This window comes from Podarcis vaucheri, assembly GCF_965113315.1.
Source record: "Podarcis vaucheri genome assembly, chromosome: 13".
In the NCBI taxonomy this organism is placed as follows: domain Eukaryota; kingdom Metazoa; phylum Chordata; class Lepidosauria; order Squamata; family Lacertidae; genus Podarcis; species Podarcis vaucheri.
The window spans coordinates 34,974,580-35,090,864 of NC_138751.1; the positions used below are offsets into that span (position 1 = coordinate 34,974,580).

General features: G+C 44.3%; 4 protein-coding genes and 1 pseudogene across 16 annotated transcripts; 3 read left to right on the forward strand and 2 right to left on the reverse strand.

Annotated features, from left to right (window-relative positions):
- Positions 1-17,412: 17,412 nt before the first annotated feature.
- On the reverse strand, positions 17,413-57,203 carry TTLL6 (tubulin tyrosine ligase like 6). Of its 8 annotated transcripts, none has more exons than XM_082194331.1 (17): positions 56,693-57,203; positions 52,573-52,671; positions 48,778-49,014; positions 46,566-46,603; positions 45,410-45,528; positions 45,160-45,290; positions 42,980-43,136; positions 41,820-41,963; positions 39,349-39,434; positions 37,274-37,499; positions 35,251-35,432; positions 33,163-33,351; positions 29,717-29,873; positions 27,871-28,170; positions 23,640-24,006; positions 21,325-21,526; positions 17,413-19,686 (listed from the first exon to the last, which is right to left on the reverse strand). In XM_082194331.1, exons 1-17 carry the CDS (start codon positions 56,737-56,739, stop codon positions 19,680-19,682), a joined length of 2,688 nt encoding a protein of 895 aa, XP_082050457.1. In that variant the 5' UTR covers positions 56,740-57,203; the 3' UTR covers positions 17,413-19,679. The 8 variants fall into 8 exon arrangements, with proteins under 8 accessions (XP_082050457.1, XP_082050455.1, XP_082050456.1 ...); XM_082194329.1 differs by lacking the exon at positions 56,693-57,203 and adding an exon at positions 56,316-56,612; XM_082194330.1 differs by lacking the exon at positions 56,693-57,203 and adding an exon at positions 56,343-56,611.
- Positions 57,204-64,067: 6,864 nt separating this feature from the next.
- Positions 64,068-65,761, forward strand: LOC309516044 (uncharacterized protein). Its single transcript, XM_082194542.1, has one exon. It carries the CDS (start codon positions 64,486-64,488, stop codon positions 65,149-65,151), a length of 666 nt encoding a protein of 221 aa, XP_082050668.1. The 5' UTR covers positions 64,068-64,485; the 3' UTR covers positions 65,152-65,761.
- Positions 65,762-67,615: 1,854 nt separating this feature from the next.
- Positions 67,616-68,532, forward strand: LOC309516053 (ADP-ribosylation factor 6 pseudogene; annotated as a pseudogene). The gene has a single exon. The product of its transcript is annotated as an ADP-ribosylation factor 6 pseudogene (transcript).
- Positions 68,533-71,296: 2,764 nt separating this feature from the next.
- On the reverse strand, positions 71,297-111,714 carry CALCOCO2 (calcium binding and coiled-coil domain 2). 4 transcript variants are annotated; one of them, XM_082194397.1, is made up of 14 exons: positions 111,649-111,714; positions 104,018-104,147; positions 87,781-87,980; positions 86,756-86,858; positions 86,439-86,572; positions 83,807-83,932; positions 81,473-81,631; positions 81,110-81,237; positions 79,803-79,893; positions 78,756-78,878; positions 77,624-77,710; positions 75,488-75,608; positions 73,179-73,207; positions 71,297-71,762 (listed from the first exon to the last, which is right to left on the reverse strand). In XM_082194397.1, exons 1-14 carry the CDS (start codon positions 111,697-111,699, stop codon positions 71,586-71,588), a joined length of 1,659 nt encoding a protein of 552 aa, XP_082050523.1. In that variant the 5' UTR covers positions 111,700-111,714; the 3' UTR covers positions 71,297-71,585. The 4 variants fall into 4 exon arrangements, with proteins under 4 accessions (XP_082050523.1, XP_082050524.1, XP_082050526.1 ...); XM_082194398.1 differs by lacking the exons at positions 104,018-104,147; positions 111,649-111,714 and adding an exon at positions 98,771-98,926; XM_082194400.1 differs by lacking the exons at positions 104,018-104,147; positions 111,649-111,714 and adding an exon at positions 98,151-98,174.
- On the forward strand, positions 104,348-109,999 carry ATP5MC1 (ATP synthase membrane subunit c locus 1). Of its 2 annotated transcripts, none has more exons than XM_082194571.1 (5): positions 104,348-104,449; positions 105,882-105,930; positions 106,980-107,057; positions 108,698-108,873; positions 109,763-109,999. In XM_082194571.1, the coding sequence occupies exons 2-5, from the start codon at positions 105,892-105,894 to the stop codon at positions 109,875-109,877; spliced, it is 408 nt and encodes a 135-aa protein (XP_082050697.1). In that variant the 5' UTR covers positions 104,348-104,449; positions 105,882-105,891; the 3' UTR covers positions 109,878-109,999. The 2 variants fall into 2 exon arrangements, with proteins under 2 accessions (XP_082050697.1, XP_082050696.1); XM_082194570.1 differs by having other exon boundaries at positions 104,402-104,536.
- Positions 111,715-116,285: the final 4,571 nt, after the last annotated feature.

Consider the following 116,285-nt stretch of genomic DNA (forward strand, 5'->3'; position numbering starts at 1 on the left):
GCGAGGTTCTCTTTTAAACGCCTGCCCGTCTCTCTGCGTTTTTACAATGCACAGATTTCAGCCAGAGGGAGAGAGAAATGAAGACAAGTCGAGCGGAATCTTTCCCTGCGACAGCGTTGCTGACCTGTAAAAAAAGTTTGCATAAGATTTTCCTGATTTACTTTTGTTTAATATAGCACAGGTTTGTCCTGGAGATCCACATAAGGTGTTTTATTTATTAAAAAAAACAACCCCCAAAAAAACACTCCTGGTTACAACCATTTCATCGCAACTGAAATGATTGCTATTGAGTTGCAATCATTTAATTCTAACTGTCCTTAATTATGGGCTGCATATCTCCCATAATAATATCCTCTAACATGGTATTCCCCCACAACACACCTTAATTCTTAAGCTTTGAAGTTACTGTGTTGTCGGTTTAAATGTCCCTTGCTACGCACTAGCGACTATTACTTATTAAAACTTTTAGCACTCTCTGTTTTCAGTTCTTGGGGCAAGTTATTTTTCTACGTCCCAAAAGATTATGATGATGATGTTGATAATGATAATGATAATAACGAAGATCTATTAGGTAAGCCACCTTGAAATGAACCAGAGATGCGGAAGAACAGAAACCTCTTGCGAAAGCTTTATATTAAACACGTGATTGCCTCACTTTTATGTTTAATCCACTTTTTAAAATTCCGCTTCCACCTCTCTCTCCCACCAAAACCAAGCATTTTCTTTTACACTTGCCTGTTTTCTGTATTCTCTGCAATTTTTTCAGGCCAGTACATAAACAACCCGACCTGGACCTTACTTCAGTAAACTTACTTAACTGCAAGCGATTCTTAGAAATGAATAAGGGAGCTATTTTCTTTCTAATGCCGCGTTATGCAACCGCATCTACCTATAACTAATTTGTATCTATATCCACAGCTACCGTATCTTTTTTATTTACCGGCGTTTATTCCTTGTATACTGTGTCATCCGGACCTGCTGTGGGGCCAAGCCCCATTTCCACTGTATCTCCGTGGGGTGTTCAGGATCAGGGCTTAACACTTATAATTATTGACCCAGCCCAGCTCGGCTTCAGTAGAGGTGCATAATTTTTTGAATGGAAAGTCGTGTGTTAATTAAATTGTTGATTTTGAAACGCAGGCATGCAAAACTCGGAATGGGAAGCGATGAGTCTTGTATTTCATTCAGAAACAACTACGGACGGATTCTGTCCATTGTTTGCACTAGGCTTTATTTATTCATTCCTTTTTGAAACTGCCGTAAGCCGCCTCGACCGCTGCTTCTAGGGCGGAATATAATAATCCTCTGAAATAAAGACATAAATAAAATCGACGTTGTAAATGGCAGTAGTTCCGCAGCTCTTTCAAAACCTTCGATCATCAAAGGCGACGTGCGAGTTGTGTACCTTGCAGTCTGGGTTCTTCTCGCTTAAAACATCCCCCAGATATTTTATAACAGGGCAGGCACATCAGAAGGACGCCAACTCTTGCACGCGTTTATTTAACAAAAAATATAGAAGTAAAATACAAATACCTGGGAATTCAGGCTGCTGTTCTGTGCGCACTTACTTGGGACTGAGGAAGCTCAATTGAGTTCAAGGGAGCGTCTCCACCCCCATCGTTTTGCCTGGACACTGAGGTCCAGCTCCGAGGGCCTTCCGGCGTTCAGTCGCTGCGAGAAGCCAAGTTACAGGGAAGCAGGCAGAGGGCCTTCTTGGTAGTGGCGCCCGCCCTGCGGAACGCCCTCCCACCAGATGTCAAAGAGAAAAATAACTACCAAACTTTTAGAAGTCATCTAAAGGCAGCTCTGTTTAGGGAAGCTTTTAATGTTTAATAGGTTATTGTATTTTAGTGTTTTGTTGGAAGCCGCCCAGAGTGGTTGGGGGGACCCAGCCAGATGGGCGGGGTATAAGTAATAATTAATAATTATTATTATTATTCAATGGGCTTCCTTCCAAGGAAATATGGGATCAAAGTGGCCTGCTGTTGCAAGATCTCATCCTCGTTCCTTTATTTGATCTGAGACATTTTCCGACCTTGGACTGTGTAAAAACCAAGAACGATCAGCAGGAGTCCTATCTAAAAAGAGAGATATGTACTGGGGCTCAGAGTTGCCATTCCACGCCTGGAAACTGTCCACACACACACCCCATCCCAGATGTGTGAAAAGGAACTAAGTGTATGTAGCTAACTCCGCGGGGAGAGGAAAGCACTCTGCACATGCTTAGAGTCATTTCTTCCTTTTGATAAGAGTTTCTTACATTCTGAGTGGTGCCCTCAGGGCAGGACTTAGGGGACAGAAATCCAGGGTCCCCAACTCAGTAGAATGAACAGGAGGAGCCCCCCCCAAAAAAAACCCACACCCTGCAAGGCTAGCTTAATTCATTTTGAAGGAAGTGAGCACATTCCCATCTGGGAGAGATCCCTTACCTAACTACGCCGCTGTATATTGGGGGGGGGGACTTCAGCTCTGAAAGCCGTTTCCGGGGTTTAACAGCTGATCTTCTACAGCTCTCTCTAAGGTCCGGAAATAAATATTAAAAGGAGATCCTAGTTTTAATATTTTAAATATTAAAAGGAGATATTCCTTTTTTACCTCCTGTGCCGCCTCCACATCTAACAACAGAATCCACCCGTTTCCATGTAAACTGGTGCCACCAATACAGTAATTCGAAATAATTTCAAGACTTGGAAAATAAAGCATCCGGTGGGAGTTTTTTTTGGGGGGGGGATTTGACCGATATTTTGTTTTGTCTTGGCTGCTTGCTGTAAGCACACCTGCCTTTCGACGTGTAAACACTTGCACACGTTTTTCAAGCGTGTACAAAGCGTGTTGCTCTCTCCCGATGCTGAATTTGCTGTTGCTGTTGTGGAGAGATCCAGACACGCCTGGGCCCATAGTGACCTATCTTTCTTCATATTCCTGTTGTACATTTCATTTTCTCTCTCCCGCAATTGCCCTCTTCCGCTTTCGACCAGGGATTAAAGGGGTGATTGACACGCGTCGCTCAAAGGGCTACGTGTGAACGTTCCGGAGATGGAAGAGAAGCCAGTGTACATTGGAGACAAGGTAGGTTTTTAGACTCACGTGGTAGGTTTTAGGCTAAACAGACCCAACTCCCAAGTGATGCATTGCAGAGGGTCTCAGGGTGCGGGGAATAAAACAAGAACCTGCTAAGGCGAGCAATCATTTGCACCTCTCTATTCCTCTTTCTTTGCTCTACGGAATCTCATAATGAGGATCGCTGTTACAAATTCCTACCAATGGCCTGCTTTCTATAGGAACTAACAGTGCACCACTGTGCATGTTTACTCAGAAGGAAATCCCGTTGCTTTTAAGGTGCTTGCTCCCATGTATGCATATAATAATAATAATAATAATAATAATAATAATAATAATAATAATAATTTATTTATCTCCCGCCCATCTGGCTGGGTTTCCCCAGCCATGTATGCATGCATTTATCTGGATAATTTAAAAACCCGCCCTTTCTCAATAGGGACAAGTGGGTATAGGAATGAAGCCTGTGAAAGACCACGTTATTCATAGGTCACCGAGGGTGGGCTGTGTTCTGCATCGTTGAGCCAGAAACTCGGCTAAGTCGACTATCGATATTTATGCCAGACTGTGTCCTCGCCTGCTGGGCAACCTCTCCCATTTTCTTGCAGTGGAGCTTTCCTCCGGGTAAAAAGGCATCCGAGTCGAGACTCAAGCAGCCCGCATTGGAAAGCATATTCTCCCCTCCCTTTCCTCTCCAAATAATTCTGGGCACGGTGGTTTATGAAGGGTTGCTGTGAACCGTAACGAGGAGTAAACTACAATGCCCAGAATTCTTTGAGCGTGAGAATGCGCTTCGAATGTGCTCTATAATTCTATTAGTTGGGATTCCAGCATCGCAGGGGGTTGGACTAGATAGATTGGGGGGGGTGTCCCCTGGTTTTTTTTGTTTTTTGGTAAAGGTATAGTGTGTAAGCAAACTACGTTGGCTTCTTGCAACTGAAAGCAAGTTTCACTAAATTGAATGGGACTGATTTCGAAGTAATTACTTCTGATAATGCAGCCAGAGGAAATATATAAGCTGGATGGTCTCTCTCCCCCCCCCCATATATTTTTCCTTTGAACTCACCCACAAAGGCTGTGAGAGGAAGTGAGCAATCCTATTTGTGTCTACTCAGAACTAAGGCCCATGTAGTTGAATGGGACTTACTCCCAGGTAAGTGTGCATTAGGCTGTATGACCATTTTTAAAAATTATTTTTATTGAAAGATTTTAATGTATAACCATCTCCGTTTTCAGTTCTCAGAGTCCTTTCTACAGGTCAGTTAGCATGAAGGAGGACTTCGCTGCATCCTATCAGTGATGGCATGGGAACTACCCAATCAGCCCCTCACATTCCACACCCCACTCCAAACTGCAAGAGACTGTTCTATCTGCCACCTTTTCCAGTGACACTCTTATTGTGAAAACAGAGAAAAATGTTACAGGCTGCGAGAGAGGTGCTTTCTTAAAGATGCTTGGAAGCTCTGTAGTGAATAAGGCAATTCTATGTATATATGGTAACAGTAGTGCTTCAAGCAAAAAGCAAATACAGTGGTACCTTGGTTCATAAACTTAATCTGTTCTGGAAGTCTGTTCCGAAACCAAAGCGTTCCATAACCGAGGCGTACTTTCCCATAGAAAATAATGCAAAACAGATTAATCCATTCCAGACTCTTAAAAACAACTCCTAAAACAGCAGTTTAACATGAATTTTACTAACAAGACCATTGATCCATAAAATGAAAGCAATAAACAATGTACTGTACTATAAAATAAATAAGACAGTATTGTAGATGATAAAAATGTAATTTAATTTTTTTTCTTACCTGCACTGATGTTAGTACAGTGGTACCTCGGATTGAGAACTTAATTTGTTCTGGAGGTCCATTTTTAACCTGAAACTGTTCTTAACCTGAGGTACCACTTTAGCTAATGGGGCCTCGCGCTGCTGCCACGCGATTTCTGTTCTCATCCTGAGGTAAAGTTCTTAACGCAAGGTACTATTTCTGGGTTAGCAGAGTCTGTAACCTGAAGCGTCTGTAACCCGAAGTACCACTGTAATTGTTTGGATGGGGCGCTTTTATCAATTTCTGCGGTCACACAATCAATCAATCAATCAATCAATCAACGAAAAACAAGCCAGACAGTCACAAAAATTAAAAAGCCACACAAACAAAAACGCAAAAAAATAGCAAAAACAAAAGCTCCAAATATCACTTCAGAACGCTGCAATCAGAAACGAAAGGCCTTAATTATGATGGGGGGGGGGGCTTAAATGAGCTGTGCAAGGGTAAAAATGGAAGGAAGGAAGGAAGTCTTAATTACTATGTGGGGGACTCAAATTAACCGTGCAACAGTGAAAACGGAAGCTCAGGAACACGTTCGGCTTCCGAGGCAAAGTTCGAAAATTGGAACACCTACTTCTGGGTTTGCAGCGTTCGAGTTCTGAATTGTTCAGGAACTACCATAAGCTGTTCAAAAACCGAGGTACCACTGTAATGTAAATCCTGCAAGCCTACCCACAGCTGCATGACATCATTAGGTGAGAAGTTGTCTTGCCTATGGCCCATGGAAGTGAATGGAAACTTGTAAGAGGACAATTGCAACCGAAAGACAATATTCCAGTGGTGGGGTTGGTCAGTTTCCACTTTGGCCTACCTACTCAATGTCAAGGAACCACCACCATGCTGTCATACCAACCAAGAGTTGCTTCTTATAAGTGGCTCCATTCGATGCCACCTTCTTTGATGGCTCCATCAGATAATACACTTCCAAGGGTAACATCTAATGCATTGAAAGTTCAGATGCTGTGCAGTGTGCCCAACAATGAGACCAATAGCAGCACATTTCTGACCAAACCATAATTTTTATCACTTTGGAAATAGACACGAGAAGATTGTGCAGAAGAGGAAGCTGAAAATTGCTGGGGAAACTCCTGTGTCTTTTCAGGGCCGGGTTGCAGCCATTCAAGCTTCTCCTGGAACTGTGGTTTAGGGTGGTTTACTGTGGGACACAGCTCCAGGGACCAGGACACCTGCTGATTAATTGTCCCAGATCTCAACTCCGAGGCAGATTGGGCCAACTTGAGGGCCTTCTTGGTACTGGCGCCCGCCCTCCCATCAGGTGTCAAAGAAATAAACAACTACTGTATCTGATGTTTAGATGACATCTGAAGGCAGCCCTGTTTAGGGAAGTTTTTAATGTGTGATGTTTTAATGTATTTTTAATCTCTTGTTGGAAGCCGCCCAGAGTGGCTAGGGAAACCCAGCTAGATGGGCGGGGTATAAGTAATAAATTGTTCTTGTTACTGCAGATTGGCACAGGACTGCACTAAAGGAGTGTTAAATGCAAACCCCAAAGTCTGATAGACCCTCAAAACCCCACCCAAAGGTATTTTTTCCTCCAATAAATTGTTAATCATTTTATTTAACAAAAAAACAACAACAATAAGTTGCAATCAAAGAAAGGATAATGCAAACTTATTGATCATATATCACGAAAGAGGGGGGGGAACCTAACTCACAAACTTAAAGAGTAGTCTATCTTCTTTGTTAAATTACTTGTATCAGGAGGAGATAAAAACCACCCATTTTTCTATACATTTGTTTTTGAAAAGCACATTTCCTCTTAGCTGGACATAATATGTAAGTGTCTCTATTGTGGATACATCCTATATTCCATAAAGCAACTCAGACAGAGAAGGAATCTTCTCCGATAGGCCAAAGTTTGGGGCTAGTTTTGAATTGCTTTGTGCAACAAATTTTGAGTCTTGTGCTGCCATTGAAAAAAGTATGCCCCCCATGACCAGTCCCAAGCCCCCACCTTGCTGAAACAAGTCTGGGTCAGGTCAGTGCCTGGATGGGCAACTACCTGGGAACCACATGGATCCTGCCTTGGAGTCTATGATGGAAGAAAGGTGGAATACAAATGTAGGGAAATAAAAATAAAGAACAAAACCTCGGTCAAAGTTTTGTGCTGCTTTGTGCCTCAAACCCTGAGGTCTGTGTTGCCATCCACACATGAGTTTCTGAGGTATCCAGTCAACGGTCTCATGCAACACCTCAAAGCAACTTGGGCTATGTACACATTAAAAGTTCCAAGATGGCGGCGCGCATAGACGCTGCGGCTTAGTGCTCTCCCTTAGCGTTTTGTTTTGTTTGTTTTGTTTTTATTATTTTTGCTTGGTCTGAGTATGTCTGGCCGGGCAAGGAAGATTTACAGCAGGCAGGAACTTCTGAAGGTCAGGTTACAGTGTGAATAAGCTGTAAGAGCTGATTATTTTCGCCCAGATAACGTTCCTGTGGGAGTAGCCAGGCCACCGGGCTCTCCATGGATTACTATGCCTCCAGGGAGGAGGCGAAGGCGGCGTAGAGACAGGAGGCAAAAGCGGGGTTGTCGGGCTGGCGTCCTGGTAAGATTGCAGAGGAGTCCATCTAAACCACCGCTCCCTAGCATATTTCTTGCTAATGTGAGATCTCTTACCAACAAGATGGACGAATTGAGGCTGCAGGCAGCAAAAAACAGCCTTGTAAAAGATTGCTGCGTTTTATTTGTCATTGAGACATGGCTTCAACCGTCCATTCCAGACACAGCTATTCAGTTGGAAGGCTGTGCGGTACATCGTCATGACCGAGGCATGGACTTCGGAAAAACCAAAGGAGGGGGGCTGTGTGTATATGTGAACAAATGCTGGTCCAATAATTCGAAGACTGTGGGCAGTCACTGTTCACCGGATTTGGAATATGTGGCTGTTAAATGTAGACCAGTCTATCTCCCTAGGGAGTTCACAGCTGTTATGTTAACTGGTGTGTACGTGCCACCAGATGCCAATGCCAACTTGGCTTTGGGATGCCTGCAGGACCTTATCAGCAGCCAGCAAGACAAGTATCCTGAAGCTGTGCACATCATTGCGGGAGACTTCAACCATGTTGAACTTAAAACAGTGCTCCCAACGCTCTATCAGCATGTGAAATGTCCCACAAGAGGGGACAAGACACTGGATAAAGTTTATTCGAATGTAAATCACGGCTATAGGGCTTTACAGCTGCCACACTTGGGCCAGTCCGACCATATGTCTCTGTTCCTGGTACCAGCATATATCCCACTCAGGAAACGGGCTCCCACAATATTAAAATCTGTTAAAATCTGGCCTGAAGGTGCTATTCACCAGCTGCAGGACTGTTTTGAGAGAACCAATTGGGATATTTTCGATAGTTCAGACCTGGAGGAGCACACGGCGGCAGTTCTGTGCTATATCAATCACTGCACAGACACTGTCACAGTAAATAAATCCATCCGGTTTTACCCCAATCAGAAACCCTGGATGAATAGAGAGGTCCAGTGCCTGTTGCGGGAAAGGAACAGGGCTTTCAGGTCGTGCGAGGTGCAGCTTTACAGTGTAGCAAGAGCAAACTTGAGGAGGGGTATTCGACGGGCAAAATTGGACTATAGGCTGAGGATTGAGGATAATTTAAGGAGCAACAACACAAGACAGATGTGGCAGGGGATTCAGCATATTACCAACTACAAACCTAACCTTGGTGCTGTCGACGGTGACCCCTTGCTGGCAGAGGAGCTTAACCTCTTCTTTGCTCGCTTCGAGAAGGAGCCACCTGAGACACCGGTATTACAGCCACCAGCCCATAGGGGCCCCTCATTCACGGTAGAGGAACATGAGGTGAGACAGGTTTTGAGGATGGCGAATCCGAGGAAGGCGGCTGGACCTGATGGCATCACTGGAAAGGTGTTGAAGGGCTGTGCGGATCAGCTGGCGAGGGTCTTTACTAAGATCTTCAATAAGTCCTTACACCAGTCTATTGTCCCACCCTGCCTGAAGTCGTCAACTATTGTCCCTCTGCCTAAAAAATCCACAATCAGTAGTTTGAATGACTATAGACCAGTTGCACTGACTCCAATCATCATGAAGTGTTTTGAGAAACTGGTGCGCCGTCACATTATCTCCTGTCTTCCATCAACTTTTGACAACTACCAGTTTGCATACAGAGCAAATAGATCCACAGAAGACGCCATCAATACCACTCTCCATGCTGCTCTGTCCCATCTGGAGCAGCCGGGGAGTTATGTGAGGCTGCTGTTTGTGGATTTTAGCTCTGCTTTTAACACTATCCTCCCCCATAGACTGGTGTCCAAGCTAGAGGCGATTGGACTCTCCAACTCCACCTGTCTCTGGGTTTTGGATTTTTTGTCAGAACGTTCCCAGAGGGTTAGAGTAGGGTCACACATGTCCACAGCCCTTAGCCTTAACACCGGCTCACCACAGGGTTGTGTGTTGAGTCCCCTGCTCTACACTATCTATACGTATGACTGTACAGCCATCTATTCCAGCAACAAAATCATCAAGTTTGCTGATGACACTACGGTGGTAGGGCTCATTTCAGGAGGGGATGAGTCCGCCTATCGGGACGAGGTGGAGCGGCTCTGTGTTTGGTGTGGAGAGAACAATCTGGCTCTTAATACGGCTAAGACCAAGGAATTGGTGGTGGATTACAGGGGGGAAAAGGCGGACATTCAGCCCTTGTATATCAACGGGGAACGGGTGGAGAGGGTGGTGGAATTCAGGTTTTTGGGAGTAGCTATCGATCAGGGCATGACTTGGAGCGCACATACCACTGCTCTGGTGAAGAAGGCCCAGCAGAGAATTTATTTCCTCAGACTTTTAAAGAAGAACAATCTGAGTGAGAGACTGCTGGTGTCCTTCTACCGAGGCTCCATAGAGAGCATTCTTACATACTGTATTTGTGCTTGGTTCTCCAGTTGTACAGCTAGGGAGAGGAAGGTGCTCCAGAAGGTCATAACCACAGCCCAAAGGATTATTGGTCATCCTCTCCCATCTTTGGAAGAACTGTACGGTTCCCGTTGTCTTAGGAAAGCAAATAACATCCTGCAGGATTCATCTCACCCGGGACACTGTCTGTTTGCACTACTGCCTTCTGGCAGAAGATATAGAAACATCAAGTCAAAGACAAATAGACTGAAAAACAGTTTCTATCCAAGAGCTGTGGCCCTTTTGAATGCTGTAACTCGTTAGTGTGACCTGGGAGTTTGATGGGTGTGGTGTGGGTGTGGCTGGAATGTGGTTTGTTTGGTTGTTGTTGTTGTCTTGCTTTTGTTGTTTTAAGGGATGGCATCCAATTTCGTTGCACTTTGTGCAATGTTGCACTTGTGTAATGACAATAAAGAATCTATCTATCTATCTATTAGCCAGTGCCGGATTTACGTATAAGCTAAACAAGCTATAGCTTAGGGCCCCACTCTCTTGGGGGCCCCCAAAAAATTAAAGGAAAGAAACACCTGGATGTACATTTCCAAAATATAAGATAAAAAACAAATAAAATAAAACCTACACACAGCAACAGTGTTTTGTGTTGTGTAGGCTCCTGTGATGTAAGTAATGGCCTGCTAGCCTGCTCCCTAAAATATCACTGGTTTGCTCATTTCTATATATAGGGTGCCTACATTCTGCATGGACTGGTTGCCTCACAACATGTGCGAATGGCTTTAGATACCTATTAGGTCCGTAAATTACCATATAGGATATATTCAACACAAAAAAACAGTGACAATATGTTGTTGACAAAGGACAGCTGAACATATAAAGGGCCCCATTACCTTCAGTAGCTTAGGGCCTCATCAAACCTAAATCCAGCCCTGACATTAGCAGCTTAAAATAGAGCAAGACTGTTCCTCACCTGCTGTTTCCAGTGACATCCTTATGTTGCTGTACACCCCAGAGAAGGGTGGGTGGGTATATCTTCACCTGATGCCCATTAACTGATTTGTTTTCCCACACCAAACTCCAAATTCACTAAAGCTGTTTGTCTGCACATGTGCAATGGCTGGCTGAACTGTACACACCCTCAGCTTAGCTGCAGCTCCCATTTTCTAATCAGTTGGTAACTGGTTTGCAGGAAAGTGCATCAAGTAGGAGTCTACCTCAAGAAACTACAGGAGAGGTGTGGATTGTGGTTCATGCCATGTAGACACATCTTCAGACTCCAGCTGTGCAAATGATAATGCCTACACAGCCTGACTGTGTGGAGACATTGATGGAATAGCTTCTCTGAATCAGGATACTGAAGTTCAGGCATGCCTTCAGCACGTAGCAAATGGGAGAAATTGGTGGTGTTCTTCTCGCATTGGGATCCACTGGAAGCAGAATGAATAGGCTGCAAATTGAAGGAAGGGTGTGGCGATAGAGACCACCCACCCAAAAATCACTACACACGATAAACCACCCATTTTTTAAAAAATGCACTAATGAGCTTCTACTCCAACAGTGAATGTATGTGGATGCGTAATGGGTTGTTTTTACTTACTGAAATTTTCTGGGAAAGGGGAAATCCAGATCAAACATAAAATTAAAAAGAAAAAGAAGAGCTGGCTGGCATTTTGATGAAAACGTCATGCGGATGCTGCGAAAATTTGTGTGCATGAGCTCTGATTCCACAATAGACTCCTGCCTGGAAACATCCCAGGGTAGTAAACTATCCCAAAACAAATCCATGTGTATCCTGTCAAAAGAAGGGCATTCAAGTCTCCTCTGCATGATCAATCTTTGTTTGAAAAATCCCGTAAGACTTTTTTATTTTTACCCTATTCCTTCCATTGGCTGAAATACAAAAATGTCATGTTCGATTTGGCCTCAGTGGCACATGCCTCAGTTGCATCCCGTTTGGATTACTGTAACACGCACTACGTGGGGCTGGCTGTGGAAAGTGCTCAGAAACTTCGACTGGCTCTAAAGGTAAAGGGACCCCTGACCATTAGGTCCAGTCGTGACTGACTCTGGGGTTGCGGTGCTCATCTTGCTTTACTGGCCGAGGGAACCGGCATACAGCTTCCGGGTCATGTGGCCAGCATGACTAAGCCACTTCTGGCAAACCAGAGCAGCGCACAGAAATGCCGTTTACCTTCCCGCCTATTTATCTACTTGCACTTTGTGCTTTCAAACTCCTAGGTTGGCAGGAGCAGGGACCAAGCAATAGGAGCTCACCCCGTTGCGGGGATTCGAAGTGCCGACCTTCTGATCGGCAAGTCCTAGGCTCTGTGGTTTAACCCACAGCGCTACAAGAGCTGCAGCCAAATTGCTGACTGGGATTGCTTCTAGGGAGCATACAACTCCCTTGCTAGAACATCTCCACTGGCTGTTTCCGGGCACAGTTCACAGGTACACAGGAGAGAGCGTTCCTGGTGCCTTCTCCCAGACACTGGAACTTCCTCCCTGGAGAAGCTACTGTAGACTGGCTCCCTCTGGCAGGTGATGACCTTCTTGTTCCACAGGGCTTAGGGAACCGACTGCTTTTTATCAAAGGGCTAGTGCTGTACTGTTTATATTGTAATTATTTGTATGTTTTAAACAGTTTTTATATATGTACAGTGGTACCTCGGGTTAAGTACTTAATTCGTTCCGGAGGTCAGTTCTTAACCTGAAACTGTTCTTAACCTGAGGTACCACTTTAGTTAATGGGGCCTCCAGTTGCCGCCATGCCGCCGCCACACGATTTCTCTTCTCATCCTGAAGCAAAGTTCTTAACCTGAAGCACTATTTCTGGGTTAGTGGAGTCTGTAACCTGAAGCGTATGTAACCTGAAGCTTATGTAACCTGAGGTACCACTGTATACTGTTTTAATGCTATCACTGTTTATTTTTAATTAAGGTTTTTCCTACGTTTTTAGCAATTCTTTTTATCCATAAGCCACCTTGGGTCCTGTCAGGGGGAAAAGGCAGGCTATAATGAAAGAAACAACAACAACACCACACCAAAGGCAAAAAAGACCCCAACAATATATTTCTTGGAATATATTATGTTCCAGGCTTTTTTGGATCTGCTTCTGTCTGAAAAATGCCATGTTACATCCCCTTGCCCTCATGGCCACTGGACAATTCTTTTCCATTGGCTAGGGGGGAAAACCTGCTGGAGAGCTCATTGTGGTGGTGTTGTTGTTGGTATATTTTATTTGTACCCCGTCCATTTACTGGGGTGCCTCAGCCACTCTGGGCAGCTGCCAACATATATAAAAGTGCAATAGAACATTACAAATTAAAAGGCATCCCTGTACAGGGCTGCCTTCAGACAGTGGCGGAGCTTCATTGCTCCGGCACTGGGGGTGGGGTGGAGGGCAGGTGGGGCGGGGCTGGTGTGCATCCTGGGAGCAGGGCATGCCGCCTGCAGGGGCATGGCCCCCAGCATGGGCAGGGAGCAGCCGCAATGGCACCCTACTGGGATTGTGCTGCCAGGGGTGGTGCGCTCCTCCCGCACTCCTCTTCCTTCACCAGTGTGTTCAGATATCTTCTAAAGATTATATAGTTACTCATCTCCTTCGCAGCTGGTGGGAGGGCGTTCCACAGGACGGGTGCCACTACCAAGAAGGCCCTCTGCCTAGTTCCCTGTAGCTTCACTTCTCACAGTGAGGGAATCACCAGAAGGCTCTCAGAGCTGGATCTCATCGCATTGATCCTTTTCAGGGAGTGGCTTCATCCTTAGCCAAGATGGGGAACTTCAGGCCCTTAGGAGTTGTTGGACTTCAGCTTCCATCCGCCCCAGCTGGCACGGCCAATGAGCAGAGACGATGGAAGCTGTACTCCCAACATCTGAAATGCCACAAGTTCCCCAGCCCTGCTCCGAGGTAGGCTCATAAAACAGACAACAAAATAAGATACACTTGAAGTCTAACTTTTGTGATTTGACCACCATTATGCAATTTATAATTTGTGTGGAAAGAGGATTCAAGCGCCTCATGGTTTGTGAGGCTCTTCAGGGAAAGTGTGTGTAAGGGTGAACAGGGAAAGACCTGCAGAGGTTTCTATAAAAAGCACACTGATCAATCCATTGGCTCTTCATAGCACCATACCCTCTGGATTGCTGTTCCTTCTCTCAGGACATCCACCACCTTGGTTGCAGCAAGGCAGAGGGACAAAAAGAGACAGTTTGGATTGTGTTGCATCACAGTCTTTGGTTGTGTACACACTGTCAGCTTAGAAAACAGGTGAGGTTGTGTTAGCACTATACCTTTAAAGTACACTCCAAGCACATTTCCCCCTCAAAGCATTCTGGACACTGTAGTTTGTGAAGGGTTGCCAGCAATTGTAACTCTGTGAGGGGTAAACTACGGCACCCAGAATTCTTGCAGGGAAAGAATGTGCCTTAAATGTATGGTGTGTACACAGCCTAGTTCATTATTTTCTTCCATTCAGATTGAAGCTGGTTGTGGGTGTGTGGGAGAACAGCAAAATACAGCATTTCCTAAGAAATGACAGGATACAGTACAGTGGTACCTCGGGTTACATACGCTTCAGGGTAACAGACTCCACTAACCCAGAAATAGTACCTCAGGTTAAGAACTTTGCTTCAGGATGAGAACAGAAATTGTGCTCTGGCGGTGCAGCAGCAGCAGCAAGCCCCATTAGCTAAAGTGGTGCTTCAGGTTAAGAACAGTTTCAGGTTAAGAACGGACCTCCGGAACGAATTAAGTACTTAACCCGAGGTACCACTGTATAGATACGGATTGTGGCTAACACAGAATGTGTATACATGCTTCCTAAATCAGCAGTGGAAGGGCACTGAATGCAAAGAAAACAGGTGTGTAGAGAGATAATATCCAGCCAGTTGTCACTGTAGCAACAAAACCAGGTAGGAGTATTGGTTTGTAAGGTTCTTTGGCTGGAGAAGTAGCATTCAAGGCTTACAGTTCTGTGATGGATTACAGGGAGAAACATTCAGATGGCTCTCTTCCTTCCTTCGGCATACAGCTGATTTGCCCCAGGTAAAAAAGAAAAATCCTGCCAATGTGTTTGAAACAACGCCGCCGAGCCCAAACGACAAAAATAATGGGAATAAAGCCCAATAAAACCTTTATCTATAGGCAGGATGAGGCTGTGGTCATATGAGGTAAGCCTTCAGGGCAGAGAACTTTATAGGAAAGGTTTCTAAAATACACACATCAAAGACGGACGGACAATGGTTGTTCGGTTTATCTCAGCAGGGAGTCTTTTATACAAGGAGGAGGAGGAGAAAAGCCCAAGACAATAATAATGCCTTCACAACTTGGGAAGGTAGGCCCACCCTGGCCATTCAGCGCTGCCTCCATCTTGTGGCTCAGCGGCGCCAGAGGAAGAACACAGAAGTCGCTGGCCTTTAAAAGATGCAACAGCAGCCTTCTTTTTCCTGGAACACACACTTCCTCGGCGCGTCGCTTGTTATTGGTCTCCCAGCCCCCACCATCTTTGCTGACTCAGAGCTTGCTGGAGATTATTCAGACTGGAAGTCGCATCATTTTTCTCCCGGCTCCGTCATTAAACGTTAATCACTGGAAAGGGGAATTAACTCTTTTGTTCGCCCTTCGGGATACATAGGAAGCAAGCGGCCCGACAGTCTGGCTCTCAAACAGGGTTGCTGTTGCGGCAGCCGATAAAACTATCAAGATAGGTCACGGCGTGACAGCATGGGTTGTGCTGCAGTCAGTGGTGTAGCGTGGGGGGTGCAGGGGGGGCCGGCCGCACTGGGCGCAACATCTGGGGGTTAGGGTTAGGGGGCGCAAATCCACAGGTTAGGGGGCGCAAATCCACGGGTTAGGGGGCACAAATTACTTGCCTTGCCCCGGGTGCTGACAACCCACGCTACGCCACTGGCTGCAGTTGTGAGACGGCCCAGAAAAATTAGAATGCTATGGAGCCAGAGGCCCATTTCATACCTTCCAGCATTTCTCCAATGAAAATAGGGACATCCTATTCCACATTAGGAAACTTCTTCCGCATTGTGTCTCCTGCACGCACGGACGTCATATTAACATCTACATGGTGACATTGAGCCAATGGCAGCCTCTCCGCCTCACAGGATTGTTGTAAAGAAAAAAATGTGCAAGGGAAGGGATTGTGTACAACAGCTTCCACAGACAAATGGAATGAAATAAAATTTTAGTTGTAAGCTGCTTTGAGTCCCTGTCAGGGGAAAAGGTCGAAAAATAATAATAATGGAAATTGTGAGAAAGATCAGGAACATACTAGAGAGTAAATCCTATTGAACTCAGAGGGGCTTAATTCTGAATAAAACTGTTTAGGATTACAATGTAAGGCTGCCCAGTCTTTACCCGGTTACCTGGGAGTAAGCTCCATTGAATACAGTGCAACTTACTTTTGAAAAGACAGTGTAAGGCTCCATTTACAATAAAGGAATCGAGGCTCCATGCATTTCCTTAAAAATTGCTGGCTGCTGATGCATTGCAATTAAATAATTTAAAGTGGATTGGTGACATTTTCCTTCAAAATTATAGGAAGGGTTTTGTATGTCAGATTCACCATTTCCTTCATTTAGTGCAGGTATTTTATTTTCAGTAGAAACAGGACTCTGTTTTTGCACCTACACTTACCTACACACACCTAATTGTTCTCTGAGACGTTGAGGGGAGGAAAAAGGAAAACCCGGGACATTCCGGGATCAAATCAGAAACTGTGACAGCTTCTTTAATTCCAGGACTGTCCCTGGACACTTGGAGGGTATGCCATTTATACAACATGTTACCCTAACTGCTCTTGTCGAACTCATTCCAGTCTCTTAACTAGGGGGCATTAAAAGACAGAGCCACAATTTCCTACACCTTTGGATATGGCCACCTCACCCTGTCTTCACTCTGGGATTGGGGATTAAGTAAATTACAGTGGTGGACATCTCTGCTATGCAAAGTAACATTCCCTAGCATGTTGCACGACTTGTGATTCCACAGAGCCAAGTGCAGCCCACGTATTGTGGCTTGCCAGCTGCTTGAAAATCCCCTCCTTCCATTTTGCAATCCCAGACAGGTAGCAGGAACAGCAGTGCTATTTTTCTAGAAAAAGAGGTGCCAGAACTCACCGTGAACTTCCCCTTCCTTGTTCTCTTAGAATGGCAATGGCACCTACCTGAGATCCTGATCTTTTATCAGGATCAACTAAAATGTCACAACCATTGCAGTACAGTCAAACCTTGGAAGTCGAACTGAATCCGTTCCGGAAGTCCGTTCAACTTCCAAAGCATTTGACTTCCAAATCACGGCTTCCAACAGGCTGCAGGAGCTTCCAAAAGAACTTGTTGGACGTTCGGCTTCCAAAAGAACATTCGGAAACTGGAACAGTCACTTCTGGGTTTTGATCATTCAGGAGCCAAAACGTCCGAGTTCCAGAGCGTTCAACAACCAAGGTACAAATGTAGTCCTTTCAACAATCTCTAGAGCAATGGAGGCAAATTCTGCCCTTGACATTGGGTGGGTGACCTTGACTAAGGAAGATTTGCTCTGCCTGTAGGAACACCTTTTTAGTCACACATCACCCCATCAAGGTCACGATGATGGGTATTTTGCTAGTTAATAATAACGGAGGAGAAAGGGGACAAAGTCTTTTTATTTGCAAACATGGGGGTACAAACTTGCTTTTAAGATGAGGTTTTCAGGGTGCTACATCCAACAAGGATGTTCTGCATTTGGGTAGCTACCTCACAGATGCTTGGTGAACTTGCAGCAGCACAGATATGGCCTAATGGGAAATATGGTCTGCCTCATTATGATTGCCAGGCTGGTAATTCCAGTGCCCCCAATTCTGTCTGCTGTTGGTAGAGCACCCGTATGATTTATGATATACTTTATTTTACCATATTCTGCCGAAGCAAATGCCAATTTACAGATGCCCAGAAGGCAAATTCTGCAACCAGAATAAACAATATCTATCAAGCAGAAAGTGCAAATTTTGTTCCCGTTCTGGTACTGGATTAATTATTATTTTTTATTAGGTAGGGCCTGGTCTGATAGAGCGAGTAGTATGGGGCACAGGACAAGTGCTAATAATCATCATCATACAGATGGTGGTTAGAAGTCAAATACTGTGGAACTGAACAGAACGCAGAAATCTCACATTCTGCATACAGAAAGTTAGTTGTCACTTTCTCCTGAGAATACACACATCCAGCAGGTGATATTCGGCTTACATTTTGTAAACTTCACTGTAAGTGAAGCGGTTGCTACACTTGACGTGTAGTAGATACAGGCCGTCATTATTATATTATAAATACATTAGTATATTTGAAGTGCCCCGTCGACTTTGATATGGTTGGCAGCAGTGCCCACAAGATAAAGAGGTGGAATGTCCTGATTACTTCATGGAAAAGCACACATTCATTATTGCCATGTTTTCTTCTGTTCTGGGTGTTCATAGGTTTTATCACACTTTCTGCTACTACCAGGAAGTCTCAGTCCTGCCAGGAAGCCCCAGCCCCTCGCCTCCCAGTAATCATGACTATAAACTTTCATTTAAAGTAAGATAAACATGCAACTGCAGGGACTTTGTCCCAAAGAACGAAGTCTGTGCTGTGCAATCACCGCACTTCTTTTCAGAGAAGGCCCATATTTCATGCCAAGAATATGGCAGCCCAATTTGCGCCTTGCAAGTCATTTGGGGCCTGTGGAGAGTTTAAGTGCAACTTCACTGTCCCTTCCTCCCGCTAAACAGCGCTGAGAGCATGGCTATGCAGCAGGGAAGCGAGGAAAGTAAATTAAATTGGGAGCAAAGATATACAACCCACAGCAAGGAAAACTGTGAGAAAAGCACAGGAGCCCTAGCAAATAATTTACAACTACAGACGTTGCAGACACCACCCAGAGGTGTACAGGACTCAGTTTTATTCCAGTGGGGGAAGCCAAACCCCTTTGAATGCAAATCTTTGCCATTTTTAAACCTTTATTGAGATTGGTGAACAGTCTGTTCTTTGCAACTTGCCTCTAGGTTTACTAATGTAACACTGCTTTGGAAAATGCGAGGAATTTAGAGTTAAACCAGACAGGACATGTACATCTCCCTGAATTAATTTAAAAAAAAAAAAAAACTCCTTGGGAACTGCAATAGGGAACAGAAGAAAGCGGGGGGAAGGACTGCTTAGACCTATTCCCTTCTGCTGTTTTTCTACTCAAAACTGTCCTTTCCAAGCAGCCTTTTCCCCATAAGGAGAAAACATAGGATTTTGCAGATGCAAAATCAGCTGAAAGAAGATTTTTTTATAGTGGGGGAAACGATTGGAGTGAGAAGGAATTAGGTATCTACTTTCCTCCCGTGTTTCTGCTTCCACTTGTAGCCTCTGAAGCAGATGCTCATTACAAAAAAAGCCCCACAAAACATCAAGGGAAACAGACACAGTGCCATGTGCCACCTCAAGTTCAGTCCTTAAGATTCAATCTGCAAAATGCACTGCAGGAGATACCATCCTTCTCTGCAGGACTCCACACACCTTTGTAAGATCAAGATGAAGGTATGATTGGGAGCCATGCTAACCCTGTAGACACTTAACATAGCTCTCATTTTAAAAGAAATTTTTGGAAGAGAATTTTCCAGCTGGCAAACAACCATCCACATACTTCCACAGGGAGCAGAAAGTCAGGAGCTTCCACTATCTCAGAGCCACTTTTTTTTTGTAAAAAAGACCCAATTATCTTTACAAGTCAAACTTCACAGGCTGCATGGAAGCTCTTGGAAAGGCTGGCTGCATAGGAATTCACTTGGAAAGGATATAGCTGAACAGTTTAAACGGTTCCGTATGCCTCTCAATAGAAAATAGCATCTTTCGGGCTCCAGGAACCATCCCAAGTTCTCTGTGAAAGATGCACTCAGACCCTGGAATGAAGAATACAGTGATATGCTGAGGAAACAGAACTGGAAGATAAAGACAACAGCACCAAGTATTTTGCCCCAAAGACCACCAACAGCCTATTATAACAACTACCACAGTTGCAAATGCCCACTTCTCGGCCATTTTAATTACGGTAGTTACTTCCTGAAATGGTCCTGAAAGGGTCTATTTGGAGAGCTTTAGATTGCTGCCATCTTTTTGTTGTTGTTGTTGGAAAAAACAAATGCTCATTGTTATTATTTTCGTTCTAGAAAAAAATAAACCAATAAATGAGCAACAGAACAAAAATGGACTGATAAAGGCTCATTTCAGGATTGAGTTTGAGAGGCCTATTTTTTAAAAGAAAGGGGCAAGGAGGAAAATTAAGGGGAGAATTGTTCTGGGTACTCTCAATAGCCCTTTGCTCAGTCATTGAATGGCACTATAATTGCATTTTAACTCAAAAAGATCACCATTGGTGAGGTCTCAGAAAAAAATGGGAGGACAACATGGAAACTACTGCAATGCAACAGGCTGGCAGAAATGTCTGGATTACCTGTAAAATTGCACGTATGAATTACGTGCATTCTGTATGAAATAGCTACTATACAGTGGTGCCCCACAAGATGAAATTAATTCGTTCCGCAATTTTTGTCATCTAGCGAATTTTTCGTCTTGCGAAGCACGAAATCCCATAGGAATGCATTGAAAATCAATTAATGTGTTCCTATGGTCAAAAAAAGTCCAAACAAAGCCAAATTTGGTACAACAACAGTTTATTAACTGCTCTTTAAAGTCACACATACTGTAAAGAGCAGTTCAAAAATTTAAGGGAAAATAAATTAACTTTATAAACAAAACATGTCTTTGTTTTTAGTCAAAGAAAAAAAGTCGCGAGACGTTTTCGTCTTGCGAAGCAAGCCCATAGGGGAAATTCGTCTTGCGAGGCAAATCGTGAACAGAAAAAACTTTTGTCTAGCGAGTTTTTTGTATTGCGAGGCATTCGTCTTGCGGGGCACCACTGTAGTAGCAATTTTCAACATTTACACCCCTGGCTTTATACAAGGTTCTGATGAACTTTATACTTCCCCTGAAGTGCAAGATTTGGACCTGGGTGCAGAAATTTAAACATTATGAGAACCTCAATGCCATTTTCAGAAACAGTATGTTTTGAGCCCTAAAAATGCAAAAGCTTAGAAGTGCAAAGGCCTGTTGAAACGAAAATTCAGAACTGAGCAGAATTTTCAGGAAGAGGCTTAAAGGCCAAAACCCAATCCCTGCCTCTCTCCAAAGAAAGCAGAAACAAATGAAGAAGTGTACATACATTTGCCTAACGTGTATGGTTTGCAAATAGTTTACATATCAGAAAGCAGTTTTTCTTGTATTAGTGTAGAAGCTTGAATTCTACCCCCACCCCACACTCCAAGTACAGTATATGCACACTCTTGGAAGATGATTGGAGTGCATTGACTGCATGGATGATTCATTCATTCATTGAATTTATATACCGCCCTATACCCGGAGGTCTCAGGGCGGTTCACAAAAAACGAGCTACTTGCCTTAAAAGTTATGGTTCTCCCCAGCACCTTCAGAAATGTTAAACTTCTGCTAACGAAAACCTGGCAGCCACACTCGCCGGTTACCTGTTTACAGAACTCTCTTCCAACATTGGGTCGCTGTTTTTGGGGGACTGGTTGTTCATCCGCGAGATCACCAGCAGGTCTTGCAAGCTGTGCTGCTGAACCATCGGCCTTTGCGTGACGATGTGTGGGTTGTAGTATTTTGTTGGCTTCTTGTACGAAGCGCTCCTGCAACTCAGGATTTCTCTTGGGAGCGAGGCGCTTTCTGTGTAGCACAAAAACCAAGATTTAGGTGCTGCGATTGAATTTGCACAGCAGTATCACCAGACCATATTTTTTTGTTTTCTTTTACTGGATCTGACAGCAGGTAAGAAAATAAGATGGAACGTGTAAGCACAATGGGGCTCCTAACCTGGGTGCTTCCTCAGTCAACATAAGGCACATTCTCCAGCAAGTACAGGCAAAACCACATAACCTACCTGGCACCTGCCTATTACTTTTGTCTCACAATCATCTACCAGGTTTGTTCAGAGCTGGCAGCCGTTTTGTGGGTCCCAGGAAAGAGATCACCTGCACTCACCCCTGCCCATCTCATCATCACTACAAAGAAAAAGAGGGTATCTATCTGCACAGACAACAGACCTAATACAGTATGAGTCTCCATAAGAGCAAAGAGTCAGAGTCAGAATTGATCTTATAGCCTCAATCACCAGTTGGAGGCGGAGAGAAAAGTTACACAGATGTTGCAGTGCCAATGTAATGGAGTCATTGCAGTGTTACTGAACTCCTTCTATTTCTGGGAGAAGAATGATGTAAGAAGGCATCCATTTTCTGTGCCGCCCTGTATCTGTCACAAACAGCGTCCGGGCTGAATTTCTGAAAATTGTTTAAAATGTCTGGGCAACCCACGTCGGAAATATGGCAACCCTAAATTATAGTACTTACACAAGATACAGAATGAATTATGTAACTTGTGTTGTCATTATGTTATTCCACCCCATTCATTTCCATGCAAAGGGATCAATGCAAAATGAGAAGAAAAATATAAGCAATCATGAACCGAAAGCAACAACAGTGAATTGCCCAACAAGTTTGCCCAATGCTATTTTTCTAGAAAAAGAGGTGCCGGAATTCACCACAAATGCCTCCCTTGTTCTCTTAGAATGGTGATGGCGCCCACCTGAGAGGTGCTGGAACTGAGTTCCAGTAAATTCTGGCTGAAAAAAGCCGTGGATTTGCTGGACTCATTTCCGTTCCAGACATGGGACAAATAAGCAACCACTGTCAATTTCTGTTTCCATTTCTGTTTCCATTGGAATTCCCTCACATCCCTAGCTCCTACGGCCAAGACCTGATTGCTCAACGCACTAGCTGCGTATGAACCACAGCTTGGCATTACAAAGAATGAGCTGCGGTGAGACTTGGGTTTGTCCTCCCCATCTGCCACAACCTACGCAGATCTTGTACCAGCTCTTCTCTGACATGTGGCCAGGGGGATAACACTACGGTCACTGAGGTCTAGCTAACCGAGGGCCTTCTGGTGGTTCCTTCACTGCGAGAAGTGAGGTTACAGGGAACCAGGCAGAGGGCCTTCTCAGTAGTGGTGGCTGCCCTGTGGAACGTCCTCCCATCAGATGTCAAAGCAATAAGCAACTATCTTACTTTTAAAAGACATCTGTTTAGGGAAGTTTATAATGTTTGATGCTGTATTATGTTTTTATTATTCAGTTGGGAGCTGCCCAGAGTGGCAAGGAAACCCAGCCAGATGGGTGGGGTATAAATAATAAATTATCATAATATTATTATTACTGAACCACTCTACACACCTGAAAGATGTGAACTGGAAGTAGTGAATAAGCAGCACCTATCCCCTCCCCCCATGCAAAACTTCTTGGATGCACCCCAAACCCAAGAAATCAAAATCCTGAACATTTTAAAACAACCAAGCACTTCTGTACAACATCTCACATTCTGTTGGATCAATATATCTATGCATGTTCTGCAGACAGGGCTGGCCCGAGACATACTGCTGCTGCAGGAAAATCGGCCCAATGCCACCAGCTCCCCAATTGCAATGCTCCCACGACTGTGCCCACTCTGCTGCCAGCCCTGCCCCTGCCTGTGACTGCGCCTGCGCTTGCTGCTATGAACACAGTGGCAGTGGTAAGGGCACAGAAGCAGCAGTAAAAGCAATGGCGCCATGACGATAGCGCGGGGACTGGCAGCAGTGCAACGGTGGTGGAGGAGAGGGGGTGTAGGGCGGGGGGGGCAAATCTACTGCACGAGGGCAAATGGTTTTGCCTGGAGCCCCATGGATGGGCTGCCCCTTACGATACAGATACAATGCGCTGACAGGATGCCAAGAAAACGGCTCTCACGTGCTCGGCTGACCAAGTGATGAGAGTGCTGCTGCAAGGGAAGTCTGATTTTTCTTTCCCTTGGTGCAAAAGTCAGCTTGCTGAAGAATCCAGAGGTCAAGAGGGTTCCTTTTTCATTGTTGTTCCCATAGAACCTTCTCATCCTCGGGGTGACTGAGTTTGGGGAGGCTGTGTTTTCTCTGACGTGAAACCGGAAGGAGTGTTCTTCAAACGGACGGAAGTTCTTAATAGGCGGACTTCTGCAGCAAGGCATTTTGGTCACTGTCGAACTCTTCGCACGAGGAAGGGCCATGGCTGGAAAATATTTGGGAGCACATGGGCTCTCCTTACCGCACGGCGCTTTTGCAAACTCATCTGTTGGCTGGACCTGGCAAGGAAAAGAAGGAAGGGCTATCAGGGAGTCCCTGTTGCAAATGCCTGACAGACCTAAGGTGCTTTGGGATTCATCTGAATGGAAAGTGGCATAGAAACACAACCAAAGCATCAAATCAACCTCACTGATAACGCAGCTGTTAGAGACCCAGGAAATAATACAGTTGCCACACACTGGCTTAGACTTTTTGCACTTAAGAGTGAGTAACCTAATTTTCATGTTGGTGGCTAGGTAAAGGTAAAGGGACCCCTGACCACTAGGTCCAGTCGTGACCGACTCTGGAGTTCCAGTGCTCATCTTGCTTTATTGGCCGAGGGAGCCGGTGTACAGCTTCTGGGTCATGTGGCCAGAATGACGAAGCCGCTTCTGGCGAACCAGAGCAGCGCACGGAAACGCCGCTTACCTTCCCACCGGAGTGGTACCTATTTATCTACTTGCACTTTTACGTGCTTTTGAACTGCTAGGTTGGCAGGAGCAGGGACCGAGCAACGGGAGCACACCCCGCCGTGGGGATTCGAACCGCCGACCTTCTGATTGGCAAGTCCTAGGCTCTGTGGATTAACCCACAGTGACACCCTTGTCCCCCAAGTTGGTGGCTACCAGACTGATAAAAATACCTGGCAGAAGCAAAAATGGAACCAATGCCTGGAACCAGTGTAGTTTCTCAACCCTCCCTCCCTTTGAATACAAGAGCAGCCTGGGACCATCCAAAGAAGCTGAATGTTAGATCAGGAAAGACCAAAAAAAAAAAAAGGAGTATTTGACACAGCCCAAAGTTAAACTATGGAATTCACTCCTAATCGGGGTGGATTGGACTAGATGATCCCCAGGGTCCTTTCCAACTCTACAATTATATGATTCTACGATAAGATAACTTGGAAGGATTTGACATATTCCTGGAGGGCAAGGCTATCAGCAGCTACTAGGCATGATGCCTATGTTCTACAGCAGGCATCCCCAAACTCGGCCCTCCAGATGTTTTGGGACTACATCTCCCATCATCCCTGGCTAACAGGACCAGTGTTCAGGGATGATGGGAGTTGTAGTCCAAAAACGTCTGAAGGGCCGAGTTTAGGGATGACTGTTCTACAGCCAATGTTGGACATAGTGTGCTTCTTTATAGCAGTCACTGGGAATTGCGATAAATTGTCAGGATGATGTCAGTGGCTTGTCAGATGGTTGCCCAGGAAAGTATAAAGACAAGGGAAAGTTTCTTGCCATCCTTTTTTATTTCAGTCTTTACAGAGAGAGGTTATAGAACCCAGCCTCTTGTATAATGGCATTGTCCCTAGTGAATCTCCACTACCCGTCTCTCCCACTTCCTCATTCGTCACCTTTACGAGTGCTGCAACATGCCCTCTGTCTTTGAGCTCTTTGCTCTCCTACTTTTGAGGCTCGCCAGGTTCTGGGAGATGTAGGGTCTGGAATGCTTTCTCATGACAACGTGTCAGCTGGGTGTTGTTCCGGCTCTCTATGATTTCCCTGCTTTCCCCTTCATCTGCCTCTGAGGTGCTACCTCCATCAAACCCCTTTTGTAAATCTATACTGTCTTCATCTTCCTCCTCCCTTCCTCCTCTTCCCATTCTTTGACAGAAATGAGGAGAGTGCTGCTGCCAGGGTGGGTAAAAATCAATGATTAAAAAATAATAATTGGATTTTTAAAATTTAAATTGGATTTTTAAAAATAAAATGCTTTTGGAGGAAAAATCTTTCTAAAGATAGTTTTCTATTTAAGACACATTATAGTCCAAAGGCTATTTACAGGGAATAATGATTTGTTTAAGTTTTTCATGTGTGCTAAAACTCAGTCTAAGGTTTTTTTTATTGTTTAACCACATCAGTTAAAAAACATGGATACATATGCTAAAATGTTATTGTTTGAGTTAAATAAATTGTTTAAATTGTTGTTAAGGAAATTATTGTTTTTCTCCTTCCAATAAAGCACAGCAGAAAAGTTGTCCAAATATAAACAGTTAGCTTATTAAACCTCACAATAATTCCATAATTATCGGTCTATGTATTTCTAATAGTATAACCAAATCAGTAATTTTTTATATAACTGTAAAAACTACTCTGAAAATTTATTATTCCAAAAATGAAACCTTCATCTGGTTGTAAATACTGTTTTAAGTTTATACCAGGAAGAATGAGTCTTTCTGTAAAAATAATAATGATTTAAATCAAGGCTTACTGACTAGTGGTTTAAATTGTGATTTAAATCAAATTGATTTAAATCAAATCCACCCTGGCTGCTGCACTCAGGTCTTTCTTGCAGGCTTCACAAAGGCACCTGGTTGGCCACTGTAAGAATAGGATATTGGACTAGATTAGCTTTTGGGCTGGATCCAGCAGGACTCCTTCTTATGTTCTTAACATGAAGACTATGGACCCCTATCATATTTGATCAAGAGTTTTTTCCAAACAGATTGCCCCTCTTTTAGAGGTTTTTCTTTCTCTTTATATTATTAATATAATAATATTGGCTCAGGATTTCAGTGTTTAATCTAGGGAAGGGTCTGTACCAACATTTGACCAATGAGGAATTTGTCAGCAAACGGCAGAAAACCATGGCTTAAAAAGCCACCTCTATTGGTCTGTCTCTCCCCCCCCCAACTGTATTACCAGGGTTATGAAGGTGCCCAAAAGGTTTTAAAGCAAAGATTATGGGACAATGCACACAGTGACCTGAGATCTCGATCACACGCAGTCTGTAGTCCGCTGGCAGCAGGAGTTCAATATGAGTTCAATATACCTAACTATCGAAGGCTTTTCACCAAAGCCAGACTAAATGTCTTCCCCTCTGCAGTGCTGGATGGTAGGTTGAGAGGAGTTCCCTATCAGGAGAGACTTTGCTCGTGTGCTCAAGCAGGGGCGCCGACTTATAAAAAATATTGGGGGATCCCGCAAAAGCTCATGAATAATAAATAAGCTCATGAATAATAAATAAGCTCATGAATAATAAATAAGCTCATGAATATGCAGATAAAGTGGCGCCGCCTCCTCGTGAGCGAATAGGGGAGAGCGTGCTGCGCCTATTAATCAGCTCCGAAGGAAATTGGGTGGAGCTTTTGCTCGGGAGGGAGGGCAGGAGGCATGCAGCCCGACCCTGTGCATTTTGGGCTGGGGGAGGGGCGGCGACGGCGCTCTGCTGGAGGGGCACCTGAGATTATTGGGGGGGCGGAGCCCCCCAAACGAATTTTTGAGGGGGCTCGGGCCCCCTCAGGCCCCATGGAGTCGGCGCCTATGTGCTCAAGACATCGATTCCATAAATCATATTTTGTTGCATTGTGCAAAGTATGAGCAGGCCAGGGCTGAACTGATACTACCCTTGCTGGTGCCTTTCCCGGGAAAATCAGAGGCTCACTATGTCAGGTTCCTACTGGAAGGCCGGACAAAAGCTAGAACGTTGGCAGTGGCAAAGTTTTTATCGGTGGTTGCAAGAACAAACGAGCCCTATATTCTAAACAAAATGCTTGATTAACCTGGAGGTAGGCTGTATGAACTCTGTATTGATTTGTAATGTTTTGTTTGGTCTTTGGACCGTAATAAAGATTGTTGTTGTTGTTATTATTAATAATATAAAAATACACCAAATAATTCATTAGCTGCTTACAAACCCACTTAACAGTAAAAACCCCAAAATATACAGCATCTAGAAATGCATCATTTCGAAATGCAACAAATAAAAGCCAATTTGTTCAGATATATTATATTAAAGTTGTCCAGTAATAATTCCTGCCGGAAGGGAAAAGCTTTTAAACAAATCAGGGCAAAAGGCCTATTGTGTTTGCTGTATGGTGAGGCACGAGATCCAATTCAGCAGTAATTTTACAACAGAAACACAACTTGATTACTTACTCCAGATATAAAGTTCACATCTGTTGCAGAATGGTGGCTGTTAATGGTATTCCTCAATTCTGGATTGGAATTATACTGCTCTCGGATGCGGGGTGCAGTCTGTCTGGTAAGGTCAGGCACAGAACTGTAAGGTCTCACGGGTCGGTTTTCAGAGGTCTTTGGGCTGCTGTCTGTCCCATGGTTCTGAAGCTGAGAGGTGCTCGAAGAATCACAAGTCACTTCTTTCTTGGGTTCTTTCTCATCTGCAAAACGTTCAAGCAGGAGGGTAGTCCCAGGCCCAGCCTCTGAACAATCCTCAGGCTAAATAAGAGGAAAAATAAAGACCAAGCAAGGTCAAATTCAGGCATGAAATGAAATGTGTGTGTATGCCCTACAAGTCCACAAACTCTAAATTACCGTAGTTCAGAATTTATTAGTTGCTAGTCATCTGTTTAGACACGCAAGTACATATTCCTATTTTCTTTTTTTAAAATCACATGATGGTTTGGGAAGCAATGAATACAGAGAAAGAAATATAGAAGCAGAGCGATTGGAAGGTGAAAGCAAACCATTGGCTCTGGGAAAGTCATAGAATCATAGAATTCTAGAGGATCTCTAGTCTACCCCCCTGTAAGGCAGAGATATGTAGCTGTCCCATAAAGGAATCAAACCTGAAATCCTGGCATTATCAGCATTGTGCTCTAACCAACTGAGCCAGGATCCCATCTTATTCTAAACTAGGGTTAGAGGAGACAGTTTGCATTTGAATGTGAACCTTCTAATTTTCAGTTTCAAAAAAAAAAAATGTGAACTGAAACACAGCCATTCTTCAAAATGCAAACTTATCCGAATTTTGGAATGCAGTTCGCCAACCAAATGATATTTACAAAAAATCATTATATTTGGGGGAAGTGTGCAAAAAAATGAATTTATTCATGGAAATAACAGAAAAAAATGCATCCTATTAGGGGAAATTGCTTACCAAAACGTGCACATTAATTAAAACTGCATATAGACATGTGTTTATTCGGAGTTCACACTAATGAACGAATTTTCATTTGAGGTTTTGTTTTAAGTCAAATTTATGCAGAAATGTAGAAAACTGAATATAACTTAAGAAAATGAGAAATTGAGAAAATGAAAACTGAGAGATCCATTTGTCCCTAGCCTGAACTACCTCACAAAGCTGAGAGAATAAAATGATATATCTCCATGCACACCATCCTGTGAATTTTAGAAACATCATCTGGAACCCCTTGTAGGAAAAGTGGAATGGCGATATAGTAAGTAAATAAAACAAACTGGAAGCACAGCAATAAGATACACTCAGCACACAATATGACAATAGCGGAAGAGGGATAGAAAGTCAAATTTAGCAGGGAATTTCCAGTTGGCCAGACAGAAAAGATGCAATGGAAGGGGAGGCCTGCAAGGAAGAAGCTACAACAGGAGACTAGAGCTCTGGGAAGGGTCTTTAGCAGCAGGTAGAGAGAGGAAAGGGTAGATTCTGCAGATGTCGAAAAAGTGACAATGAGAGAGCTACCCCCAAACCACCAACATGGCAAGCAAGTTGGTTATCATCTGGGCCATTTGAACTATACAAGGGCAAATCTTAAGTTCCATGGAGTTCCATCTGGCTTAAGATGAATTTCCTGCAGGATTCTGATTAATCCAAGTTAGTCTGAATATGGCATTTGGTGGCGGGGAGTCATTAAAATTAGTTTACAGAAGCAGAGAATTGAGAAGGCATTTCAATTTACTTTTCCAGAGATAGTAGTGTGTGTGTGTGTGTGTGTGTGTGTGCGCGCGCGCGCGCGTGTGTGTGTGGAATAATTCATTAGCCAATACGTTTCTGTGTTAGTCCTACCTGGGCAGAGACTGGCACCACACTTGATCTGTTCACCATCTTTTGCCTGGGAAGCTTTATCTTTTCTCCACCCGACTCTCCCTGCAGCTCGGCCTTTTTCTCTCTCAGCAGAGCTGCTTTCTGTTCTTTCTTGAGACGCAGCCCTTGGAGCTGCTGCCTGTTGACGACATTGCAGAGAAGCGTTCATAACAGACTCAAGACAGGGAGAAGGCTGCCTACCAGGTGCTGCTTACCGTCGAGATTGCTACACCGGGTTTGCAAACCCTTAAAGCCTCCAAAAAAAATCCCTCCCGAAAGTGCATGGGATCAACGCCAGGCAGAGTGGCCTTGCCTCTTAAGCCAAGCCCAAATGGTTGCCGATTGTATGAGGGCAGCATAGCAAGACATGGGGCATGTGTGTCCCCAAATTAATCGAGATAAGTGGAGGCAATGAGAGTGTAAGTGGCCAGACAATATGGGCCAATTTAGCAGTCCCAGCCATCAGCAGGGGAAGGTAGGTAAAAAGGGAAATGTCCAAGGCCTAACTATAGGGCCAGAATGTGATGCAATAATAAAGAAGAGCAAAGCACGGCCAGCTGGAGTGATGACCACCAAGTGTTGCTGGACTGCAACTGCCATGATCCGTAACCATTTGCGATGCTGGCTGAGGCGGATGGGAGTTGGACTGATAATGCTACAACACTTCCAGGCAGATTGCAAAAGATAAAAATGGTAGGAGCATGCAGTCATGTCACCCCGTGGCTGTGTACTGATCTTTGGGAAATGTCTACACCGGAACTCTTTGATCTTTGAAAATGTTTGCGCATTCAAACACCTGTTGGAATTTTATTTTTTATAAGAAGCATAAGGGTGAGTGGTAAGATTGCACTGTGTTTTGGTTTCCAAAGGCATGTTTTGCTCGTCCAAGGTTCTGACCATCATGATTTGTACAGTATTTATATAGACAATAGAACATTGAAACACATCTGGCCATTATGCCTTATGGAGCACTCATTTTGTGAGTGAAATAAAGAAGGGCTTTCCTTTTATCTGTATTCATTATACTGTGCATTTTATCATAAGGAATACCAAAAATGTATGTCTATGGCTAGGCCGTATATCAACATATTGACCAAAACTAGTTTGAAGTCTATATCAAGATATCAGTTTCATAATTTCTGACCTGGCAATATATTGCAAATCATGATGAGTGTGTGTGCTATGCAAAAATCACAGCGTGCGAAAAACTGGGAAGTTAGTCAATTCCTCGACATAGCTCCATCCCTATTTCAGGCATTGTGATATATCGCTATATCACGATGTTTGTATGGTGATATATTGTGATGTTGAAAACCAGATATTGACCAGCTCTACTGTTCATCTCTACATATTTCCATCCTTATTTCAGACATCGTGATATAGCGATACATCACAATGTTTAGCTTGTGATATACTGTATTGCAATGTTGAAAACCAGGTATCACTCAGCCCTAATGTCTATACAGTCTATAACTGAATAATTGACCTTAATTCTATCCTTTTTCAATTGCCTTTTTTTAAGGACAGTGAAACTCCTTTCTTTTGGGAGCTGGAGTCAAGCAACACGTTGGGGGTACCACGTTGGCTACCCTGAAGCAAAGTATGCTTCCTTTCACAACCAGGGCCACACAATCTGGTGGTGGGGACTTCTAGGACACGGAATGTCAGCGTCTGAAGGGTATACTGTATTTTTTGCTCTATAAGACTCACTTTTTCCCCACCTAAAAAGTAAGGGGAAATGTGTGTGCGTCTTATGGAGCGAATGCAGGCTGCGCGGCTATCCCAGAAGCCAGAACAGCAAGAGGGATTTCTGCTTTCACTGCGCAGCGATCCCTCTTGCTGTTCTGGCATCTGAGATTCAGAATATTTTTTTTCTTGTTTTCCTCCTCCAAAAACTAAGTGCGTCTTGTGGTCTGGTGCGTCTTATAGAGCGAAAAATACGGTAGTTTCTTTCATCTCTTTTATTATATTTCCATGCTTCTTTTCACCCGCACGAGTCACAAAGCGGCTTACATGCAATAATTAATAACATAGTCGAACATCACAACTGCAACATAAGTAATATAAAATAATTATCAGTAAAACAAGCACCTTCTATAGAACACCATTAACAGAACAATTTTTTAAAATAGGGTAAACCGCACAACCAATTTAGCAAGAGGGTTCTGGAGTTAATTGGTCAGGACCAAGCGGTGTTTGGGCATATGTAGTTTGGCATCCTCTAACACACCCCTTTTCAAATTTATGGCTCTCAGAGAAGCACTGAAAATAGAGGGTTTCAGGGCGACTCAATGAAGTTAAGTGGCACTAAGTAAAGCACTGAAAGCTCACTTTCACACAGCACCCAATTCACTCCTGGAATTCATTACCCCAAGATATGGCTTATTATACTATTGGTTGCTTCCATGGGTTGTGCCCGCTCCCGAGCTCAGCTTGATATGAGTGCTCTTCCTTCCCTCTCCAGAGTTGTGGGGAGGAAAAAGAGGGTTTCTAGGGTTTTAATGAGCAGAAAACTGGGAGCACTTACCCTGCCAAGTGAATTTGGGGAGGCCTGATCCACCACAATATCAGTACTCCTGGGGATCACTTGGTGTGGCAGCAAGAACGGGATATTTAAAGTGCAGTTAAACCAATAATTCATGTTTTGCTAGATAGGCACATGATAGGAATACAAAAAGCTCCTCAGAGGGAGCCTTGAATATGATAGAGCCAAGGCCTGTTGAAGGCTTTGCCTTCCCTTCTCCTATCTGGCTGAGGAAGATTGTCTTGGTGCGTATCTTATGGGTATTATCTATTATCTAATATTTAGTCCATTAGATAAGTGGTGGACATTGTTGGCATTATAGAACCTCCTAGTTTCTGATGAGACAATGACACTTGATCAATGTGCGTATGGATGTCTGTTGCGTACTTTGCAACAAGACCATCTGAATGTGTGTGGGTGGCACTTCACCTGGAAGTTACATAAATATAAAAACACAAGACACAAAAGCCTTTGTCAGGAAAAAACACACAACACATTAGGGATTACCATGAAGAAAATTGGGGGGCGGGGGGGGGGGAGAGAGACTAGAACTACTAAGTTCAGGGCTGGATGACAATTTAGCAGGTTGTGCTGTGAGACAAGAACATCTACTGTACTCTTCAAATAGTTGATCAGCCTATAAATTTAGTAAAAAAAAAAAAAAAGATAGCAGCAAAGTTTACCAGCACCCTGGCTTAAAAAATAAACAGAAAGAAGGCTACCTTGAAATGAAGAAGTGGAAAGATTTAATAGTTACCTAGCTCTATACTAATGGCCCATGGATAAGACAAAAAACTGATCCTAGCAGTCTCTCTCTCCCCCCCCCCCAAAAAAACCCCAGCAACCTCAAGTCCTACACCTCCCTTTTATTTAAGACAAAACAGAGAAAAATGACATTTCTTACCTGGCAAACTCTTCACGTGCTCTGGAAGCTACTGTTTCCTGGTAGATTGAATTATTGTGTTGGAAAAACTTGTCGTATTTGTCTGAATCTGAACTGGGGTAAATTCGGCGATAGCCTCCTATATTTTTTTCCTCATACGTCTCTGCTTGCTGGAGCCAAGCGGCCTGGGAGTTCTTGTATTCCTCAGCCCTGATAAAATCACCCAAGAAAAACGGTTAACAGAGAAAATGTCCACAGTGGGAGACCTCTCCATTTAGTGTTCATGCTGCCATTTCAGCTTTCAAATTATATCTGTTTAACTCAACCCACTAGGACAAAGCTTGTTTATACAGCTTTTAAACAAAGTGCAGAAATATACACCATTCACAAGTGTATCATATCCCTTTTTCTTATTAAAAAAATGCTAATTAACTAGGTGCAAAGAGCTGTGCAGTTTTGGCAGGCCCCCTTCTGTCTCCCTTCCCAGCCCAATACACTAGTATAATAATGGCTTTTGTGTGGTTTTTAGGCAATGTTGCATTCTCCAGACTGGGAAGAAAGAAAGTCCCATCCTTGCAGTCTTTCTATAACATAAGAACTCAGTTTTATCGCTCCTTATTTTCCTCGCAGGAAAAGATAAGGAGGGTAGAAAAGAAATAGGATGCTGCCCAAAACCCTTGCAATCCAGCTCTATTTTTGTTCAGTCCAAGCCCTACCCATATATGAGAAGGGACCTAAGCACACTAATGGCATTTAGAAAACTGTAAGAGTGGGAGCCACCGCTGGGCTCACTTACACTTTCTGTGTATGTAATCCATGCTTACTCTTTCTTGAACTACTTATACACAGACTGCAGAGGAAACTCAGTTTGAAAGATGGCTGAAAGAAGAGGCACACTTAAAAAATAAATAAAGTTCTGTTCTTTTTAAATTTACATTGCGGTATGAGGATTCACAAGTTACACTTTTCTGCACCAACTAGTTCTGTTCTGTGCTGATAACTCAATGCTTACAGAAATAGCGAGTTTCCTCTTGCTTTACGCCCTATCTTTGCTGAAGGCTGTGAAGCTCTTCTAATATTTCTTTGAAAATTTGCATAGCAGAGACAATAAGGATGATCAAGCCCTGAAGTTATGCCCCAAGTGTAAATGAGCCCTACAGCACAAATATTCACACTGTTGACTAACACACTCTGGACTGTTGCTTGATTTTCCAGCACTAAACACTTTCTGCTGTACGGTAATGTGCAATTTCTTTTATCAGAAGCAAAACCTCAATATTTTACAACCTCATCTCAAGCCTACACACACACACACACACACACACACACACACACACACAAACATCTTCCCAGCATATTCCATCCAATTTATCAGGATGGCAGGAATGATGTGGCACAATTGCCCAAATTTAGCTTTATTTTAGGAGTGAAAATAATACTACAAAACTCAGGTCTTGCTTTCCTGTGATGAGATGGCATATATGCACGAAACCTGGCCCTATCACAGCCAAAGTACCCGTGAGCTGTATTCTCTCCCCAATAGATATAGGGACTCATTTTTACGTGTTCCCCTTTGAAAAATGTTCTTCGTTGTTTTGAGTGAGGTGCCGTGTGCTTGCTTATAGGTTAGCTACATTGTCATACAGTCATCAGACTGCTAAGGCAAAAACTAGATGCTAAAATACAGATGCATCTAAAAACAACAGCCAACAAGCAGAGAAATACACAATGTTGTGACTTCACCAGGATATGGGTAAGTTGTATAAGACATTTGGAGCGGCGAGTGAAATTAGGCACACGGCTCCATTTTCAGCTGCAGCAATTTTAGTTGCAGCCAAAGTTGCCGGATAATGTGTTGACTTCATCAATACTTTGTTATTTCACTCTGCAAATTTCTATTTTAATACATCTGAGTAATCCTGATTTAAAGAGGACTACTAAATGGACTGAAAGTTATATTAAATATATGCTTATTTGTTTGTTTTTCATATGGCTAATGTAAGAGCCAAAAGATTAAAATCCATTGCATTTAAACGCGTTTTGCAGATGATTTACAAATTCCTTTCTGCGTAATCCCAAGAAGCAGAAGAAGAACTGAAAAGGTCCCACCTGGATTCCCGGTTGGGGCACTGCTTAAGGCGCCTCTGCTTTCCTCGCCGTTTTTCTTCCTCCAATACTTTCCGTTTATCGCATGCACCCAAATTGATAAGAACGAGAGTATCATACAGGAGCTGATCTTTTACTTCTTTGTCCAGCCACGAATCAGTACTGAAGCTTGGAGAGTGATTCACCTGGATGGGAATTAAACCTATATTTGAATTTGCTACAATTTGAAACATATAACACAAAAATTACTGGGAGAAAAAATAACGTTGGAAGATCAAAGACCTATTTACTGGGGAAGCAAGCTGAAACCAACATTTAAAACTTTCAGCGTTGAAGACTGTGTACTGCAATAGCCTTAGGGGCACATCTGAGTTATCTAATTATTAATCACATGCAATTAGCTACCTTGAGAGAGACCCTTGGTGACTGCTCCTTAATTATGGCACTCCTAGAGATTTATCAGAATTCTTGTTTCAGCATTTCTCTACAACTTTGAATTTGCTTGCTTACCACATTTTCACCCCCATTTCCCCTCCTAGTTGCTTAGGAAAGGCTGCAGAATCTTCTTATTTGGTTTCTGGCTTTTTAAGGTTGGGAATAATTAGATTTTGAAGGGCAAAGCTAGGGAGGAGTGAGACAGTTCAATACAGAAGACTGGGGCCTAGAACTGTATTTGGATAAAATACGGTACTCATCAGGGGCATACCCTCCAACACGCCAAGGTGAAAAACCGGGATGTAGAGGCAGACTATTACAACATTAGGCTTATACAGAAAATAAATTGTATAACAAGTTGTCAGTTCTGAATGCTTGATGGCTTAGCATGCCATGTAAATTTAATCACACTGAAAACCATAAATGCTAGTTATGAATTTCTTCTTAATTTACTGAAGGGAGATGTGGTCGTTTCCAAAGGTAACCGAAAGAAAATTTTAGTCATCTAAAGAAAAAGAAAAAGTACTGTACATTGAACGATACACTGTACTGAACAACTGCTGCTTAATGATAATATATCAGAAGATTCCTCTCAGGAATAAGAAATTTGTAATCACGGTTAGAAGAGCAGGAGGTGTTTTGCAACTCCTTTTTGTTTAAATATTGGAGCGTGTATAATTGTACAGACATAATTGGAACATATAACTGTACACATGATTTTATGGTTACATTTGAATTTGCATTTCTAATGGAAGTATTTTTCATTTTTCTTTTATGTAGTCCAATGTACATTTAAATACATTAAGGTCATTAATAAATTTGGTTTACGATGATATATTTTAATGGATGCCTTGCTTTGTTGGCTTTCTTTCTAAAATTAACAACACCATGAGTCCTTAAAATGGGAAGTTTAGAAATCTAAATAAACAAGAAGACAAAAAAATGTAAATCAGAGGCTTCTGCTACAACAGACAGACAACTGGCTTAAGATAAAGATAGGGTAATACTATGGAGTGCAATGTGTAACTACTAAACTATGAAACTGACCATCACGGGACATCATGAGGACAGCTAGCTTAAGCAGCTTGAGTTTAGTATAAAGCCTAAATCCATTAGTGACTATTAGATATGTGACAGCAAAAAGTGCAACCTGCTTGCCTTGGTGAACTTCTCTGTGGAAGTTGGCTGGCTGCTGCCAGAAGACAGAAAAATTAGTTGGATAACCTTTTGCTATGACCCAATTTGGCAGATCCAATTTGTTTTGGATCCTCTTAGAGGATTTGTTTATGGAACCAACTGACTGTCTTCCCAGTTGGGAACGCCAACATCCAAGGGCAAGTGTGATTTTTTTTAAAACAACTCCAAATACATTTCCTGTAGCCGAACGCCCTCTGCTGGGCATCCCGATGCTTGGAAGAATTGCCACGGGGCACACGAGCAACTGAGGGAAGGTGGGGAAAAGATCAAAGTGGGTTTTACCAGTGCATTTTGGGAATAATAGCAGCTTCTTTATCCCCCCAAAGTAGGAGAGAGACAGAAAGAGAGCTCAGACGTTTCTAAGCTCAGGGCCATTTGCTTTGTTGGGACATACCTCAAGCAACCACGGTTTGAGTTTTCGATCCAGCAAAATGTCAAATCCCAGGATCTCAAAGCAGGCACTCCACATGGTGTGGTTGGGGAAGCAAGTGAGATAGTTATGCTTAATGATAGGATGGGCTGATATCAGTGTTTTAATGACAACATCTTCAATGTCCTTCCATATCTGTTCCGTTTCATAGCCATTCTGCTCCATGTGCTCATTAAAGGTGGACAACTTCCTTGAAAAAATTGGGGAGGGGGGCAGAGAGAGAGAGAGAACATACCTGAAGGACTTGCATTCTGTTTTTCATCCGCTGCAAGTTGGGCTGCTGCAGCCGTAAGCTAAGACCATATGCACAACTTTCCCCTTCACATTAATTAATCCGGATTGCTACCAGTTAATACTTCTAAAACAAAGGGAAAGGCGAGAAAGCCCATCCTTCTGACAGTTTTGACCCATCCAGACTGAAGACTGGGTGATTATACTGGGAGAGGGGCTCTCCCAAAGGGTACCTAGAACTCATATACATTGCTCATAAGTAAAGGTAAAGGGACCCCTGACCATTAGGTCCAGTCGTGGCAGACTCTGGGGTTGCTGTGCTCATCTCGCTTTATTGGCCGAGGGAGCCAGCGTACAGCTTCCGGGTCATGTGGCCAGCATGACTAAGCCACTTCTGGCGAACCAGAGCAGCACACGGAAACGCTGTTTACCTTCCCGCCGGAGCGGTACCTATTTATCTACTTGCACTTTGACATGCTTTCGAACTGTTAGGTTGGCAGGAGCAGGGACCGAGCAACGGGAGCTCACGCCGTCGCGGGGATTCGAACCGCCGACCTTCTGATCGGCAAGTCCTAGGCTCTGTGGTTTAACCCACAGCGCCACCCGCGTCCCTTTGGTCATAGAATAACATAATTGTAGAGCAGGAAGGGACTGCAGAGGTCATTTAGTCCAACCCCCTGCAATGTTGGATTACCTAAGGAAAACCTTTCACGTTGTTAGTCAGACCAACAGAGAGATAAATAAAAGCCAGGCCCAAAGCCTGAAGATAGGCTAGACAGAGCTACAGGGGACACTCTGGAGGATGCTTAATCCACAGGGGAAATTGGGACCAACATAGAGTCATCTCTAGGCCATAGAACCACTTCCCATCTTTCACTAACCATGGCACAGGGGAGTGGCGAGAGCCATTGGGAATGAACTCCTGTTTCTAAGACCACATCTTAAAGCAACATGGAACTCTTATGTCTAGATTACTGTAAATGCTTTCCCCCACTTGGACACGAGTTTCCTAAAAGCTTTGAAAAGTTGAGTTTTAAAGCTATCTTTCTGCCAGGTTAGGAGCCGCTAGCCAAACACTTGAAAACTAGAAGGACAGAGAGTGAGCAGATATGATGGAAAAACAAATCAGGGCACTGACAGTGATCCCTTGGCACTGGAGTTATAGGGACATCTGTTCTAGTAACTCCTCCCACTTGTCTCTTGATCTGCCACATTGCAGACCCCGTTTTTTGGACAGCAGCACAGCGTAACACTGCAGAAGTCAGGCTGCACTGCTGATATTTCAGCCGCTTACCGGGAAAGCACAAGAATACTCAGGAAAAATACCAAAAGCATATCAAGCCTTTGCCGCAGTGGGCAGAGCACTGCAGAAGAGCCTCAGCCAGCAGACTAACACAGCGCTAGTGATCAACAGAAAAGCCAAGAAATTCTAGAGGGGGAAATATCGAGGCAACAATAATTAGATCGAACTGACCGTTCTGCGCAAGATTTAGAGGGGAGGCTAATTACACCCACCGAAAACAATAAAACAGAGGGCGGCAATCCAGCAATTCCATTTGCAACAAATTCATTTGTATTTCCTTTAGGGGGGGATAAATCCAGGCTCCTCTCGCCTGCTCCAGGCACCCTGCTGTTACTCATCTGAGCTTTTGAAATGATTTATTTCACCTAATGATGGAGAATGCGCCACGTTGCAGCTGAATTTGGAGAAATGTTTCCTAAACACGTATGAAATGGCCATAAAGATTCATGAGAGCAGGCCCCCCAGCGTCCCCCCAGCTGTGATTATTTTAGAAAACATTCTGTACCTCTTGCTACCAGAGTCTGCGTCTCGTACAAAATTAGCGCTGTGCTTGTTAATTGAATAATTAGTCAGGTGCATACAGACGTCGTCCTGTAAATAATTAAACAAACAAGCAGGTTATGAGGCTAGAGAGATTTCTGCTTCCCTTATGCTGTTTCTTCAGGATGTGGGGGGGGGCAGAGAGGAAGCACCTTTACCTTTACCGGGCTGTGTACAGTATATTGAATGGCCTTTACATCCCTTTTGGACCTACGAAGCTGACATCACTTTCCTTAATTCCAATTGGAATTTTGAGCACATACCTCTTAGATGGTGGTGGTTTGGGGGGGGTATTTTCAATATTTCTGGACTCCAAACTCCTCAATCAGAATAGATCACATAAGGAAAGTGATGTCACGTTCATAGAATCATAAAAATGAAATACATAACAATATGTACACAGATGTTCTTCATAAAATACAGTTCAGAATGAAACCAAGGCAAATGACAAAATTATTACCCCCTCCTGCGTCTCAGTAAGGTGGCTGTTGTTCTATTCGGACAATAAAGAGAGCAGACTATTTTAATCAAACCACAGACAACCAGGCTCTGCCTGAGAATTGGTTGTGGCCTCAGACTTCCTTATTGCCTTTAGGGCATGACTATATCTTCCATGCAAACCTATGTAACAGAACACAGGCAAACATGCATTTTTGGAACTCCGCAGGCTGGAGGGATGATTTAGAGTGGAGAAGTAGTGGACATTAAAAGGCTTAAGCAACATCTTCCTTCTGTTACTTCTCTATTCCAAATTCCCCCTCGCCCCCCCCAGCTGTTTAGTTGCTGTTTTTTGTTTTTTTTTAAAGGCCCCTTCAAAACTAACATTAACAAATAACTTCAGGGTTAGTTCTGTAGACAAAGGTTGCTGTGCAGGCTTCAAAGGGATAGAAGGTACAAAATGTGTTAAAAACCCAACTTAAATCGGTGCAGGAGTTCTGAGCTTCACAAAATGCATCCCTTGTGATTGGCTGTGGTGATCTTTGTTTTCGTGTGTGAGTGAGGTGGGTGGGTGTTTTGGATCAGGTTAGCCATATTGATTTGTATGCTGTTGGTGGATTATTGTCATTGTCCTGTTGGGCTGTGTGTGTGATAAAGGGGAGCCATACCGGGGTGAAGGCATCTTCTTCCGTTTGTCCCCGTGTCAGTTTCAGTTTATTAGTTAATTTTTCTAGTAGGGCTGTTTCCCATACTATTTGATACCATTGGTCCATGCTTACTCCTGACAGGTCTCTCCAGTGTCTGGTTATGGTGTTTCTGGCTGCTGAGAGCAGGTGGGTTATGAGTTCTTTGTGGTGTAAATGGGCATTGTTGTCTTGGAAGATGTTTAGTAGGGCCAATTCTGGGGTGGTGTCTATTACTTGCTTAGTTATTTTACAAATTTCTTGTATGGCTGTTGTCCAGAACAGTTGGATTTTGGGACACTCCCACCACATGTGGAAGTATGTGCCTGTGGAGGTGCACCCTCTCCAGCATTATGGTGAGGTTCCTGGGTGTATTAGCGCTAGTTTCCTTGGTGTTAGGTACCACCTGTAGGTGAGTTTCAGTGTGAGTTCTTTTCTTTTCGTTGATATGGATTTAAAGGGGGGTTTAGACCACATTCTGGTCCATTGAGTGGGGTTTATCTCATAGCCTATGTCATTCTCCCATTGATTTTTGATTGCGTCTAGGGGATTTGCGAGATTTTGGAGTAGTATTTTGTATATTGCGGATACCATCCCTTTACCGTTTCTAGGCCAATCCCAACCTCTCTCACCACCAAAGGAACACAAGTGAACAACAAAAGCACGCTGACACCAAACTCTACATACATTAAACATAATAGAAACACCGCCACCCAATCCCACCCTTATCCATCTTCCCTCTCTCCACCCCCCTTTCTTTTTTCTCTCCTTTTTTATTTTTATTTTTATTTTCTTCTCCCCCTAATGCCTCAACAAATGAAACGGATTTGTAAAAATGTTACATGGGGAAAAAATATATATGAGGCACTACACTTCTGTAAAACAAGAAAATCCTTAATAAAATATATAAAAAAAAAATGCATCCCTTAGTGCCCCCTGGGCCCATGCATTTCCTCATAGTGATGCTTATTTCACAGGACAAAGGAACAAACAGTGGGATCTGCAAAGCAGCTCCATCATTCCAGCTGGAGGAATGCTGCAAAGAACTCTTCTGCTTGCAGGTACCGGCGTTTCCCACACTTTTGATTTCATCAAATCAGCTGCGTGAGATGCTTCCTTATGAATGCACACCCCTCAATGATTTATGGCTGTTATTTACGACATTGCTGCATTCCTTTCGATACCACAAGGCTTGGGTATTAATTCTTGGAAAATACAGAGGAAGCACCTGATGAATTATGTGGTTTGAACCAAAAGCCGTCAATATTTCTTACAAGCGTGCTTTGTCACGTCAACAGGAGCCTCCCTTGCTTACCAAGTTGCTGTGTGATGGGTCCGAGTAGGCAGACGTCGCAAAGCGCGCAAGGCCCTCTTTATAAAGAAAAACCCGTAGCGGTTCACAAGATGTTACTAGCACATAAATCCGAAGGTCAAATTTGAAGCCATCAATGATGAAAGGCTGTGGCAGAGTGGGGGCAGGGAGAGAGAGAAAAAAAATTCTTAAATCAGATATCTAAAGGGGCAGGAGTAGTTTGATAAATCTGGAGAATGCAACATTGCCTAGAAAACCACATAAAAGCCACTATTATACTAGTGTATTGGGCTGTGGGAGGGTAGGTTCACTGGCTTCCTAAAGCCTTCTGAGTACTAATTCACATGTTGCATTTAACCCGTGGAGGCCAAAATGGCTTGAGTTTCTCTTTTTCACAGAGATTCCATAGAAAAAAGGAATCATGTCCTGGCTGAATGAAAAAGGAGGCAGTGATTGCGATCTTGCTATATATGCACCCACAACATCATTGGGCAGGTGTAGATGCACCCACCATTGCTGGGACCACTTACATCCATTTTCAATTGGACACACTTCTGGGTAATGGAGAACCAATCTACAATAAGCACTTTTCAGGGGCGAAAATATACAATAGATCTGGATAGCGTGGGGACTATATAGAAAAATCAAGTACTCCATGGATTCTAGAATAAAAAGTCATCCCATCACAGTCTCTTTGCCTTATCCCACTTTCACCAAGACTCCTGCTTTTGAGTGTGTTGCCTATGTATTCCCCTTCCTTTAGCTCCCTTCTTTTTTGAGCACTCCCATTCCCAAATCTCTCCCCAGTCTCAGTCCCCCTCTTAGTGTCTTTCACCCTGATAGCATGCAGCTGCTCTCTCTTGGTGCTGGATGTTAGGACCCTTTCAAAACAACTCCTTCTCTCAGAGTTGGTTCACTGATCAACATTATTTTCGATGGATTGGCACTTCCCTGAAATAGAACACTATGAACATCTTCAGTATTGCAGCAACCAATGACTAGAGCAGGGATGAGGAGCCTGTTTCCTTCCGATGTTGCTGGACTCCCATCACTCCCATCAGCCAGCATGCTGAATGGTCAAGGATGATGGGAGTTGTGCCTGAGCTAAAGGGACACACAGGCAACACAGGCAGCCCATTTCAAAGACTAATAAAAGGGGTTACCTTTGAGATATAGAGCTGGCAGATCATATCCTCTCCAGGTTTGATATCTTTCACAGATCTTGTGATAAAAATGCCTCTGCCTTGACAACCAGAGTCTGGCTTACAGATGTAGGTTTTGTGTTTTTTTGACCTGCCAAATGCTTGCAGTTCTCCATAGCTGAGAGCGGTGAGGAGGAAAGCAAAATATACATTCTCATTTGATGTAGTACCAGACAGTGGCATAATAATAGTTCAAGCTAAAGTAGCAATAGTAATGGGAAATAGGCCTGATACCATCACAAACCACCCCAGATCTAAGGTTGTTTGTTTTCTCTCTCAAGACATTCAGAAGAAACTTTTGCTACCACTTCCCTTCAGGCCCCTCATCCTTCCCTTCCTCACCAACCCCAGTGATGACCAGATAGTTAAAGGGAAAACAAGATGGTGTCAATAGCTCTGGCAATATCTTGCAGCAACCACATTTAATGAGTGAGCTATGGGAAAGTTCACACTTCTCACATACACTGTCAGTTCAGAGATACTCATGCAGGCTAAAGCTAAAGGGCATCCTTCCAGCAGGTCAAACCAAGGATCTGTTAAATAATCATTCACCTGCTCATCTATGGCAAGAGATACTCTTCTAGCGAAAAAGAAACCTTTGACAAAATTTGGACCTCTTTTACTTTTGCAATATAGATATTGGTGTGGGGAGGAAGAACAGAGTCGTGAACAAATTGCTGTGGACTAGGCACTTGTTTTATTGTTTTTGCAAGGCTGCATTAAAGGATTGGGGTGGACTTTGGTAATATGGCCCCCTGAGCAAGGATGAAGTTTACTCCCCCCCATATTAATTTCACAATGATTCATTTTGGTACTATTGCTTTTTATGGATCTTCTCAGTAGGTACCTCTATGAATATAGGCAGTAGTGGTAGGGATCACAGAGTTGAGAAGGACCCTGAGGATCATCTGGTCCAACTCTCTGCAATGTGGGAATATCCAGCTGTCCCTTTCGGGGATCGAACCTGCAACCTTGTTATTATCAGCACCATGCTTTAGTAGTAGTAGTAATTGTTGTTGTTGTTATAATAATAACCCTGCTAAATATGGCACTGAAAGGATGCTGCATTTTTCAGAACTGAGTCTGGCAACTAGGCTTTCTCTCCATATCCTGAGTTGAGGACTGAAAACCATGTTGGTAACATTGGGCAGCAGTTAAAATAAGGGGTCTAAGTCCCATCTCTTGGTATCCCACTTTTTGAAGGGCATTTGTCCTCTCCTGCTGCCTCATTCTTTCATTACAACCCTTTAATTGTATTGGTTCCCAGGCCTAAGTCCACATAGATAATGATGCCTGCATCTGAAAATGGATAATGTAGATATGAAAAAAGATGCAGAGAAGACCAATCAAAATGGCTAGGGAGCTGCGGCATCTCTCCTTATAAGCAGTGCTATTTTCTAGGAAAAGCGGTGCTGGAGTTCATTATGAACGCCTCCCTCGCTCTCTTATAATGCCAATGGTGCCCACCTGAGAAGTGCCAGAACTAAGTTCCGGCAAGTTCCAGCTGAAAAAAGCCCTGCCTGTAGGAAAAGGTTACAACCCTACAAGAGTGTCTGTATGAAGGTTTGAGGAACGCTCAGATGCATTCATTTGGTTCATTCCACCTCTACAAGTTACAGAGAAGATGTGCCATTTTTCTCACCAGTTGATCTGGTGGGCAGGGAGATAGTGGCCCACGGACAAGACACACAGCCCACTGTGAGAAGAGCTTTTTCACAGGACAGAATCATTTATGATAAGCTACATAGGGCTTATCCGCACTTCCTCTTGTTCCACTGCTTCCCCGCCACCCAGGGGAATCTGCTCTTTGGTGCTCAGTCAGAGCAAATGGCAATTTAGGTTTTCTTCAGATTTCCATTTCTTCCGATCAATAGCTAAAGAGCGGGTTTTCCCTTGGAATGGAGTGAGGTAAGGGGAAAACCACTTTCTAGGCATGGCGCAAGCAGAAATGTGTCCTTAGTGGGGTGGTGGCATTTTACCAGACAAGACCTGATAAAACGGTTTTTAAAAACCATTTGTACAAAAGTTTTTTTTCCCCCTTCCGACTTTGCTTCTCCACTCTGTGTCCACCCGGATTCCTCAATCTCTGTGATGATGAGGGGAAGCGAGCCAAGATGGAAAATGATTTAGGAAAGACTCACTCAGCAGGAAGACACCAGGTCCTGGGAAAGAAGTTAAATTCCTTCGGAAAAAGCTTTAGCATCCTGCCCATGTTCCTGGCCAGAAGATCCTTCCTACAGATTTCCAACATCCCAGGGAAATGGTTTATTTTCTAGAAAAGGAGTCCAAGACAAAAGCCTGATTGTTGTCGAGGCCTTCGGATCTTTCTCATGAATGAAAAAATGAAGGTGGACGTTTTAGCTCCACCACTTCAGAAGGAACACCAAGTACCTGGTAAGTTTTCATTTCTAGCACCCGTTCCAGTGAGACAGAAAAATCTGTCCAATACAGAGTCCAATCATCAACTTCAGTTGCCTCCCGGAGGCCACACATCATAGCAGCCCGTCGCACTGCATCATAGAAGAGAGAATGATGTCATCAGCATTTAATAGATACATCTGCAAGAGGAAACATCGGGTGGGGAGGCTTGTTCAACTCAGAGGGTCACATCAAATACACATCTAAATCTAAAATGCTGCCGCTAAGTTGTACATATTTTAATTGCATGGAATGAATGTAAGAGACGATAATTTGCTTGAGCCTGGAAGATGCCAAGATACAGTTGGTAGATATGTAATATTTATTCTGTATCATAACATTTCCCCCTGCAAATTCCTACCCTAGCCTTTATTTATTTAGATAATACACTTCATAAGGGACACGGGTGGCGTGTGGTTAAACCACAGAGCCTAGGACTTGCCGATCAGAAGGTCGGCGGTTCGAATCCCCACGACGGGGTGAGCTCCTGTTGCTCGGTTCCTGCTCCTGCCAACCTAGCAGTTCAAAAGCATGTCAAAGTGTAAGTAGATAAATAAGTACCGCTCCAGCGGGAAGGTAAACGGTGTTTCCGTGCACGGCTCTGGTTCGCCAGAAGCGGCTTAGTCATGCTGGCCACATGACCCGGAAGCTGTACGCTGGCTCCCTCGGCCAATAAAGCGAGATGAGGGCCACAACCCCAGAGTCAGCCACGACTGGACCTAATGGTCAGGGGGTCCCTTTACCTTTACCTTATTCCACTTCATATGCCAAAGAAAAGCTCTTTTGACAAACATTAGGCTGCCCTAAGTAATGATAATTCAAAAAATGCAAAGTATGTGACTGTGTTTTAACTTATATGTTTGTTACCAAAGTATATTTTCAACTACAGTTGTGACCCTCTCTCTCTCTCTCTCTCTCTCTATATATATATATATATATATATATATATATATATTGGTAAAAAGATCTGGTCTTAACAAAATTCCAATTTAAGTATAGCACCATAGCTGGAGACTAAAAACGATGCAGTGACCTAGTGCAAATGGTGCTTTTCTCGCTATTAAGAACGGTGACTGAGAAATAAAGCCATTCTATTATTTCACAACTGGGGACAAAGAAGGGCACTTACCACTCTCATACTTGCAGTTGGTCAGATTTATCACTGGTCATCTGGAAAACAGAAGAAGAAGAAGAAAGACAGAGGCAGACAGGCAAAACCAATTCATGGTCTTATTGCAAAGCACCTGAGTACCTTCTGGGACCTCTTTTAAGATTTAAGCCTTTGTCTCCAGGTGTAGATGGTTCAAGTACCACATTGCCTATGAACTCACGGAACGCCCTAGGGGGCGCCATAACGATGATGTGAACTGGAAGGTGAGAGGCGGTGAGGGGGGGCATTGAAGTTTGGCATTGCACAGGGTGCTGCTGAAATTTGAGACCCCGAGGTCTGCCACTGGGGTTGTGGGTGTGTTGCTGCGAGTCTAATGAGTTTAATAAATAAAAAATATACAAAATAATTGGCTTCTAAGCAGTCTGAGTAAGTCACCAAATGTCATGTCAGCAAGAAATATAATGCCAGGTCAGGACAATTGCTGCTATACAGAAATCTTCACCTTCTCCTGCATATGACCCCAGGAATGGCTGCACAAAGCTGTGACCCTTTCCTTCAGAAGCCTGTCAGTATATCCATAACAATATGATATTGACAATTTTTTTTTAAGTCTTGCAAATAAGCTGCAAAGCTTTATTATTATTATTAGTCTGCTGAGTTCCATCTCTCCTGTAGCAACCCACTACATTTCAATACTGGGCACAGAGGAAAATGGAGTGCTCCATCATTCCCCCACAAGCCCCCTTTCTCATCTGCATGCAATTCCTTATATCTTGTGGCTATCAGGAAAACACTTAATTACAGGGCTGTTTTAGAATTAAAACCAGCAACGAGCTAAATCTTTTCAGACAGTGACAGATGCTGGTGGAAGTTTAGTAAAGTGTACAAGCTTCCTGCTCTCAGATGGGGTGCAGAGCGTTCCCCCTGGGCCCTGCATGATTGCACCAGGGTATAGCACCATAGCTGGAGACTAAAAACGATGCAGTGATCAAGATTTACTTCAAAGTTGCTTGCTCACCGATCTTTGCAGTCTCAGAGTAAGTGAGTACATGACTCCCGGGGCCTTGGGTTGAGGTATCAGATGAACCACAAACAGTACGGTTCGTTTGGCAGAGAAGCTGCCTTGCTCTAAGGCCAATCGGGCATGCAGCTAGATTGCCAACAGCCAAACCTCAGACAGATTGGAAATTGCTATAGAGAGCAGAAGGTTTTTTGTTTTGTATGGGGGGGGAAAAACAGTGAGGAAAGCCAGTTGAATTTGAATGATACACCTGCATTCAGCTCATCACTCAGAACTGAAACTCACAGGAAGGCCCCAGACAAGTCCCTGTTATTCAGCCTATTCTACCTCAGAGGATAAACTCGTAAATGGAAAACTAAGTTAAGGATATATCAATATGCATGCTGAGCATTCAGAATGGACTGGCATGATTGATTAGGAGGCAGTGGCGGACCTACATTTTGGGGGCTTGAACTGTTATGGGGCCCCCTTTGCAACCAGCAACAAGGTCTGGGTAACCACTGTTATCTTCTTCAATGGGGTTGTTTACAGCAACCTTTACCACACCTGTGTGATTGACTTATACACACACACACACACACACACACACACAATTAATCAATTTGAGTATGTGACTCATTTGGGTCTACTAGACCCAATTCTTTTAAGCAATGTGGACTAAAGTAAGTTCTGGGGCCCCTCCAGCTTTAGGGACCCTGAAACTTAAATTTCAATAGTTTCATAGAAGATTCACCCCTGGTGTGAGGTATATTAATATATGCTCTTTCATTTACTAATTTCCTCTTAGCACACCTGGTTTTCTCCCACTACATTGATATTACACCCCTCCCCTTTCTCATTATTACCACAAAAGTTTGCAATGCCTCCTTGGTTAGTGCCTCGTATATTTTTATTACATTTCCTTGTCCCCATCCAGATGCCCCAAGTGCTTTCAATACTTACCATATTTTTTGCTCTATAAGACTCACTTTTTCCCTCCTAAAAAGTAAGGGGAAATGTGTGTGCGTCTTATGGAGCGAATGCAGGCTGCACAGCTATCCCAGAAGCCAGAACAGAAGAGGGATTGCTGCTTTCCCTGTGCAGCGATCCCTCTTGCTGTTCTGGCTTCTGAGATTCAGAATTTTTTTCTTCTTGTTTTCCCCCTCCAAAAACTAAGTGCGTCTTGTGGTCTGGTGCGTCTTATAGAGCGAAAAATAGGGTATTTCTAACCTCCTTTTCTTCTTTCTCTTCTTCACAGCGGTGTTGGACCCGGAGCACAAAATTTTTCTGCTCTCTTCTTCACACACCGCTGTTTCCTGATCCGTGGCGTCCAATGCACTTTCCTCTCTTTCCAGGCCACTTGAAAGGAACTCTAAGTCGGACACATCCTTCTCACCCAGCTCTTCCAGCTCTTGCCTCTCTGTGTGAAATGAACCATACCTTCGTTCTGAATCCGATACCCTCATCCTGTTAGTAAAAAGAAAAAAAGGCAAAGAAGTAAATTGGATCCACATTCCTATCCACTTTGTCTGCAGGTCCAAGGAGTTCCTTGTTAAGCAAATAAAAAGACATATTAATATGTCTTTGTTTATCTCTCCTTAATTGCCTGGACCTATATGAATTTCTCTGTATTTTGATAAGATCGCCTCCATCAGAAGGCAAGTGCAGTCACGCAACATCTCTCTTCCCATTAATAATGATATCCATGTGAATGGACAAAGAAATGTACTATGACTCTCAGTCCTTTTACTGTCATGTTCAGCATAAATGGAATTCACCCTACACAGGCATTAGAGCTATAAGTATCCTCCTTATGACAGCCAGTGTTTTTTAAATAGCTTACCCCTGCTCATCTCTATGGGTTCAGTCCTCCTTAGAGTCTAGAGTGCAATGTTATAGGCCAAAAAAACATGCACTTCACTTGAATGCCACCTCAGTACTGACATCTGATAAGTTGAATGAGAGAACCCTGGGTCTATCGAATCTACAGGATGAAACTTGAATCTAACAGTTCAAGTTCTCCTGCAAGCAAGCGGTTCAAAGGGAAGTTAAGATACAGTAAATGTTTTATCTGGGATCTGTGCATTTCATGGGTGGGGTTGATATTAATCGTACCCCATCAAACATGCTTTCCTCCTAGGAAACCAGACCCTGTATGACAGAAAAGTTAGTCTAACTTGATCATCTACATGAACTTTGTAGCAGGACCCTCAAAATACCTGGATAAACAAGAGTGACACACTGACATGTAGCTATTCACACCGCTATTCCCTGGATAGAGAGACCTTGTGGAGAAAAAAATGGAGTTCTACTTTAGGTCAACCAACTCCTAACAAATTTTTAAAATCCCCACTCTTCAAAAACATTCCTAAAATAGTTGGATGATCAGAAGTTTAAAGATAGGGAAGAACAGAACACTGATTTGGAGGCATATTACTGAATTTGTAAAACAAGGCGTTTCAGAGTTCTTGTGTAAATGAGATCCTCTGTGTTGTAAGGCTTGGTCTGGCAAATAAAACCCAACTGTTTTGCCTAAAGCAGAGGTCATGCTAACATGTGATGGTGTGAAGAATTTGACAGAGCATATTAAAGACATATTAATTTTAATAAGCAGAAGCAGAAAGCCCTGAAACAAATCAAAGTGAAGTGTAAATGTTAAGTTGTGGGTGAACATGTCAGACGACATAGCGATTCTTCAAACAGCTCTTGTTTATTCACAGCCAAAACAGAACTGAACTGAAGGGTTCAGCCAGCCTGCTTATATAGCAGAATCCACTAGAATGCAACAGTAACCATTTTCCGTAACTATCCAATCATTGAACATCACTTTCAATCCCTTATTTGCATATGTGGACCTGAGTGAAAACTATCTACAGTATCCCCCTGCTGGCCCAGGATGAGAACTTCAGTACATAACACTAAATATTTTAGCTTCTCCCCCCCCCCCTTCAGCAGAAGGGAACAAAACTCAGGCCTCCTTCTCCTGCCCCACACAGAAAAAGACAAGTCCTGCACAGGACAAAGCAAGGTTGGAGCTCTTGCAGTTTCTTCCAAAGAAGCATAGGACAGGGAGCTCACTTCTGGACAACCTGTTTATTTAGCATTCATCCTGCGTCAAGATTAGGCTGCTGGCCATTTAATAAGCATTCCTTCTCATTTATTTGTGGGGAGGTCAGATGGTGCTGCATAAAAGCAAGGATTTTCCTACACTTTCCAGTGCACCTTCCTGCCATTTTCCTTATCACAAAAGTCCAATCTTTGGGGGAAAGCGGGTTTGTTGCACAACATCTCACAAGTAGCTATAACTGTGCAATCTGAATCTGCTGAGGCGTGACTGAACCCGACCCGACAACAGTGACAGTCTGGAAGTGCCTGGAGTGAGAAAGCTAGATTTCTGCCCAAGTCCCCCAAAGGACTGTGCATCCTGGTTCTGATTCATTCATTCATTTAGAACAGAGGCTTTCAACCTTTTTGAGTCCACGGCTCCCTTGGCCAACAACGTTCTTTCAATGGCAACCCTCTGGGGCTCAGGAGCCCAGTTATGTCATCCCTCGCCTGCAAAGCTGGCAGCCTCTCACCCTTTTTGGAACACTTTCCCTTGTGGAGGGTTCCCTTAGCCTCCTCTCCCCTCTCCTTGGAAGTCCTCTGGGCAGCCGCTGCTGCCACCCCTGGTCTCTGAGCTGCCCCCCACCGCCCCAAAGAGAGGTGCCTCCTCACACTGCCCCACAGGGGCCTGGGACTTGTCTGTCCATTCCCAAGAGCAAGGGCTGGTGGACTGGCTGGCTGGGCTCCCTCGCCCACTTGCTTACTTACTGGCAAACCAGCACCCCTTGGCCAGCCCCAGAGGCACCATTCACCTGCAGAGCTTGCAGCCAGGGCTGCTGCAACAAACAGTCACACAAACCTTTGGGAGGCAGAGACATGAGAAGGTATCAGAGGAGGGAAGGAAAGAGGCCAGTGTTGCCCACGGCACCCCGGACCACCATTCAAGGCACCCCAGGATGCCACGGCCTACTGGTTCAAAACCACTGATTAACAAGATTACTATAACACCCCTCATTAAAAATTTCAGTGCAATCCACAACAATATAAATACATTCTTAATAAAATGTACATCAACACCTGCAGTAAGCCAAACAATTACTACAAGCTTGGTATCAAAAACCAGCAAATTGGTTTGCCCCAAGTCCTGTTCATTCATGGTCAGAGGTTTGTGCTCACAAACACTGTCTGTAAAGCTCTAAATTGCAATTAGAACATGTTAAAAGCTCACTGACATTTATTGAGCAGATTGTTCCTTATCTTTGTGTGATGGTTTAGTAGTACAGTAGTATATCATCCTGAACAAGGAGATTTTGAAATATACAATGCAATACAAAGGTTAAAAAGTATAGATATTGGCCTGAGTTGCAATAATCTATGCCAGAATTAGTAATTGTTAATTTCTCTAGGGAATTTTTTATAGTAAGTATATTAAATAGTAATGAAGTTGCAAAGAGTTGAAAAGGCATAGTTCCTTCATTCTTAAAAGTTGTCGCAACTGCTCTCAAACTTGACAAAGCTTTGAATACCAAACAAACACTCTGAATAAATGCAATTGACATTTTATTTCATGCAACTATAGCACTGCAGAGCAAAAACAATAATAAACAGAACCAAGCACCATTGCTTTCAACAGGACTTCTGACATGTATGTATAAGACCGCACTGTTAGGCTGCAATCCTGAACATATTTGGAAGTAACTGCTACTTAAATAAACAGGAATTATATCTGATTAAACGCAGATGGAATTGGAGGACATTGGGGGGGGGAATGCTAACATCTGGCAAAGGAGTCTATTTTTAAAGTAGTCACCTGAAGTGGTACTGTATATAACTTTGGACTCCCAATATGTTGAAAAACCATCAGGAAAAAAACACACAGCATGTTAGATAAATGAGCAAATAGATGTTAATCTAAACATAATGCTGTTTACAACTGTGAGGCTCTCTCATATGCATAACCCCGCATTTGCTAAAACGAACCTGATCCTCTGACTCCATTCCTCATCATGGACTTTAGGGTCTTCCCAGATCTGTTCATAAGGCAAAGAATATCTTGTTGCAGTTGCCATCTTGAGGTCTCTAAGCAAGATATATATAAAAAAAACACAAGTACAAGTCTCAGCCAATGAGATAACAAACAGCTTTGAATACAAGACTGGAGTAGTGACAGACTCTGGCACAAATCAGGAGTCATTACAAAATAATAATCAGTGGATACACTATGAAGGAAAGCCAGCAGAATCTGTCCCACTGTCACCAGGGAAATGTTTGTTTGTTTCATTAATGGTTGTCTGGACTTGTCTTTCCATTATTGAGCATTGTTGATACTAGACTGCCAACGGCGTATCACGTGTTCACAATTTTCAAATGATAAAAGTTTGTTTTTTAAAAAAAGACTGAAAGTGTATTTTACCAATATTACTTTTGGAAACTCAGTAAAACATGCTTTTAAAAAACATTTTAACTGCTTGGATGAAGAAAGGTTTTCCTGGTGTGTGATGTACAAATCCTGCAGCTTTATATTAGAATAAACGAGCTGAACTGTTAAATAGATAACAAAGTATTACTTCACCACTAATAGCTAAGCAAGCAAATGGGTAAAAAACTACACACATCATACAAATCCAATAGTATTACTGCATGACAATGTAAAAATCGAATACAAATTGAGTGTACTATGCAGCCCATAATTTCCTGAGCTCTGCGCACACACACGCACACACACACACACACACACACACACACACACAATTTGACTAAGCAGGTCATTTGTTTATATTCGGTTTCCCATGTTCTTAGCTTCGCGCTTTAGCACAGAACCATATGTGATGCATACCCTCTAACATTTCTCCTATGAAAATAGGGACGTCCCGTTCCATAATGATAATTTTACTGTTTATGCCCCACACGTCTTTATTTTGGAGGGTATGAAGTTATTCAATTCTGAGGCCGTCTGAAGGCAATCCTGTATAGAAGTGGTTTTCAACCAGTGTGCCTCTTTCCTTCCCTCCCTCCTCTGATGCACTCTCGTGCCCCTGCCTCCCAAAGGCTTGTGTGACTGTTTGTTGCAGCAGCCCTGGTTACCAGCTCTGCAGGCGAATGGTGCCTCTGTGGCTGGCCAGGGGGTGCTGGTTTGCCAGTAAGCAAGCAAGCAGGTGAGGGAGCCCAGCCAGCCAGTCCACCAGCCCTTGCTGTTGGGAATGGACAGACAGGTCCCAGGCCCCTGTGGGGCAGTGTGAGGAGACACCTCTCTTTGGAGCAGTGGGGGGCAGCTCAGAGACCAGGGGTGGCAGCAGCAGCTGCCCAGAGGACTTCCAAGGAGAGGGGAGAGGAGGCTGAGGGAACCCTCCACAAGGGAAAGTGTTCAAAAAAGGGTGAGAGGCTGCCAGCTTTGCAGGCGAGGGGTGACATAACTGGGCTCCTGAGCCCCGCCGGGGTGCCATAGAAAGAATGTAGTTGGTCAAGGAAGCCATGGACTAAAAAAGGGTTGAAAACCTCCACTGTATAGGAGTTTGTTTTTTAAAAAAAAAATGTTTAATGTTTTTATATATGTTGGAAGCTGCCCAGAGTGGCTGGGGCAACCCCCTTGCTTCTTGTGCTCCATTCTATATTATTTATTTATTTATACTTTTCAAGTTGATACATTTCACTAATTTGACATCAATTTACAATCGTTTTGACATTTCAAAGCTTGACTTCCTTCCCCCTCTTCCTGTGGTTCCTTAAATTTATTTTTAATACTATATCTTCTGCATATCCAAATTAACTTAGTTTACTCATTTATTCATCTTCTTTAAAATATAAACTCTTATGAAACTGCAGGTTATTACAACAATCCTGCCAGTGTTCTTATCTGTTTACAATTTATCTGTAAATATTCAATAAACCATTTTCATTCTAAATCATAGTTTCAGTGCCCAGTTTGCGCCCAAACCAGTCGAGCTGCCCTAAATCCACCTCTGCTAAGTTATATTGTGTCACACAGAGATGGGAGGGGAAATACCGTACCAATATTAGCTGTGATTTCTGTAGTGCTTTTTAAACGTTGGGAGGCTTGGGAAATATATAATGGGATCTGTAAGGGCTTGCTGTTATGACTTCCTCTGGTGAAAGTGGGGCTGGAGACAAGAGTTAGGGGACATAAATTAGCAGGCGCTATCAGATCTGAGTTACTAAGGGCTGGGTAAGGCAATAACTGGGAAACTGTCATGGCTCCACTCTGGTTAAAAGAAGGAAATATATGAAGGGGAGCAATAAAAACATAGTGAGTATATATTAAGAGGAATGCAATTGCTTTGGGAAAGGCTGTCAACTTGCTAAGTGTAAGGCAGGGCCAGATTTAGGTTTGACGAGGCCCTAAAGATACTGAAGGTAATGGGGCCCTTTATATGTTAGCTGTCCTTTGTCAACAACAAATTGTTGCTGTTTTTTGTGTAGAATTGATGGACCTAATAGGTATCTAAAGCAGTGGCGTAGCATGGGGGGTGCAGGGGGGGCCCCGGCCACACCCGGCGCAACATCTGGGGGTTAGGGTTAGGGGGCACAAATCCACAGGTTAGGGGGCGCAAATCCACGGGTTGGGGGCGCAAATCCACGGGTTAGGGGGCGCAAATCCACGGGTTAGGGGGCGCAAATCCACGGGTTAGGGGGCACAAATTACTTGCCTTGCCCCGGGTGCTGACAACCCACGCTACGCCACTTATCTAAAGCCATTTGCACATAGCAATATATATACAAAGTAATTTTTGAACTTAAATACAAATAAGAAGTATATTAATAGTGAATTGGGGGGGGGGGAGAGTGGGGCCCTAAACTATAGCTTGTTTAGTACATAAATCCAATGTCTAGGGAACAAAGGCTGCATACACACCACAGATTTAAAGCAGTCACACAGATATGCGACACAGAATCCTGGGAATTATAGTCGACCCCCAAAGCGACATTTCCCACCACCCTAAACAAACTATAATTCCCTTGTTACAGATAGGTAGCCGTGTTGGTCTGCCATAGTCAAAATAAAAAAAATTCCTTCCAGTAGCACCTTAAAGACCAACTAAGTTAGTTCTTGGTATGAGCTTTCGTGTGCATGCACACTGAAGAAGTGTGCATGCACACGAAAGCTCATACCAAGAACTAACTTAGTTGGTCTTTAAGGTGCTACTGGAAGGAATTTTATTATTATAATTCCCTTGGTTATTTGAGCTGGGGGCGGGGGATATGTGCTTTTAAACGGACGGTGTGCACGCAGCAAAATATAAAGGGGGGGGAGGCTAAAAGACTTTGAGAGTCGTGACAAGGCAGCAAACTGTTGCTTGGTTTTATTTTTGCCGTTGTAATTTTGCTACCAAGAAGTGGGGGAGGCGGGAGAGCTGCTTGTGGGATTCTCTGCCCTCAGGAGCCAGAATTAACTGTATATGCCTTTCGTGCTAATGCGCCTCAACTGGTGAGAGAAAGGGCGCCATTTGCTGCTCCGCCAGAGGCAGTAAAATGTCTTTCAGTCAGCCATAGCTGAGGAGGCTTTCAGGACAGCCACACGCGCAAAGAAAGTACTGCAGCCTCCATTACAGAAGCCAAGCGCCTCGCTTTTTTGCCATGGAGAAGGCGGGGCTTGGTTTCGGTGGGGGCGTGGCCTCCACCCTATTGCTGCCTTTGCTCTTCATTCTACCGCCCCCGCCCAACCGCCCTTCGCCCTCCCTTTCCCCCCTGCTTTGCTCTCAACCAACCTGCGCTGACCCCGCCTACAGACAAACCTCGCTCTTCCTTTGCTCCGCCTCATCGTGCGTAATTGGCTGGAACTGGATCCGAAACTGGATTCCATTTGGCCAAAAAAAGAAAAAGCCCACCCCCCAAAGCGTGCTGCTTTTCCATTGGCCTAAACTACATCCTGGGGGGGGTGACAACGAATCGGAAATGGCGATGTGGGATTAAAAAAACCAGGGTGGAAACGTAGTTGTCATGGGGACGGCTTGGCGGCTGCCACCTAGGCGCCCTCCCTAGCGCAAGGGCGCCTGCGCGCGGGATTCCATCGTCCCCTCCCCCCTCCCCTCCCGGCCTGGCGTCCTCTTTAATGCAGCGATTCCCCAATCTCGCACATGCGTACTTTCTGTTCCAACGGAATACGCTCCGAGAACTTTTCCTACGGTTCATCCACGCTGCATAAACATTAGCCTCGAGGACGAACTGCCGCTGCCTCTCTCTCTCTCCTCTCCCCTTCGCTTCCCTCGCTGGTCACAGTTGGAAGGCGTAGCCAATCAGAGATCCTGAAGGACCGGCTAATTTGAATAAAGTTGAATTCTTTGCACTTCCTCCTTCTTGAATGGATCGCAGATAGAAAGGAAGAGAGAATAGGGGAGAGCTGTGTAGTTTTGCTAGAGAATTGCCTCTCTCTTTTTCCACTCCCAAACCCCACCTGCAAATGCTGAAACGAGGGTTTAGCCCCGTTGCTGATAATTTCCTGGCAGCAGTACAGTACAGTGGTACCTTGGTTCTCAAACTTAATCCGTTCCGGAAGTCTGTTCCAAAACCAAAGCGTTCCAAAACCAAGGTGCGCTTTCCCATACAAAGTAATGCAAAACGGATTAATTGGTTCCAGACTTTTAAAAACAACCCCTAAAAGCAGCAGTTTAACATGAATTTTACTATCTAACGAGACCATTGATCCATAAAGTAATGTACTGCAGTATAAAATAAATAAGACAGCATTGTTGATGATAAAAATTAAAAAAATTCTTACCTGCACTGATGACAGTCATCGTTTGGATGGGGGGCTTTTATCCAGTTCCACAGTCACACAATCAGTCAGTAGCTTGAACTGGGTTCCACACAATCACAAGAACAAATTAACCGAAAAAGCCTCAAAAACAAAAATGCAAAATAAATATTAAAAACAAAAGTGTCAAACATAATCCGTTCTGGAAGTCCGTTTGATTTCCGAAATGTTCGAAAACCAAGGTGCAGCTTCTGATTGGTGCAAGCGCCCCGTAAACAATAGCCGACAACCGCATCGGACTTTTGGCTTCTGAAAAACATTTGAAAACCAGAACACTTACTTCTGGGTTTTCAGTGTTTGAGAACAAAAGCATTTAAGAACCAAGGCGTTTGAGAACCAAGGTACCACTGTCCTGAAGAAAAGTGGTGCCTTTATTAAACACCTGGCCATTTTATCACGACATACGCTTCTTGTGGACTAATGAAATCTGGCCAGCCCAAGGGTTCCCAGGCTGGTCTAGGGACCACCAAGGAATCTGCGAATTTCATTCAGGGTGGGGTGTCTGTAAAAAAAACAACCACAGTTTAAAATCAAACAGCAACCAGCCAGCACATAACTATTCTTGCTTGAATGTTTAGATACAAAATGTCATTTCACAGCTTTGTTAAACACACACTCCATCTCTTCACTTCCTATTTGTATAGCAAATGTTGGCTGAATGTCCAGGTGCAGGACAAGCTCTTAAGCAAAAGTACAGAAGGTGAGTAGAGAACAGCCTTCACCAAAAGCCAATGTGAGAACAGAGATTATGTGTGACCCTACACACACACACACACACACACACAGACACAGACACACACACACATTCCTGCGTTGGAGTGTAATAGACGCTTTCCAAGCTGGTCATCACAATTAAATTTATGGTCTGTACTGGTGATGCTGGTTTGGACCCAGACCTAGTCATGGTTAGAGTACAGATCCATTAAGTTAGTTTAAAAATAATAATTATTTTTTATCAGACAGCATAGTCCTAACCATGTCCACTTAGAAATGAGTTTCAATAAATTCAATTGGACTTATGGACAGGTAAGTGAGGTTAGGATTGCAACCTTAGTCTGGATCCAACCTCCTCTGGTGACCGTAATTGTAATGTTTTATTTTGAAATCTTTAAGATAGTATTTTAGTTTTCTGTTATGTTGCTTTGACTGTATACTCTATATTTGACTTTCTTCAGATTGTTTTATTTATGTTTTATTTATTTAATATGCTGTAAACTGCTTTGAGATTTTTCTTAAAAATATAAAGCGGTATAGAAATTTAAAAAATAAATAAATTGTGAGCCCCTTCTCTGCCCTTTTGAGAATAAAAACTGCTTACAGCTTAATATATAAAAGCTATAACTTTTAGAGGGAAAGGCTAGGTCTAATATTTTATTTTTCATTTCATATCACAGGGTTAAACTTGAACCAGAACAAATACATAACAGCAATTGCATGGGATGCACTTTTTGCAAATTGAGACAAGAATACCACCACATTTAATCAAGAGTACTTTATATCAGTCACTCCTGTGAACTGGTTAAAGTTTTTATAGTTTTTGTGAATTTGATGCCAGACTTCTGTTGAGTGATAATCAGACAACCACCACCAGGCTGAAACCAATGGGATTAAAAAGTAAATAAATTATTGATTCTACTCTTGTATGAATGCTAGTTTCTATGATTGACAGCAGAAAAGAAATAAAGTGTAGATATGTAGGTTTTGACTTTGGTCTTTTGCTTTTGTCGCTGTATTTCATATGCCATATTACTAGGCTCTGCAGGCTCTTAAGCATTTTATTTTTAAAAAAATTATTAAAGCAGCCTGGTAAAACTGAAGTGAAACTGGTTCCACTTTCCCAAAGAGGCTCTGAGGATCTCAAAGAATGGTCTTCTTTGTGGTATGGCAAACCTCTTTCTAAACTGAGGAGAATTTTACAAGCAATTTGTGTTGTCAGGGAGTTTCTTGTTCAGGGCGGTGGCGGCTTAAACAGCAAAGGATGCCCAAGCCCATGTAAACTGTGAACACATAAAAGTAGCTCATTGGATGGTCTTGATCATTAAATTTCTGCCCCATCCTTTGGCCTTCAAAAAGACATCTTGAAAAGCAACCTTATACAGCAAGAAGTAAAAGAAAAAAGGGGGAAGCATCGCTTTTATCCATAAAGTTCTGTGGTTGCCCAAGATTTACAAGCATGCAGAGTGCGATTGTGTAAACTGTGGTGCATTCTGCCTCTATCCCCCCTTCAACCTTCCCGGTGATGTTATCCTGCCATTTCCTACTATGAAATTCCCCACCCCCTCTGAAGTATGAAAGGGGTCAGGTGACTCTAACCCGCCACACAACAGCTGCTTTCCCATTACCAACTGTTCAGATTTCCTAGCTCCTGCTCAGGGTCTCCCTCCCCTGTGTGCTACCAATCTATGTTGCTTGATACATGCTGCAGACTCGCGGTCCCCAAGGAGTGATGGAGTGATGGAAATGAGGGAGAGCATGCAAGGCAGAACTGCACAGATTTACAGTGCTCACAGGGTTTCCATTAAAACCGTGACAACTTGTAATTGATGAGAGAGCCCTCCTGCTTCACTAATAGCCCAGATCCTACTCCCATGATGCTGTCTTTGGAAGGAAAAAGGCTGGGCTAGACCATAGCAGTTAGCTCTGCTAGCAAAGTGTTAGAAATCTGGCCTGGCTTTCCAAGCCAATTGAGTGTTTGCGAGCCACATTCTTTGATTGAGAAGAGGCTTTGCATTTCATCATGCAGACTCCTCCTTTTGGAACAAGAAATCTACAAGTCCATTGATGAAATAAAGCGCAGGTTGATACAGAGTTCTTGCAAAGCAGATCTCTCTCAACAGATTTGTCCTAGTCTAGTGAACCCAGCTTTTTAAGTTTTCCCCATAGTTCTCTGATTCATGCTCTGGTATCCGTGGTATAAAACTAGAATTCTGCCAGTGTGCTGCAACACTGCGGAATAATTGAAAACTGTTTAAAGTAATTGGTCTCCGACAATCCAAATGCCATACAGTCACAGAGTACAGATACACAGTCTATTGGGTCCTTAGAGACCTATAAAAGAACAAGCTCTTGTTTATGAGGTGTTCCTTGTAACTTTCTATTAGAATTTTTATCTAATAATAAATTAGTATTGTGCTGATAAAGAACATAATTATTCAGAGGGCAGAAATAAATAGTGTACCTAATTAGCAATCTTATTATTTTCCCTTTCTCTCACACTTTTCCTAACACCCAGTTACAGCCTAACATACACAACTTGCGTACTAAATACAGAGTATTTGTGACAAATGAAAGTTAGCAGCTGAAAATTTATTGCCTGGTGGCTGAAACATTTACTGAAAACAGACATGTACTATGGCCTGGGGATAAATGTCAAAATCAAGCTTCATGTCTTATCATTTCTGTCATTTACTAGTATATCTGAAGAACCAACAAATACAGTACCCTCGTTAAATGTCCCCATTTCCCCCCTCTTTCCCTTCAAGTATATATGCAGCTAAATGTTTGAAAAGCAGTTCCTTTCTTTATAATTCTGAACATTTGACTATCCTGGCAACTGCTAACATTCAGTCATCAATGAATTTGCCAGTGGACAGTCAAGTTGGGAAATGTCCAGAATTCTTAAAAAAACAAAAACAAAACACTGCTTTTCTGGCATTTAGCTGTATATATTCTTAAAAAGAAGGAACCAACTGACTTACAAATGGCTGTGTATTCCAAGTCAATGTCAATAGACATGTAAAAATGTAGTAATAATTGATGGACAAGTAACTAAGAACAAAAGGAGGGCTGAGTGGGGCAGTTGCCCATGAATAAACTTGCCTCTGGGTAGGTGTACCATCCTGTTGTCTCAGTGCCCCAACCCCCAACACGCTGAGTCACTCTAGAAGGATTCGCGGTCAATGATATCAAAAGCTGCCGCGAGGTCAAGAAGAATGAGCAGGGCCTGCATCTCTTTCCTGTCCTGACAAATATCATCAGCGAAGGCAATGAAGGTCATTTTAGTGCTATGAAATGGAGCCACATATTCCGTTTCCTCCAAGCATGCTAGACTGCCACTCCTGTCTCAAGTAAAAAGGTAAAGGGACCCCTGACCATTAGGTCCAGTCGTGGCCGACTCTGGGGTTGCAGCATTCATCTCGCTTTATTGGCCGAGGGAGCCGGCGTACAGCTTCCAGGTCATGTGGTCAGCATGACTAAGCCGCTTCTGGCGAACCAGAGCAGCACATAGAAACGCTGGTTACCTTCCCGCCGGAGCGGTACCTATTTATCTGCTTGCACTTTGACGTGCTTTTGAACTGCTAGGTTGGCAGGAGCAGGGACCAAGCAACGGGACAGGAGCTCACCCCGTCACGGGGATTCGAACCGCCGACCTTCTGATCGGCAAGTCCTAGGCTCTGTGGTTTAACCCACAGTGCCACCCCTTGCCCCAAAAGAGGATAATTGTCACTGTGTGACACTTCCAGGTCCAGGAAGCTCCTCCTAAGCAGGGGAAGCACCACCACATCCTTCAAGGTGGTGGTACCTCCCTCTCCTTCAATGAAGCATTGTTTACTCCCTGGACGCATGAAATCAATCCTATCTGACTAGTTATAAGAAGCCAAGGTGGCCAAGGGCCAAGGTGACAGTGTCAGGTGTGCGTGCAGGAGCCAGGCCCTGTGACCAATGGGAGTCTGCAGGACTGGGGCCTTCCTAAGTTTGTCCTGAAGATGCAAGGTGAGGTTGATTAGTAACTCACAGCACCTGATGGCAAAAGCCGAGAAGGGATATAAGGTCAGCATTTTCCCTTTGGCTCTTTGCCACAGCAACATATTCCTTGCCTTGCTGCGTTTGACTCCTTGACTCATTGCTTCTTGATCCTCAGACCCTTAACTTTGTGACTCCTTGCTTCTTGCTCCTCGGACCCCTGACTTCGTGATTCCTTGCTTCTTGATCCTCGGACCCTTGACTTCTTGACTCCCGGCTCTTGGCTTTCTGACTCCTGGCTTCTGGAATCCTGTTCCTGCTCCCACCCCGCCATCTTGCCTCCCGGTCCCAATGTCCCCAGCCGGGACTTCGATCACCCATGAACCGGACTGTGACAGACAGGTGGTCAGCCACAATTCTTCAAGCAGCTTGTCTATATCCTCAAGTCACTATAATTGAAACTGATTCAGTTCAGATGCAACAGACAGTGTCTGGATGAAGTGCCTGGATGACTTCACTGCACTGGCTCTGGCTGCGGCACCCAACTCTGTCCAAATCTGAGTTATGTTGTCCCTAAAGTACATTGTAAAGCTGTTACATCAGGCTCCTGAGCATGTCAGAGCAACGTTGTCTTGGCCAGATGACAAAAGCCCATTCCCCGCTTGGAAATCTCTGGCAGCCAGCTACTTGGAGATGCAAAGGTGGCAGAGATATGGTAGGCATGGTAGTGTGACTTCACATGTGTTCGGTCACATACAGACCAAGATTTATGCCATCTGCACTCTAGCCGCGAAGCCTCCTGTTTCATCACACACAGGTGACTAGAGGTAAGGTAAAAGGCAAGGAACCTCATGGCAGTTAAGTCCAGTCAAAGGCGGCTATGGGGTTGCGGCGCTCATCTAACTTTAATGGAACACTGTAACGTCTGTTTACCTTCCCGCCGCAGTGGTACCTATTTATCTACCGGTGTGCTTTTGAACTGCTAGGTTGGCAGAAGCTGGGACAGAGTAATGGGAGCTCACCCCGTCGTGGGGATTCGAACCACCGACCTTCTGATCAGCAAACCCAAAAGGCTCAGTGGTTTAGACCACAGTGCCACCCGCGTCCCACCGACTAGTGGATGTGCTCCACAGCAACAGTGAGCGTACTCAGGAGCGATTGTGTAGATGGTTCTATGCATTTTACCATTCCAAATAAACAAGAGCCCTGACAGGAGCACCAGCCATGTTAACTCCCCAGCACATTCAAGAATCCATTAGATTCCATAAGCCTCCAGGGGCAGAGGAACACAATTGGTCCCTGCAGCTTGAAGCAGTCCAAACCTCACCAGGGAATGTTCCATCTGTGAGAAATGAGCCCCCTCCCCCAATCAACCAAATATTAGCAATCCGCCCTGTGGCAAAGACCAGTTCAAGGGCATATCCATATATGTTGGGACAGTGATGTACTAAGAGAGCCCCATGGTTGTTACAGAGGCCGTGAAGTCTCGAGCTGGCTATATAGGCACACATCTCACATTTGGGGGTCATAGGACACCGAAGGCTTGTGCTAAATCATTTAATATTAATTAAGTTTATTATATGTACATGTCACTTCACATACCCAGAGGCATCCCATACAATTTACAATGATAAAACACAAAATTATAAATACATGTTCTTTCTTTTTTTTAAAAAAACTGTAAAATATTATAAAATGTGTTCACTCTAAAGAAAAAATATAGACCTCTAAACCTGCACAATATATCCACTCTCTCTGCATAAACAGGTATCTTTGAGAAAGCAGCTTGGGCTGCAATCCTAAACATACTCCCAAAGGAATAAGTCCTATTGAACTCCCAAGTAGAAACACATGGAGCTGAATAGTCAATAAGATCACAAATTTTTAAAAGACAATACCATTTCAATTTATTTTTAATCATCAGTTTTTATTCATCCTGCTACATCATGTTTTCCGCCAGATCAGGATGGGGGGGAATTATACATAAAAGGAAAAGACTGTGTTCTAAATACATGGTGCATGTTCGTTATCTGCCAGATTTTGCCTGTGGTTTCAAGAGATATGGGGATGGCAACCAATCAAGCCAGAATTTTGTGGGTCTTAAGAAGCTCTGCTTTTCAGATGATGAAAAACTGCCAATGGTATTTTCACATTATTAAAGAAAAGAAAAACACTGTCACCATGCCAAAAGGCTTTGCAACGAATTCAAATAACCATAGCAAAACTGGATTTGCTGATATGCTATTTGCAACACAAGCAGCAGCAAAACTCACTCCATGACTTGTACTGTCAGAATGCGGAACCGGTCCTATTAGCTGGCCAGGCGCTGGTTACATCAAAACTTCCTGCATCAGAAAAGCTGCTCTGCAAAACTTCCAGCATGACTGCTGCCAACAAGACAGTAATGACAGTTACACATCACACCCTCTAGAGTTGAGCCAATGAAACAACAGCCGACTAACTATAAAAAGGAAGGCAATCCTTCCCCAAGCTACACATTGCCTGAGTCTGGAGAAGAACGGCGGTGGTGTTTCACCATGGGACTTTTACTCAGCCGGATTCAGAGTGCTTTGCAGAGCTTCTATGGGACAGAGGCTCGGATTCTCCTGCTGGGCCTGGATGCAGCTGGCAAAACCACCCTCCTCTATAAGCTGAAGCTGAACGAAACCGTCACGACCATTCCCACCATCGGCTTCAACGTGGAAACGATTCAGCCCATCAACAACGTCTCTTTCACCATGTGGGATGTGGGTGGTCAAGACCGGATCAGAGCGCTGTGGAGGCATTACCATCCCAACTCAGATGGGCTGGTCTTCGTGGTGGACAGTGCAGATTCCACTCGCTTTGAGGAGGCCAAGTCCGAGTTGGAAGCCCTGCTGGAGACCAAGGACTTGCAAGATGTGCCTGTAGTGCTGCTGGCCAACAAGCAAGACTTGCCTGGAGCGTGGCCCCCACTAGAAGTGGCCGAAAAAATGGGGCTGAGGAAACTGCGAGGGCACCAGTGGCATGTGCAGGGCTGTTGTGCTGTGAACGGAGATGGAATCCCTGAGGCCATGTGGAAGCTGTCCGAGATGGTCAAGGTGTATCGCAAAGCCCAGGGTAAATAGTCAATTGGGGAGGCACATAAAGACCCCCATGTTGCATGGAGGAAACAAGACATCCTGCTAATCAATTGCTTCTTCTGGCTGAGATGCCCTGGAGATGCCTTCATCTGCACAAGGTCTATATGAGACTCTGTCCTGCTTATCCACTGCTGCCATGGGATTTGGGAGAAGGTGCACATGCCTTAGTGTGCGTCTTGGACACTGAACATGGTACACTATTGGACTATTCACAGGACTTTTGTAATCCATTGTCTGGACCGATACAAAGGCATTCTCTTAATTCTTAATGTTTCTTATGGGCCAACACTGCTGCTTTTCCTTTGTTCAACACATCATTAACCAAAACGAAAATTCCTGGACTTTAAAACTTGAATAATCAGCCGCACCACTATAATCTCTGGATCCTAGGTTATCTGAGTGCTGCTGTAATATAATGTTGATCATATTCCATTCTACTTCGCACTTGTGTACTGGAAAAGCCCTTCTTTTCCCTCTTATTTTGTACGATAGCTCAACTGATTTCTCTCTTCTTTAATGTCGTAGGATTGTATTTTGCCACTTCTGTTTTTCAAAATGTTTTATTACTGTTATGTCAAACCATTTTAATTTAATTGAAAAGAAATCTCTGTTTTCTATAAGCAAAATGAATAATAAATTTTAAAAAGACAAAATAAAATCTCTTGGCATTTTCTTTATCTCCAGAGTGTGGCTTATAACTTGGTCTTTAAAGTACGTTAGGGCTGCCAGCGGTTCAAGAAATGGGGTTCACAGACAGCGTATTGGAAACCAGATTTGAGGTCTTTATGGTGAAAGCTGCTAATTCATGGGTTGTATCCGATGCTAGTTGGATTATGACTCAAGCTTAGTTATGTCTAATGACTTCTGTGGGTCTACTCAGAGAAGGACTAGCATTGGAAACAACCCGTAATCTCCATGTCGCTCTCAGAGGCCCTGAGTGTGAATACAGCCATGCTATCTACTCAACACATTTAGCTCCTCCAGTGTTTGTGTACATCTCATTCTACTTGATACCCTCGTATGGTTTAGTTGTAATAATCTGGGCTGGCACAGAGTGAGGTGGCGGCTCCCATTCCCTTTCATATTGTGCTTACAGTGATGAGACTTGATCTTTATTCTCACTGTAGTACATTGAGCTGTGCTCCATGGGGCGGTGGCACTCTCCCCCCCCCCCATTGCTGTTTCTATGGCTTTAAGCTTCTGAGGAGCTATGTATCTGAAAATCAGTATACAGTTGTACCTCGGGTTACATACGCTTCAGGTTACAGACGCTTCAGGTTACAGACTCCACTAACCCAGAAATAATACCTCAGGTTAACAACTTTGCTTCAGGATGAGAAGAGAAATTGCGCAGCGGTGGTGAGGCGGCAGCAGGAGGCCCCATTAGCTAAAGTGGTACCTCAGGTTAAGAATAGTTTCAGGTTAAGAACGGACCTCCAGAATGAATTAAGTTCTTAACCCGAGGTACCACTGTATGCTTCTTTTTTTAAGGAGCAGATGCAGGGCATTTTGGGGGAAGGAGTTGCAGTTAAGAGGACAGAGCTGTGCTTGGAGGGGCACTGGGAGACGTTGCCTCATTTGTATTATTTAAATAAGATTGAAGAGCCAGAGTGGTCATGGGCATACCTGTATATGGGACTGGAGGGAGGGAGGGAGGGAGGGAGGGAGGGCACCCTCTTGTCCTTCTCCACAGGTAGCAAAACATCTTGGGACAGCTTCTTGCAGAACAGATTGTACCTAAATCACACACTGGTATGAGTCTGAATACCAATTACCGGGAATCAATGGGGGTGGGAGAGGAAGAGTGTTGTTCTGCTCAGGTTGTTGTTGTTATTGTTCTTTAAATTTGTACACCACCCTATACCCGCTAGTCTCAGGGTGGTTCACAGATTTTGCTTGTGGTCATCACATGGTCATCTGGTTTGCCACTATGATAAGGTAAAGCTAAAGGTAAAGGACCCCTGGATGGTTAAGTCCAGTCAAAGGCGACTGTGGGGTTACGGCGCTCATCTCGCTTTCAGGCCGAGGGAGCCGGCGTTTGTCCACAGACAAATTTCCAGGTCATGTGGACAATATGAGAAAACAGCTTTTGGTGCAATGAAACACCGTGATGGAATCCAGAGCACATAGAAATGCTGTGTACCTTCCCTCTGCAGTAGTACTTATTTATCTACTTGCACTGGCGTGCTTTTGAACTGCTAGGTTGGCAGAAGCTGGTACAGAGCAACAGGAGCTCACCCTGTCGAAGGGATTCAAACTGCCTACCTTCCGATCGGCAAGCCGAAGAGGGTCAGTGGTTTAGACCATAGAGCCATCCAATATGAGAACAGAATGTGGGACTAGATGGGCCTCTGGTCAGATCCAGTAGGGTTCTTCTTGTGTTCAATTGTGTTCAATCTTGTGATGAAAAACATCTGTCGCCTTGCCAAAAGGCTCTGCAACGAATTCAAATAACCCCATAGCAAAACTGGATTTGCGGATATGAACTAAAAGCTATTTGCAACACAAGCAGCAGCAAAACTCACTCCATGACTTGTACATCCAGAACGCTGAACCGGTCCTATTAGCTGGCCAGGCACTGGTTACATCAAAACTTCTTGCATCAGAAAAGCTCCTCTGCAAAACTTCCAGCATGACTGCTGCCAGCAATACAGTAATGACAGTTCCACATCACACCCCCTAGAGTTGAGCCAATGAAACAACAGCCGACTATAAAAAGGAAGGCGATTCTTCCCCATGTGTCACATTCCCTGCATCTGGAGAAGAACGGCGGTGGTGTTTCACCATGGGACTCTTACTCAGCCGGATTCAGAGTGCTTTGCAGAGCTTCTATGGGACGGAGGCTCGGATTCTCCTGCTGGGCCTGGATGCAACTGGCAAAACCACCCTCCTCTATAAGCTGAAGCTGAACGAAACAGTCACGACCATTCCCACCATCGGCTTCAATGTGGAAACGATTCAGCCCATCAACAACGTCTCTTTCATCATTTGGGAGGTGGCTGGTCAAGGCCTGATTAGAGGACTGTGGAGGCATCACCATCCCAACACAGATGGGCTGGTTTTCATGGTGGACAGTGCAGATTGTACTCGCTTTGAGGAGGCCAAGTCTGAGTTGGAAGTCGTGCTGGAGGCCAAGGACTTGCAAGACGTGCCTGTAGTGCTGCTGGCCAACAAGCAAGACTTGCCTGGAGCGTGGCCCCCACTAGAAGTGGCCGAAAAAATGGGGCTGAGGAAACTGCGAGGGCACCGGTGGCATGTGCAGGGCTGTTGTGCTGTGAACGGAGATGGAATCCCTGAGGCCATGTGGAAGCTGTCCGAGATGGTCAAGGTGTATCGCAAAGCCCAGGGTAAATAGTCACAACCCCAGAGTAGACATCCTGCTAATCAGTTGCTTTTTGTTTTTTTTAAAAAATGTTTTATTACTGTTATGTCAAGCCATTTTAATTAAATTGAAAAGAAATCTCTGTTTTCTAAAAAATAATAATGAATAATTATTTTTAAAAAGACATATTAAAATAATCCGGGCTGGGCTTTCGTATTGTCCTTACACGGAAGAGACTTGATCTTTATTCTCATTGTAGTACATTGACCTGTGCTCCATGGGGCAGTGGCGCTGTTTTCCTTTGTCACTGCTGTGTATATTGCTTTAAGCTGCCGAGCTGCTGCATATTTGAAAATCAATATACGCTTCTTCTTTTCTTAAGGGGCAGATGCGGGGCATTTTGGGGAAAGGAGTGGCAGCGAGGTGTTAAGAGGACAGAGCTGTGCTTGGAGGGGCACTGGGAGACGTTGCCTCCTTTGTACTATTTAAATAAGATTGAAGAGCCAGAGTGGTCATGGGCATACCTGTATATGGGACTGGCGGGCGGGAGGGAGGGAGGGCACCCCCTTGTCCTTCTCCACAGGCAGCAAAACATCTTGGGACAGCTTCTTGCAGAACAGATTGTACCTAAATCACACACTGGTATGAGTCTGAATACCAATTACTGGGAATCACTGGGGGTGGGAGAGGGAGAGTGTTGTTGCGCTCAGGTTGTTGTTGTTATCCTTCTTTAAATTTGTACACCGCCCTATACCCGCAAGTCTCAGGGTAGTTCACAGATTTTGTTTGTGGTCATCATAGAATGTGGGATAGATGGACCTTTGGTCTGATCCCATAGGGCTCTTCCTGTGATTAATTGTTTGTGTTTTCTGTCTGTCTGTCTGTCTGTCTGTCTCTCCCCCCCACCCCATTACATATTCTAATCACTGGAATCAAAGGGAAAGAGTGCAGAATGAAGTTCCCAGTTGGCTGCTTTGAAATATAAGATGAGAAAAACTGAAGTCCACTTATTTAATATTACACTGCAGGAGGCCAACCAATACAACTTTACATTTTCAGCACTGGAAGAAGTGTTAACATACCATGCTTTTAAAAAGCAATCATCAAAAGTAGTTGAAAGCAGAACGCTATTAAAACACAAATTGGATTTCTCCCAACAACATTAGAGGTCTATCAGTAATCAATACATAGTAGGCAATTAACCATGTTACAGCTTTTGGTCTTGCATAGGAGAACACATCTACATCAAAATTACAAAGATTCTTTTGAACAAGTATTCTACATACGTAATCAGGAGGAATATAAGTTGAAGGTGGCTTGTTTAAAAAATCAGAGAATCCAAGTTTGCATTGAGCCTTGCAAATTCCCAAACAGCAATGAAATCATGAAGATTCTCTTCTATTAAAATGTGGGTTTTTGTTTTGTTTTTAACGTTGTCACTTTGATTCCTGAGTTACCATTTGGAGGCGGTAGATAAATAAGAGGATTAAAGAAGAAATTCGTAGAACAGAACCGTTTCAAGGCCCTGAGCCTTACATTCCATGGGCTAAAGAGACAGGAGGCTTTCGAAGCAGCCCGGAAAGTAGCCATTGCCTCACAGTCTGGCAAAACAACCCAAAGACAAGTGAATGTGGAAGAGACAAAGTAGCCTACATATCACATATTCTGAATTAGGAGAGTTTCATCTCCTAATGTTTACCTGATGGCTGTTCTGGTGCCCACGGGTTCTTTATACCCGCTATAAGGACACACACAGACTCCAGTCAGATTTGTTGGGCGGGCTCAGAGGCAGGTGTGGCACCAGAGTCTTTGAGACTGCCCTCCTATTTACTTGGAAGTAAGGCTCACTGAAATCAGTGGGGCTCATTTCTGAGTAAATGTGTTTTTGACAGCAGTCGTGCCACAAAATGTGAAAGATTTAGGGTAAGTCCTAAACATAAAACATCACCCAGTATTTTTCCCCCCCATGCCACCACTGTTTTGAACAGAGTTTACCGCGGATGACCTGTGTAAGATGCGCTGTTCTTAAACTGCTCCCATTCATTTCAATGGGGCTGCACAGAGAACAGCTTTCTGGCGAGTTCTGCCTATAGCGTAATGGTCAGCAATGGGAGAACAACCCTCCCACTCTATCCAGCATGGTGAGTCCGATTCCGTTCACGGATGCCAAGCTACCACTCTTTCCCCAGTTGCCTGCCTGGAAGCAAAAGATGCCTGGAGAAAAGAATCCTGTGGCTACTAAACTTGCTGGCATGGTCACTTTGGGGAATGGCGTGGGGAGTTATGAAATTATGGCCCACCAGCCAACCCTCTTTCACTTCTCAAAATGCTTCCACTCCTTGGAAAGCAAAGTGGCTTTTTGATGGTGCGAGACATTTTGACTTAATTTTCACTCGTGCATCATGCTCCTGTTCAGTCAGAAAGGCATTCTGGACACTAGTATTTTAGCTGAAACCAAGTTTGAGCTCTCTGCTCCCCCCCCCTAAACACCACCATTCAGAAGCACTTCACCCAAGATGTGATGCACTACTGGCGAGCACATAAACTTTCTTCTCTTCTTATCTTTGTCCAAAACAGCCTGAAGGCAGGTAAGGATGCTATTACACTTCTGGGGTGTTTCACAATTATCTACTTCCTTTATCGAGAACGGGACACAAAGCAAGCAAAGGTGGAATTTCTATAGTTTATACAGCTAGACAAACTACTGTTAACAAAACAAATCTCTTCTGCTGTAGGGGTTTCTGTCAGTTGCAAACGTATAGGAAGAAAATCACCATTCATTTTAATAAAATGCTCATCCCTTTGAAATAACTTGTAACGAGCTTTAATCTGTTGAAAGATGTACTTAGTCAAGAAATATGTGTCCTTTTCCATAGCGGAAGCATAGTGCATTTAGCGGTTAACAGGTGTGCAGAACAGACGGAAGGAAATGAACAATGCTGCAGTCCCAGCAACAAGTTTTCCCCTGGCATGGCGAGTCTAACAGCACAGAAATCCTTCTGTGCCAGTCTCTGTCATAACATTAAAAAGGCGGTGGGGAAGTGGGGTAAGATAAAGAGGCACTATCCCTTTGTAGCTTATGCAAGTAGACCAAAATTTAGTCTAAGCCGTGGCAGTAGACGTGGTCATCATACACTTGCTTATTGGAGTTGTCAAAGCTCTCGTCGCAGTACGGACACTCCAGAAGGTGGCTCCGTACATGATCTGAATACTGCTGCTCCCCGATGTCATTAGGGAAGACTTCATCGCACATGGGACATTTTCTCACGGAGACCTAAATGGAGGCAAGAATGAGAACGTGGAAGCATAATAATAATAATAATTTTTATTTATACCCCGCCCTCCCCAGCCAAGGCTGGGCTCAGGGCAGCTAACAAGCAATAATAAAAACAAGTTGAATGGCTACAACTTAAAAACAAGATTAAAATACAACATTAAAATATTGAAACATTAAAATATTAAAATGCAGCCTCTTCACAGGAGGAGAAAGGAAAAAGAAAGAGGGGGAGGGAATCAAACTGGCTCCAAGCCAAAGGCCAGGCGGAACAACTCTGTCTTACAGGCCCTGCGGAAAGAAATCAGATCCTGCAGGGCCCTGGTCTCATGAGGCAGAGCGTTTCACCAGGCCGGAGCCAGTGTTGAAAAGGCCCTGGCTCTGGTTGAAGCTAATCTAACTTCCTTAGGGCCCGGCACCACTAGGGTGTTGCTATTTATGGACCTTGAGGCTCTCCGTGGGGCATACCGGGAGAGGCAGATTATATCTGCTGCAAAAATGCAACTGAGCACGGGTACCTGAGGCTGGCTAGGGCAGGGCAACGAGGGCAAGGGCGACAGAACTTAAGGGCCTGGAAGCACCACCTCATTTGCTGCCCATCCTTCTTGTGGGTATTTCCTGCCAAAACAGCTTAACAGTGGACAGATATATATTTTTTAAACCTGTTAAGGTAGGGTGCGGGGAAAGTGAAAAAGTGTTAAGAATGAGACCCATCTGCAATCGCTCTGTTAGGGTTGTAAAGTCTCGGGCTCTTACTGAAGTTTCAGAGGTTTAGCCTCCCTCCTTAGGATCACTTAAAAAGGGAGTTAAAAGTGCGAGGAAGAGAAGCCAGTCCATTTCCCTGCAGATGACCCATCCCCAGCTTTCTCTGCCCTTCTCAAGCTTCCCAACACTCTCTCTTCCAGGCTGTATATCTCTATTATTATAAAGAAAGGGCAGTGGACGGGAGTTGGATATAATTTTGAAAATGGACAGGAGGGAAAAGTTATAGCTCTAATCTGTAGATCAAACAGAACTAGCAGCCTAAGAGCTTTTAAAGCAACCCCATATCTGATTCCATGCTGTATGCTGATTCCAATGCTCACTAAATTCTGAACCTTGGCTTAAAGCACCCTAAATACCATGCTAAAGGACAGTGATGTGGTGTTTACTGTGTTATGTATGCATAACAGCAATCATCACATGTTCTTCCCCTTGTTTAATCCCTGCCTCCAATTCCTTCCCCCTCCTCTGTTGTCTCCCATTGTGTAGTTTATAGACTTTATGCTCCTGGGGGCAGGGACTTGTCCTCTTAAGCTTCCTTGAACAAACGTCATGTATATGGATGGTGGCACAGTAAGCAAAAATACTGGGGAACAAATGAAACAGAACAGAAAAAACTCCAGAATCTCATGAAACACACACACACAAACTTACCAACTCTGTCTCAGGAATTGCTGGGTTTACTGCAAAACAGATGACACATCTTAGCCATAACAAGAAAATGCAATGCTCTTACATAAACTGATCTATCTAAAAGTTTGGCACTTTTATTTTGCTATTTATTTTATGTTTTTGAGGCTTTTTTATTAATTTGTTTTTGTGACTGAGTGGAACCCAGTTCAGCTACTGAAAGATTGACTGCAGAAATGGATAAAAGCCCCCCATCCAAACAATGACTATTATCAGTGCAGGTAAGAATATTTTTATTTTTTAAATTTTTTATCATCTACAATACTGTCTTATTTATTTTATAGTACAGTACATTGATTATTGCTTTCATTTTATGGATCAATGGTCTCGTTAGATAGTAAAATTCATGTTAAATTGCTGTTTTAGGTGTTGTTTTTAAAAGTCTGGAACAGATTAATCCATTTTGCATTACTTTCTATGAGAAAGCGTGTCTTGGTTTTGGAATGCTTTGGTTTTGGAATTGACTTCCGAAATGGATTAAGTTTGGGAACCAAGGTACCACTGTATAGGGAAGGGTTCTGCTCAATCACGGAGGTTCATACTTTGCAAACAGAAGGTTCCATGCTCAATCCCCAGTTGACTCTGGGAAAGGCTCCTGTCTGAGACCCTGGAGAGCTGTTGCCAGTCAGTGAAGGCAGTACTGGACCAATGGTGTGACTCTGTATAAGGCAGCTTCCTATAAAGCTATTACAATCTGCTGCACAAAGCATCCAGCACTGCAATACATGACCGCACGTGTAGGTCGAGTAACAAATGCACAGAAGATGGCAGTGTATATCTCCTTGCAAATTTCATTTGGATGAAAAATCTGTTGCACACAAGACCATCTGATGGAACAGAGGGCATTTCAGGCAAAGGGACTGTGCAGGACTCTGTGCCCATTCCCATTTCAACATATTCCAACTATTCTAGTATACTACTGTTTTCCTGCACCAAAGTTCACTGTGTGCTGTCCACATTGTTCCTTCCTATGCAGGCAAAAAAGCAGTATGGCAGTCTGATAAATATTAAACATGCTTATTAAGTGTCTAGAACAGACCCTAATCACTGTGTAAAGAACAAGCAGGCACAGTCCCTGCCCTCAGGAAAATAAGGGAAAGAAAAGGGTATTTGCAACAGGGGACGAGGTGCCAAGCCCAGGGGAGATCAAAATGCATTCAATAGAAAGGTATGTTTGTAGTTAACCAAAAACTTCTAACCCATGAAACAAGAGAGTTAGAAGTGCCTTATGTTTCAAATTTAAAGAAGCACACTGGGAGATCAGTTAGGGATTTCCCACATAATAACACGCAGTTTTGCCCTGAGAGATGTTTGGAACAAGTACCGTGACAGATGGAAAAAGCCACATTTTAGAGGAAAACTACACAGAAGTGAAAACTGTGGAGTTGAGGGAAGAGTTGCCTCTGATGAGCAAAAGTTAAAAAGCAAGGAAAGAAAGAAAGAAAGAAAGAAAGAAAGAAAGAAAGAAAGAAAGAAAGAAAGAAAGAACGGCATTGTACTAGGCTGAAGGACAGACTAATAGGTTGAATTCAGAGAGATGGGTGGAGACAGAGAAATGTGTGCATGAATATCAAGCTTTCCCAAACTTGGGTCTTCTGCTGTTTTTGGACTACAACTCCCATTATCCCTAGCTAGCAGGACCAGTGGTCAGGGATGATGGGAATTGTAGTCCGAAAACAGCTGGAGGTCCAAGTTTGGGAAACCCTATTGCAGATCATAACAGCACTATAAGAGCCCTGCTGGATCAGGCCAATGGCCCTTTCGTTCCAGCATCCTGCGCTCAAAGAGCTAACAAGATGCCTGTGGGAAACTCTCAAGTGGAGGAGGGCTCTCTCCTTCTGTGGTTCCCAGCTAGTGGTATTCAGAAGTATACAGCAACTGACAGCAGAGCAGTTTGATCGTATTTGAGATCAAGGAAAAAACAGCAGAAAAGCAGTTAGCAAATATAGAAAGAACTGATGGGGGGGATGAATGGAAGCATCAGCAGGGGGCAATGATAAAACTAGAGGGCAAGAAGACCAAAACAGATTAAACATACACATCTGAATGCAATGAAAAGAAGAAGCTCCTTTGTACCAAGTCAGATCATGGGTCCATTGAGGTTAGTATTGTTTATACTGACCTCCAGTGTTTTCAGACTGGAGTCTCTCCCTGACCTACCAGAGATACCAGGGATTGAATCTGGGGCTTTCTGCATGCTAACATCAAGATGTAAATGCATGCTCCTTTGCCTCCAGTTGGACTCTTCTAAGTGGATTCTCTAATGCACTCACCAGTATAGGGATTGCCATACACCAGGACTGAGTTTTCCGGTGACTGGGTTAGGACCCCAGGTGGATGATCCAGAATTTCAGGAAGGTGCACCATCAGTTCCTCATTCTCCCGCCTTAATCTCTGCAAAGAAACAAATGGTAGAATGAGAAGCCAGGATCACCTGGAGTTACAGTTCGCAAGCAGCTTGAAGCAGTTCCTCAAATCTGAAATACAGAAAGCCGTGGCTAAGAGTGGGATCCAGATATTCCTGGACTACAACTCCCATCAGTCCCAGCCAGCACTGCCAATATCAGGACTGATAGGATTTGCAGTCCATCAGTATCTGAACATCCACAGGTCTTCTTCACGCTTGCACTAAAGGAAACCTGTTTCTTTCCTATTCCCCCTGCTTTTGTGTTATAATGCCAGACAATTTGTACCAATTCAGGGGAAGGGGATTGGCAAGAATACTTTTGACTGGACAATGCCATTTTTGGTGTTTCAGAAGAAGTGGGAGGCAGGAACCAGCCGTTAATCCAATGGTAGGGTTCAGGAATACTCTTGGGCAGGGTTCAACAGCTTTGCTGTATTATCATCATCGCTAATTTACTGATGGCTTCTCTTGTCATTCAGGGTCCTTCAAAGCAGCTTCACATATAAGGCCATGAAAAGTTACACGCCCATATACTCTCTTTATTGCCCCACTTGCTCAGCCATACTTATATTTGTCCTTTGGCACACACACACAGACAGTTTCAAAGAACCAAGAGCATTCCAGTTTATGAAAGCTTCCTTGCTTCAGTTTGGTTGCCTGGAAGCACTGCTTGCTTGTTTTACATTTCCAGAGGGGTAAACCTGCTAGTCTCTTATAGCAAACACAGCACAGAGACATAAAGTTGCCTGGACTACAGCATACGACATGTGATGGAGTGGACTGTAGCCCATAGAGGCTTATGCTATAATAAAATTGTTAAGTCTTTAAGGCACTGCACACTTAGTTGTTGTTTTGATTTGCCACAAGAAACCAGGTGAGCCGTTTCTTACAAGCTTGTCTTCATAAATCATTACAGTCATACCTCGGGTTGAAGTAGCTTCAGGTTGAGCGTTTTCGGGTTGTGCTCTGCGGCGACCCGGAAGTAACAGAGAGCGTTACTTCTGGGTTACACCACTCGTGCATGCACAGACGCTCAAAATGATGCCATGTGCATAAGCAGCGAATCACGACCCGCACACGCACAGACGCAGGCTGCTTTCGGTTCAGGATGAGAACAGGGCTCCGGAACAGATCCCGTTCGCATCCAGAGATACCACTGTATTTATTATTACTAATGTTATTTATTCAATTTATATACTACCCTTTATCAAAAGATCCCAGGGCAGTGTGCAACATTAAGAACATACTTTACGGAGCTTAATAAAAACACATAATACAGAGCATAATAAAATAATAATCATAATAACAGCCCCCCCCCCCATTGAACAGACCATAGATTATTAATGGCCAAAGGCCTGGGTAAAGAGGAATGTTTTGATTGGCACCCAAAGACATATAAGGATGGTGCCAGGTGAGCCTTTCTGGGGAGAGCATTCCGCAGACAGGGAGCCACCACGGAAAAGGACCATTCTTTTGTTGCTACCCTACAAACCTCTTGGGGAGAGGGGACATAGAGAAGGGCCTCAGACAACAAGTGTGGGGTCTGGATCTGTTTGTATGAAGCCCTTAAGGTACTGAGGTCCCAAGCTGTGTAAAGCTTTACAGGTCAACACTAGCACTTTGAACTGGGCGCAGAAACTAATTGGCAGCCAGTGCAGTTAGGTATTTGCTTTCCCAGTGGCCTAGTACAAGGATTGCCAATTCTAGATAAGAACCACCTTGCTGGTTCAGACTTGAAGGTTCATCTATTCCAGGAGTCTGTTTCAGACAGCAACCAACCAGATGCATCTAGGGTGCACATAAGCAGGGCATGATGGCAATAGCTCTCCCTGGCTGTTAACCTGATGCTGTGGGACTACAGCTCCTTCCTATTGGCCATTGTGGCTGATGAGAGTCCAGCAACAGCTGGCTACCCCTGACTTAAAAGAAAGAACATTTCTTTTCAGAGCGCTGGAGCATTTATGCATTCTTTCTCCAACCCCCCATTTAACTAAACTTGCACCTTGTTTTCCTTTTCCAGTTCATTCATTTCCTTCTGCAGGGTCTGATGTGAAAGAACTTCCTCTTCCAGTTTCTTCTCCAAATTTTGCTGGGGGAGGGGGTAAAAAAAAAGTGATTTGTATTTGGACAATGTCGCCTATCATTCTCACACCACATCTCCCTGGAGGAGCTCAGGTTTCCCCACCCACCCCTCAGCTACCCCCAATTTTATTGTTAAAACCACCCTATGAGCTAGGTTAGGCTGAGAGATGGTGACTAGCCCAAGCTCACCCATCAGTTTCATAGCTGATGGGAAATTTAAACCTGATTCTAATCAGTCTAAGTACAAAACTCTAACCACTATACCAAGGTTGGAAACCCTTTTTCATAGCTCAAGGGCCACATCCCCTCCTGGGGAACCTTCCAAGGGCCACATGCCAGGGGTAGGCACAGCCAGAGGCAAAAGTTGCCAGACTGACACATACAATGTACAGTAGACTAATTTGCGCACACAGTCACAACTGGCCCTCACTCTGTCCTCCATCCAGGCAAGCCAAATGCATCTTCAACAGTTCAAGGACACATTCCAGTCAGCCAAAAACACTCAAGGAGGGATGGTGGGGGGGTGTCTTGGGAAGGGGATGTGACCTGGAAAAAGTGTTCCCGAGGGCCAGATAAAGGCCTGGAAAGCTGTATTTGGCCCCCAGATCTCAGGTTCTCCACCTCTGGAAAACACTGAAAAATAAGTCTCACGGAAGAGAAGCAGCCTGCATGAAGAATGTCCAGATTAATATTGCAATCCTCTACTCATTTTCCACACTGAATTCAACAAGACTTGCTTTGGGGTAGACTTGCACAGCATTGCGCTGTATGCTATCTCTGTTTAAGTCTAAATCCATTGGCAGGAGGCCCGGCAGCACAGAAGCTACCTGCTGGTTTTAAAGTCTGAACTTCAGAGAGCAAACCACTTCCTGTATGCTCTAAATAGTCCACCTCAAAGTGTGCTGTTTCCTGCTCAAGAAGTCTGAAACTCTCTCAAGACCTTTAATCATTTGCTTTGGCGGATAAAACTGTGCAGATCCCCTATGTCTGTGTTCTTTCTTTTACCGTCTCCTAAACCACTGTGACAACGAAGAGGGGGGAGGGAACCTTACCTGTCTAAGCAAGGTGGCATTTAATTGATAATTCTCCTCCTTCAGCTGCTCCAGGTGCCTTGCTTTGTCTTGAACTGCCCCTTGCAGGTCTTCCACTTTGTTCTGTTGACTCTGCACTTGGGACTGAGATGAAAGTAAAGGCACACATGACTCCCCAAATGCAGATGGTGACAGGAATGCTGGACTATCAGGCTTAAACTTAGCCCCATCAAGTTTTGTTAAGATTTCTAGCTTTATATTGTAGGTGAGTTAGGTCTGCTTGTGGCTGTCAGCATCTCCAGCAGTCATCTGTCATGTGCATGTGTGTGTGTTGCCCCTGGGCTTAAGGCATATTGCTGTCCAGTAGCTCATGAGGAGTATTTTCTGTTGAATTAACCTCAGTCTAATGTCGTGGGAGGCTACTGTAATATTATGTACAGCTTTTCCCCATTGTGTAGGTGTTAGGTGTGCTTCTAATTCTTTGCCCCACTTTTATCTTATAGGGTTCTAGATCTAACTGCTTAGTGTATGACATTCTAATGCTCACAGGCGCTCCTTGAATTTTCCTGAGAATAAGGAACTTGCCATTTGAAAGTTTGTCCGCTGCGCTCAGGGCCAACTCCCATCAACCCAAGCCAGCATGGCCAATGGTTAAGCATGATGCAAGCTGTAGCCCAACAACATCTGGAGGGGCAGAGGTAACCCTACCCTCAAATCCAGGCTTCCTCAACTTCAGCCCTCCAGATGTTTTTGGCCTACAACTCCCATGATCCCTAGCTAGCAGGACCAGTGGTCAGGGATGATGGGAATTGTAGTCTCAAGACATCTGGAGGGCCAAGGTTGAGGAAGCCTGCTCTAATCTGAACAAAAACATGTCCTCAGTGTATGAATGAGATGAATTATAAATACTTGAGTGTATCTGGCCATCTGCTTTTAAAGAACCATTTCATTTCCCGTTTTCCAAAGGACAAATGGGTTTTTAATAAACCTTCTCAACTACCTATGTTCCCTTCCTGCACTCTCCAGCAGCTCATAAATGCCAAGGGAAAACATGCAGGAGTTTCCCACCTGAAGTTGATCCACACAATTCAGGGTGTTTCTTAGCTTCTTTTCCAGCTGCTCCTTTTCAGCCAACACCTTTTTGCTCTCTTCTTTGGTTCTGTTTGGGGACAGATGTAGTGGATGAATTCTTGCGGTCGCATGCCCAGGTCCCCTGCCTCCCTGCCACAAGATACATCACCTTGGTGCCTGCTACATGCCAACCCACACCTGCGCTCTCAGAAACACCAAAAGGCTCCGTTTGTCCCTCTGCAGGTTCAGAGCTTTCAAGACCCTGCAGAGGAGTCAGTGTCCCTGCTTTGTGACTCATACTTGGCGTTACAAGAGAGGTTGCACAGCCTGAATTTTGGCTACCCTCCTGCTACTCTCTTTACACAGAAACATGAGATTCTGTGAAGCCTGAATGGCTTCCAGTTGCTCATTTTGCAATGTCAACTAAAGGAACATCGAGCACAGAGATGATAATTCTAATTCTAAATCATTCCCTCTATTATCCAGCATCCAGGCCTTGGGTGCCATTGCTTCCCTAGCCAAAACAGCCTCTGCAAGAGAGAGGTGTCAGCAGTTTGGGGAGAATCTCAAGCTTTGCAGAAGTACTAAAATATATACTGGGGAGGGAGAATAAAAACCTGAGGGAGGAGGTAAACTACACAGTCCAATGAGGTCTGAGCATGCTCAGCAGACACAGTATGTGAACTATTGAGCAGGGCGGGTGGGTATGTCTGCTATCCTGAACATCAGCATTCCACAATAAAATATTGTTACAGGTCCCACTTGTTAAGAGCTCTAGACTCCTCAAGTCCCATTCTCCTCCCCTCATTCACCATCTGGCTTAACTTCTTAGTCCCCATACATTGTTGTAACTAAGCCTAAGTATGCATCTTACTATATAATAAAATGTTAAGACTGTTGACCACCAATAGCCAGCTATGGCAACTCCAGCACAACAAGATGATGATGATGATATGCTACCCATCTGGCTGGGCTGCCCCAGCCACTCTGGGCAGCTCCCAACAAAATGTTAAAAACTCAATAAAACATCAACTATTAAAACATCAACCGTAAAACATCAAGCGCTGCTTACTCCCAAGTCCATACCTCCACCCTGTCACACTGAACTTAGGGCTCTCCATAAAGTGCTATGAATCTTGATGGTGTTATGCAGACAAACAAATCAGTAATGAAATTACTGGCAGTCGGTTTGCTAATGTTAAGGAACAACTGGGGCCAGGAAAGAAAACTCTTTTGCATTTTGGAACTGCAAGACTATTGCCATTTAAGCCAACAAACTACAGAAGAAGAAAAAGTGCACTCACTGGAACAGTTCTTCATCGGTGGAGCTGTTCTGTGTTTCCAGAGCTGCAAACTTCTGTTTGAGAATATTCACTTCTACCTCGAGATTCTCCTTGCTGCTCCTTAAAGTATCCAAGTTCCTCTGCAGATCCTGAAGAGTCAGAGACAGGAAGGTCAAACTGGAGAATCGGAATCACTCATTTGCTCTCAGTGTCATAGGAAAACCAAATGTACCGGTACTTCGTATTTACAAAGATGCAAATATACAATCGCCCACCATTCACCCGGCCAATTCAAAACTTAAAGCTCATCTCCTCAAGATTCAAATGCTGCCTGCCGCCCCCATTGATGATTACCTTCTACTCAACCGGCCTCTATATTTTTACCTCCTTTTCCTTTTGGAGTTTGATACTGTTTTCTGTAACTGCCGCCAACTCCGTCTGACCAGAGGCCATCTGTAAAGCCTGCAGGTCCTGAGTTCTCTGGAGTTCCATGGTCCCAGTCTGCAACAAATGGACTTTATCTTCAAGCTCCTTTGCTTTTTCCTGGACACACAAACACAGGGTGGGAAGGTGAGAACAGCAACTGTAACATCTAAAGCTGGAGTTTAAATATTTATATGGGTACAACTGCAGTTTGAAGGATTCCTTGAACCAAGGAATGAAGAAAGCTCCTGCTTTTTCCGAAAACACTTGGGACCGAGCTACACCTGACATTAACTTCATCTTTGCAACTAACCATGCATTATTTTTATTTTTTTAAAAAGGAAAATTGCATCATCTTGTGGGTGGGGGTGGTGGAAAGAAGTGATTATAAGCGAGATACAAGAGCAGGCATGTGGGGGGAATTTAACCGTCTCCCCCTTTGCTGCTACGACAAGGAAAATCTCTCATCTGAATCTACTACCTACATGGGGTATCTGTGTGGCAACAGAGGTTATCCTCTGAAGCATATACCTGTTACAGAGGAGGAAAGGGTTACATTCTCCCTCCATGCCTGCTCTGACCCCACTAGTGACCACTGCACCAAGATGATGCAATCTGCATCTCTAAAAAACTTGCAGGACTAAATGCAAAGATGAAGTTAGCCTCATGTGTCGATTGCACCTTCTTCTTCCCCATCCTCATGTGCATCAACATGAGCAAACGCCTTTGTTTTCTCACCAGCTTCTTGTAAGTTCTGTATCTTTTGGGCTGTATCCTGCTAAGTTATATTCAAAGAAGACCTATTGAAATCAGTGAAATTCTATTTGAGGGGCCATAGGTCCTCCGTCTTTGGTCTATACTGACCAGCCGTGGTTTTGCAGGTTTCTCAGGCAGGAATATTTCCTAGTCTACAGACTGAACCCGAGACCTTTTATGTGCAAATCATTTTTTCCTTTCCACTCGGCCCCTGCCAAAATTACTTCTGATGCACTAAGTAATCAGGATTAACCATATACATTTATCAAAATGTATTCCTACTTTGGAGTGTGGGAAGAGCTTCAACTGGAGCAGTAGCCTTACGATGCACTGAAGAACCCATACAGGGGAGAAACCATATAAATATATGGAATGGGGAAAGAGCTTTAGCTGGAGTAGCAAACTTAGGGTTTAATCACACTTACGTTTTGCCCTGCTCTTTCCAGGCACAGGCCGGGACTTTAAAGCTCCGTGTCTGGGTGCTCTTTTTTTGTGTGTGCCCGTGAAAACCCACTCTTTAAAGCTAAAATGCAACCAACGGCAATTCGGGGTTTCTATGGATTGCAGTTTGCTCCAGTTCTGCTTTAAAGAGCGGGTTTACGAGGGGAAAGCTCCAGGGCAAAAAGAAGAGCATGCAACACAGAGCTTTAAAATGTGCCTGGAAAGTGTGGAGGAAAGGTAAGAGTGGATAAGTCCTTACTTTACATTGCAAAAACACACACACGGGAGAAGCCATTAAAATGCATGTGGTGTGGGAAAAGCTTTAAGGAGATAAGCAGCCTCAGCTTACATCAACAAATACACACTGCAGCACGAACCATTTAAATGCATGCTGTGTGGAACGAACTTCAGTGTTAGCCTTGCTTTGCAACTTCATACTAGACCACTGGTGGAACTTAGGTGGGCTGATGCAAATTTATTTACTTATTAAATTTATATAACTCCCTTCATCAAAAGAACTCAGGGCAGTTCACAGAACACTTAGCAATGCATCATTTAGTATTTACTTTTAACTACTGGTTTTCTGCATTGTGCTTTTTTAAAAAAGTTGTTTTTAAATCTTGCCTTTCAGTGACCATTTTAATGTATATTTTATGCACTTTGTAAACCACTTAAGAGGTTTTATTTACCATTCAATGGTATACAAATGTTGTTAAAATAAATCTGCAAGTCCTTTATTGCTGTGGCAGTTTCTGCGGAGACTGACTTGCACTTATAAACATAATTCTATGGGAAGGAAGTCTATATAGAGTTATTTGATCTATGCAGAGACCCCAGGCTCAGGGACTGAGTGTGCCCCTCCAGAACACTCCATCAGGCCCTTGAAATTCTCCCCAGGTCACACCCCTCTCTTGCCCTGCTTCACAGCCTCCTTGCCTGGCTGGAATGTGTCCTTGAACTCTGATAATGGTGTCTTACTTACTGAATGGAAGAAAAGGAAAGGAAAGCAGTCCAGGGCACAAACATAAAATTTATATTAATTGCTCCGCTCATCAATGGCACCCATGCCCTATTATGTTTTTTTTGTGTGTATCCTACCTCTGCTGCCTTGAGTTTCTCCTGCAGGTCCTCATTCTGGTTCTGAAGGCTTTTAAGGTTTTCCTTCAGTTTCTGGTTTTCCTGAAGCAAAGTTGTGTTTTGCTGCTCGATCTCCTCCACTTCTCCCTGGAAGAGCAAAAGGGAAAAAAGAATGCAGGTTTTTTTTTTAGCAAGGTGTTCTGGGAAAAAGAAGGAGGAGGAGGAAGAAGAAGAGAGACCGGAATCCATCTTGGGCAGGCTGGCTGAAGGCTGGCTGCACTGCTGTGGGAGGCAAGTCACTCTTGAAATAACCATGCTGTAAGATCTGGACTCCCTCCATGCAGACTGAAGGTGTAAATAGGCGAATAAACCATATTTCTTAAAGCTACAACAGTCTCCACCATGTCTCAATTCTCCAAAGGAACACAGACCCTGGGTGAGTGCCTGGAACCCCCGGGGCTCTTGCTATTGCTCAGCAGAGAGTGGGGGTGGCACCCAACTTTTGTAGCATTGCTCATCAACAGGCAGCACTTGGGCATCCTGGTCGCAGCTTTCCTCACTATTGTGCGCAAATGTCATGCAAAAGCCGTATTTTCTTTGCCTCTTTTGTTGGTGATGCATATTTAGCCACCCATACCAAACTCTGTGACTAAAATATCAGCACAGCAAAGGCAAGTGGACCATAGCCAGGTTTAATTTCTTTCTCCCTTTTTGTTTTTTAAGGAGGTCGACAGATGAAGCAGCACATGCCTCCGGACATCAGTCTCGGGCAAGTCAGCCTGTGACATAAGGAGGACTGAAAAAAGACCCTCCTGAGATCACAGCTGCTCACGGTGTCAAATGCTTTGATTAAGTCAAGGCACTTGACACTGTGAGCAGATGTGCTCTCTGGGAGCTCCCTTCTTAAAACTTGGCCGACTTGGAAGAGGATGTGTCAGCAGAATTTGATCTTCTCCACAATCTGAGATGTTGGGAAGCTTTGTTGCTTTTGACTCTACCCCCTTCAGCCCAAAGGGCATTTTTTTTTGGGGGGGGGCTGTGTACACACCATGCATTCAAAGCACATAGCTTCCCCCTCAAGGATCCTGAGAACTGCAATTTGTTAAGGGTGCTAAGAATTGTAGTTTTTTGGGAGGGGGAACTACAGCAACCCAGGATTCTTTGTGGGCCACTGAATGCTTTCAATGTATGATGCGTATGCTGCCTTGGCTTATTAAATGCCTCCGTGTTTCCCCATTCTGGCAGGGAAACCCCCTACCTGAAAAAGCACCTCTCTTGCAGCACCATCTCTGCCTGTTCCTCCCAATCCCTCTTCTTCCATGAAGGTAAAGAGGTAAACGGACCCCTCGCTGTTAGGTCCAGTCACAGACGGCTCTGGGGTTGCAGCGCTCATCTCGCTTTACTGGCCGAGGGAGCCAGCATACAGCTTCTGGGTTATGTGGCCAGCATGACTAAGCCGCTTCTGGCGAACCAGAGCAGTGCATGGAAATGCCGTTTACCTTCCTGCCGGAGCAGTATCGATTTATCTACTTGCACTTTGACGTGCTTTCAAACTGCTAGGTTGGAAGGAGCAGGGACCAAGCAATGGGAGCTCAACTTGTCGCAGGGATTCGAACCGTCAACCTTCTGACCGGCAAGCCCTAGGCTCTGTGGTTCAGACCACAGCGCCATCCGCATCCCTTTCTTCCACATAACCTTTACCTTAATCCAGGTGTGCCCAAAGAGGGCCAGATTTGATGAAGTGAACATGCGTGAGGGCCAACCAAAGTTGTTGTCCTTTTTTAGGATTGAAGTTATTGACGTTGGGGGGGCATTTCCCCCCAAAGTTGCTGAGCTTTTTAAAGGATTTGAATCATTGACCTTTATTTTGGATTTTACCCCGGGAAGGAGCTGCCTGTGGGGGCCGGATTAAACCAACCAGCAGGCTGGATTAGGCCCCCAAAACAGACTTTGGACATGCCTGCCTTAATCCCTTGGTGCCTTATCCAAAACAAAGCCTAGGTACACAATAGCCACATTTATGCCTAATCAAACCCCCTCTCCACATTTGTCCTCTTCAAAGACTGTAAGCACCTTGGGGCAGGGCCCTTTCTTTGGTCATGTGTATTTTTCAAGTGCCACCTATACTGGTGGCCTTGCGTCTCAAGTACAGAGGAAAAAAGAACAATTGCAGGAGAGTACAGAGGCAGAGCAGGATTGCATTTCCATTTGGCTTCTCTTCTTGGCTGCTTCGCTGCCTTTTAAAGCAGCGCTGGAGATAGATTCGTCTGCATTAACTACTCACACATAAAACATAAAAAGCAAAAAGCCCCCAGAGAGGTTTGGGCTTCAGCCTGGGATCTTCTACATACAAAGCACTGTGCTTTTATCACATATAGGAACTCATAGAAATAGTCACTAGAGGTTACTGTAAGGGCACAGATGTCACCTTTAGGATAGCATGGCGCACTCCCTTCCCCACTCTGAAAATTAGCCTACCGCATGACGCTTTGTGAGCCACATGCAGTGTATAGTGAGGCATCCTGTTCAGACTACGCATAGTGACAAAGGCAGAAGAAGGGAACAGACAAGGAGCCATAATGGATTGGCAGAGGCTTGGGAAAGTCGCAAATGAGCCACTACATAGCGCAGGGCACAAACAAAGGAACCAAACCTGCGTGGTAACCACCAACATGTCATCCTCGGTCTCTGCACGGAACTGGAAGGGGACGCTGGCTCCACGGACGAGGCCATCCTGGTCCACGTAACAAAATTGGTAATATTCATCGTCCTTTGGCAGGTAGTAGGCTGAAAAAATAAAAAAGCCACGTCATTTTTAGCTCCTTCAAGCATGCAAAGCTAACATAGGAAGTTGACTTCTACCTGGTCAGATTTATTGTACTGAAGTTGAGATTTATTTATTTTTAGCATGCAAACAATGCCTGTTTCAAGAAATAACACCACCCAACTCCTTCCCTTCCTGCCACAGACCTTTAAAGAGCACCTCCTGAAGTTCGTCGTCACTGCTGTCGGGGTTCCTTGGCAAAGGCGCCCACACAAACGTGAAGTATTCGCGAGCGGTCTTCCACCCCACCTGCAAAATCAAAATATGTGAGTGGGATCCTTCAACGAACCGAGAAGCAGGCCAAGAGTAGTAACAGTTTAACAAGCTGTCCTCTTCGTGCTCTAATCCAGTGCACTAAAAGCAGCCTGTTCTAAAACAAGAGACGTATTTACACAGCAGGTTTACACAATAGCGTAGCTAGGGGGCAGGGCACCCCCGGCGGCACTTACCTTTGGGGGCGGCCTGCTGGAGCCCAAGGTGGCGTGCAAGGCCAGATACCCCAGAGCCTGGCATGCCACTCCCTAAAGCAGCATGGCCCAGGGTGGTAGCCACTGGGTTTACAGGACAATTATATCACATGTCCACACAGAAGAGGAAAGTCCAACTAAAGATTTTAAGGACATCATCCTTTAACCAGTTTATTTCTCTCTCACTCTGTTGAGATCTTAAACAAAAGAATTCACAGCAGATTATAATTCCCAGGATTGCTTGGATGAAGCCATAACAGTGAAAATGGTACAAAACTGGTGTTTGTAATATACACACTTGCAAAGTTATGCACACTTGGCTCCAACAAATGCATCATTTTGCTTCCTTCTAGGAAAGGAAAACATTCACACACAGACACAATTTAATTTCTTAATAGGACTTAAAGGTTTTTAATGCTTTTTAAGGAAAAAAGTGCATATGCTACCATCCAAGATCTAAGCTCTCCCAGTGTAGAATACCTTCCTGATAACCTCACCCTGCCTCAGCCAATCAGCTATTATCTCGCCTCCTTCCCTGCTCTGACAAACCCCTCAGCTTTCTGGAAGAACTCCGTCCAGAGAACAATATCTCCTCTGAAGCTTTATAACCCTGCTTTGACTGCTGTGTTATAAAGCAAGAGATTGCAATTTATCATAAGCCAGTTCCAATGTCCACGGTGCGCCGCAAATGACAGCAGACGTACCCTGAATATGCCCACCCAGTCCTTCCGGCGTGGGGTGATGTGCCGAGAAATGTTGTAATGGCAAGTTATATCTGCTCCAGGGACATAGTATTTGTCTATGTCTGTGAAGATGACCTGATTGAAGGCCCGGCAGTCTAGCAGGACGGCAGAAGTGGGAGGTTCCTCCGAATTGTTACATAATGCAGCTTCCATCCTGGATTCTGTAAAAAGGACAATGAGGGGAAAACAGAAATGGAAAAAAAGAAAACCAAAAAGAAAACCAAGGGCAGTTAAAAACAACCACAGCTAATTTTGACCTCAGGATGTCATCTCAACTGTATCTTAACAACAAGATATTCATGGCACTGGAGGAATTTTGCCCAATAAAACATTGTTGGCATTGAACACAGGAGCAAAGGAAAGGTTACAGGGCAGGGAAAGGGAATGTTAACCCCACAGTAGGAAAAACACCATTGCCCATACCCCATCCTTTTTCTTGTAAGGGACCAACTACACATTTGCATGTGGATCCCCAGCATTGTTGAAATAAATAACAACAACAACAATAGTAGTAGTAGTAGTTTGGCAAGGGAGAAAGGAATTTTGTTGGAGAAACAAAGAGGGGAGGCGGTGTGCTATCCCTTTCCCACTCACCACTTCTCTGCTCAAAATTACCTTTCTATCAGCTCTCTCTGTGGGATGTATGTATCTCTTCCGGTGTATGTGTTTGATAAAAAGGTAAAGGACCCCTGGGCTGTTACACCCAGTCAAAGGCAACTATGGGGTTGAGGCGCTCATCTCACTTTCAGGCTGAGGGAGCCGGTGTTTTTCCACAGACAGCTTTCCTGGTCATGTGGCCAGCAAGACTAAACCGCTTCTGGCACAACGGAAGACCGTGACGGAAACTAGAGCGCACGGAAGCGCCATTTACCTTCCCGTCACAGCGGTGTGTTTGGAACCTCACACAGCTGGGATGTGCGTGTATGAAGCATGGTGACAAAGATTGAGCTACAAATCAATGAGTGCCTTGTTTTATACCAGGCCTCTGTAATGAGGTCACTAGGGCCACATTCACACCATACATTTAAAGGACTAGGGTACCACTGTAAACTTCAGGGCTTCCCCCAAAGAATTCTGGGAGCTGTGGTTTGCTAAGGGTGCTGAGACCTGTGCAGAGCTTGTCTGACGGATGGGGCGGGAGTCCCTGGTCATCTAGGAGGCACGTGACATTCTTGGCATGACAGCCAAGTTGGGACGTGGGTGGCACTGTGGTCTAAACCACTGAGCCTCTTGAGATTGAAGATCAGAAGGTCAGTGGTTCGAATCCCCACAACAGGGTGAGCTCCCCTTGCTCTGTCCCAGCTCCTGTCAAGCAGTTTGAAAGCACGCCAGTGCAAGTAGATAAATGGGTACTGCTGTGGCGGGAAGGTAAATGGCATTTCTGTGCACTTTGGTTTCCATCACAGTGTCCCGTTGCACCAGAAGCGGCTTAGTCATGCTGGCCACATGACCCGGAAAGTGGACAAACGCTGGCTCCCTCCGCCTGAAAGCTAGATGAGTGCCGCAACCCCATAGTCGCCTTTGACTGGATTTTTTTTTTTTTTAACCAGCTGCCCCTCTCCCTACATGGGCCTGGGAGACTCCCCGTTCCCCTCACAGAGCTACAAATCCCAGAGTTCCCTGGGAAGAGTGATTGTTTGTTAAGCCACTCTGGGAATTGTGGTTCTGTGGGGGGAACAGGGGGTCTCCTAAATACAGTTCCATCCTCAGCAACTCTCCTGGGCTGCCTGCCAACTGCCTGCCGGCTGCTTTCTGTCACCACACTGCAGTTGGCATGGCCGTCTACTGGCGGCCACGTGAACTTCAGTGTGACCACAGTTTTTCTCACAGAAATGTAGTGTACGTGAGGACACTTCTTTTGTTATTATTATTCTTTTCCTCCACAGATCAGACTGAAGGCTCGTATTTGAGCATAGCTGTCCGCATTCCCGACAAGTCTAACATGCACGCGACACATTTCTGGGGGCTGGCAGTACCAACATGGGAACTGCCCTCATGACTCACCAGACCTATGTACATTTCATTCAGATGTTACTGGACCAGGATTGGGTGTGGAGCAGGATTGGATGAAACAGCAATATAGCCACATGAATTGGCCTTAAGTTTCTTTTATAGTTAAAGATGGAAAGACGCATAGTAGTGACATGTCGGGCAATGGCAAACATGAGCATGCCAACTTGGTTATTTCATAATGTCATTTGCTGACCTGAGTAAACAGGGCAAGCCCGTGGACAACAAATAAATTAAATAAGGTTATCTATAATGGGCACCAGTGTACTCTCCAAAGTCCAACTTGTTGACTAGTGAGGTGTTCTGTGAAAATGGTTATTACCACAAGACCAGGTGAAACAGTCTCCTCAGGTAGCAGAGTTTAAGCATTATTATAGCAGCGAAGTGGAGACAGATAAATTTGTCCCACAGTGCATAATCCACTGGGGATATCTTCATCTGGGCTCCCAGAGGAGAATTATCCTGGTGGGTTACAACCTATTCTTCCTTTACACTAATTGAAATCTTCAGTTCCCCAAACACCACTAACTGTTTGTCTAAAATAGTATCACAGACAATAAGGAGCATATTCAAGGGAACCCCCAAAATTTGCAGAAGTACAAAGAAACCCACACAAATCATTCTGGGGAGGGGGGAGCAGGGGAATCAAAAGGAGCCAAATTACCCCTGAACAGCCCAATGAGGATTGACTGAATATGCTCAAGAGGCCACCGAATGCTGAAGCCTCAGGAGTGGGGGAAATGTAAAACCAAAGAGAAATGGAACAGTGTTTCTAAGAATACAACACAGCTGATTGCTACTGTTAAATGCTCTACACGGCAACATTATGATGCAGGCCCTATTTCCCCCCTCTATTTCCTGACTTCAGGGCCAATGTTTATTTAGCCAAAATGGCACCACCCATGCACTGTGGGGAGGCTTTCCTCCTCCAAGCAGCCCCCGCTCCAAGGAGGGGGGATTTTTGAAAGTGCAAATCAGGCCAGTTGATAGCGGAGCCATAATTTCAAAGGTCCCCCCTCTTCTCACGCCCAATAAATGTTTTGTTACACTAGCAGAGCTTCCTACGAAAGCTTATACCAAGAACAAACTTAGTTGGTTTCTAAGGTGCTACTGGACAATTTTTTATATATATTTCGACTGCATCAGACCAACATGGCTACCTACCTGAATCTAGTGTTAATTAGCAGAAAGGGAGCGTCTTTGGTGCACACCAGCTAAAATGCTGACTCAAGCCAGGGTAGCCAAGATGGGGCCTTCCAGGAGTTGTTGAACTACCAACTCCCATCATCCATGCTGGCTGGGGCACATGGGGGCTGGAGTCTACCATTATCTATAGGCTACCATGTTGACGACTTCTGTCCTGGGCCAATCCAAAATAAAATATTCTCTCTGGTGCTTCAGGAGCAACCTGATCAGGTCCTGGCCAGTCACCAGAGAGGAGGAGCTCTCTCCCCAGACAGCTTTCCTGCTTTCCCAATTCCAGGAAAGCAGAAGCACGAGTTCCCTGGCTGATCCTCACAGCAGCGGAAGAGCAGCAAGACATGACCGCTCCAGATAACAGAGAGAGAGGGCATACAGGGTGAAGGAAATTGGTGGGGATGCCAGCAGCCAAATAGGCATGATTTGTTTTTGATGCTCCGCTTGCTGGCATCACAATCAAGCCATGCCGGTCTTGATGACACCGATATTTAAATACTTAAAAAGGGAGAGAGGGAGTGGGGGATATCGGAACACTCACGGATCTCAAGTTGCACAGCACAGATCCATGCAAAAATGTTGCTTTTACTTTTAAACGGGGTGGGGATGTTTCTTAAGCTAATGTTTATGGAAAGAGAATACTGGAAGCTCTGAAGATTTCCAGATCTCTGTGATCACTTTCCCCACAGCTCCAACAAAGGCAACATTCCAGATAAGGCAACTTCATTAATCTTTTCAGAAATCTGTTCCATCTGCAGGTTCCCTGGTGTCTGGTGGTAGGATTTGGAGTTATTTATAGCAGAAATCTGAATAAACCGAGCCTGGAGGCGATATGCTTAGGGGACATTCTGTTCCACAAATCTGGGGATGAAGGGAAGTCCCCCATCTCAATTCGACGTGGCCTCAAGTTGTAATGCTGCTCCTTTTCCCTGCACACCCTGGAAAAATCCCCTAATAAAAGTCACAGGCAGCTGTCGACAGAAGCAGCCCTATGAGGAAAACATCTCCTCACATTGCCCTGCGGTGTGGCAGACCTTGGGTATCATCAAGGGCAGCAGAACAGCAGGTGAACTGATTTGACCCACAGAGGACAACTCAGGGGACGTTCTCCTCCACAAGCTCTGCTGAAATTAACACAGGATGTGATAAGAGTGCAGTAGTCCTGTTGCACAATTCCATTTCATTACAATAGTTGTGCTACTGGATTGCATCTTCATGTAGATATGTGTGCAAGGTTAACGTGTGGACCGGTGCTGGTGGCAGGAGGAGAAAACAGCACTGACAGCCTCTTCACATCTTTAGAACTCCTGCTTCCTCACCCTAAGGGAGGGGTAGACAATGTGGTGCCCTCTAGTTGTCGAATTCCAACTCCCATCAGTCCCAGCCAGCATGGCCAATGGCCAAGGATAATGGGAATTGTATTCCAATGTCTGGAAGGCACCATGTTGGCTACCCTTCCCTGAAGAAAAATTGCCTCCATGAGCAGCTCTTAAGTCAAGGCAAGGCTGTAAGCCATGGGTAGGCAAACTAAGGCCCAGGGGTTGGATCCGGCCCAATCGCCTTCTAAATCCGGCCCACAGACGGTCCAGGAATCAGTGTGCTTTTACATGAGTAGAATGTGTCCTTTTACAGTGGTACCTCAGGTTACAAACACTTGGGGTTACAGACTCCGCTAACCTGGAAGTAGTACCTCGGGTTAAGAACTTTACCTCAGGATGAGGACAGAAACATGGCGGAAGTGGGAGGCCCCATTGGCTAAAGTGGTACCTCAGGCTAAGAAGGGTTTCAGGATAAGAACGGACCTCCAGAACGAATTAAGTTCGTAACCGGAGGTACCACTGTATTTAAAATGCATCTCTGGGTTATCTGTGGGGTCTGCCTGGTGTTCTTACATGAGCAGAATGTGTGCTTTTATTTAAAATGCATCTCTGGGCTATTTGTGGAGCATAGGAATTTGTTCATTTCCCTTCAAAATATAGGCCGGCCCCCCATAAGGTCTGAGGGACAGTGGACCGGCCCCCTGCTGAAAAAGGTTGCTGACCCCTGCTAAGCCCTCCAGTCCCTATCAGCCTGAGCCAGCATGGCCAATGGCTAGGGATGATGGGAGTTGTAGACCAACGGTATCAAGAGGGCTACAGGTTTCCCACCGTTGCCTTAGGTTGTGGAAGGAAAGAAGGAAGGGAACAAAGAATAAACCCGAGTTCTGGAAGACATGTGTTGCCAAACCAGTCATTTCCTCAGCAAGGTTGTTGATGTTTCCTGTGCATTGCTCCTGTGCTCCAGTAAGCATTTGTTGGCTTAGCCAGGGGAGCCAGCATGGTCTAACAAGTATAGAGGGTCAGGCTAGGACCTAGGGAGACACAGGTTCAAATCCTGCTTAACTACAAAACACACTGAGTTGAGTTGCTGCTTCTCAGCCTTGCCTACTTCACAGGGTTGTTGAGAGGATAAAAATGAGGAGGAGTGGCATATACACTACCCTAAGCTCCATGTAAAGGTAAAGGGACCCCTGACCATTAGGTCCAGTTGTGGCCGACTCTGGGGTTGCGGCGCTCATCTCACTTTATTGGCCGAGGGAGCCGGCTTCCAGGTCATGTGGCCAGCATGACAAAGCCGCTTCTGGCGAACCAGAGCAGCGCACGGAAATGCCGTTTACCTTCCCACCGGAGCAGTACCTATTTATCTACTTGCACTTTGACAGGCTTTCGAACTGCTAGGTTGGCAGGCGCAGGGACTGAGCAATGGGAGCTCACCCCGTCACGGGGATTCGAACCGCTAACCTTCTGATCGGCAAGCCCTAGGCTCTGTGGTTTAACCCACAGCGCCACCCGCATCCCTAAGCTCCATGTAGTAAATAGATAATAAAAAGAGAAGCAGAACAAAATACAAAAAGGAGACAAGATACAGCACCCATCCTGCCTCTTGCTGAACAGCCTCTAGATCTCTTCCTTCTACTATCCCAGGACTTGAGACCTCCCTGCAAGAGAGATTCAGATGCGTAACATTCCTCAGCACAAAGCAAAGCCAGTCCTTCTTTATGTGCTGCTCATTTCCATCCTCTTCTGAATAGGCAAACTTTGAGATAAACAGAGCCAACAGCCAGCTCTGCCATTTCCTGGAATTGAGAAAGCATTTAACAGCATACCCTGCCTACAGCAGAACCACAATAGCCTGCAGCTTTCACTTTCCATGTGTCATTGAGGAGCCGCACCCTATACGAGTTCCAGCAATTGTCTCTGGTGCAGGGTTTAGGAGACACACCTGCCACCTACCTGTGCCATAAGGCCATCAAATGCCGAGTCCAAGTCAAGTGGCAGAGCTTGGCAGAAGACAGCAGCATACTTGTTTACTGCTCCAAGTGTGCCATAACAGCAGAATGGTGGGCGCAGTAATGAAGTCGGTGAAGCTTTCCCCATCCGTGCCAGGAAAAGCTTCACTGGCCCCGTTTCTGAACAACTGCGCTTCAATATTTATAGAGCTAGTGGGTGTTCAGTGAGGCAGAGAGATGCTGACTGACCGATCACTGAATGAGCTGCATGCCTGAGTGGGAATTTGAAACTGGGTCTCCCTGGTCCTAAACCAACACTTTACCTTCTAGCTCACACAAGCTATACTACTTGTTGGGGCTTCTCTTAAAGGCACAGGAGCAGATCCACTGAAATGCCATAGCGATCTTACTGGAGAACCGGCATCATCCCTAGCTAACAGGACCAGCGGTCAGAGATGATGGGAATTGTAAATAAATAAATAATAATAGTAATAATTTATTTATACCCAGCCACTCTGGGGGGCTTCCAACAAAATATTAAAATACAATAGTCTGTCAAACATTAAAAGCTTCCCTAAACAGGGCTGCCTTCAGATGTCTTCTAAAAGTTTGGTAGTTATTTTTCTCTTTGACATCTGGTGGGAGGGCGTTCCACAGGGCGGGTGCCACTACCGAGAAGGCCCTCTGCCTGGTTCCCTGTAACTTGGCTTCTCGCAGTGAGGGAACTGCCAGAAGGCCCTCAGCGCTGGTCCTCAGTATCTGGGCAGAACGATGGAGGTGGAGACGCTCCTTCAGGTATACTGGACCGAGGCCGGTTAGGGCTTTAAAGGTCAGCACCAACATTTTGAATTGTGCTCGGAAACGTACTAGGAACCAGTGTAGGTCTTTCAAGACCGGTGTTATATGGTCTCGGTGGCCGCTCCCAGTCACCAGTCTAGCTGCTGCATTGTGGATTAGTTGTAGTTTCCAGGTCACCTTCAAAGGTAGCCCCACATGGAGTGCATTGCAGTAGTCCAAGCGAGAGATAACTAGAGCATGCACCACTCTGGTGAGACAGTCCGCGGGCAGGTAGGGTCTCAGCCTGCGTACCAGATGGACGGCCGAGTTTGGGGGTGCCTGCTGTAGAACAAAGCAGGGATTGTGAAGTAGTTTTCATATACCTAGACAGCTGGGGGGGGGTCAGTCCAGAACTAGCATAGAGAAGCCAAAGCATCAGTTGCATATTGCTGTGCTGGCACATCAAAAGGCCACACAAGGAATTCCAATCAATCAACTGCTTTGCAAAACCAAAAATTCAGACATCTGAATAATCTGAGCCAGCAAGGGACATGCTTGGAGGACATGCTGTTCCACCAATTTGGGAAAGTCCCCGTCTCAATTCAACTTGGCCTCTAGTTGTCATGTTTCGCATTTTCCTGTACAACCAGAAGAAAATCCCCTACTAACAGTCACAGGCAGCTGTGGGCACCAGCAGCCCTATGAGGATGACTTCTCATGTAGCCCCATGGTGCAGCAGATTTTGGAGATCATCAAAGGCAGCAGAGTGGAAGACAGAGCAATCTGTCCCAGGGAGTACAATCCTGCAGAAGCCCTGCTAGAACCAGCAGTTAGAGGACTCAGCCTTGTAAATATGCCCGCAAAAATTATTAGCCTACAAGTCTGTTTTTATTACTAGCCTTCTAGTAAACTGCATCTCCATGTTGGCTGCAGAGGAAGGAAAGCCACCTTCTTCCATGGCCAGCATGGAAACATAGGCTGTTGGATTCCATTTATGGCTAGCAGGCAAATTGCCAAATATAAGGTTGGCTCCACCTATATCTAAAGCAACCTTGACAAGCATTTAATCTTCCTAAGTTCCTTCCTAAGTTTCCAACAGCTTCCCTTTCAGTAGCTAATTTCATTGCCCGAGTATTCTTAGAAATCTCATTTTGAATGGTGTTTGGGGATTTATTTGGATATTTGTCTATAGATGGGGAAACAGAAACAAGTTCTTAGGCCAGCCAGGAAACAGCCCAAATGCTCTCTTTTCCCAAGCTGCCAAGTGGGCTTCCCCACGCTTTGCCTGCATGGCCTGCTGAAATAAAGCATGCTGATTGTTTTGGTCAACAGGATGTCACTGCGAAGGAACGCAGGCCAAGGATGGAGGAACATGAAAGGGGGAAGGTAAACAAAGAGGTCTAGAAAGGGAATAAAGGCTATGAGAGAGACAGTGGTTTCAGTCTAGAAAGAATCCAGAGGATGCAAGTAGTTGGCGGGTGGGAAGGAGAGATCCACAACAGTGCAAGCTGAAAATATGTTTGCTAGTAGTGGTTAACAGCATCACTCCTAACTTGCAAGCATCTACAGTGGTCTTATTTAGCTACATTAGCATCAAGCCTTTATTATCATGCTTTATGGTATTCAAAAGTACTTCAAAAAATCCCAGCCACCCTTACAAAAAAAGATAGTGCTATCATATACATATTGCAGGTGTGTGGGGTAGAAGAAAGCTACGAGAGTGGCTTACCTAATACCACTTAGTGAACTCATGGAAGAGGTTAGATTTTAACCAGTGAACTTAACCACTACATTATAGGAAGTAACTTATGCAGTATATGAGCGATCTATGAAAGTGCCGTAGCTTCATAATTGCTGAAATTGTAGGTGGAAAGAATGCGGAGGGCAGAGACTTGCTTTGCTAAATATGAAAAATGTTTTAGGTAATCACAAGTTACATATCCTACTATACTGGCCGTTGGTCCTGTGTGTTCTGTGCTGACTAACAAGGAATCTCTGAGATCTCAGGCCGAGATTTGATATGTGGGATTAAGCCCAGGTCTTCACACACACACACACACACACACACACACACACACACACGTATGTGCTGCTTCTGAATTCACAGCCCTCTTCATAATGCTTCATATATATTCTTGCAGTAAAACAACAGTACTGCAAGACAGGCAAGATTGAGGGTCGATGCTGACACATAGCAGCTTGCAACGTTTACAACGGAAAAGATATTTGACCCTGGACTTTCCAACTCATATGCTTATTCACTACGCCACAATGCGTCTTATACATTCTTGTTTCTGTTTCTTTTCAAGTTGCTTCCAGATTACCAGCTCCAGCACAACCAATGTACTGCTGCGGTAACACACCATCCCAATGCTTCTGTTGGGGGACATTACATATTTCCTGTGCTAGATGCCTAATTTTTTTTTATAAGTGGGGGGACGAATGCTTCCCCAGAAAGCATTTCCTTTTAACTTTGCAACTTGAGGCTCGGCATGCAAGTTACACAAAGGCGATCACACACTGTTTAAACAGGTCACAAGCTGTTCTGTAACGGGACAGAACCAACACGAATATTCCATTCCAAACGCCTAAACCATGTTGTGACTGTAATAATGTATTTAATGCCTTACAGCAGAGATAGGCAGCGTGGTGCCTTTCAGATGTCAGGGAACACCACCGGCCGCAGCCAGCATGGCCAACGGCCAGAAATGATGGGAGTTATAGGGTACCACATTGCTACCCCTGCTTTGGAGGCTGGATATCACTCAGTGACAATTTAGATGTGAGGTCCAAGTGCATGCCCTTATTTCTTCTCACAGAACTGAACAGTGTGACATTCACTCTTATGGGGAAAAGAACGTCACACTGGGCAGCCTGGGCCTCACGGAAAAAGGACTTCTATAACACGGCTAAGATACTTACAAGCCCTTCTTCACCACCCATCATAATGATGGATATTTTGCAGGTAACTTTTTCCAACACTACCTCACTTTAATACAAACAAACAATCTTGTTATCCCAACCCACAACTTCTTTTATCCTAAATAACTAGAATGGGAGGTAGAGGTAGAACACATACTTGTACAGCGTGGATCTGTTCAGTGTCACTCAGAATAGCGACATGTTGTTGTTGTTGTTGTTGTAGGCTGAAGCTCCCATCAGCCACTGTCAGGGCTGGTGAGGGTTGCAGTCCACAACATCTAGAAAAGAGCTTTCTAAACTGTGTGTCGCGACACGTTAGTGTGTTGGCTGCAGTGTGTAGGTGTGTTGCGCAAACGCTCCCCACGCTTCTCACAGGACGGGAAAGGGCTTGGTTTAACCTCTGGCTTGCTAGTAAAACTGAATTAGTGCATCGCGAAATGATGCATGTCTAAAAAGCATGTCACCGACATGAAAAATTTGGAAAGCTCCAATCTAGAAGTAGCCTGATCAAGTGAAAGATTGCTTCCTCTGTGTACTGGCAAAGCAAAACACAAGGCAAGCGCATGACATAAGATTGCAACCGGTTGCCATCACTGCCTGACCTCCTTCCTGCACTTAGCACCCCCAGTGCGCAGCTAGCTCTCTTCCTCAATGTGCGACACACTTTATAAAATAAATCAAACTACCCCCTTCCCAGTCCCAGTTGGAAAAGGAGAGCCGCTCAGGAAAGAGATGACTTGTTGCTAAGAGTGGGGTAACTCTTAACTGCCTACTCACCCTTCCAAGTGGAGAAGAAGCCAAACAGCCCCCTTCCTAGCGATGCGAGAATCTACAGGACAGATCAGTTGCTACTTCCTACTAAAACAGAGAAGCTGACGCTGATTAGCAAAGGGGAGAAACTTGATACTCTCAGTCATCGGACAGCCCCTAGCCTGGAAACTTACAGCTGAAGGCACCACCCTTTGCAGGGAATGCTGGGAAGTGTAGTTTTGTGAAGCAGTGGAGCAAGAGCTCTTCAACGCCTGAAGCCCTTTCAGAGCCAAGCTGCTTTCCAAGGCTTATCCACACTTCCTCTTGCCTTGTTGCATTCCCCCAGGGAAAACCGTGCTTTAGTATTCAATTGGAGCAAAAGGCAGTTCAGCTTATAACTGGATAGTCCTGAGAGTGTCACTGGTGAATATTGGTAGTCAGTGTGGGGCAGAAAGGAGAAGGAACCAGTTTAAAACCGGGTGCCCACCTTCACAAATGTAATGTGCTTCTCAAATGACATTGAGTGAGTGGCATTTGCTGGTTTTGCGTCTAAATGGAATGAGGAACTTCCACTGAACAGTTGTGGGAAACTGCCTTACACCCAGTGCTCCATCTGGTTCAGTACTGTCAACACTGGCTGGCAGCAGCTCTCCAAGGTTTCAGAAAGGGAGCCTCTCCTTAACTTATCCAGAGATGCCAGATGCTCTACCAATGAACTACAACTAAGCCTGCAACTAGATAGCACATTTATCTGGAATGCAGCGCGATTTACTTCTGAATAAATGTGCACAGGATTACTCTCCTTAGGACATTTATGAAGTCGAACAGACATTTAATTAAAAATAAATCTAATTTAATTAAGTGGGATTTCCTTCCCAAGTACATATGAACAGGTTCTGGTGAAAATGCCCAAAGGCATACAGCTTTTCATTGGCTTTATAAATGTGAAGAATTCTAATGAGGTTTTTATAGGCCAGTCTTAATTACGTTTACTCAAAAGTAAGTCCCACTGAGTTTAATACACAGATTAAAAAACATAAATGGAAAGAGGCATTAACTTATTGTCTCTATAGTCAATTTATGGGATTCCATTGGCAAAGGCATTTTTATATCCTCTCCCCCCACCCTGGTGAAAGTGAGGGCCGCCCATAGAAATCAGTGCAGAAACCTAAGCTTTTAATATAGCTGTGATTACATAGCAGTGTGATTTCCCATGAAAAGAAAGGTCCAGGAGAGGAGCTGCTGCTTTTCCTCACTCGGGAATGGTTTGGCGTGAAATATGAACAGCAAAATCCTATGAATATCTACTGAGATGTAGATGCAACTGAATTCAGAAGTAAATGGAAGTGGAACTTATTCCCAGGTAAATGTGTACAGGTTTCAACCTACATTATTTTTTTAAGTCCTAATTTTTAGATAATAGCCATGCCTGTGCAAATTTCATGGCCAATTCAGTCCATTTCCCACCATATAGCAGGCTGTGGGAGTAGAAGCTGTTAACACAGTGGCAATGTAAAGCTATGTTAATAACACAGGTTGGTACTGAAGCTAAGTGATTTACAACAATCCGGCGGCACTGTCAGCCTTGTTATATCCTTATTGCAGGTTGGTGGTGGGGTGTCAGGTTGAGGCAGAATACAGTGGTACCTTGGTTTACAACCATAATCCGTTCCGGAAGTCCATTTGTAAACCAAGACAGGTTATAACCCAAGGCGTGGTTTCGCCAATGAGGCCTCCAAAAAATTTGTGTTCATAATCCCAAAAAAATGGGTTGTAATCCAAAAAAAGGTTGCAAACCAGGACACGCACTTCCGGGTTTGACATGTTTGTAATCCAAAACGTATGCAAACCAAGGTACCACTGTACAACAACTCTGCAAAACAGTCCAGCTTTAACACTACAGATCAAAGTACTTCAAGTCAAAAATCACCCATACAGAATACCAGTCAAGCTGTAGCAAAGGTCAGTCTCCTTAAATTGCACACCCAGACTTGCACCCTGCCAAAATTCAGCATTCAGTTGCACAAAGAAACCTTGTGTTTCATGACCTTGTGTGCAGTCACATTACAGCTTTAGATGTCCAACTTCTTTAAAAAACAACAACAACAACACACAAAACAAACTCTTCTTCTTAAAGAAGGGGGGAAACCCACACAAAACCCACATTTTCTGTATTTATTCCTAAAGGCAGTTCTCATTTCTATCCTGGGGAAGAAAAAAGAAATGTTCCAGAGCCGGCCCACCCATGAGGCGTGCTGAGGCAGTCGCCTCAGGTGGTGACAGCTGGGAAGGGTGGCAAAGCCCTGCCCTGAGGAGCTTGCCACCTCCTGCATTTTTTGCCCGCCTTCTCCACGCTGGCCTCCTTTTTTCTCCCCCACTGTCTTCAGCATACTGGGGCTTTCATGGTCCGCCACCATTTGCCTCAGATGACTGCAGTGGAAAGCGAAGGTGCCAGGGGTACCATGCTCTGTTTTGTCTCAGGTGGTAAAACATCCTGAGCCAGCCCTGAAACATTCTATTGGAAGTGGAAACTAGACCTGAGTCTCAGTCTAGTAATTACAAGCCTGTGGTTAAATGGGACTTACTTTCTCATAATGATGCTTATGATTACAGCCGAGACTTACAGACGTCCACTTTAAAGACATGCAGAATTCAGAATTGCAGCCCCAGTGTCACCTGTGGAAACAACTTCTAAACTATGTATCTACCTTGGGCAGCCATTCTCAAGAAAGGAGTTAACATTAACTGTTTCCAAAGAAGATAGGTTAATGTCTCCTCCTGCTGGTAGGTGCGTGGACAGACATATCTATCAATAAGATCACTATGGGCATTTAAATCTATGCCAAATAAAGTAGGAATGAGGAATTGGGCTTGACAGGGGTCTCAATTTGGCCTGAGAAGCTATTCCTAGCAAACCATGCCCACCTGCCCTACACCTGATGTCATAGGTGAGGTATGGGGCAGGTTCCTCAAGTAGCTACAAAGGAATTAGGGGCTTAAAGGGACTTCCTGATTGCTCTTTTGCTGGAGCAAGGTATATCAACTGATGGGGTAAGTGGAGAGTTCAGCTTGCTCCAGGTTTGTACAGAAACCGCTGCTGAAACAAAACTTTTAAAACTATATACAAGAAGGTGATGGATCTTTCTTCTGGAGATAGTATCAGTTTGACTGCTCTTTAAAGTACGGTAACATGGCAAACCTAGTTGCCAGCCAGAGTAATATGGAGTAAGTTGGGTGTCTCCATGGTAGGGATGGAGGTGCAGGGACAAGAGGAGAGTCAGCTTAAACAGAAAAAAGTATTTTCAAATGAATTTACATTTTCAAAACCTGTTCACATGCTGAGCTCAGGTAGACTGAAGGGAAACAATAGGCTTAATTACATTCCTCCAATGTGAGGGGAGAGGAACTACCTAACCAAGCCTGGCAGGGCAGCGTACTCTATGGTGCTAACCCCTTACAGTGGTGCCCCGCAAGACGAATGCCTCGCAAGACGGAAAACTCACTAGACGAAAGGGTTTTCCGTTTTTGAGCTGCTTCGCAAGACGAATTTCCCTATGGCCTTGCTTCGCAAGACGAAAACGTCTTGCAAGTTTGTTTCCTTTTTCTTAACACTGTTAATACAGTTGCGACTTGACTTTGAGGAGCAACTCAAAGAACGCAGTGTACATAGTAGCCTTTTTTGAGGTTTTTAAAGACACTGGTGATTTTTGAAGCTTTTTCAAAACTTCTTTTGCAGCCATTTGGTAAGTTAAGCTTTTAAAACTTTTTTGGGGGGTTTTGGATTTTGGGTTGGGGTGTTTGGAATTCAAGGACTTGGTGTTGGGAAGGGGTTTGCAAGAATCTGGAAGCTTGTGTGTTTTTTTCTGCATTTTTATGATTTTCTGTGACCATTGGGCCACTCTGCTGTTTTTTAAAAAAAAATTCTGGATTTGAATTTCTGTGTGCTGGGTGGCTGGGGGAACAGTTGGGGAGGGGTTTGCAAGAATCTGGAAGCTTGTGGTTTTTTCCCTGCATTTTTATGATTTTCTGTGACCATTGGGCCACTCTGCTGTTTTTTTTAAAAAAATCTGGGTTTGAATTTTGAACTGCTCTTTACAGTATGTGTGACTTTAAAGAGCACTTAATAAACTCTTGTTGTACCAAATTTGGCTTTGTTTGGACTTTTTTTGACCATAGGAACGCATTAATTGATTTTCAATGCATTCCTATGGGAAACCGTGCTTCGCAAGACGAAAAATTCGCTAGGCGAAAAAATTCGCGGAACGAATTAATTTCGTCTTGCGAGGCACCACTGTAATTACCTAAGCACAGTGCTTTTCTTCTAGAAAAAAAGGTGCCGATACTCACCATGAAGTTGTTATAGTTAAGTGCCACCCTTTTAACTAGTGCTTTTCTTCTGGAAAATAAGGTGCTGGCACTGTGGGCCCTTGGGGAGCCCCCCCCCCCCCGCCAGCACTGCTTACATTGTTTAGGCTCCAATCCTAGCCATGGCTACTCAGAATAACTCCCACTGAATTCAATGGGGCTTATTCCAAAACAAATGGGGTTGCAGTCTAAGACTGCGATCCTATCTGGGAAGCAAATCCCGCTGGAGACTAGGGGGTTTACTAGACAGCCTGGCTCAGGCATGTACAGTGGTACCTTGGGTTAAGTACTTAATTCGTTCCGGAGGTCCGTTCTTAACCTGAAACTGTTCTTAACCTGAAGCACCACTTTAGCTAATAGGGCCTCCTGCTGCTGCTGCCCCAACGGAGCACGATTTCTGTTCTCATCCTGAAGCCAAGTTCTTAACCTGAGGTACTATTTCTGGGTTAGCAGAGTCTGTAACCTGAAGCGTATGTAACCCGAGGTACCACTGTATCAAGCATCACCTTGATAACTGCAGCAGTGATCCTCCTGTGAATGGACCGCCACGGCTGCAACACCACCGATAAAGTGTCCGTTTCGACTCACACACAATTCTCTTCAATGGAGTCAGCGCTCCACATTCACCAGAGCATACGTTAGAAAGAACTAAAGCAGGCGTAGGCAAACTCGGCCCTCCAGATGTTTTGGGACTACAACTCCCATCAACCCTAGCTAACAGGACCAGTGGTCAGGGATGATGGGAATTGCAGTCTCTAAACAGCTGGAGGGCCGAGTTTGCCTATGCCTGATCTAGAGAGATCAAGCCGCGTCCCCTTTGGAGGGTATCATCCCTAAGTGTGCACTCATTAGGAACTCACAACCAATTCCCAGCAACGGAACACCTAGCAAAGCAGACACGTGACGTGCCTGAATCTCTACACACGATACGGGCACGCGCAGTTTCTTTCACGTCATGATCTGAGGCGCGCCGCTCTCCGCCCCTCCCCGACACCACGTGACTCCTCGAGCGCTTCGCCGCCGCGCAGTCACCTCCAGCCTGTCAAGAAAGAACAAAAGCACGTGACTCAACCCTCTCTGGGTCTCCTTCCTCTGACGCGCTCGGTGGAACGCTCCCGGGAGCAGTGGGAGGGGAGGGTTTTGCGGCCGGCCAATGGGGGACCCGCGATCCTTCGGAGTTGCCCAATCCGCACGCAGAGGGGCGCGAGCGCGAGGGTCCGGCAGCCAATAGCGGGCGGCGGTGAGGCTCCGTCTCCCGTGAGCCACCGGGGCCCCGCCGGGCAGCGTTCCTTGCGTCGCGGCGGCCAATAGGAGCGGAGGACGCTGTGGTACATTGGCAAGGTGAGCGAGGGCGGGAGGGGCTTGGCTGGGTCCAGTCAGGAGAGCCGCGACTTTGAGGTTCGGTGCAGCCCTTCATCGTCCCCGAAGGTGAGTGTGTGCAGGGGGAGCGGGGAGGGCGCCCGCCCGGTCCCGGGGCCTCCCGCGAGGGTGAGGCGGCTGCACGGGGAGCGGGGAGACCCCGGTGCTCGGGTCTGTTCCCACGAGCGCGCCGTTCGCGGTTCCCTTCATCCCGAAGGCCCGTTTGAATTGGGAGCAGCAGTTAAAAGGCGTCCCGTCTCGTCGCGAGTGAATCACTCGCTGCTTCTTAGGGGCGCCTTTTGACGGCTGAGCGACGTAGGTTGCTGCAGTCGCGGAATCGTAGGATTGGAAAGGGACCGCGAGGGCCATCTAGTCCGGCCCCTTGCAATAATGCAGGGATCGTTCGCGCAGCGTGGGGCTCGAAGCCGCCACCCCGAAGGTGGAAGAGTCTCGCTTGCCCCCTCTGCTCATTGGCCTGCTTGCTAACGGACATGCTAGACTAGATGGTGGACCAAGTCCTTCTTGTGGGCTAGAAACTCCAGGGCGAGATGGCTTCTAGTGCAACCGGCCTGTTAGTTACCGGTTTTGTCTTCCTGTGAATGTTTCTCTGGAAGGGCAGGGCGAAGGCATAGATGAAGGACTAGGGGAATGCTGTGGAGCTAAACGGGGTGTGTTTGCAGGCGGCAGGTGTGCAAAGGGCAACTAACGTGAAGAGAACCGGCCAATGTCTTCTTCAGTGCTGGAAGTTAACAAAAATGTAGATGGTGGAGGCGGTCATTGGGATGCCACCTACAAAATGGGAAAGGATTTGGGAAGCTGGTAGATTCAGGATGGGGCAAAAGGCTTTGTAGCCCACAACGATCCGGTTCCAGATGGTGTTGTTTTCAGGGGGACAGCTGCAGCTTTGAAATATTGGCTAACTTTCTGCAAGTCCTGTTATCTAATTGTGCTTTTTTGTGGCTCCTAGCTATGCACAGTTTCTCTTAAACACCCTTCTTTCAATCAATTACAAAGTCAAATGCCATTTTTGAGTGCCTAATTGCTGTAAGAAGCAATGTTGTGTTGGACAAACATAGCTTAGATTGTCATCTGCCTTTCCCCTGACAGGTTTCATGTCTGTCACCTTATCTGTGGTGTCTGTCCATAGTTGGAGGTCACTGATGCACAGTTACAAGCTATCTGCTTCTTCCTTGCTCTTTGTGAATAAGTGGACTCTCCATTAATAGTGTTCTTTCAAGGCCATTCTGTCCTCCCCCTTTAATTCAGGACTTAGTTTGCAAAATCTTAATAAAAAGCTATACTGAAACAGATAAGGAAATGTACTCCATTTTGTCCACACACTGGGCTTTCCCTCTTAGTTGTGAGAGTATTCAGTGGGTGTTTTTGTAAAATGTGACTTTCCCCCTTTATTCAGGATCATCAGAATGCAGACTCCAGTAGCTCTCCTGGCTTCGCCAGCTCTGGTAAGGAATTTTTGGCTTGCAAGTGCCTTAGTGTATCTTAGGTTACTTTAGTATCTGACACTCCTCATATTATTCATCGTTACAATGGGTAAAATCTCTTTAAAGAGGAAAAACTAAGAGTGAGCTGTTTGATATGTCATTTGAACTCAGTCAACAATAGTTTCTGAAGGGTATGTTAAACCAAACTTACAAAAAAGTTAATAAAAGTTACAAGCCAATAAATCCTTAGTCTTCCTGCCCATGCATTTCTATAATAGTCCTCGGTGAGTGACCAACTCTGTTCCAGTTTAGAAAACAAAACAAAACATCTCTATCTTGGAAGTAATTCGGACTCTGTAAGGTGAACCAGTAAATGGTTTTTTACCTATGAGAATGAATTTATGGCAGGTATGGGGGAACTTGTGACCCTCCAGATATTTTTGGACAACAGCTCCCATCATCCCTGACCATTGGTCATGCTGACTAGGGCTGATGTGAGTTGATCAGAAAGATCTGTTCAGTTCATTTGGTATCAATTCATGTGGACCCCCAAAGCAGCTAATGATTGTTTTTAAAAAATGGACAAAAATATTTGAGTGCACAAGTCCTGATACAAATAGTATTAGGAAGACTACTGCTCATGTCTAGAGTCTCTAGCTAGGTTTAATAGGCAGCAATGAATACTTTCCCTCTTGCATATATATGTCCTTTCCAATATGAGAGAAGCTGTGTATTCAAGCAAGATCTAGAATCTCCTGCCACAGAGAATTTACATTATATGATGAATAGGCATACCTGTCTTGAAAGAGAACTGCCTTCTGATCAGCACAGAAGTGCCTCATCACCAGTTGGGGGGAAGGCCTCAGCTCACTGGTGTAGGATAAATCTTGCAAGTATCTAACAACAGGTTAAATCCTTAAAATCTACCATTTGAAGGATCAAGTGGGATAGCTAGGAAATAAATTTGGCTATGATGCTGAAGAGCCACTGTCAGTCAGAACAGATTGCATTGGTCTCTGAATAGAGCAGTTCTTTATATCCTGATATGAATTTAATGTTTTTCTTTCCAGTTCCGCTGCTGTTCTCGGGCTCTAACCAGGCCAGCTTCCCTGTCTATATTGAGCAGGCCAGAGACTCAGACTCTGCAGGTAGGAATAAACAGCATGACTCCTCATTGCTATCTTCAGGTTTTGTTTGCACCTTGATTTTCTTTACAAAAAGGAACAAAAAAATGGTTAAAAGCATCATGCAGTGATCCCAAACTACAGCCAAACAATAAAACTCTATACATTATTTTCTCATGATGTGGGAACAATATTAAGTTCTTTGCTTTCAAACTCGAAGGTTAGCACTAGCTGCCTCTTACATGACATTGACAGCTTAGCTTCCATCAGAGTATCTAGAAGAGGAACCGATGCTGCCATGCGTAATTAAACCAGTTTCACCCCTCTGAAAAAGTGTAGTAGTGCTGGTGTAAGAAGTCTCTTCCCTTGTGACCTAGAAAAGGTGTGGGGGAACTGTGGCTCTCCAAAAGTTGCTAAACTTCAACTCCCATCATCTTTTGCCATTGGCCTTGATGCAAGTTGGAGTTCAGCAACAACTGGAGCATCAGCGGTTCCCTGCACTTGGCCTAGTGTGAGCAATACTGGAATAAATCCTGCAGAAGCTCTTCTACACCATCAGCATACTATAAGAAGGGACATTTTTTTCTGGCAGAAGCTACTGTCTTGTTGATTTTTTAGAGTCCATGTTAATATTTTAAAAATTCAAAGGAAAGCACTACTTCAAAACCATTATGTCCTTCATTTTTAAAAAAGCATGCTGTTACACAGGGTTGAAAAACTTAACTTATGTTTCAACTGGTCACCCTCCTTGCTCAGTTTAAAAAACCTTTTGGATAGGAAATTGCATAAATTTAAGCCTTCATGAAACTTTCATTGCTATTCTAACGTTTACATTGAGTAGTTTCCCCCAGAATTCCCTTTTACTCCTACTGGATTGGGGAACATTAAGAATTGGTATTCTTTGTATGTGTGGTAGGCATATCTCTGTTTGTACATCAAACAGATTTTCAGAATCTGCATAGTTGTGGTTCAGTGGTTGCTACATCTCGTAACTAGATTACAAGGGAGGTCATTTCACACACACCCTTAAGGTTTCAATAGGGTGACTGAACAACGGTTACGTCTGCTAGAGACCTGCATTTCTGTTCCAGCCCATGACCTGGCAGAGACATCTAAGTGGCATTATTTGCTATTCTCTCTCCCCACTCCCCCACAGCCAATGCTTAGAAAACTAGTAGTCTGTGTCCAAGGCCATTGCCTCTTCCCTTCTTTCTTCTCTACCCTGTCTTGGGTATGTCCTTCCCCTGCCCTGGAGGTGGGCAGAAGGCAGCCTGGGATCTGTTTGGCAAGGATTCCTGACTCTCTTAACAATATCAGCAACTGTAAAAAGCCCCACCCACGGTTAGCTTACTGGGGCAAGATTTATTTTCTGAAAGAAATTGCAAGCTTGGTTCTCTTGCGGATCACAAATCCATAGGTTGAGCCAGCCCTGTTCTTCATTCTTAGTGATCCATCAAGCTGAGCTGCTATTTTCCACCTGCCCCCAGTGGAGGCCCTGGTTGGCTTCAAGGTTCTAATAAAGAAACAAAGTAGGTCCTGCTAGCCTGATGTCTACCCACCCATTGTTTGGGAACATCTGGATTAAACGCTGTTAGGAAGAGAAAATGATTTGGAGGCTTAAAGTGACTGATATAAATCATGCTAATTACTTGCTTCCTCCACAGCCTTTTGGAGTTTTGAATCGTCAGCTAGCTCATCGGGAATTCCAAACCACTGCTGTCTCCCGTGATATTGATACTGCTGCTAAATTCATCGGTGCTGGTGCTGCTACTGTGGGGGTAGCTGGTTCAGGAGCTGGGATTGGGACAGTGTTTGGCAGTTTAATCATTGGTTATGCCAGGTAAGTTAGCTTGGGGAAAGCATTTCTGCTTTGTTTCAGCAGGCAGTTTAGATTTTTTTTGTGAAGACTTTTACCACAAATGCATTCCTCTTGGGAGAAGCAGTTTTTTAAAGCAGCTGACAGTGATTGGAAACTCCAGGTAGGAAAAGCTGCAATAGAAGAGAATTGGTGGAATCTGCATGGAATTTTCTTGTCAAGTGTCTTGTTGATGAGAAAAATAGCTTTTTCAAACCAATAGTGTCAAAGGTGTCACTGTTAAAAAGATCATAACCAAAGTTACCTTCAGTGTAAGAATCAGCTTGTATTGTACACACAGTGCTCATACCAGCTGGGTATTCCATTCTCAATGTAATATTTTTTGTGCTAAAGAAGCGATTCTTGTCTGTGTATGGATTGAAGAATATTTTCTCTCTCTAAATGTTCCTGTTTGGTGAAGTGTGTCTGTGGTTCGAAAGTATGTGAGCACATAAATGTTTGTATTCAGACAAAGTATCTTCACAGATTTTGGAACATAGTATGATTTATTAGAATGTATCCATGTATTTCAAAATTTAAATTAAGGGATGCTTCCCCCCAGTTTTCTGTCTTGCCTCTCCTTCAACTCTCTATGAACCACAAATTACTAATGACAAGGCTTGAAATATGTGGTTCTTTGTAAAGCAGATTTCCATGGTTGTATACCTTTAATCTAAGAACAATCTAAACACCTTTTAAGTGAGATGTGGTGGATATATTTATGACTGTTAGTTAACAAAGCTTTCCCCGTGTTCACTCTGAGGTTCTACAAACACATTTTCAAGAGTGGGCTTGGGAAGCCTATTGCAGCTTTTTATTTTGGAAAAGCCAATGGGATTTTACCTTACAGATTTCTCTTCTGTTCTCCCTACAGGAACCCATCCCTCAAGCAGCAGCTGTTTTCTTACGCTATCCTGGGTTTTGCCCTCTCAGAGGCCATGGGGCTCTTCTGTTTGATGGTGGCATTCCTCATTTTGTTTGCCATGTGAAAGCCTTGGAGCTACGCTGCAGCTGCTGTCTGTCTGTGTCCTCTCCAGTTTGAGCCTGCCTCCCTTGCCAGGGTGTTAACAGATTTAAACAAACTTTCTCTAAATAAATAAGATTCAAGTTTTTTGTTTTGTGCTTTTCATCCTAAAAGTTTGCTCGTAATTCTTAAATATGCACATATTGAGAAGGGGAAGAAAAAATTATAATGTGCCAAATCAATCTGGCACAGTCCTGTTGTAATTTACAATAAAATATAGTTGGCTAAAAATTCAGTGCCACAATTAGCCCCCAGACACTAAGAAATACTGTAGAGAAGAGAACAGTTCTACAATCTGCTTGAAGGATACAATTGGAATGTCATCAGGCCCACAATTCCATACAGAGTTTGCCTAAGGAACAGGAAGGATGGTCTATACCGAAGTTGCATGCAGGGGAGAGACATACCTTATTTTCAAATAATCTGTCTCTATACTACTGAAGCAAGTTTACTGCCCTCAGCAGCTGGAAAGGGTGTGATAGCCCAGGACCTTTAAATACGTGGTTACAAAAATTAAACAAGCTTCTCTGCACCCTGAGACTAGTAAGTTCCAATCCCTCATAAAATTGGCATGCCAATGAGTATCTCATATATGAAGACTTTTTAGATTTACAGTCATACCTTGGTTTTCGAACAGCTTAGTTCTCGAATGTTCTGGCTGGGTCCTGAACGTCGCAAACCTGGAAGTGAGTGTTCCGGTTTGCTAACATTCTTTTGGAACCCGAACGTCCAACACGGATTCCACGCATTCCAATTGGCTGCAGGAGCTTCCTGCAGCCAATCAAAAGCCGCGCCTTGGTTTCCGAATGTTTTGGAAGTCAGTCTCATTTTGAGCCCCAAAATTCTGTGTTTTGTGACAAAACCTGGAGTGTTACAGAAAAAGGGAGCCTTTTTATCCCTGTTCAAAATCTCCCTTTATAAAGGCAGTGAGGGCAGTCTGAACCTTAGGACACCTAACCCTGTATTTCCTTTCGATGAGTCCTGGCAAGTACCAAATGTGCAGGTTATGTGTGTATGTATGTATATATATATATATATCTCCTATGGCCTGATTCCATATAAGCCCATTTCTTCTTCCTCGTTCAGTCTGTTTGAAGTTAATTTTTAAAGTTATTCTGAAGGTCATAGGTTGGAGCCCTTACCTTCGGCAAAAAAAAAAACCTGCATTGCAGGGGGTTAGACTACATTACCCTTGTGGTCCCTTCCAACTCTACAATTCTATGATTTCTTAAGTAAAGCTACAACGAACATACTTTATTTAGTGCGAGGGGTTCCGTTTGAACTTTGCTAACCCTTAAAGGGCAAAACTTCGGTGACCTTCAGAGCTTTCCTGGACTTACTTGGTAAGATTTCCCTTAAATAGTGCAGAGATTTAACTCACAACAACAGAACGTCAGCCTAAAAAGGGGTAGTTTTTCCTTAAGGGGCTTTAACCCCAGGCACCCCGCCATTAAACACACCCACAGGCACACCCAGTGCTTCCCCAAGTGCCTGACTACATGGGCGCCGCTGCTTCTTTCGATACCGACGTTTCCGGGAACGCTCTAGGGCGCTCTATGGTGGAGCAAGGATACGCTCTAGGGAATGGAGGACGCGCAGTCTCTATGGTGAATGGCGGTTGAGAGTGTGAGAGATGTACGTAAGAGAGACGTGAGGAGGTTGTGGGAGGGCGGTGACGGTTGTAGGGGTGGGAACCCGACGGGGAAAAGGGCACGGAGCGTGGGGCGGGGCTGTACCTCGTTCACAGGGAATTTCCCAGGAGGGCCTAGTTGGTTGCTGCTGCGCATGCGCGAGAGTTTGATCTTCGATCCTTCAACTCGCGCGAGGAAAAAAAAGTAGCGTGGAAACTCGGCTTTCGCGTACAAATGCGTATAAGGCTGAATCAGCGGCGCGTTTGAGGCGGAGGGGGCAGTGAAATGACGTTTATCAATGCAAATGAGGCGCTCTGTTCCTGAAAGGGAACAGTCTTCGGCCAGTTCCGGTGTGACGTGATGGCGTGACGTCAGAAAGAGGCGCTTCTGTGGGCAGGGCTTGGAGCTTTGTTGTGCCCCACATGTTGAAAGCAGATTTTCCAACGTTGCTCCTAGATCCAAGAATTTGGGAGGCCCACATGAATTAATGCAAAATGGCCGATAAAGTGGGTGGCGTTGAGCCTTTGCCTCCCGCTTTTGCCACAGTGCTTTGGATTAACCATGCCCAGTCCATCCAAAGTCTGTGCAAAATAAGCTATACTGCAAGGATGGGACCTTAGAGACCAACTAAGTTTGTTATCTGTGGATGCGGGTGGTGATCAGAAGGTTGGCGGTTTGAATCCCCACGACAGGGTGAGCTCCTGTTGCTCGGTCCCTGCTCCTGCCAGCCTAGGAGTTCAAAAGCACGTCAAAGTGCAAGTAGATAAATAGGTACCGCTCCGGCGAGAAGGTAAACAGCATTTCCGTGCGCTGCTCTGGTTCGCCAAAAGCAGCCTAGTCATGCTGGCCACGTGAGCCGGAAGCTGTACGCTGGCTCCCTTGGCCAGTAAAGCAAGATGAGTGCTGCAACCCCAGAGTCGGCCACGACTGGACCTAATGGTCAGGGTTCCCTTTACCTTTAGTTGGTCTCTAAGGTGCTACTGGAAGGATTTTTTAAAATTTTGTTTCAACTACGGCAGACCAATCTTACCTGTTGCAAGGATGGGATTTATTCCCCGGGAAAGGACCTTGCGCTTTTGACAGCATAATCTTATGCACTGATGTACTGAGTTCAATGGGGCTTACCCACAAGTAAATGTAGGTAGAACTGCAGCCTAAAAGCCTTGTTCCCTGCTGAAATTGAACAGATGGCAATTCAGAAGATTTGCCTGCTGAATTTCTGCCCAGCACCTCAGTGGTAAAGGGTTGTATAACTTATGAGCTAAGATCCCTTGTGTTTCAGTTCTCTATTTATCACAATTTCCAGCCCCTCCCACAATTAAAGACTGACAGTTGTCAGCGATAAGACAGTCTCTGCTTACAATCTAAAAGGCACAAAGCGAAAAGAGACTGATCAGGGGGGGAAGCAAAGTCGAGTACTGTTAGTTACTCTGCAAGAGAGCAGCTGTAATGGAAAGATTTTAAAGGGGGGGAGCATGATCTGTGAGCAATACAGATGGGGGGAAATCCCATCTCTCATCCTTTCCTGCAGCCTCATGGTATGGCTGCTGCAGTAATCAACAGGCGAGAGAGAGGAGCTTGATGGAGATTTGAAAACACCCCACCCTTTTAACACCATCACCCGTGCCAGAGTAGAAAGCAAGCAGAGTAGAAAGCAAGACTTCCAGGTTAGCGCCATCGGCAATGGCGGAGTTCCTCTGACCGAGAGGAACCCGCTCCGCGAAAACCGGGTCTTGCCGCCGCGGCGAAGGCGGAGACCCCTCAAAAATCCCAGGCGGAGGAAGCCTGGGAACGTGGGATTCAGCTGACACCAAGAGCGCCTCCCCTACTCGCAGGGAAACCCTTTTTCGGGGATCCGAAGCAAAGTGGGGTGAGTGGCGCGGTGTTTTGAATCGACCGCTGCTTTTACGGAGTGAAGCCGCACAGCCGTTGCCGGAGAGTGCTGACTTTTTCCTGTGGACAATTGGACTCTAAACAAGTACCTGTGAGTAGAACGGAAAATTGGACTACGAAACATTTTAATTTGGCACCGAAGCGGGAAGGTTCTAAACAGGAAGTCCGCCTTCCGCTTTTGTAAATAGATTGAAGCAAAAATTTTGCAAGCTAAAGTCTGGAAAGTCGTATATAAAGGACTAAATTTCCTTCAGTTAAAACCACCAAAACCCCTCTTGGAAGCAGGAGAAGAGGGGGGGGGGATCTTAGTTTGTTTAAGCCTGCAGGAGAGAGAGTAAAGAAAGATAAATTTCCACCGTCTCAAACCTGGGAACAGGGTGTCAGAGACAGAAATTTTTGGGGAAGTTCATTGACTGTGAATGGAACGTCTTTTGACGGATAGTTAAAAAAGAGAAACATATTGATCCCAATGTTGCCTTTTGCATCCAAAAGAAACAAAATATTTGAAAAATGAAAGTAATTTTCTTTTGTTGGACCTGCTTTCTAAAGATGGATACAAATTGAAATTGTCTCCTCTAGAGGGAGCTTGTTAAACTGTTGCTGGAGTCGATCTGGGGAATTTCACAGCTGTGGAGATTAAGGATCGTGAGACCAGACTTTGACCTTGGATAAGAATGTGTTTAGAAGAAGTTTTGGTGCTTGCTTTTTGCAAGACAAGCGCTTTGTTGGAGCAGCTGCATGAGAAGATGGATTTGATGACTGTTGCAGTCAATAATTTTGGACAAACAGTGAACACTCACATAGAAACCATTCAGGAACCAACCCAGGAATCTGTTTTGACAGGGCAAGTGCAAGTGCAGAAGATAATGGAGGAGGTTGTTGTTGAACCTCAAGTAACACAAATGGAGAGACCTGAGGCCCTGCAGGAGCATAAGCTGCTGTTTTTGAAGACTGAACCTGGAGAGTCAGATTTGGAGAGAGGGAGCATTGTTTGGCTTGGAGATGGGAAGTTGGTTGGATCCCCCTAGGCCGGGACGTTTTTGGCTTTTGGGATTTGGTTTTGGGCCAGGGGGGGTCTGGAGTTGTGGGGGCTCTTAACTTTGGAGGGACTTTGAAACATGCTTTTAAATACTTTCTGGATTACAGTGCTGACTGTGGAGAATGGGCTGACCTGTCGTGGGGGGATGGAGATATTGTTGGGTTGGAGTCTCCCCGAGACCTACTCCTCAATGAAAAAGGAAAGAAATTAAGAAAAAGATCAACAAAAGACAAAGTGAAGTGCAGGTATAAACAAGAAGAAGATCTGCAGAAGGGACATGGAAAAGACTTAAGAGCCTCGGACACAAGATCACCAGGTTGATGGACTAGATGGAATGGATAGAAAGGACTGACATAACCCGAGACCAGGAAGTAGAGACGTTGGATGAAGATTGGAAGAAAGTTTTTAAAAATTTATTTTGAGAATTAGTGTAAAATTAATGAATGTTAGGAAAAACGTTGGAATGAAACTATTTGGCTTTAGTAGAAATGATATAAGGAGTTATGTACAAATAAGTTTTAAGTTTTAAGGCTTTTTATGGTAAGATAAGGTTAAAATAAATTAAGGTAAATTTAATGACAGAATATAGTGAAAGATGGAAAGGATTTGCTGAGTTAATTAATAGGTTAGACTGTTATACAACAAAAACTGAGAAAGATGAAAAGAATTTGCTGAAACAATTAATTAAACTAGAATACAAAAAGGGAGGTGTGAGGAGGTCAACGAAACAAGTAAATGAAAGATAATGATATGGAATATTGGATGTTTGTTTTAATGTTATTGTTCTTTTATGCTATATTGTTGCATTGTTTTTTATGTTTTTTTCTTTTTATATATTATGTCCTGTTAAATTTTTTGTTGTTTTCTTTTCTTCTTTTTTTGTAATTTTTAAACTTCTAATAAATATCATTAAAAAAAAAAAAGCAAGCAAGCAGCACGTGTTGGACAAGGGCAGGGCTCCGGTGCGTCTGAAAAGCTGTGCGACAGACAGAAATCCAGCGACAACAGCCTCCACCATGGAGGCGCATGAGGCTGTACCTGTTGAATTGCTGCCTGCCGTGCGGCTCTTTTGAAGCCCTGGAGATTTCTGAAATCTGTAATCGCCCTGAGATTTGCGGGTATAGGGGCAACATACAAATTTTAATCATAATCAAATCAAATCAATCTTTATTATGGTCCAGAGACCCAACAAATCGTTACAAAGCAATACACAATTCATTCAGCCTACCTTCAGGTTATACAAGCATTTTGTTCAAAAGATAGGGATCACAGGTTCTTGCAACCACCGATAAAAGCTTTGCCACTGCTAATGTTCTAGCGTTTGTCTGGTCTTCCAATAGGAACCTGACATAGTGAGCCTCTGATTTTCCCGTGAAAGATACCAGCAAGGGTAATATCAGTTCAGCCCTGGCTTGCACAGTGCAACAAAATATGTTTTATGGAATCGATGTCTTGAGCACACGAGCAAAGTCTGTCCTGGTAGGGAACTCTTCTCAACCTCCCATCCAACACTGCAGAAGGAAAGACGCTTAGTCTGGCTTTGGTGAAAAGCCTTCGATAATTTGGTACTGTCAGATTTTTAATGTAAGATGTTAACTTAAAGACATGCCCATATTGTACTCCTACTGCCAGTGGACCACAGACTGCGTGTGATCGAGATAGCAAGTCACTGTGTGCCTTATCCCATTATTATTATTATTATTAATAATAATAGAAACTTATTATTATTATTAAATTATTATTGTTATTATTAAATTATTATTAGTAGTAGTAGTAGTAATAAAGATTAGAATCTTCCCTATGCAGGACA

Coding starts and splice junctions, on each gene's coding strand:
- TTLL6 (XM_082194329.1), bottom strand. CDS start 56,410: ATGGAATCCAGTTTCGGATCCAGTTCCAGCCAATTACGCACGATGAGG. Junction 33,352..35,250: donor TGCCCCAACCGGGAATCCAG/GTGGGACCTTTT, acceptor TGATTTTATCAG/GGCTGAGGAATACAAGAACT. Junction 28,171..29,716: donor TGGTGCCAGTCTCTGCCCAG/GTAGGACTAACA, acceptor CCTCTTATTTAG/CCTGAGGATTGTTCAGAGGC.
- LOC309516044 (XM_082194542.1), top strand. CDS start 64,486: ATGAAACAACAGCCGACTAACTATAAAAAGGAAGGCAATCCTTCCCCA.
- ATP5MC1 (XM_082194571.1), top strand. CDS start 105,892: ATGCAGACTCCAGTAGCTCTCCTGGCTTCGCCAGCTCTG. Junction 105,931..106,979: donor TCCTGGCTTCGCCAGCTCTG/GTAAGGAATTTT, acceptor TTTTCTTTCCAG/TTCCGCTGCTGTTCTCGGGC. Junction 107,058..108,697: donor CAGAGACTCAGACTCTGCAG/GTAGGAATAAAC, acceptor CTTCCTCCACAG/CCTTTTGGAGTTTTGAATCG.
- CALCOCO2 (XM_082194397.1), bottom strand. CDS start 111,699: ATGCGCAGCAGCAACCAACTAGGCCCTCCTGGGAAATTCCCTGTGAAC. Junction 86,859..87,780: donor ACTGGGTGGGCATATTCAGG/GTACGTCTGCTG, acceptor TTGATTTTGCAG/GTGGGGTGGAAGACCGCTCG. Junction 83,933..86,438: donor TGTTGGTGGTTACCACGCAG/GTTTGGTTCCTT, acceptor TTGCTCTTCCAG/GGAGAAGTGGAGGAGATCGA.